Source organism: Furipterus horrens, unplaced genomic scaffold, assembly GCF_987537825.1.
Source record: "Furipterus horrens unplaced genomic scaffold, mFurHor1.1.pri manual_scaffold_7, whole genome shotgun sequence".
Taxonomy (NCBI): domain Eukaryota; kingdom Metazoa; phylum Chordata; class Mammalia; order Chiroptera; family Furipteridae; genus Furipterus; species Furipterus horrens.
The window spans coordinates 107726070-107830847 of record NW_028327177.1 but is presented as its reverse complement, the minus strand read 5'-3'; the positions used below and the strand labels follow the sequence as shown (position 1 = coordinate 107830847).

Here is a 104778-nt window from a genome sequence, read left to right as displayed (position 1 = left end):
AATAATTATCCTGGCCTTATTATGCAAAGAGAGTATTCTCTCATCTCTTGCATGGTTTCCATCTCTGAGCTTCCCTTAACTGCACATTCCCTGGCACATTACTTCTCCCTTAACTCAGAGGAGCTGCAAAAGGGTGAGGTGTGTGGGTGAGTGTGTGTTGGGAATGGAGAAGCAGGAGGGTGGGACTTGCACCTGTCTCAAGGGCCTATCATGGTGCCTAACAAATAATAGGTTTCCCATGTTAGTTTCCTTTTGAGGGCCTTCGTCACCCATTCTAACAGCTCAGCTTCTCCCCTCAAGCCATGGCCCACTAATCATGGTGGCAACTGAAAACAGCCCCATGGGGAGCTGCCAAGGCCTTCCCCAGACACGATCACCCTAAAAAGCACATCTGCTCAGAGCATGTGAGTGGAAGACAATGCCAGTCCTCAGCAGGGCCGGGGTGGCACTTGCTGGCTTACTGAGGGTGCTGTGTGGGAAGAAATTTCCTAGAACGATCCCGGACTGGAAACCATTGCTCTAAATAGCAACTGTGTTTTCTCACCAGTTAATACAATCACCTCCAAAATTCCTGCTACTCACTTTTGGCCACGTTATGCCTAAAGTGGGGCTCACCTCAGAGGATCTCTTAAAAAATACTGAGACCTGGGTCTTACCCTAGAGAATCTGATTGAATTGCCTGGAGCAGCTGTTTGTAGGGTCCGGGTGACCAGTTACCAGGAGACCTCCTTTGTGAATAGCCTTGAGGCCGGGGCGCGGGTGAGGTTAGCAGCATTGAAATGAACGCTTCCCTTTGACTGGTGAAATTTTTCATTAGCTCTTTCTCTTTAATTTATTCTACTCTTTCTCCTTTCTTCCCTTTACCCATTTTTATTATAATTATTTAGAATAATTGTATAGCCCCCTTTTGTTCATCCAAGCTATTATTTCATTGCAACAAAAGGTGAATGAAAAGGCAGCACAATCCACAGTTTCTTTCATGTTTTTGTTTCCTCTTGGCTGAAAGTCTTGCTGTGGGAGCAGAGGGAGAGTTGGGGTGAGACGCTCAGACTCAGGGAAAATAGGAAGCGACTCTATGTCCAGCAGGGCTCAGCCTGGGTCACTCCACTGAGCCGACCAGCTGACTTTCCAAAATGCACAGGTTGAAGGCGTTTCTCAGGCTCTCCAGGTTTCCTTACTTGCTTAGTGCTCAACCTGAAGGAGACCAAGACTCAAACCTTCTCCTGCACCCTGTAGATTTCCGAGTCTCAAAGAAAACTCTGCCTACTGTGAGTGTTTTCTTCTGCCATCTGCCAGGGGGAAATGAGGGTGGGAAACAGCTAGCTCAGCACTTCCACTCCTAGTATTTACAAAAGAAGAATCAAACATTCTTACTGTGAAGACTAGTTTTCAGAATATTCTTTTATAGCCTTATGAAATTTACCAAAGAATCTTAAACTTAGGTGTCGTTAGTTTAAAAAGCCATACAGTCTGTGATTTCTGTATGGGTGGGCATTTATGGGAATTGTAGTTTTGTATCATAGGCTACATGCTCCTCGTGTAGGATTAGAGATAAAATGAGAGGAGGAAAATGGCTTCCATGTCCAAAGGTGGCTGGTTGATATGTCTCCTGAGTTTTTTTGTTGTTTTTTTTTAATGTCATTTAATTGATAGCGATATTAGCAATAATCTATGGCTCATTAGAACCTGATCTTAATCCATTAAAATAGTCCTGGCTTAAGTGACCAGTACTATGGCTCCAGTTTAATCTGAGTACATACAGAGCTGCAGAGGTATAAGGCCTGCCCAGAAAGTATCCTGCATGTACTATGTAAAGCAGAGGCATTTCCTGGAGAAGACACAAGATACAAGAAACATTGTACATAGGACAATGACGCCTCAGTCCCCTTCAAAGTAGGTATCTTGGGACCTCACATGGTTCTCCCAGCTGCCATCAGCTGCCCCGTCATATTCTCCTAAATTTCATCAACTATCTGAAATCTCTTCCCTTTCAAAGGTAATTTCAATTTTGGGAAAAGCCAGAAGTCACAGGATGCCAAATCTGGGTTGTACAGGGGCTGAGTCACCTGGGTGATTTGATGTTTTGCCAAAAAAACTCTGCACAAGACGTGATGCATGAGCAGGCACATTGTTGTGATGAAGGTGCCAATCACCAGTTGTCCATAGCTGCAGCCTTCTGAGTCATCCAAGTAGTTTCCAAGGAGAAATGTTCAAGCTTAACACAAAATTTGATGCAAATTCATTGTTCTACTCACTCAGTTATTTTGAATGCAATGGCCACACAGCACACATGCTCACTTAACAGCGTCTACCGCTCCCACAGACTAGTACAATAAAGTTTTCATTGTTCACGCACACGCATTCCAGTCGACTCTCCTTGGCTGCCAGGTTACATCAATGTTGTGTAAATGGTTGGACTTTTTCAAGACAGACCTTGTATGTACATATGTTTATATTATGCATAGACACTTGTCATATATTTAACCTAAAGAATATTCATACTATGTAGAATACTACATATATGTACAGATCATGGGCTCATTTGCTTTCAGATCCATTCCTCTCCTTCACCACTGGAGACTGGTCACCTAGGTTCCACTGGGGCTCAGCCAATGAGAAGCAGTAGAGGAAGGGAAAGGCCAGGGTGTTTCTCAATAAGCTTCTTGCCATTGGATGACAAGGCTCCAGCTTCAGCCAGAAAGGCCTGCTGTGGCTCCAGCTTCCATCAGTGACACCAACCCCCGGGCTCATAATGCCATCTCCTCCAATTGTCACTCCAGCCCAGGGTTGGGAGTGACTTCCCACTGTCACTAAACTCCTCGGTCATTGTCAACTGTGTCACCAATTCCCTGCATTAGACTGCCTCTTTTATAAATATGTGAGTGGTTTGTTGCTCTGGGTAGACCCTGACAGCTAACATATGTCATGCTTAAAACATGTTTTCCTTTAACATAGATTGTCTATTAGCAAATTGCTTAATTAGGGTTTTGGTTACCAATCTATTATTATCCATAATTATTTGTTTGAAGAGTAGTTTGTAATCAATTGAAGTTATTATTACTTGCCAGTAAGATTTTAAAGTGCTTAAATTTCATAAATGTGTGTGAATTCCACCATCTAGAGCTTCAAAGCAGTGGCCTAATTTTATTCAATATGTTCATATGATAAATTTAATGGAAATAGTGAATCATAAGCCATTATTATGTTATTCACAACAGAACTCCTATTGTATTTTGCAGAAATAGCCCACATCCATTCTTGAGCTAATATACATACTGGCTTCCAGCAATAGCATCATAGAGGAATGGCCTGGTAGAACTTACAGTAAAATGCTCATAATAACTTGCAACTCAGAAGTAATTTATATCTCCCTCTTTAAGTGATTTATTTTGATCATTACTTGCAAGGTATTTCTTGAGTCTGTGCCTAAAATCCTCTCTCCTGCTGACTACAGATTCAGGTTGACTGTATCATTCCAGGAGGGGAATGCATTAGCAGCATATCTTTTAAGAGCCCTCAACTAAAGCAAATCATTTTGGCTACCACTTCCTTTCATTCTTCCCTTCCTCATTTTGCCCAAGTGTAAAGATCCTACAAGTGTACAAAAAGCAGATAAAAGAGCCAGGATTTCAAACATGAGACCTGGCACTGTATCTGTCAAGCAAGTATATGAATGTCTGATTCAAGATTGCAGATTAAGCATGTTTGATTTTATCCTCAATGAAGCTCCACTAAAATGATGAAGGCATTGGAAAGTGATAAATATCCAGTTATGGCAGAGACACTCTCAGCAGATAAGAGATTTCAACGAGTTTCTAGTGGATAAACAGTGGATGGAGGAGCGGTGGCAGAAGAAAGAGAACAGAGGAAACATGTTACACAAGTGGGAGGTTGGAGAAGGATAGAACGGAGAAGGAACTTTTTGTAATGCAGAACGTGGGACACTAGGCAATTCATACACATCAGCTGAGTGAGTGATGGAGCTGAAACTATGGAGATTGACAAAAGAGCACAAAGGAGCAGTTGGCCTCTCAAGCCTGCTTGGCAGCCAAATGGGCTCTCAACTGCTACTCCCCCCAGTCCCAATAAAACACGACCACCTTGTTCTCTTCTCTACAAAAGGCAATGGTCCCAAAGGTAATCCCCCTGACATGCTGGCATACAGGAGTTTCCTAGCTAAAATAGCAGGGTTTCTGCCAACTAATCATAGTAAAAGTAATAGAAGCAGCGAATAGTTATAGAGCACTGTAGTAGCTATATTATATATTAATTCATTTAAGGCTCACAACAACTGTAGGAAGAAGCCAAAGCACAGAGTGGTTCAATAACTTGCCTAACATCACACAGCAAGGAACTAGCAGAGTTAAATCGCCAAGAGGTGAAAGCCCAACTAACAAGCCCCACCCAGGTGCAAAAAACACAAAGTACCAATGAGCATTTTACAGCCTCATTTTTAAGTAAAGACAACTAAGGATGACCAGATATATGAAGAAAGATCAAACATGAAAGATAGGTAAAGGCCCTAGCCAGGTTGCTAGCTCAGTTGATCAGCATATCGTCCCAATATGCCAAGGTTGTGGGTTGGACCCCGTCAGGGCACACACAAGAAGCAACCAATGAATGCATAAATAAGTGAAACAACAAATTGATGTTTTTGTCTCGCTTTCTCCCTTTTCCTCTCTCTCTAAAATCAATCAATCAATAAATGATAGATAATGATCAACACAAGAATGACCCAGAGGAAAGAGTAAAGATAAGAAACAGAAGAAAGAAACGTCCAATTAATATTCTCAGAGATATTTAGGAAGCTATGGCATCATGAGAGAACAAGATGCAGTGAAAAAGGAATAATCAGAAGTGGAAATTAAAAGCACACTTGTAAAAAAATAAAAAATTCAAGAGAAGCATTGCAATATGGATTCAAAGAAATCTCCCAGAGAAAGGACAGAAAGGCAGAAATCATAAGAGACAGAGTAAGAAAGAAAAAAAGAAATTGTACAGGGCTAATCCAAGATGTTCCACATTTGACTAATAGAACTTACAGAAAGAAAAAAAATGCATAATGGGAACTATAAGACATTTCCCAAGGTGAAAGACCTGAGTCTGCTAGACATAATTATTAAATTTATATATTGAGAATATTAGAAAAGGTCCTCTATGACATTTGTAATCTGTTCTGTGACCAAAACTAAGTCTTTGTGGTCTCTTCATAGGCTTGGTCTAGGAGTTGAAAATAAGTTACAGGTTTACATTATTGTGACCATGAAAATATTGTTTGCCTGTAGGGCTAGTAATCACTCTGATTACATGTCTTCTCTTGTAAAGCTTTCTGCCCTCACCCCCACCCCCCAATGTTTGTTATGCCTTTCTGAGAATCTTGGCCATTAATTTATCCTCATGCCTATCTAATCTCCTTATCTAATCAGGCATTCTATCAAACCCCCTTCTTTTCCCCTGAGACCTTCCTGGCTCCAAGTTGGGCAGTTTGCTCTCTAGGCTACTGCCCAGGAATCACTCCGTGTCTTCACTCTAAGATTAGTTTCCTTCCTGGATTCCACGTTTTGTTCTTTATGGTTTTAAGGAGCTCTGTTTATGAAGCAGATCCTGAGGGAACTTTAGAAAGGATGTGTAAGTGATACATTTTCTTTGACCTGTATTCAGTTTTCAAGTTTAATTGATACCTTGGCTAAGAGTAGATTTTTATACTGCAAATAATTTTTTCTTGGAAGTTGAAAAACTGCTTCAACATCTTTTAGCATTCAGTGTTGCTAATGTCAGGTCAGATTCAATTCAAATTTTTGATCTGTTGGTAAGCCCACTTTTCTCCTCTTAACATGGATACGTCATGCAATAGCATTATAAGCATATTGCTTAAAGGTATGGAGATATCTACCAGAAGAAACGCCTTGAAAGGTGAGAAGCAGTTGCCTCTGCCAGGTGAGACTGGGAAAGACAGGAAATGGTTGCATTTTTTTTTTTTCTTAAAAATATCACGATTATTTTGACAAAGCTTTAAAATTATAAAACCTGGGTTACAAAACTATAGAGCAAAGAGGAGGAAAGATGATCACACCAGTAAGGATTGTGTTACCTCTGGCTCAGAGGCTGCTGTGCTCAGGATTCAGGGCGGAGAGGCTGGTGCTCCTAGCGGGCTGGTCTTGCTGCTATTTTTATTTTATTTTATTTTTTGGTTAGAGTTTACATTCAATATTACTTTGTATTAGTTTCAGGTGTGTCGCATAATAGTTATATAATCACATACTGAATATTTCTGGTACCCACCTGACAGCATTCATAGTTATTATAATATTATTGACTATATTCCCTATGCTGTACTTTACATCCCATGTCCATTCTGTAACAACCAATTTGTACTTCTTAATTCCATCACATTTTTCACCTCCTCCCCTCTGGCAACCATCAGTTTGTTCTCTGTGTCTATGAATCTATTTTGATTTTGTTTTATTTATTTAGTTCTTCAGGTTCAACATATAAGTAAAATCACATGGTATTTCTCTTACTCTGACTGACTTATTTCATTTAGCATAATACCCTCTGGGTCCATTCATTCTGTCACAAATGGTAAGATTTCATTCTTTTTATGGCCAAGTAATATTCCGTTGTATATATGTATCATATTTTTGACCCACTCATCTGTTGATGGGCACTTGGGTTGCTTCCATATCTTGGCTATTGTAAATAATGCTGCAATGAATATAACGATGCATATATTCTTTCAAATTAATGTTCTGGATTTTATTGGATATATACCCAGAAGTGGAATTACTGAGTCAAAATGCAGTTCCATTTTTAATTTTTTAAGGAACTTCCATACTGCTTTTCACAGTAGCTGCTTCAATCCATATTCCCGACAACAGTGCATGAAGGTTCCCTTTTCTCCACATCCTCACCAACACTTGTTGTTTTTGAATTTATTAATGATGGACGGCCACCATGACAGGTGTGAGGTGGCATCTCATTGTGGTTTTAATTTGCATTTCTCTGTTGATTAATGACAATGAACATCTTTTCATATGTCTTTTTGGCCTTATTGCTATTTGACTTGGGAAACATTTAACCAGTTGCTTGCTTTGTAGTTACCCTTTAGAAGTATAAAATCTTTGCTTTATGCTTATACTACATGTTTCATGAATTCTTCTCATTCACAGTTTTTTTAAAAAAGGCATATGACATACATTCATTCCAAGAGTGGAAGAAACATTTCATCAAGGGAGGGCTAGCTAGATTGGGTTGAGGGAACAGCTAAGAGAGTGGCAGACATGACAGTGTACATGGGTGAGGAGAATGGGGAAGAACTTAAAGCCACAATGAATTCTAGGCATGATACTAAGGTGATAGGGACATAAAAAATGGGGTAGGCCACAGGATGGACAAGAAAGATGATTTTTACCACAAAACAGGTCTCTAAGCAGAGTAGAGGTTGTAGCCTGTACTTTCCCTGGTGGAGGGGTGGCCGTGCTGAGCTGGGCCACTCTGAACTGCAGCCATAAAAGTCTTACCATTGGCTCACTGGAAAGTCTGAGGAAACATGACTGCAAAATTGAAGACATCATGAACACCCCTAAATAAAAGGCTAAGCTGTCTTCAGTCAAAGTACTGATTTGTACTCAAAGAAAAAATATCTGGTAACCCTCCCACCCACCCACTCATATGCAAAAAGCCTTGAAAGTAGCATAGTGCAGGCCATGGTTAGGGGTTTCATTGCAAAGCTTCTTCCAAGTAGACAACAGTCCCTTTCTCCCAAATCTCTCTGTTGTACCAGGACTGCTCAGACCCTCCCTCGCTTCCTCTCCTCACCAATCTGTCTGTCTCCATCACCTATACTGTATCTCTTCCTCCCTCCCCCTCTTTTCGTTCTCTCCGAGCCAATCCCTACCCCCTAACCCAACCCTAATCCTCTCTTCTTTCAGGGAGCTCGGACCCCTAGTCCCTATGGGTGATCCCTCTTCTCCAGCCTGTTTCATTTTTCATCTCTTAGCTCAGACAAACCAAGAATGTTTCTCCAACCCACACCCTGTAGAAGGAAGGGAAAAGTAAGGCATTCTAGAAACTTCTCACTGAATGTCCTCACTCATGTTACTAAACAAAAAGCAAAAGTTGACATCGGAACTCACAGAGGAAAATTGAGAACCGATTACCTACCAATATAATAAATATTTCAGTTTTTCAGAGGATGAGGGAGATGGGGAGGGGACAGAGGGGGAAGAAGGGGAGAACAATGAGTCTGAACTGCCATCATTCGTGTGCATGGCTGTCTCTCCCACTGGATCATAAACAGCTTGTCACTCATTGTTGAAGTCTGCACCTTTCATAGTGCCTTAGCGGTTGTAAATACTTGAATGAATGAGTGAACATGGCAATATCAGCTATTGAGTGCAGTGAGGTTGCTCCCGGGTTTTATGTTACTTGCCTTTATCTTAGATGGTTTCTCAGGAGCTATCCTGGACTCCAGCAGTTGCCTCTGGGGACATTCCAGTTGTTCCTCCTCCAAGTGTGGTCTTGCAGAACAACATAGTTGTGAGCCACTTCCGCAGTTTTTCGTAACTTCCAATGAAGTCACCTGGTCTTTTGTTAGCTCCCAAATTTCATCAACCCAGCTCTTCCTGACTGCACTTGTTGATTTCACAAATCAATAATCCCTTTATTCTCTCTCACTAATAATGTGGATTAAGTTGTATCAAGGTACAAAGCTCTTCAGAAGTTCTATGCACAAACACACACAATGCTTGCATCTCAAAGTCTGCTTTTTAAAAATACCATAAGCATTATTACAAAGAAATCATTACCAACCCAGAGAACCTCTAACACTTGGTATCTCCCATGGGAGCTGCCCGCTAATCCTCCTTAAATCTTGCTCTCATCATGTAATTCCTGTGCTTTGTAAACCCAACTGCCTTGTGTCTGGACTTTTCTGCCCAGTGTTGAAAGCCATCTACCAGCTGGCCCCACCTTCCAGATCTAACTCCATGTGTTCCCCAGTACTCGCAACATGCATTGTCTGCCTCATAACCAAGCAATGACCGTTCTCGCCTCTGTCCCTCTGTCCTTCTGTCCAGGTCCCTGAAACCTCATCTTTCTCTTCCACCTCTCTCTTCCAGTCAACCGAAATCAGGAAACTGGATTGGCAAGGTTTTTTTTCCTACTACCCCTTCTCTAGGAAGACTTTCCTGAGTTGTCCAGTCCTTTTGGCTCTCTGAGCTCCTCATGCCCTACCTACCAGCTCAGCCGCATTGAGAACTTCCTGGTCCATAGTTTTATATCCCGGTGAGCTGGTGCCTTCCTCCTGGAAGGACCCATCGCTGTATCTCCAGAGTGTCTAGTTCTTTGCCTTTTTGTGCAGCGGTGTTACTTTAAAACACACAAAGGAACTAAATCCATTTGCCTAGGGACTTGTAGTCCATGTAGTTGTTCCCCAGTTGGCTCCTGCTGGGCACTGGGAGAATCACTAGTGTAATCAAGATCTAGGTCTCGGCTGGTAGGCCCCAATTTCAGGCTTTATTTCCATGATTCTTCTGGGAGACCTGTTTCTATCTCTATAAATGGGGATTAAAACACTTGGGAAGATCCTGAGGACTCATGTTTCCACTAAATTACTATATGCATATTATAAACTATATATATTGTGTAGACAAGGAAGAATTACTAAGAGGTGAAGATTACAACAAGAGAAAGGAGTTAAGAAAGCTGTGCTCAAAATGCAGGAGACCCTCTCTTTCCAAGGAGAAATTTCATAAATGACATTATAGAGAGAAGTGTGTGTACCAGGTAAGAATTGCTGCACAATACCCAAGTGCAGAGCATGCCACATTTGTGTATTTATCTAAAATCAAATTAAACTTGCCTCCACAATCCTACTCCCCAAAATTGAGAAAGAGGTTAATATCAGGATCACGGGGTATCCCTGTCCCTGTCCCCCAGGCTTTCATGGGCCCAGAAAAGTAGGTGTAGCCCAATGCTTAGACCATGGTGGGTGCCATGGTTACCACTGCTTCTTCTGCTACCCCATGTGCTAGACCTTTCTGCCAGTCAGGGAAGGCCAGGGTGGACCATGGAGAGGCTTTTTGGTGCTGTGCTCCTCTCTCCACTGGCCACAGGTTATCCATGGAATCCTTCACCCAGGCTCTCAAGCAGGAGTGTACAGTGTTCAGCCTCTGCAGGCTTGTAAGTAGCCTTCCACCTGAGTACCTGCAGGGGTCGGGGTACACAGACCCCTGCCATCCTGGAAACCTGCACCCACTGTTCCTACACACACACACACACACAAACACACACACACACACACACACACACACACACACACACACACTCACACACACTCACACACACTCACACACAGGGGCTTCTCCATCCCTGGGAAGCCAGCATGGACTTCTCTGCTTTCATTACAGCAACTGTCTCTCCCATCCTGAGTAATTCTTAGTAAGTCTAGCTTCCAAACAAAGATCTGAGTGGACAGCCTTTTTATCCTGGGGCCTAGAAACTTCTCTGTTTAAGACTCTGAAACACAAAGGGCCATTGTTTTCCCCTGAGGAAGGGAAGCCTAGACCTTAAAACTCAAGGCCAAAAAGAAAATTACCTTATCATTCTTTTTTTGCTGATAAGGGCTCAGCAGTAAAAGGATGAGATACCAGCTAACTTCTCCATCACAGTCGGTCTCAGGGTGAACGCTGAGCGAGAGGGGTGTGTTTATGTGTGTGTGTGGCGCAGGTGGGGTTGGGAGGACTAAAAGCATTAACAAAGGACCTCTGATGAAATCTCAAAGGGCAGCTTAGAAGGGGAAGCCATGGAAAGAAATCTGAGCCACGTGTCTGCAGCATTAACTGTAGCAGGTGCCACTGTGTCCTGTGACCATTTGAAATGAGGAAATGACAATTTGCGAAGATTTCCTGTGCAGCAGTTGGACTAGGGCTGGTGTGAGGAACAGTATTACTAGTACAGAGGAGCCCCCCTGGGAGGGCCAGGGCCTGGCTCCCTCCCCTCACAGAGCCCTTTAGTGTGGGGGGTGGGGGGGCTGCTCCTTTTTCTAACTCAAAGAAAGGTGTTAGAGGGCTGATAAGGCCCTGTTTAGGAAGGACAGTGTGATAAGCTAGGAAAACTCTGGGTATTTGGTTGACTATCAAGATTGTTAAACTCTATACTAAGACCTGACCTTATATTAAAGCTCAGCCAAACAGCAGGGAAACACAAAGCATTTATACAACTTAAAGTTGATAGAGAAGCCAGGGAGAGAGAAATCAGGATGCAGTAGCTCGTCCCATCCTCCTCCCGTCCTCTCCCCTAACCCTCACCCTGTACCCTCCTTTCCCCTCCCCCGCTCCTTCTATTCCCATAAGGTCAGTCAGTGGGTTATGCACCATGTTAAGTAGCCAGGTTACATGGTTAATATTGCTTTAGGCAAATATAAAGAATTTTTAAAATAAATTCTCACTTAGATAGAGTAGGGCTTTTAGAGATGATTATCACTGCCAGACTTCCTTACTCAGGATAGTAAGCAACCTGAAAATTATCTTTAAAAGTGTGTTCTCTATAAACCTCTTAGAATGGGGGAATGGGGAAAAAAAGGATTTGAGATTTCCTTCATTAATTATTAAGACTGGCTTTTTAAAATTTCGTTTGGGAACTATGAATGTACTACCTGTTTATTGCAGAAAATATTATAATTAGATGTTACCAAATTGCTCTTGAAAAAATTCTATACATTAAACTATACATGTGATACTACTATTTATGGGAGATTTATTCCCCATACGCTTGACAATTATGGATACTCTCAATCTTTTTCATGTTTGCCTGCCTGATAGGCAGGTGACCCTCATTGTATTGTTCTACATTTCCTTGATGCGGTCAATGTCGACCATTTGCTACATGATATTTTGTCATTTCTATTTTTTCTGTAATTTATTTGTGCATATTCTTTGCCCTCTAAAAAAATGTGTTATTTGCTCAGTTAGTATTGATATCCATCTTACCCAAACTCAAATCAATCTTAAAACATTTTTATTTGAGTTGGCTCCAGAGTTCTCCAGAGAAACAGAACTAATAGGATACATATACAAATGCAGGGAGGGAGGGACAGAGGGAGGGAGAAAGAGAATTTATTACGAGGAATTGGCTCACACTTCTGGGGAGGCTGAAAAGTACTGTGTTCTATGATCGGCAAACTGTAGGCCCAGGAAAGGCAGCAGTGTAGTCCTGAGAACAGGTGAGATCCTGGTGTAAGTATCAGTCCGAGGGCAGGAGAATACCGCTGACTTCGCTCAAGCAGCCAGGCGGAGAGAGGCCAACTTCTCCTGGCCTCTGCCTTTTTGTTCTATTCGGGCCCTCAACAAATTTCGAGATGCCCACCCACACTGGAGAAGGCCATCTGCTTTACTCAGTCTACCAATTCAGATGCTAATCTCATCCAGAAACACCCTCACAGACACACCCACTCTAAAATAATATTTAGCCAGATATATGGGCACCCAGTGATCCGGTCAAGTGGACACATAAAATTAAGCAGTACGTGTATATTTGTTATATTGGGCTGACCAAAAAGTTCATTTAGTTTTTTCCATATGATGCCTCTAGTAGTGCTTGGTTGTTTTTAACTTCATTTGAACCAATTTTGTTAGGTTGTATTGTGACAGCTGTCCTATCAGCAGGCCTTAAAAAAAAAAACCTTATCAAAATTGGTAAACTTTTGTGCAGCCATTTTAATATTGAAGATGGAAGAAAATACACAACATTTTTGGCATGTTATTTTTTATTATTTCAGAAAAGGTAAAAACACTACTGAAACACACACACAAGAAATGATTTGTGCAGTGTGTGGAGAAGTTGCTCTGACAGATTGAACGTGTCGAAGGCGGTTTGCAAAGTTTCTTGATACTATTGACATTTTGGCAAAATAATTATTTGCTGTGGAGCTGTCTTATGCACTGGAAGATGTTTAGCAGCACCCTGGCCTCTACGTCCTAGAAGCCAACAGTGGGAGATAGCCTACATACTCAAAATAGCCAAATCAATAAAGTTATTGGTGAAAATGAAAAATGTGTATTTTATTTTATGGAAAAGCTAAATGGACTTTTTGGTCAACCCAATAAAATGAAGTTTTATAGTACCAAAGTCAATAAAAAACCATTATTACTTGATATAACTAGAAAGTTCCTGTAATAATAAATAAAAGGCAACAAAAGGATTTTATTCATTACTAGTCAGATAGCATGGTCTACAGAAGGTTTTAATCCTGAGCCAAGCTCTCTATAAAAGTGTGAAGTCTCCATTGTCAGAGAGATGGAAATTAAAGATACACATCACGTGACTCAGTGTCACTTAATGTCCTATCATAGACCATCTTAGCCCCTTGAGTCCATAGTACCAAGAACTCCAAACTTCTAGAAACATATAGAAGATCCTTAGTTTTGATCTGGAGGTATTCACAATTTATTAAATAGAAAAAGCAAGTTATAAAGTAATGTATGTTATTAACCCAACTTCTGTACCACAAGCAAAGTCAAAAGAATTTCATTGTTCAGTGTACACACGGAGAAGTGGATGAACATCTTAAATATAATCAGAGGAAATTACCATTTTTGTAAGTCAAAAATGATCTAAAGTTGACATTTCAATATAGTCCCACCTACTAAACGACCAAGAATGTTAACAGTGATTATGGGAAGGGATGATAGAAAGTCTTTTATTATATTGTTTTAAATTATAAGTCTGGATTACTTTTTAATTTTCACAATTGTAATAAAAGCATTTTAAATCAAATTTTTAAAAAGGAGAGAACTAAGGCTGAGCTACCAAGAGTTATGAATAAGCTGTAAGTCTTTGATGATATGTCAATTGTACCTTAATAAAGCTGGCAGGGAGGGGGCCGCAAGTCCTAGGGTAAATCACACCATTTTTTAAAATTATATTTTATTGATTGTGCTATTTCAGTTGTCCCAATTTTTCCCCCTTTGCCTCCCTTCACCCAGCAGCCCCCCACTCCCTCAGGCAATCCCCACAACATTGTTCATGTCCATGGGCCATGCATATAAGTTCATTGGCTACTCCATTTCCAATACTGTTATTTACATGCCCATGGCTATTCTGTAACTACCTATTTATACTTCTTAATCCCCTCACCTCTTCACCAATCCTCACACATACCCCTCCTTTCTGGCAACCATCAAAACATGCTCCATATACATGATTCTGTCTCTGTTCTTGTTTGCTTAGTTTGTTTTTTAGATTCATTTATTGGTAGATATGTATTTATTGCCATTTTATAGTTCATAGTTTTGATCTTCTTCCTTTTCTTAAATAAGTTTCTTTAACATTTCATATAATAATGGTTTGGTGATGATGAACTTCTTTAATTTTTTTTTTTTTTTTTTTTTTTTTTTTTAATCTGGGAAGCTCTTTATCTGCCCTTGTTCTAAATGATGTCTTTGCTGGGTAGAGCAATCTTAGCGGTAGGTCCCTGCTTTTCGAATATTTCTTGCTAGTCCCTTCTAGCCTGCAAAGTATCTTTTGAGAAATCAGCTGACAGTCTTATGGGAACTCTCCTATAGGTAACTAACTTCTTTTCTCTTGTTGCTTTTAAAATTATCTCTTTATCTTTAACTTTTGGCATTTTAATTATAATGTATCTTGATGTGGTCCTCTTTGGGTCTAGCTTGCTTGGTAGTCTCTGTGCTTCCTGGACTTGTATGTCTATTTCCTTCACCAAACGAGGGAAATTTTTTGTCATTATTTTTTCAAATAAATTTCCAATTTTTTGCTCTTTCTCTTCTCCTTCTGATACCCCTATGATGCAAATGCTGGACCTCTTGAAGTTGTCACAGAGGCTGCTTTGACTACCCTTGTTTTTGTTTTTTTCTTTTCTATTCTTGTTATTCTGGTTGGTTGTTTTTTTCTTCCTTATGTTCCAAATCATTGATTTGATTCTCAGCTTCATCCATTCTACTATAGTTCCCTTGTAGATTGTTCTTTATTTCAATTAGTGTATCCTTTGTTTCTGACTGGATCTTTTTTATGCCGTCGAGGTCCTTACTAACTTCCTTGAGCATCCCTATAACCAGTGTTTTGAATTCTGCATCTGATAGATTGCTTATCTCCATTTTGTTTTGTTCTTTTTCTAGAGTTTTGATTTGTTCTTTCATTTGGGCCATGTTTCTTTGTCTCTTCACTTCGGCGGCTTCCCTGTGTTTCTTTCTATGTAGAGCTGCTGTGACTCCCTGTCTCGGTAGTGTGGCCTAATGTAGTAGGTATCCTATAGGGTCCAGTGGCACAGCCTTCCTTATCACCCAAGCTGAGTACTTGAGATGCACCCTTCCTGTGAGCTGAGTATACCCTCCTCTTGTAGTTGAGTCTTAATTGTTGTTGGCAGGTCAATTGGAGGAATTTACCCAGACCAGTCAGCTGCAAAGACTGGATATAACCACTGATCACTAAACTCCACCCTTTGTGGAGGATCAGCTGTGTAGGGGCAGGGTGGTGGTGCTCCAATGCGGCCTGTAGCTGTCCACTGGGTGTTCAGGCTCTGGAGTGGTGCAGGCTAAGGTCAACCCCTACCTGTGTTCTGCCTGGGGCCACCCTGTATGCACTATAAAGCAGTCCAAGATGGTTGCTACTTGTGCTGGTCTTGGAGATTCTCAGGCGAAGACAAGCTGTGAATCTAGACTGGCTGCTGCTAGTACTGGGTTGGGGCTACCTAGCAAAAGAAATGGGGGCTAAAGGGTCACTGAGGCCTGCTGTTGCTTGTTTGGTAAGATTTAGGAAGTTGTGAAGCATGAGCCAAGACCAGCTGTTATGGGGTGAGCCCTTAAGTTGGATGGGACAGAATCTCAGGGGATATCCAGGGAGAGGCAAACAGTGTTAGCCAGGTTAATGGAGTCTCAGATATGTCAATGGCCTGCCAGCTCTATTTGGGGGGAGGGCTCAGAAAAGGGACAATGGCCTCTGCCTGCCTTTCTGTCTGAGAGAAAACTCTCCTCTAGCTCCCACCTTGATGCCTGACACTTCAGTTCCTCCCTGTATGACACTGGTGCCTTTCAAGCTCCTACCCTGTTGCTGGAGCTTAGAGGGAGTGATTCTGAGTAAGTCTGTTTGAGAATTCTTCAAGGGAAACTGCATAGGACTCCAGAAGTTTCTTCCACTGACTCTAATCTCCACTGGGTTTTTTTTTTTTTAAACATAGACAAATCATTTAATAGAATAGTTTTCAATTCAGGTTTCCCAGTCTTCTTGTGATAGATTTAGCCTATGCATTTTTTTTTTAAGATTTTTAAAAATTAATTAATTTGTTTGTTTGTTTACTTATTTATTTATTTTTAGAGAGAGGGGAAAGGAGAAAGAGAGGGAGAGAAACATCACTGTGTGGTTGCCTCTCACTCATGCCCCCAACTGGGGACCTGATGTGCAACCTAGTCATGTGTCCTGACTGGAAATCGAACCAGTGACACTTGGCTTGCAGGCCGATGCTCAATCCACTGAGCCATAGCAGCCAGGGCTCCACTGGTTTTCGTAGCCAGAAGTTCTGAGGACTTATCTTCCTGGCACTGGAACCCTGGGCAGGGGGTCCTGGTGTGGGGCTGGGACTCCTCGCTCCTAAGATATACTTTCCAAATTTTTATCCACCACATGTAGATGTGGGACCAGCCCGTTCCCCATCTCCAGCCCTCTTCCCAGTCTGGATGGATGTGGTTTCTTTAGTTCCATAGTTGTCAGACTTCCATTCAACTTGATATCTGATGGTTCTGTGTGATAGTTATTTTATATTTTAGTTGGAATTGTGCTGTGGTTGTGCAAGGAGGCGAGCTGTGTTTACCTGTGCTGCCATCTTGCCATCAGAACTATTGACATTTTGGGCTAGATAATCCTTTGTTGTGAGGTATTGTCCTGTGTATTGTAAGATGTTTAGCAGTATGCTTGTCCTCTACTTATTGATGACCACAGCATCCCCACCTGCTGGCCAAGTAACAGTCAAAAATGTTGGCAGAAGTTGCCAGATGTTCCCTGTTGCAGGATCATCTCTGGTTGAGGACCACTGCTCTAGTCCTAATTTCTCATCAATGACAGGAGATCTTCAACTAACTTCTCTCTCTACTCCCTTAAAGCACCAACCTTCTCTGATTTTATCAGTATTGAATCTATAAATGTGTTTTCCAGAAGTTGTTTTCCTCCAGAGCCACTAGAGGGGACACTTTGCAACACAAAGGACAGAACAGAGCCCTCAGGGAACTTCGTTTTCCTCTCCTCACTTGGTAGTCTCTGTTTCCGGTGCCAGGCCTTTAATAAATAGCCTTGGATGTTAGGAGTGATAACCTTGAACCACAAGGCATGAGGAGCTATTTGTATCTGTGCTTTGTGCCATTAAAAAAATCTGTGTTTTTAGATATGGCGGAAGGGAGCAAAATGTTCTTTACTTTTTAAATATTTTTCATGAGGCAGTTACACCTCTCCATGAGGACAGCCCATGGGACAACTGGGCTGGGAGCTGAAAGATTTAATGCTCTTTCTGGTCCTGCCACTTTCAGGCTCTGTGATATTGGCCAAGTCTCTTAACCTTTCTGGTATGTAATAATAGAGCTAAGGAGACAGACTGAGAAGTGAAGTTGCTTGCTTAAGGTCACACACTAAGTTAAATGGCAAAGCAAGGATTTGGGTCTGACCTGTCGACTTCCTGGGATAGTTGCGAGAATCAAATGAGACAGATTATGTGAAAGTTTTAGAAAACAGGTGTGGTTTGCAGATATTGTGGAAGCGAGAGAAAGTGATGCCTAAGAGAAGGCATAGGAGGGTGGCAGGGGAAGGTCCACAAAGCTATTCCTCTACCAAATGTTATAAATATAGGAAAAGGCTTCAATGTCCCCAAATCTTTCACTGCTACTGGAACTTCATCCCTGGGACTTAAGGGTTTGATCTGCATCAAAATGGACAGACCACTCTGTGGAGTGATATTTTATGCTCTTGTGAGTTGCTTAAATACTGTAATGAAGATTGAAAATCTCCTCCAGGCCTTGGCGGGGTAGCTAAGTTGGTTAGAACATCATCCCAATACACCAAGGTTACTACAGTTTCAATACCTGAGCAGGGCACATACAAGAATCAACCAGTGAATGCGTAAATAAATGGCAACCAATTGATCTCTCTTTCTTTCTCAAATCAATACATTTTTCAAAAAAGATCTCCTTCAACACTGTTTTGTAAACATGTTTTTAAAGCCTGAACTACAGTAACATGTTTCACAGAGAGACCCAGCTCACACACACATTACAAAACTGAAACAAAAGTCTTACTTATAGTGCGCTTGGACACTTCCTATTCCGTTTTATTTTGTCGCTTGAACTAGTGCTGGTTCTGACTCAGTAAGCAACAAGTCCTGACCTGTAGTTTTAAAAGCACTGCACTAGAAGGTTTCGTGAGAGGAGAAGAGGGAGCAGAGACTTCTGGGGCTGGGTGGGTGGGTAGGGGAGGGGAATAGGAGATAGGTCCCCAAATATTACTCAGGAATCCTCAAGGTAAACTTTTTACAATCTTCAAGGGGTGATTCTCTGAGGAATGATTTACGAGGAAGAAAGATAAGCAACAACCCCAAATTCATCTGAATTAGTGAGGATGGGCCACTGGATAGTAGCTTCTGGGCTGGATTCTCGGAAGCCCCCACATTAACATAAAGCATAGATGGGCATAATGCACTGAGTTGTAACCTTTTTCACCTCACGGCACACATACACTAATTACTAAAATTCTGTGGCACACCAAAAAATATATTTTTTGCCTATCTGACAAAAAAATAAATAGGTATAATTTTGATTCATTCACACCAGACATCTACTGTTGTATTGGCTGTTGTCATTTTTTATTTGAAAATCTAAGGGAAAAGAGGTCAGTGCCCCTGACTAAATAGTCAGCTATTACATGTTTTAAAATTTCTTGCAGTATACCAGTTGACATCTCTGGCATAATGTAATCACCACCACAACAAAAATAAAGCCCCAACATTTATTGAGCCCTTATAATACATCAGACATTGCCCTGAGCACTTTATATGAGTGATGGAACATAAATTAAGTTTGAGTGCTTCTTATTTTCTTTTCTCCCTGCCCACTAAAAAGAGTCCTGGCTTTGTCTTTTCTTCCTTTGCCCCATCAGTAAGAGCACTGGGCAGAAGGAGAAGGACTAGAGAAACATTGGTTAGGGCTGGAGAAAATCTTTGTAGGGAGCCTGAGAGAAAGAAGAGGAGGCTGAAGCTGTGGAGTGTAAGAGGCTAAGCTAGACCGGAAAAAGCATGTTAGGAAGTATTCCAAGGGGCTCTGTATAGTATTTGAGAAATGCAAGTATTGAATATGAGTCCACTTAAAATTACTTTTTGGTGATTGGACTGGGTTTCTTAGATTGCAACACCACCCTGAGACTGGCCTATGTGGCTCTTGGGTTCAGTAGGGCTACATGAGCATCATCTTATTTCATCTGTGTAACAAACCCCTAAAATGATATGTTATTTTCTTTTTTTCAGATTTTAAAACAAAGGAGGCTAATACAGGCTAAGTAAACTTGAAATCATATAGCTATAAATTGTAGCGCCAAGACTAAAATTTAGGTCTTTCAATCTCTGAAGTATTATACAAGGTCTTAATCCCCAGTAGGGCCACATACAAGAATCAACCAATGAATGCATAAATAAGTGGAACAACAAATTGATGCTTCTCTCTCTCTTCCTCTCTGTAAAATCAATTAAAAAATAAAATAAAATACGTAGGATGAGATTTAACAAAAGAAGTATAAGACTTATACACTGAAAGTGACAAAACATTGAAAGAAATTATTAAAGATCTAAATAGCCCTGGCTGGTATGGCTCAGTGCATTGAGTGCCAGTCTGCGACCCGAAAGGTTGCTGGTTTGATTCCCTGTCAGGGCACAGGCCTGTGTTGCAGGCCAGGTCCCCTGTTCAGGATGTGCAAGAGGCAACGAGTATCCCCAGTTGGGGACGTGTGAGAGACAACCAGTATCTCTCACATATCGATGTTTCTCTCCCTCTTTTTCTCCCTGCCTTCCCCTCTATCTAATAATAAATAAATAAATAAATAAAATCTCTTTTAAAAAAAGACCTTACATCTATTTCATTAAAAAAAAAAAAGATCTAAATAAGTGAAAAGGCTGAAATTCATGTATCAGAAGACTTAATATTTTTAAGATGGAAATATTTCCTAAATTGATCTGCAGGAAAAATATGATCTCTATCAAAATTCCAGTTAGGTTTTTTTCAGAAATTGAAAAGATAATCCTAAAAATCATATGTAAATGCAAGGGATCCAGAGTAGCCAAAACAGTCTTGGAAAAGAACAAAGTTGGTGGGCTCACACTTCCAAATTTCCAAATTTGTTCTGAAGCTACAGTAAACAAAACACTGTGGTACTGGCATAATAACACATATCTAGATCAATGGAATAGAGTCCAGAAATAACCATTAATATTTATGGTCAGTAGATTTTTGATGAAAATGTCAAGACAATTCAATGGGGGAGAGAATAAATAATTTTTTAAATACACTTTTAGTTTTAGAACAGTTTTAGAGGTACAGAATTATTGTGAGAATAGTTTTTTTTCAGCAAATGGTTTTGGGACAACTGGATATCCACGTGATACAAACAATCTGGATTCTTCCATACGCCATAAAAATTAACTTAAAGTGGATCACAGACCTAAGTGTAAGAACTAAAACTACAAAATTCTTAGATGAAAACTCAGGTGTAAATCTTTATGACCCTGGGTTAGACAGTGGTTTCTCAGATGTGACACCAAAACCACAAGTGATAAAAGAGAAGATTGATAAGGTGCATTTCATCAAAATTAAAAACTTTCCTCATTCAAAGGCTACCATAAAAAAAGTGAAACGACAGCCCACAGACATGGAGATAGTATTTGTAAAGCATATATTTACATCTGGAATATATAAAGCATCCCTACAACTCAAAAAATGAAGAGACAAATAATCCAATTTTAAAATGGACGAAGGATTTGAATAGACAATTAAACAAAGAAGACACACAAATGGCTAAGTTCATGAAAAATTGCTCAAAGTCAAAATGAGATTCCACATCACACCCACTAGGATGACTAGAATCAAAAAGCTAGACAATAAGAGTGTTGGTGAGGGGTCAGGGGTGGAGGGATAGGTGAAAAATGTAAAGAGGAATAGAGGTACAAAATTCCAGTTATATAATAAATAAGTCATGGGAATGTAATATATAGCATAGGGAAAATAGGCCATAATATTGTAATAACTTTGCAAGGTACAAGATGGTTACTAGACTTATTGTGGTGATCACATCACAAAGTATATAAATGTCAAGTCACTATTTTGTACACCTAAAACTAATATAATTTTGTATGTCAACTATACTTTAATAAAAAAGTAATTTTTTTAAAAAAGGAGTGTTGGTGAGGATGTGGAAAAATCAGAATTCTCACACATCGCTAATGGGAATGTAAAAGGGTACAGAACTTTGGGAAAGTTTGTCAGTTCCTCAGTATGTTAAACACAGAGTTACATTATGACCCAGCAATTCTATTGCTTGGTGTCTACCTAAGGAATAGACATAAAAACATATGCCCACACAAATATTATTTTTAACAGCCAAAAATGAAAACAAATGTTTATCAATCAATGTAGGGATAAACAAAATGTGGTATATACACACATTATTTGAACATAAAAAGAAATGAAGTGCTGATGTCTTCTACAACATGAAGGAACTTGGAAAACATTATGCTAAGTGAACGTAGCCAGACATAAAAAGACCGTATTGTATGATTCCATTTATGTGAAGTGTCCAGAAGAGGCAAATCTACAGAGACAGAAAGAAGATTAATGCTTACATAGGACTGTGGGTGGTGACAAAGGAGGCATGGCTGATAATGAGTACAAGGTTTTTTGGGGGGGTGATAAAAATGTTCTAAAATTAGATTACAGGTCACACAATTCTGTAAGTACATCCGCTAAAATCCAATGAATGTCACACTTTAAGTGGGTTAATTTTGTGGTGTGAAAATTATATCTTAGCAAACTTTTATTTTAACTGAATAAGTTGAGAGAAATTGGAGGCAGCAACTATAAACAAGTCTTGAAAGAATTCCTTGAACCTATAAATGTTTTATTTTATTTTTTATAATTATCAGTATAACTGCCTTTATTGTAAACAAAGGAGGTGGGTTCTCCAAATGGAGTAGGTTAAGCATTTCACCACTTGCTTCTCTGTGTCCCCAGGTAGATGTTTTGCCCAACTCTCTGATTTTTATCCTCTGTTAGAACCAACTCCAGAGCATATAATGCAAGGATCTGCATCTCACTTAAGCTTTCACTCGTCATTTCTTCTTTCCTTTCTTCTCTTCATTTTATCCTGGTCCCACAAGAGAGGTGGGAAAAATAATCAGCCTCTGTTCATCTTATTAGAAAAATAAATACCTGTGTCTGTGAGACAAGCAAGGCCACTGAGCCTTTGGGGAAACAGAGCAGGGAGGCACCCAAAGGCATTTTCTGCAGAGAAAGAAGATAAGAATAAACAAGGCTTTTGCCAAAAATGCCTGGAACTTAAAGCACTTTCCTCGGCCCAAAGTCAGGCTCTGTTCACAGTGACCCTGATCAGTTGTTGCTGCTCCCTTCATTAAAAGGTCGTGACTCTCCCTTCTGAAACTCACCTCTGCCGATTCCACCAGCTGGAGAGTCAGGCCCCACAGCACAAGTTTCATTCCTCAGAGTGGCAACTAGCAGAGCTCCCATTGATTTCCTGAGCCAAGGAGAGGGGTCCAGGGACCAGACGTCTGCCCACAGTGAAAGGAAAGCTATGGAGTGGCATTACTGAGGCCGCCTACACCTCCCTACCCACTTCCATAAGGGGCTGGAAATTCCTGGTTTTTCCTTCTCTTGGGTTGAGGAATTTACCCGAGGACAACTGTGGAAAAGTACAGACCACAGAATCATAAACCACAGAGGGAGAAGGCACCTCCGAAATCACCCTTCTCCTGGGCCCATAAGCAAACGTTCTCCTCTTGCCGCCCCCCTCGCCTTGGCTTGAGCGTGGCCACCACGGCACTCTCACCCAGTCCCAGAAAGCAGCGGCTTCCCGGTAGCACAGTGTTAAGGACAGGAACTGCCAGTGTCAGGTGCGCTCTGCCCCTGTCACTTCCAACCCTGCCTCGCACTCTGAAACCGCGTCGTCATTTCAAGTCTTTCTCTAGTTCTCAGTGCTTCATGTCGTCTGTCGCCTGCCCCAGACTGGCGCCTTTCGCGGCACAGCCACTCCCACCCGCACCGCCAACGTAGTTGGTCCACTGTAGTCTCGGATTCTGCATCCGCCACCCGCCACCGGACTCCCCGGCTCCTCCTGGCCGCCTGGCTTCTCACCTCCACTTGGACCTGAAGACAGATTTGCCCTCCTGGTCACTGTGGGTACCCCGCCAACCCTCAGACCTGGTGTTGACCCATCAAGAGGGCATGAGGCCCGCTACCCCAGACAGATCATCCCTGATTGCTTCATTATTTTTTGTAGAATTTGGTTTCGAGCCCCATCATTACCCCTATCCTCCCTCACCTGGACAGTCTGCCTTTGGTCAGTATTCATTCATTCACTGCAGCCACTCAGCACACGGTAAAGGACTGGAGGTCAGCCGATCCAGGCTCTGCCACTAACTAGCCGCAAGATTTCAGAGGAGTCATTGGAATCTCTCTGAGCATTAATTTTCTCATCTAGAGAACGGGGAATAATAATAGTACCTGCCTCATAGCTCTGTCATGATAATAAGTAAAATAATCTTTATGAACCACTTAGCACAGAAGCTCAAATATTCACTGTAAGTATTCTATATATGTTCTCTACTGTTTTATTTTAAAATAATTGTTCCCTCATTCATCATGTACTTACTGAGCCCCAGGCCAGGCCCCGGGATATAAATACCCCTCTTCAAGAGCCATGCCCTCTTAAGTGCAGGAAGTGTGAGCTCACACTGGACCCAGAGAGCAGAGAACTGAAGCCCAGGACCATCGCACAAAAGCACATGAAAATAGACACTGGGTACTGCCCAGGGAGGGTGACAAGAACATCTTCCACATTTCTACATCTCTTTTAATACCGCTGCAACTCCCTGGGTAAGGGAGCCCCACGAGGAAGAGGGGGAGATGAGAAATCCCCAGAGAAACACCCTCCCCTGATTTGTTTCACAGAGAGTGGCCATGCTTCTGCTGTGCAGGAGGGTGACATTCCTTGGGGAGGCCTTGCAGAATCTGCCTGGGACTGTTCCGGAAGTAGGAAGGATGGCCGGGGGGTGGGGAAGCGGCTGGAATGTTCTCTGGCCTGCTGCTCAGTACAGGCGAGTGTGCTGAGAGGAGGGCCCTGGACATCAAAGGTTCCTTTTGTCCCCTTCCGAGTGGCAGGGCAGCCCGGCCTCTGGTGATGACTCAGGCCTGGCCCTGACGTCACCCAGGCCCGGCCACTGGCTCCCTCTGCAGCCAGGAAACTGACTGGGGAGTGGCATTCGCAGCTGCAGCAAATCTCAAAATAAGGAGGCAACTGCTTCTCTCCTCCTCCTCTCCATCTCCCCACAGCACACCTTCCTCTTCTCTTCTTCTTTTTTATTTTCTTTAAGGCTCATGGAAGGTTTTACTTGTAGATCAACTTTCAAAATATAAGAAGTCAGAATGGGTGACATCATCAGAAAACTATGTGGAGCTGATTTCGAGGAGAAGTGAAGAGCTCAGAGCAAGAAAGCGGTTATAACTCCTGAGCCCAGGGAGTTGGCAGCGTCTGGGTGTCAGAAGAGCCAGCACCTCCGAGTAAGTGATGGCCTACCCTGAGCCCCCTCACTCCGTGCCCTTCACGGTGGAGCGCCATCTTGTTCCCCGACACCTCAAGCTTGGCAGGCCCCAGTCCAAAGGGGGAGGGAGCGGGGGCTGCATTTGGGAGACCCTCCAAATACAGCACCAAAGGGACCTTCCGATCTCTCTCTTTCCCACAGGCCCAGACAAGAACACGTTTCCTCTTTAAAAATATGGGTATACCCTAAGGCTGAAGTCCTGGGGGAAATGGCCCAAGTCGAGCCTTCCCCGCCATCGTCCTGTTTTGTCTCCTCTTCCTCCTTCCGCCCTAGTGCTCTGTTTTGGACTGCCAGAATGTTTGCTCAGAGTTCTGAACTGTTTGCTTCCTGGATCTTATACTGCGTAATCAGATACAAAAGTAAACCCTGTTCTAGGCAAATATGTGGCCTGTGCTGTCAAATGATATTTTTGTACTTAATCTGGTAAAAGATGGCAGCCCTGGTAAGAAAACATCCACAATCGGCCGCCTTTTCAGAGCGTGTTTCTGGTTGTCTCTGGTTGTCCTGGTGCGGGTACCTCCATTGTCACATCGCCCTGTTTACAGAGAGTTTATTTTCGTTCCTTCTTGTGCCATCTGGGATGATATTAAATACAAAGACATTATAATGCATCTCTGGTGTCTGTTTTAACTTCACCTATTAAAAAAATGTAACGTCTTTGCATAGCCTATAATTTTGCAAGCTCTGTAAGTTCCTACCCGAGAAAATTAAGTTCTTGAGAGAAAAGTTTTAACATATGTGTAAGTACTGCAGAGCACATAGGCATAGAAATCATATCCAGTTTTGCTGGCTTCCAAAGTCATTCCCTCAGTTATCATCTACTCTTTGTAGAGCTTACTTAGTGCAGTAGAATTGTTTTTTTGTAAATTCTGTTTTATAATGATTGTGGGGGTGGGTATATTAGAAATGAATCTTATTTAAAGGCAATGGGGAGGCTTGTCGTTTACTGCAAAACTGGTGAATTTTTTTGTAAGCTGACGATTCCCTTCAGAAGTTAACCCTCACACTCTAATATATCTGCTTTGTAAGTCTTACATTTTACTTTTTGTTTTATTGTAATTAATCAGGTTGTCTTGAAGTGAGGCTTTGCTAAACTGTTCATCTGGCTGCAAGACCTGAACGCTGTGACCACTAATTTGGTGAGTGTCATTTGTCCCCAATGGCTGCTTAAATTTAAGTTGACTAATTCTGTTCTTTTGGTTTGCAGTAAGATTTAAGAAAAAGGGAGAAGGCATGAGGACCTCTGCACACAATGGTAACAGAAGGATATGTGTTAGTTAGGACAGACTAATAGTTAGAACGAAAAACATATAATGGCTCAAACAGAAGTTTATTTCTTGCTCATGTGACAGTACAGGTTACTAGGGCAACTTTCTTACACACATTCAGAGACACAGATTGAGAGAGGCTCCACCCTCTGCAGCATATAGTTTTCAAGGTCATCTGGGATTGTTTCCACTTCCCAAGAGAAGAGGAAAAAGAGTATGAAAAAGTGCACATGGAAAGTTTCCATGGACCTAGAAGTGGTACACATTATTTCTACTCACATTCAGTTGACTAAAACTCTATCACATGACCACATCTGACTGCAAAGGGGTCTGGGAAATGCAATGCCAGGGTGGGGGCTGGGGCCATTTCCCAGAGTTGCTCTGGAGAGTTTCTAGAGAAGAGGTAGTTCTCTCTGGCCCAGCATAATAAAGAACCTAGAGATGCTCAAGGATAACATAGCAGAATGAAGCAGTGGGAGAAGTAAAAAATTGTCCTTAACTGACACTCTCAGGTGACATCTGGCTGTGTGTACAAGAAGTAATGGGTAAGATTTTTCAAGCTGCCCGTGTCTATTCTGACCCATGAGCACCACCATGCCGCCAGTGGCCAGTGAACCAGGAATGACATTCTTCTCATTTTTCCCTACAGAGTCCTCTTGGGGTAGGGTCATTCTGGCTTTGTTTCCTGGTCCTAGGTCTAGTCATGCTAGTTGGAATTGTCCAACAAATCCTGTTCCCTCAACTTTGAGCGCCAGCAGGTTATAGGAAAGCTCACGGTTCTGTCTGCTCCTGGGGGTTCTGGGAAGCTACCCTGCCTAATCTGCTCCAGATCTAGGCACACTTTTCAATATTGGCATGTGGGTTCTGATGCAGAGAAAGGGAGGGGAGGGAATCCCTGAGTAAGATAGGATCTTCAAACCAAGTTATTAGAGAAACATTTAAAAGTAGATTAAAGCCCTGGCTGAGTAGCTCAGTTGGTTAGAGCATTGTCCCAAAATGCCAAGTTTGTGGGTTCAGTACCCCCCCACCAGAGCACATACAAGAATCAACCAATGAATGCATAAGTAAGTGAAACAACAAATCAATGTTTCTCTCTCTCATTCCCTCCCTCTCTCTTCCTCTCTTTCCCTAAAAATCAATCAATAAATAAAAAAATTAAAGACTTAAAAAGCTCAAGCTGGGGAGATTATGGCTACCTAAGGATTTAATATATAAGTCCAGCCTTTTCTCTTCAGGAAAGGTTTTGAAACATTTACTGAAACACTGACTGGTAAAATTATAAGTCCTGTTTGGAGAAGGCTGAACTAATTTTATATTTTATTTAGCCTTTCCAGCATTGTTGGTCTTAGTGCGTATTCCCCTCCCTGGTAAATATCAGCAACCACGTGGCAGGTGCCTTTGATGCCCCTAAGGTGTCACAAATACCTCCAGTAAAAATGGACTACATATGGTCACTTCCGCAGCACATACACTAAGATTGGACTTCAGTCTTTGCCTGAGCTGTGTGGTACCTAGCTCTCTAGTTGTGTTGTCAATATCTGGCTAGACACTCTGGTTTCTGATTGAATTTTGCCCTGGACTGGACATCTCTGGCACCCACACCCACACCCTGAAGAATACACATTGTCCATTGTACAGGAAGGCGAGTTACTGGTTGACTTGACACAGCCTCTCAGGCTCTCACGAAGCCTGATGACTGGTCTCCTATTACTGCTGCCTGGCCTTGGCCCAGCCCCCTCCCATCCTGACTGGTCTAAGGAGGAATGGAACAGAATAACAAGTTGATGTGTTACAAAAATGCTACAACCTCTGAAAGTCCCTTTTCTTGGGTTGGTGGGTCCTAAATGTGTCTACTGAGCCTAGAGCTGGCTGGACTAGTGGTGTGAGCTAAAGATAAGACCAGGTTGACAGACAATGCACTGCCTGCTAGATGTGTGCAGCCAAAGGAGTAAGTTGAGAACAAGTACCAGGTTTCAAAAGCTGGAGCCAAGCGGGGATGATCTGTTGTTGAAAGTCCCAGCCTAACAGAATCCACCGGGAAAGGCAGGGTCAAAGGCCGGAATCAAGGAGGAAAAGTGTCAGGGTCCATTCAGCTTGTTCATTTCAACTGCCACGTGATACTGACTCTTCCAAGCACTTAGTGTGCAGGAATTGACCTATGAGTGTGCGTCTGGAGGGGGTGGGATGGCGCCAACCTCCTGATTTCTAACATTTAGCTAAATAGCATGGCAGGGAGAGGTGTGCAACTGCTAGGTCAGACTTCCGCTGCTCTCAGCATGACCCCTCTGCAGTGTCAGCACAGCATGCTGGGTGACCCCACAGACACACCAATAAGACAGGGGTAACAGATACTGTCTATGCTTTGTAACTATTTGACATTTTCAAAAAAGCATCAAAGTAGACACCATGGGAAGAGTTAGATTTCTTGAGCTTCCTTAATTTTAACTTTATTATTTAAAAATTTTTAATTTCATATCGGTTCAAATTTGGGGACCACTACCTTTTCAGAGCCTTAGTTATCCAAGGAACTTCACCTAGACCTTGTTGATTCATTCTGAACAGATGTGGACCGAGCATAGCAGGCTGGCATAGGCAGTGCCTACAGGCCTGTTGGTTCTTTTCTTACCCCCAGAGGTTTTATAGTTTTATAGCACAGAAGTACAAGCCCTCTTCTTACCATGGGTCAGCAATAAAAAATTTCTATTACTCCCTTTAAAGAATTTTGCAAAAAGGCCATGTCATAGTCACCAAAGTTAAGAATTCAGGATAATAGGGCTTCATAATTTCTCATGCTGAAATCCCCTGATTTCTTGTCAAGAATGAAGTTGGAAAACACCACACTGAGACTTCAGGGTTTTGTTTTTAACTCAAAAAGCCTCTGGTTTTTGTCAGAAATGTAAAGCTTCCTCCTGCCTCCAAAATGTTTTTTTTTTTTTTATCCTCACCCAGGACATTTTTTTTTCCCCCCATTGCTTTTAGAGAGAGGGGGAGGGGGACAGGAAGGGAGAGAAAGAGGGAAACAAATGTGAGAAAGAAGCATTGATTGGTTGCCTCCTGTACGCACCCAGAACGGGAATGGAACCCACAACCTGGGTATGTGCCCTGACCGGAAATTGAATCTGCAACCCTTTGGTCACGGGATGACACACCAGCCAACTGAGCCACACCAGCCAGAGCAAAATATTTTTTTAAAAATGTAAAACTGAGAGTCTGTCAGAATAAGTAAGGTAATTAATGTGAAATGGTTTGGGCAACTTAGAAGAATGCATGGCAAGTCAAGGTGTTAATGAATATAATTGCCATATTATGTATGATCAGCATTGGTGTTTTGGCTTTTGATATTGCTATTAATATTGTAAGTATCATTATTTTAACTTTTTCGTTTTTGTCGTTCTAAATTGACTTTCATCTGAGAGCCTTAGCACCGCTCCTTCACTAGCCAAAGCATGTAGTGTAAGAATTCCAAGGACGTTTGGAAAGGTTTGACTCTAGGCCAGAGACCTAACCACGAGCCTTCTAATCTTATTCAGAGAGAGGCTTGACCCAGGATTCACTGAAATTTGTGAGGGAAGATGTATTTGAGCCATCTTTCCGCAAAAAAAAAAAATTGCTTCCTGGCATCCTCAGGAGCTCCTAGTGCATTGGCCAAAAGAGGCTTTGAAACCACCCCACGGAAGCATCGACCCTGGGTGGTGTCTCTCAGGCTGGGATGGAGCCCACCATCTCTCCAAAGCCCCTAGTCATGACTGTAGTCTCTCTGCTTGGCGTTATTGGATTGGGTGGGGGGATTATAGACAGAGGCGACAAACCTGAGTTCAACCCAAGAGCAGTGAAGATGTCATTTCTACTGTGAACTGCCCTCCATATCCAAGGTCCTATAGTCCATTATCCCTGAATGTAGCAGGAAAGTAGTATCCAGTGAAAAGGAACTTTCTCCTTGACCAAGTACCTTGGCATCAACCATACCATGGTCCTTTGCAAAAGAGAATGTAGCTCAGAATTTACCCCAGACACTGGACTCAGTCTGTCTGTCGTGCGAGTCCTCCAGCTGCAGCCAAGCCATTGCTGGGCTGGACTCCCAAGAGTTTTCCTTCTGCTGGGGCAAATTTCTTGTCTTTTCTTTAAAAAAAAAAAAAAAAATCACTCTTTTTCAAATAAAAAGAGCCATAATTAGTCACTACACAAAATCTGGAAAATACAGAAAGATATTGAGAAGAAAACGACACCCAAACAACGATTCAATATTGACATTTCAATGTACTTCTTTCCAACTTTTTATATATTATTTTCTTTTTTAAATTATTGAAATGATATTTTATATTCTTTTTCTCACCACATGTCACTGGTACATTGTAAACATTTCCCAAGTGGCTAAGTGGTCTGAAAATTTGCTTTTTAATAACTATGTTTCTATTGCACTGATATGTTATTTATCCATTCTTTTTATTGATGGCCATTTTGATTGCCTCTAGTGTTCTGCTATTATAAATACATAAACATTCTTAAAGATAAATCTTTGTGGACATCTTAGGGAAAATTCCTAGAATTGAATTCAGCAGATAAAATAGTCTATTTTTAACGTTCCTAATGCATATTGATAATTAGCTTCTAAAAAGTTACCAGTGTCTATTTCAAAGCCTAGGTCCTCTTCAGTTTCTCATGTTAAAATGCATGCTCCTAGGCTCCAGTGGCACCAGAAGCTCTGAGGAGGGGCCTAGGGATATGCATTTTAGTATAGCTTCCCCGTCCTTTTGCACATAAAAGCCTGAGAACTATTGATATGCTGTGTGCAATTCAACATTCATTTCAGCAAATACTTATTAGACAGAAAAAAGTTAAGGAACCCCAAGGTAATATATCTTAATCAGAATTTAAATTAAAAACTTTTTTTGGCTTCTACATTTTAGATTTTCCCTCACTCATGGTATGGTATAGTTGAAAGAGTATCAGCTAGGGAGTCAGAAAGTCGTATTATAAATATGAGATAACTGAGACCCAGAATAGTTCGTTTGCTTCCTGTGGTTGCCCAGAGATTTAGCGACAGCGGTAGAATTGGAACTGTGAGGAGCACAGACAAGGCACCAGCACGAGTGACCTCCCGCCTCAGCCAGAGGACTTCTTACCTGCCTTCTGATAGGCAGGGCCATATCTCAGGCAAGTGTGGGCAGCCCTCTGGGGTCATCCACTTTAGTCACCTAATGAGGCTGGACTACAGTGTGCCCTAAGCCAGAGGTGGTGACTCTGAAGCTAGATCGAGGAGGACATAGAGCAGCTATGCAGATAGGTTCACGCCATGAAAGCAGAGTAAGAGGTGGGGTCCAGAGTCAAAGCCAAGAGAGCAGGGACAGGGCAAGAGCAAGATCTACATTGTGGGCAAATTTTAGGTCAAGGCAGGCAAGACCTGAAAGGAAGACGAAGCCAGAGCTTGAGGGGAGCTGCCATGGATTAAGCCTCGACAATGGAACCCCCATTATATAACTTTATGGTCTGGGGAGGCACCTGCCCCAAACTGCAACTGCCCCTTTAAACCTGAAAGGTTCTGTGCCCTGGGTGGCCTTCAGGTCGTCTGGCTGAAGGAGGGACAATGGGTCAGAGAAGAGGCACCTGAAAATGGAAATTTGGAAAATTCTGTCACATTCAAGAACATATAGTGAACAAACAACAACCCAACAACCAAATTTAAAAATTCTCACCACCTTCTAAAAGGAAGTGTGACTATCCATCCTGTCTGCACAACTCTGCTCAAACCCATCAGACCACACCTCCCTGGTCACCTGATAATATCTGGCTGCCCTTCCTTTCGCTCTACTGCCTCAACTTCTGAGGCCAAATGATCATATCATTTGACTTTTAAGTTCAACCTCCACAGACTTCTCAGCTCCCGACAGTCCCATTTATGCTCAGGTTCTATAAATCACTATGCCCAAGTCCGCATCCATCTCCTGTGACAGCACCAGGTGATGCATAGGAGCTAGAACCCAAAGGAGCCCCTCTGCTGCACCCATTATTCTACATGTTTGGGCACCAAAGAATTTGCCTGTGATCACCAAGCCTCACTGCTTCTGTGCATGGCCCGCATTATCTCTTGGCTGTCGCCATGCAGAATCACTGCTCTCCTGAATCTTGGCCTTCTGGTCCCAACTTGTGGACACGCGGTCATGATGAATATATAGAGTCTGAAAAGGTCTACAACCTTTGGGGGCACAACAAATGGAGAGTGACCTTCCAGAAATGACTGGGGCAATTTGAGTCATCGCTATGATGTTGGCCCTATGCAAAGGCCATCTCCATGGAGTCCTAAACAACTTCCTTGGCTGAGGCTCCTCCTGGTACTTACATGGAGTTCCGATTGTTGACAGGACCTGGATTCCTAGGCCAGGAAGGTCCATGTGGTGGTGACAGAAGGGTGTCCAGGTCTAACTCCCAGTAGGTAGAAATCAGAGTTCTGTGACATCCAGACAGGGTATTCACATACTGTTAAAAGAGTCTTGGGTGCTCAACAGAGTAGGAAGTCCAAGGACAAAAAAGTGTTCAGAAAGACCTATGATCTGACCAGTGCTGCTGGTGGGTCCACCCATACCTGTTTGTGGCAATTCTATGTCCACCTCCCTCTCATATCTGCTAATAAGCAACTTTCAGAATGAAGAGCTCTCACATAGTCTCTGGCCAAAGCTGCAGGAGGACCCTGGCCCAGGCAAAGTCTGTCCCTGCCCCCTGGCTCTCATATCATGGCTCTTACATCGCCTCGTGGGAGCAAAGGTCACTGGTATTAAGTCTGCCTCCTGGGCCAAGAGGTACTGCCTCAAAGATTCCAGCATCACCAGAGGTAGTGTCTCACTACTGCAATCAGGAGCAACCGGACAAATAAAGGCTCACCCCATATCAAGAGCCCCATTTTCTGTCAGTGAAATTCCAGTCAGCCCAAGCTGCTGTTTAGAAAACTAGTAGGAAAGCTGGAACAGTGAGAGATATATGAGCCCCCTCCCAACCTATGAAGGTCCCACACTTCCCTGCCATCTTGACTGGGGACATCAAAGGGAGTTTTCTGCACATCTATCAGCATGGCTGAAATAAAAAATACTGACTGATATTACCCAATGCTGGCGAGGATATGGAGAAATTGGATCTCTCACATGTTTGGTGGAATGTAAATGGTACAGTCACTCTGGAAAACAGTGTGACAGTTTCTAATAAAGCTAAACATGCACTTACTGTACAATCCCACTCCTGAATATTTACACAAGAGAAATGAAAACTTTGGTTCACTCAAAAACTTGTATATGAATAGTCAAGCAGTGTTGTTTGTAATAGCTACAAACTGGAAACCAGCCTAGTGTCCTTCAGTGAGTGAATGGATAACAAACTGACATATCCATACCACGGAATATTATTCAGCAACAAAAAGGCCTATACTCTTTAAAAAAAATTTTTTTTTATTTTAAATTTTATTTTATTTTATTTTATTTTTAATCCTCACCCAAGGATATGTTTATTGCTTTTAGAAAGAGAGGAAAGGAGAAAGAGAGAGAGAAACATTGGTCGGTGGCTTCCTGTGCCCGTCCCAACCAGGAATTGAACCTGCAAACTTTTGATGTATGGGGCGATGCTCCAACCAACTGAGCCACCCGGCCAGAGTGGCACGTACTCTTTACATAAAACTTGAATGGATCATAAGGGCATTTTATGCTAGGTGAAAGAAAGCCGACCTCAAAGGGTTATATGCAATAAGATTCCATTTATACAACATTTTCAAGGTGACAAAATTACAGTGATAGAGAACAGATCAGTGCCAGAGCTTAGCGCTGGGAGAAGGTATAACTATCAAAGGAGTTTCTTCGTGGTGATGGAATCATTTTGTATCTCAGTTGTAATGATGGCTACTCCAGTCTATACATATGATAAAATTTCATAGAACTCTATGTAGACAGTACGTGTAGAAACTGGTAAAATTCAAATAAGGTCTGTATCTCAGTTAGTGTTACTGTACCAATGTCGATTTCTTGGTTTAGATAACGTACTACCGTAGTGGAAGATATAATTGCGAGAAGCTGAACGAAATTATACAATTCCTATACTATTTTTGCAACTTCTTGTAAATCTTAAACTATATCCAGAAAAAGTTATTAAAAGCGATGTAAAAAATTTTTTTAAGTTAAAACAAAAAGGATGTTCCCCACCCCAGGAAAGGGGGATCAGCCACTGGTTTCTCTTTCGTAAGCGACTCCTATTGTTTATTTTGCCGCTTTCTGATTTATGGTCAGGCTTCTGTGGCAGCGTCCTGATGGCTTTGGCCTCACCCTCTGCTTCTCAGAGACGCCCATCTCAGATGAAATCAAAGCTCAAGTATTCCAGCACTGAGCGTGAATATGCCCCCTTCCCCCCCTCCCTGAGACTGTAACTTCAAAGCGAGGTAAAGACTCAGATCTAAGAAGTGGCCTCACGGTGAAAATCTAGGACAAATCATCCTTCTCGCCCTGCACAATCATTTCTTTGCTGGAATGGCTCTTTGTCTTCTCCGCTCTTCACACAGATTATTCTCTTCACCTTCACCAAATGGCCCCTCCTCTAATGGAAGAAGATTAACCCTTCTTTGCCCCCTTTCAATCTCCCTCAGCCAAGGGCTTTCTGTTAACGGCAGGGCTCTCTCCGGGCCCTGTGCCCTGGCTGAATGCTGCAGCGTGAGATGGCTGCCTTCCCTTTGAAGTACTTAGGCCTCTGTCAAACACCTTTTTACCAGACTTGGCCCCGGAAAGACAGTTTTGAAATTAAACTTATCTTGAGCTGCCTGGGTTTGCAGCATGGACTAGCACAGCCCATGGGCATTTAGGGCAGGGGGTGCTCACTGTGCTCACTGCCTCAGAGGGCCCCACCTCACTGAAACTGGAGCTGTCTTGACTCCCTTGCTTTGTGAAAGGGTCCCGGGCATCACCTAAGATTGAGGCTCAGCACACGGGGCTGATGTCTATGTGGCATCCTGTCCAGATATAAGACACTCGCACACAAGCCACTGACCCCCAGGCCTGGCCGCAGCCCCCAGCTTCCTGCCACGCCGATGGGGACAGCAGCAGCATTTCTCGTGCCTGGCTGTGAATTGCAGATCAGTGCGGTGTGCTAGAAAGGTAACAATTTGAATTGTTGATTTTCAGTAGGCGTTGCTGATTCTCCTAGTTTTGTACCTTTTGGTTTCAAGACCATACTGAGCAATGGAAAATGAAACCTGCAACTTATTTTTAGCTGCTCATGCTAACTCATGAGATTTTTCTTTGCAAACCAAATAGAATAAAGGCTACTTCAGCTGGCTAAACTTAATCTGATCGATTTAAATAGCAATCAAGCCTGCTTTTCTGATATTCTCAAGGGACGCTCGGTCCCAGGTGATGTTTTGGCCAATATTTACTATTTTGCTTAAAATTATATTTACTTGAGTTTTTTAATTAAAATATAACTGTAACATTTTCTTCTGAGAGGAATTGGGAAACAAGTTATAAACCCTGTAAATTGGCACCTATTCATCAATTCACTTATTAAGTACCTATTTGACTGAAAGCTTGGAATAAAAAAAAAAAGTTGAGCCAGTATGTCGAATTACAAAGAGCAGAATACTAGAAATTAAGAAATATGGCTTTTATCCTGGTTGCTGAAGTCTTTAGTTACAACAGTCTCTTTGAACCTGACTTTCTTCTCCCTCAAAGAAAGAGTTTAGATGACATTCTCTGTAATTCTGTGAAACACACTCTGTCCCTGAGGGCCCGAGGAAATGTTGAGGCACTTTTTTGAGGCAGCGGTATTGCCTTCAGGTCACTCTTACTTCTGTCTCCCCATTCCCTGTTGTACAAGGGACAGATTTAAACAAAGCCTGCGGTCTGCTTTCTAGGCAACGAGTGGCTCCTCCGGGTAAACAAGCGATTGTTTGGAAGACTTCCATTAGTATTTCCCGTTTCCAGGTCTATTCCTTAACTCATGGAGTGAGTTCTCCAGTTCTAGCAAGTGGCTTCATGGTACAAAGCTAAAGATACTACTGGCAGTGGTGGGAACAGAGAAGGGAGCCCCAAGTTTGGTGTTGGTCAGTTAAGAACACACCCATATAAGCTCCTTTGTTGCCCCAGGCAACGCTCTAGGTACCCTGGGAGATACACAGGTCTTGCAGGAGGCAGCCCTGAGGTAGGAGCAAAGATAGGTAATTCTATACAACACCAACTTCTTGTGCTTTTATCTTCAGTCCAAAGAAGTGAACATCTACTAACATTTGTTAAGCTTCTCTGGTGATGGCCCTTCTGAGCTACAACGTCATTTATCTGTGAAAAAAGAGAGCATATAAGTTTGTTTCCAGGTGGAATCTTGGCATATTTGTTGCCCAGCATGAGGAAAGATGCAAGGAGAGTATGATGCACTCACACAGGGTGGATCTTACGGATCCGTAAGAATTCTTCCTTCTCACCTTCATTTACAGCCCACCCTCTTTTTTCAACTTAGTTGCCAATCTCTCTAGAAAGAAGAAACTCAGCCTTCTTGCTGAATATGTATTTTGCCAATTCAGGATCTAGAAGACTCTGTTGTTCCACTTGCTCTCCATGAGGGTGGTGGCAAGCAGCCATGACCGCAAATGACCATGTGATCAGGGACGCAGGAAAGCTTGATCTCCGAGTGCACGCAAGGTCTTTACTGGTGCCATGTTTCAAGTGCACTGAGAAATGAAAGCAGGAACTATTCTTGTGCTTAACTCTGAGGCAGCAACATTGAAAATGACAGTGAGACGTGTGGAGGATATTCCCACAGGAGAGTCTGAGCTGAACTGGATGTGGGGGAGGGAGGGCGGGATGGTATCCACCAGAGTCCCCCTTTGCAGCCCCAAGTCAACACTTGTTCTCTGCTGAAAACCACATGGTTCACATTCCCCTTCTCCCTCCAGCTCCTTCCTGGAGGGTAACTTCACTCTGTTCCCCAGGGCTTGCTGCCCGATCCTTGCCATCGAGTGTGGATTCCCTCCCCACATCTTACGCAGATGCTCGTGGATGGGAGTAAGCTCCTATCTAAGAATTGGAGGAGGCTTCCTGGAATTCAGACTTCTCGGGAATGTCTATTCACCCAATCCTTCCTTCTCCTGGCCCATGAGATAGAGGAAGATATCCCTCCTCTCAAATTTCCAGGCAGGGTGGAACTGATAGTTGATTAGAAAGCCCCCCTGGAGAGCCATCTGGTTGGCATATAAAATTACTGCCAGTGAGCAAGATAGTCAGCTGGCCATATAACCAGGCGGCAGGGGACTTGTAGTCCAGCTCTCGGCCTAACTGACCTAGAAAGCAAGATAGGCTGGATTTTTTTAGAGTCATAGACTCTCAGAGGTGGAAGGGATCTTTGAAACAGAGACAAAATGTACAGATGTTAACAGAGAGTGGATCATTAAAATGATACATTTGAAACACTGAACTTGGTGGAGAAAAATCTCTTACTCAATATTTAGGCTTTTTAAAAGTCCATTTTCAAAATATGTTGGAGAAGGAGCTTATAATATCAACGTAGGTTATCTGTTCAGGCCAAAACACTATTTTTGGAAACCAGGTCAGTCCTGATTGTTACACTGATTTTTCTTTAATTGATCATTTAGATTAGAACAATCTAACGACCTGAATATATTAGGTATAATGGGAAATTACATGTACTATATATTTTTTGAGATGTACTTTAATACAGCAAATGGGTCATTTCACTTATTAGTCGTGTGATCTCGGGCAAATGACGAGATCTCTCTCAGCCTCAGTTTCCCCATCTGTAACGTGAAAAGACTGGGCTTCACAGGGAGTTTGCTCAAATGGAAATGTAAGCTCTTCCGCTTATTGTGCCTCATAAAACATTTCCGAACTATAACAAACCTCTGACCAAGATTGTTACTGCTTATTTGTTACTCCTTTCTAACCTTAAGTTTCCAGCATGGTCTAGTTCATTCTTCCTCTTTTAGTCTGTCTTTTCTACCTGCTGGTCCAGCATCCTAGGCAGCTCAATTCCCAGGGCCTGGGGAGCTGAGGCTGGTTCTTGTAAAAAGGGGTATTCGTGGCTCCGGGGAGGTTGGTCCCCTCTTCCAGGAGTTTGCACAACCAAAAGATTTCTACATCAGGGCAGAATGTGGAGGGAGGAGGTTTTATCCTGTTAGAATTGGTGGAAAGACCCAGACTTTGGAATTGGTCAGACTTACATTTGAATCCTCACTCTGCTATTTACTAGGAATCTCAATTTGTTCCTCACCTAAAGCTGATGATAACTAATATCCACCTTGCAGGATTATTGGTTTTGAATTAAATAATATAGCTAGAATATTGACTATATAGTAGATTCTCAATAAATAGTAGCTATTATAGACTTAGCTCTGATCAAGATGGAAATCAGACATTCCTGCTCAGATCTCTAGGCAGAATGTAAGCGACCAAAGTAGCACTGGGCTTTCCGAAACATTTATACTAAAATATCATCCAAATGCATTTTCAACCACCGATAGATTGCAACCATGTTGTTTCCAGGACTAGATGCATTATAAATAGATATAATAATCAACCTCATAAAAAAACTTTAAACTTTTTAAATTCCTATAATTTAAACAAAAATGTTATTTGGTAAATATTTTATTTAAAAATATTTTGATCAGAACAGCTTAACCTGATAACAAATTTACCCACCGATGTTGAATATCTATATTAGGTGTAAATGGAAACCAGCTGTAATTTTTAATGCAGTGAATGTAGTAAAGAAATGTGCAAGCTGATCCAAATGTTTATCAACCAAGGATTCCTCTGGGACTCAGTGCCCTGACTACGTTTCTTTTTTAAACACAGAGGTTCCAGCTTTGCTCATACTTGAATTATGTTGTTTGCGTAAGCCATGCAATTTAACTTTAACCCACAGGACTGAAAATAAAATGAGCTCAGACTGCAGAACAATGAGACTGTGAGCAAGTAAGAGCCTTAATCAAAGTGAAAGACACTCCCCTCACTGCTGGCTCTGTCCTTCTGCAGCCTGCTTCTGCCAGATTATTTTGGGCTCCTGGTGCTTGACTCGGCAAAGTGGCAGAAACAGGTTAACTTTACATCATGGAAAAGGGATTTGTCTTTTACCTTAATACTTTGTGCATACGCCCTGAAGATGTTGGTGAGGGTCACGAATTTTTAAAAATCATAAGTGGATGCATACCATCTTCCTTGCCCCTTGTAATCATGATGAAGCTTAAATAATTCAGGCATGATCATGGTTTTTTAAAACTACAAAACAGGATTTACTAGTCAGAGAATGTCTGCCTAAACAAACTCATCTGCCGGAATGCTTTCAACTACAATTCAAATTTGTTTAACACTATCAGGTTTGGTAAATGGGCCATGTTAGCTCATGGAGTGTTTTGGAACGTCATAAAATAACTGACACGTGACTTTGAGGCCCGTTTTGACAGAGGGTGGACAGAGAATCCTACAAAGAGGTCTAGAAATCACTTGCCCAGGCACCTGGCTTATGAGTACCAGTAGGGTACCTGACCACATTCACCACCCTGCTCCTGGAAAGGCGCCATAACGCTATTCACTCACCTCGTGGGAGCCTGATATGGATTATTGCCCTTGTCACTGTCCTTTATTATCCTAGGAAGAGGAGGCATTGACTTAGTTCTCTGTGGTTATAGTTGATTCCATATTGTGACTATTTAGCTTACTTGATAATAATTTGTGAGTGTTTTAACGTGAATGTCTAGCTTTCAGATGTTATTAATGGGGAATATCTGAACAGACACTATTAGCACCAAATGCCTAGGTGTTCACTTCAACCTCCTCCAACCCCACTCTCAGGACTCTGCTTTACCGATGACGTTATATTACATGGGTACCTTGTAACTCAGAGTGATAGTCTCTAATTCTCGACCCCCATGGTAAAGGAGGGATTAGCCTAAGGATACTCCATTCTAATTTTCTGTTACTGCCAATGCTAACCAGAGCTCATAGAGCAATGATGTGGGGGTGGGGAAGATGGCTCCACCATTGATGTTAGACCAGGAGCTACTGTTTCTGTTAGAGCCACATTTATTTCTGGAATAGAGAGAGAAATGTGCTCCAAAGAGAAGAGGACTCGATGTGGTTCAGGTATGACCGACCATCTGGAGAACCCAACTCGGATACTTTAAAATGTATGGGATAGTGCTGGGCTGGGTGTTTTCCACACATTGAGCTAAAAATCACTGGGAAAGGAGAGGGAAGGAGATAGAATGAGAGCTAGAAACAAAAGATCTGGTTGTGAAACCTAGTACCTAAGTTAACATGTTCGAATACATTTTCTCCTTTAAAAAAAATTCTGAGAAACTTGACTGTTTTGCTAACCCAATTATTTTTGGCCAGTCCTTATAGAAAATAGAGGCGCTAGAAAACTAACAACCTCAGAAAATATTCATTTATTTTTGCATGTGTTAAAATTAACTAACATGAGCATATCCAGTGATACAATAGGCAATGAAAGACTTTTGGAGAGATATGAAGAACAAAAATGTAAATATTATGTATTCAAAATCAGTCTCATAGCATTTTATAAAAATGTTGGCTTATGTCCAGAATCTAAGGGTGGGGGTGGGTATAGTTTCTTTGTAGCTGAAGAAGGAGTGGAAAAGAATCTGTTCTATTTCCTTAAAAATAAAAGACTTCTTGTTTTATACAGCATGGTAAATGAAATCCTTTTCTGTTTTTTACCTGCCGGCAGGATCTGGAGGAAATTTTTCTAGCAAGCTATGCTGTTTTTCTCTTTGGGGACATGGTGACACTGGTTTTGTAGCAAAACAGTGTTTGCTTATTAGGCATTTCTTCAAAATCCTGAATAAGCAGCTCTTTCCACATTTTTTTTTTTTGTTCCACATGTTAAACATTTCATTGCAATTTGAACTTCAATGTGTGTGTGTGTGTGTGTGTGTGTGTGTGTGCGTGCATGCATGTGTGCGTGTGTTGATAGAAAGGATTGAAAGGGGATGCATAAGAATTCTTAAATGTTTTTTTTTTAATTTAATTCCTACAATTATGTACTGGAATCTCTACAGAAGGTGATTCTAATTTATTACATCAGCCAAACTAGATCCCATCAATCTTGAGCAGCGGGGGTAGAGAGGTGGTATTGAAGAAGACACGAAATTTAGTATTTGAGTAGATGAGATTTAATTTTCAGAAAACATTTCACTCATAAAACGGATAGCACCCCAGTGTCAGCCCTGACCTCCATGATGTCAATGTCACCGTGCAAGCGTAGCTAAGATAAGCCTCAAAGTAAAACAAAGAAACATTGCATCTCAGCACAACACCATTCCTTCTCTTACAGTACGTATGCTCCCTCTCTATAAATATTGCCTTTTAGATTTCTGTTAATGGCTTGTTACTTTACAATTTAGCTTTTGGAGGGGGAGGGAGAAGAAAAATCATTTTGCACACCCTATGTTCTGAGCAAGTACAGTAAGCTGCTGCAAGTCAACATTATTTAGGTCAGTATCCTAAAGATAGCTTTTATCGTTCGTGCTGGTCAGCTATACATCCACAGGAACTCAGCATCAGTTTATTTTTCTGTCCTGATCGTATTCTGCTGCTAAGGTTAAGCAAATTTATTCACATTTGAATACCATTCCAGCTGAGGAGGTATCTGCCGTTCTGTACTGCAGATACATTTAGCAGGATACATTTACACGCTTGTGGTTAGAGGTTATAGCGCCTCTGATACAGACAGCTGATCATGCATTCTTCTACAAGTCTGCCGGCACCATTCAGGATTTTAAAAAATAATCTAGAAATGCTACCCCTTTTATAATATTATTTTGACTTTGCCATAGCTTAACAGTTTTATTTTTTGTTGTTGTTATTAGCAATCTATGAAATTAACATCTATAAAATGCATCCCAAACCAGATACATACTGTATTGAAAGCTTTCTTCAAGAAGAAGACATGACAGTATTCATTCCAGCTGATTTTCTTCCTTAGCAAAAGGATTGTTTGATTCTCAGAAGCAGAAGGACACAGTCATTGTGCAGCAGCTCTGCTTAAGTGTATGAAATGCCTTCTACTGTCTGGTTGCAGAATTTGGAGTTGGCTAAACAGTGTTTAGTGATTGGGCTCATCTTGCATCACCAGTTGATGACATTTTTCTTTGTTCCCTCCTACCCAGTTGAACCAGGACTCTGAGGCTGATATGCAATGTCACTTCCAACATTAATCAGATACTGCATTTAAGGTGAGCTGTCCCTTGCTTCCTCCTTCCCCAGCGCTCGTGTGCTGCATGCAGTGCGTATCTTGCTCCTGCGAGCCTAAGATGGCAGGCAGGATTAGCTGTGCTTGTGCTGTGTGTGCATGCTGTGTATAGAATTCATTACACGTTGCCTAGTATTTCAGATGTGAGTATGTAAATGCTCTTTATGCCATATCATCTGGTAGTGAAGACTTGTTTTTGCCTCATTACAGCCTTAGATATTTCAACATCACCTTTCAGTTCCGATTCATTTGCTTCTGGGTGTTTGCTTTTCATCACATTCAAAATAGGATTTTACCTTTTTTTTTAATTTTTTTAACAAAGCCAAAAAAAAGAAAAACCCTTAAAAACAAAACAACAACAAAACTCTGCTACCAGATGGTGTCTCCCCTTTCTTCTTGCATTTGCTGTCTTTTAAATAATGTATGTTGTATTGTTAATTAATGTGAATATCAAATTAAACACTTGAAACTTACATGTTTGTTATGCAGGTAGGAGGCAAGGTGGGATCTATTTTTAACTCTTATGCACCCCATGGTGTGCAGAAAACTTGGTTCTCATATTTGTATTTTCAATGCTGGCATCGGTGGTTTGATTTTCAGCAAATGTGACAGTGGCCTTTTCAGTGGTCAGCTCCGGGCTTTGAACTCTCAGGAGGAAGGGAAAAAATTCAACACACCACCTCCTTGGTTGCAGCCTCAGAGAAACCTTGGATGAGAAACTTCCTTTTTTCAATCCTGTTTTCCTGTTGATAAATTCAGTTCTCGTGATCACAGTACATCCAAGCTGTTCTGCGTATGATTTTTTGTGTGTGTGACAATTGCATCTAAAACTTGTGAGCAAGAAGACGGAGAAATCGGTCTCCATCGCTTCACATAAAAATGGCTGAGTGTCTTGTCATGCTAGCATTGCACTAAGTGATACATACAGGTAGGTTGAAATTTGCATGTTTTATAGAATTTGAGCCATGCAGCAAGAATATTAGGTGGATTAAAATATGACTTTTAAAACAAAAATAAAATAGGACAGTTGTAATTTTTGGGGGGGTTATAAAATTGGACAGCCTTTCTTATTCAAATACTATATAGATATATAGCTTTTAGAAACATAAAATGATTCTGCAATAAAAGTGAGATGATGCTTTTTTAAAGACTCCTATACATGATAGGTGTGGCGCTATTAGAAAACAAAAGAATTTTTTGGAAAAGTCTGTTGATTCAGCTCCATTTTAGCTTGAAACTAAAAATAAATGGGTTTCTGGAGAAAATTTAAAAGAGCGCAAACAAGCTTAATATGAAATATTTAAAATATTTAAATTTTAAGCGGTCTTTAAACGTGTTATATGAAAGATTAAAATAAAAACATGTTTAAAAAATTAATTTTAGATAATATGCAAGAATAAATACACTATTTATATATGTATTTTTTAGGGAAAGGAAGAGTTACAATTTTTGAAGGGGGAAATAACAAACGTAGAGGGCCCTGTTAGAGGAAAAAGGGCTTCCCTTACTGAGACACAGCCCCGAGGATGGTTCATTGCAGACCATACATACAGCTGTGGTTCTGCAAGTTCCAAATTCTGGCACTATGCAAAATAATTTCATAGTCTCTTTCCTTTGAGGTTAACTTCTCAAATGTATTTTAGTTTCAAATTAACACTGGGCCAGAACCTGTTTCCTTGGTAACCAAATCTTATTTAAAAATGCAATAACAGATATGCAAAAGATTGTCTTAAAAAACATACAAATGCTTAATGAAAAATTTACAGTTTTTTTCCTCTCATATAGAGGCTGCATTGGTTTTAGACATTTTTAAAAATGCGGTCTTCAAGCCTTAAAAACTAAGTCATATTTTGCACAGTGAGAGCTTTGTTTTTCCCTCCTTTGTGTTCAGTACTTTCAAAATTAAGGTTTTTTTGTAACGTGCTCCAGAATGCTGGTCAAGGTTTGTGTACAAAGGTGTAGTTTCATTATCACGAGTTCACCAGCGCCACTGAAACAAAAGGCATCTCAGAAATTCTGAGAATCAGAGTATGTTGTGCTCCTGTTTTTCTTGATCCCTCCATTGGTAACCTCGGAGCTCTGGGTAGAGAAAGACCAAAGCCAAGCCCACCCCAGTGATAAGTGCACATTGAGCCTTTGTGGAAACGTCCTTGTAGGTGTGTTAGGAGAAGAATGCTGTCAAGCCCGAAACCTCCCTGAGGTTTGTTCCGATGTGAAGAACCATGAGATTCAGAACCATTTGTGTCAATAGTTGCTGTATTTCAGCAGCTTGTCATATTCCAAAGCACTGTCAAATCAAGCCTCTTACGGGCTAAAGGTTTGTTGTTGTTTTTGTTGTGTTGTTTTGAGGCCAACTTAAATATTTTGCTTGGAGTCTTTCTCTGGCTCATTTATGCTAGATCATGATTCATCTCATAGTGATTTCGTTCTTTGGGCTGCCATGAAATATCCTTCCTGCAACACCTCTTTTTTGTTGTTGTTGTTGGCTGTTCGGGAGCCATTTTCCTTCCTGCCTGTGACTTAAAATGACTAGGAACATTTTGAATAGAGCATCAGTCAGAAATCATAAACTGAAGGGAAATGTCAGAAACCTAATTCAGTATTGCCTATTTATTTTAGTACCAGTAGCATTAACAGTTGCAACAGAATCAAGCTAATTGTTATTCGCTCTTGAGCAAATAATGAGCCAGGCATTTGTAATGGATATACTGTTGCCATTCAGAAAGATACAACTACAATGCCTTCTGTTTTGATAGGCTGGTACAAATTAATCATTTTGAACCCATTTGATTCTTAATCACAAGATTAGATGGATGCCATGGAATTGTTTTACCAAAAAAATGAATTACTGATAGATTCAACAGTGTATCTCTTCTTTATAAAATGTCGATCCTTTTGTTTCTCACTCAGGCATGGTTGTGTCATCTTGGAGATTTTCATCCCTAATATTCTTTTGTGACATTATTCATTTATGTTGCTCTTGGTCTTGCCTAAAAGAATTTTAAACACAATTCAAGAAACTTGAAAGCCAAATAAGAATGTTGGGAAGTATATTGTACCATTGTCATTCTAATAAATAGACCAGTGAATAGAAGACTAATTATTATTTATTACTTGGTGTGTTTCGCCTTAATGCCTTGCCTCCATATTTCACAGAAATGTTTACAAGGCACAGTGCTTTTCTAAACTTACCCATTTAAAATTATTATTGGATTTCCTAGGTTAGCCAAAAACACATTCTGCCAATTGTAAAGAATGGCATTTACCCCTCCTCGTTGTTCAGAAGGCTATGCTTAACCCATTTACACTTTTTAGCTAAGGTGTTTTATATTGGGCAGGCCAGAGCAGGCAAGACAGAAAAAATGTGCAAACAACTGCTTTGTTCTCACCAAAATGAAATGGGCAAATCTGTGGTTTTCTGCCTGAATGGTTTATAGTATAATATTCTTAACTCTTCTATTTTCCAAAGGAAAATAGAAAATGTTTTTCCAAGCCTTAACTCAGGCTTTTTTTTTTTTTTTAACCTATCTATAGTAATGATCTGTTTAGTTGGGTAAATGGTAAATATTACATTCAGTCATCCAAAATGTACTCATCCAAGTTGATATTTATTGTGTTAATATCTTCTAATTAAAAGAGATTTCATCTCTTCCTACTAGAGTGATGTTGATCTACTTCAGCCATTACCATGGCTCTCTCATAGATGAACTGGTAGCCAGGTCATGTTTTAGAGCAGGTTGACATAGGAAGAAGATTCTAGAAAAAGACCAAGCACCTTTCTCTTTAGTACTAAATCACTCTAAGCCTTTAATTTCCTGGTTGACACATGTATTGAGCACCTGTTATATGCCAGGCATATTTCAGAGGCTGGACAAGAGAGACCAGGGCCTGCTTCTCACGGACCTGCCTCTAGTGTCGTGGTAGTGGCACTGGTTGAGGCGAGGGGATAAATATGTAAACAATTGATTAAAGAAGACAAAAGCAAAGACAAAAAATAAAGTTTAATTTAAAAAAGCAATGTGACATGTAGGGAGGAAGAGAGACACTTTAGAATGATTAGCCAGACAAAGCCTTCCTAAAAATGTGGCATTTAAGTGGAGACCCATGTGGTAAGACAGATTCAGCCAGGGGCAAGCCTTACCAGCCAGAGGTGTGCTCATGCTCAAATTGCAAGTTTTTCTTTCTTAGTGTGACTACCACGATATCAGAGCCAGGTTTGATGGCTTTGTGGATTGAGCCTTATTTAAGTAAGCTTCCCCTGCAGGGAGAAGGTGGGTCAGGCCCCGCGGCTGGCTTCAGTCCAATTCCCAGGACTCGGTGCCAGTCCCACCTGGAACAGCCTAAGAAGGCTGGACATTGCAGTCCCAAGTGGTGATGAAATTTTGGTGCAGGCTCAGTGCTAACCCAAGAAATCCACAAAAGAAAAGTTTCTCAGAGCAAAAATAAAAAATAAAAAATTCTAGGAAGCTTTTTGCTTTATTTTTCATAAGAATTCCAGTGTTTAAACTCAGGGCCAAACATTGAGCTAGTCATTTCATTTCATTTTTTTCAAAGGCAAATGGTGAAAAGGTCTATCTCATCTTGCCCATAAATTATCATTGTCCTCCAGTGCCTAACACCCTCCAGTTCTGCAGACCTCTTTGACTGTTGGTGAGTTTCTAAAGACCTCACTACTTGGAGTGCTATCTATCTATTTGATCAAATAATACTAAGAAAATTCTTCTTAAGAATCAGAACTCTTTCATGCCTTATAGGTTGGTCTACTGACTGATGAAGGTCCAAGAACAAAGGGATACGTTTGCTATACATACAAGTTAGAAACTATAAGGCCCTTTGAATGTTTCAAAAGCATCTTCTCAAATTGATTCATAATTTAGTGGACTTTGCTTATCACAAGTTAGAGGTGGCCTGGCTGACTCTTTATACTTTGGTTTTGACTAGCCACGAAATGTTCCACTGCATGGAGACTCTTCAGTATTACCCATTAGTAGGAGAGGGGGCTTCAACAATTCATTTCACTTCTTCCAGCATTTGTTGGGTATCTATGGTGTGACAGACACTGCTATAACCCAGGCAGAATGGAATACGACATGAAACTCCCTATGGAACTCTGGTCCAGGTTCCTACACAAGTCTAGGACATTATATGGACTAAGCACAATTGTATGTCCTCTCAGTTCCAGAAAGAATGAATGGTGTACTGTTCTCTTGGCCTTTTATACCGCTCCCTGAAGGCCAGCCTTCAGTTTGAAGTATCTCAGCCAATAGCAAGGATGGGCGCTTCACTGGGACACAGTGTCTCATCCTCATTACCTTCCCAAGATGTCTTGGCTCCTAATAAGCCACCGTATGTCTGGCTGCCCTGCCCCAAGCTGGTCTGTTTGCATTGCCAGGTGACCTGGATAACGGCTGCCGCCCTTTCGCATTCATAAGCAGATGTTAGGTGGAAAAGCCTCTGAATGCAAAACTTTGAATTTGTGATGCAGGCAAGATGCTTCTGTTTTATTGTTTTGTTTTTGTTTTTGTTTTTGTTTTTTACTTTTCCTGGCTGACGGTGGGGGGTCGCCCTGCTGGCTATTCTGCTGCAGGCTTTGTGGGCAGCAGGTACATCAAAGACCAGTTGCCAAAGCACTTGTCTTTGTTAGGTGATCCCAGCATGGCTCTCTGTGGCCTGAATGTCTCAATGACCAGAAAAATTGCTCTTTTGATCTTGTAACTCATCCTGCATCTTTTCCCTGAATGGCTTCCTTGCTTCTGCAGCTACTCCTGCTCAGGGTTCAAGACTAGCACTGGTGTCTACCTCACTGTATCTGGCCTGCGGAGGGGGTGTGTTTCCTCATTTTGTTTTGTTTTAAAAACATCCATGTAAATATTTTTTCTGTGTTCATGAAAAAAGTGAGAGCTTTCATGATTTTCTTTACATAATAAAATAAACCTCTGTCTTCCTTACCCTCACCCCCGCCCCCACCCTGGTCATTGCTGCCAAATGGATATTTTGAAATTCCTTTTCCTTTGCCTGCTACAAGCTTCTACCCTGGCTGAGGCCTTGCTCTAATTAAGGCCTAACAGTCCTGCCCATCTTCCCCAGTGCTGAGCACGCCATGGAGTCCCTGCCCCGAGGGCCTTACAAGCCAGTGAGACGAGAAAACAAAAGCCACCAACTGAGAATGTGGTTAAATCCCAGAAGGGCAGTGCCCTTGTCATTTTTTCCCCCTTCCTCTTGTTTCTTGAGCTGTGGAAGGGAAAAGGAAAACCTTTAGTAGGGAAAGAAAGGGGCCACATCACTGAAAGAGCCTCTAGAAGTTGCAGGATATTGGGGAGACGATGTGGCACAGAACAGGGTGGTCATCAGAGAGGCAAAGCGGGGATGGAGATGAGTCCAGACTGAGAGAGCAGGAAGGGGTGCAGAGAGGAAGAAAGAGGGAACAAAGGGAGCAGTCAGGAGGCGGTCATGTGGGCGAACAAAGTAAGATGCTGCAGTGCTGCACCCTGAAGCTGGGGGTGCAGGGTCCAGGGCAGAAAGAATGGGGAGGAGTTTCAGCTAGAAGAGAAAGACTAGGGAGAGCCCCTGAGAGGCAGGCTACAGGCTGGCTGCGGAGGGACTGAGCACTCTGCAGTCAGGTCGTAATGTTGGCATCGCTGCTTAATTGTCCCGCGTGGGCTATTATAAAGAACCTACAGACTGATATCCTTAGAGGTGACTTATTCCTGAGTCTTATGAAGTCTCCAGCCCAAGGCCCCCATTCTACATGCTGGATGCCAGAAGGCCCCACACACTAGATCAGGATTAACTTTTCAATTAAATGAGCAGTGTTATCACCCATCCTGTGACCTAGTGCTTTTGACCTTCTACAAAGCTCCAGTTAGACAGAGACCTAGAACACCTGCTTCAGCTGCAGATTTTAGGAAGTTTTCCCTGAAGTCCTGTTGCCGCCTACCGCAGGAATGCTGCTCTGCTTTTGCAGCACCTGAAGCTGGTCATTCCTTGCTCATCACCAGCCTATCTGCCCTTCGTCTGCGTGCCTGGTCAGTCGTCTGCAGTGGGTGTTTCGATTGTTTGAATTTTGGGTCTCCGGGAGGCCCACACCTGACTGGCACACCAGCGCTTATGGTTGTCACCATCCCTGTACTTCTTGCCTCGCTCTCACGTGACTGAAGCACAGAGTGCAGTTGCTGTGTGCACCTGAGGCCCACTTTATTCTGTCCTCGAGAGAACTGAGGCCCAGAGAAGTTGTGGTTCTCCAGGTCACTCAGATAGTTAAGTGGCCGTGATCATCCCCTAGGCAGGTGCTCCTTCTGCTAACGCTTTGAGGTCCCCAAGGAAGTCCAGTTCTAAGCTTGGCGGTCTGCAAACTTTTTCTATAAAGTGTATTTTATAGAAGATATGGTGTAGGTATTTATGTAACAGCAGAGAAAAACTTCCATAAACTTTTTATTGGTGAAATTAAAAACATAATAATATATAATATTAAGTATAACAATAATATATGTACTACAATAGATACAGAAATGATACAGAAAATATGTCCCAATAAAACTTTATTTATGGACACTGAATTTGAGTTTCATGTAATTTTCATGTCATGAAGTATTATTATTCTCCTTTTGACTTTTTTTCAAGCATTTAAAAATGTTACGAACCATCCTCAGCTTGAAGGTTGTACAAAAACAGGTGGCAGGCCAAATTTAGCCCAAAGACCATAGGTTGTGGGTCCATTTTCTAAGTCAAAATCTGCAAACTGGCAGCCCACAGGCCAGTCCAGCCCACATATGTATTTTGTTTGACTTTTAACAATAGTTTTAATTGATTCAGTTACCAGTGTTTTTGTTTTCTATTGATAATTTTTTAATTGTACTAACTTTTCCCCTCTAATTGTAAAAGTAAAATATAACTACTGTGAAATAATTTGGAATGTATTCTTTCAGTCCTTTATCTATGCCTTGTGATTTTTTTAATAGTTGAGATCATATTTTGTAGACAATTTTGTCTTTTTAGTCACTTAGTATTATAGCCTACGCATTTTATGTAATTTTAAAGTCTTTCATTAACATAATCCTTTACAACTTTATTATGAATATTTTAAACAGATGGAAAGACTAGTTTAATGAACTCCTGTGTAGCCATCACACAGCTTCAACAATTCTCAACTGCTGGTCAATCTTGTTTCATGTAGATTCTCTCCAGTATTATATTAAAGCAAATCCCAGACCATATAACTTTATCTCTAAATATTTTAGCATCATTCTTTAAAACATAAGGAAGCTAAGAGAAAGCCCTTTCTCTTAGGAAATAAATGCTGAGGTATTTAGGCTAAAAGAGAATGACACCTGCTACTTACAAATGGTTCAGCAAAAAATAATAGATAGATAAGGAGAAGAGTGTACATAGTTTTTTTTGTACTATTTTTGCAACTTTTCTATAAATTTGAAATATTTCTAATAAAATGTTTAAAAAATATGCATTACTAAAAAAATACATTAAAAATGTGGGTCACTAAGAAACAAAACTAGCCACAGTATCATTATCACACCACCAAAAACAATTCTTTAATAACATCAAATATAGTCTGCATTCAAATCTGTGCAATTAGGTCACTTAAAAATTTTTTTCTTCAAAGCACAATTAGAAATACTGTCCACACAGTACAATTAATATTTTCTTAAATTTAATTTAATCCATAGATTTCCCTCCCTCTCTTTCTTTCATTCTTGCCATTGCTATGAAGAGTTAGTTGTTGAGGAAACAGATTGACCCATAGTTTCCCACACTCTGAAATTCGATGATTGCATTCCTTGGTGCTGTTTTACATGTTCCTCTGTCTCAGAGATTTTTTGTAAATTGTTAGTTACAGCTAGAGACTTGATCAGATTCAGATTTCTTTCTTTTTTTTAAGTAATCAACATTTCATATATGTTATATAAAATTCCTGGTTTTGGCTTCATTGGAAAATTCAGATCTGGCATTCCCACCTGGCAACAACTGGTCTTGGGCTGGGTGGTGACCATCCCCACTCCCCACTTAGGTGACAACCTGATTATCCTGTGGGCCTCAGTTCACATTACTTCCTGCCTGGCTCCAGTGGTCACTGGAAGCTAACACCCATATTCTAAACACTGCCTCTTCCTGGGCTTTGGTAGACTTCTCAATGCAACATCACAAGAGGCCTTTCAGGAATGTGGTAGAGATTAGAGAAAATGATTTGGAAAGGCACTTTCTTAAAACGCTTGAAGCGAAAGAGATAAGCAACCACCTCAGGAGAGGCTTAGTGATGGAATCTGGGGAGTGTCCAGGATGAAGGAAAGAGAAAAAGTAAAACAATAAATTGAGTTCCCAGGGTGCTGCAAATACGGGGGGCAGAGTGAGTTCTAGATTCCTAACCCATGGTGGGAAACAAAGGAAGCAAGCGGGTTTCATAGAGACAACACTTCCGTCTGTATTCAAACCTTAAAAAAGAAAGAATAAGGAGGAAATAAATATTAATTGGCCAATAGTCCTAAGCAGGCAGTTGTAGCATAACAGAAATCGTGGGGATTTTTTTTTTTTTTTTAATGAGCTAGAAAACAAGGAAAGTCTCCTAAAAAGACCACTGGAAAAGGACCAGAAGCCATACTGTGGAGATGTTCAAGAACTGATAGAAATTTACAGAGAGAGGAGGGAATCTTGGAAGTCATAGGGTTTGTTTGTTTGTGATTAGCAAACATATTAAAATGAAAAGTATTATAAAGCTATAGAAAAAGAATTCACATTTCGTTGTTTTGAAAAGAATAAACCTTTCCAGAAAAGAATAAAATTATGACGTTGGGACGTTTCTGGAAATTTCCAGATAGTTCCCCATAGTCAGAAGAATGATTAAGAGAGAGAATCTGCGACTGGTTATGAGGAAGGGTGGAAAATTTTGAAGGACAGGCTGATTATGTAAGTTTTAGGCTGTGGTGTTTAAAACTGTTGCCATGATATTTTAGTTATTAATAACAATTTGGGGAAATCTACTCGCTTCTGGAGAAGCATTTAGCTCTAATGGGAAAGAAATGCCACTGTTTGTGAATTCCCAAGCGGATGTAAGGAGCCATTCATTTGCTAAGCCTCTTACTAAAGCCAAAGCAGATTTCACCCTTAACAAGCTGTTGACAGCTCCTGATCAAGGTACCACCTTGGAACATGTTAGCAGCACAGAAAGTGGACTGTGGAGTTAGACCTGCGTTTAAATCCCTTTATGTCACTCACCATGTGACCCTGGCAGCTTACCCATGGAAAATTTCAAGGGTATAAAGGTTGCTTTACACACAGAAGCCATGATTCTTACCGCTTGGACTGTAGGAACTTAGAGGTCTGAATATTTGACTTCCAGCGCTAACAGCCGCAACTGCTTACACTTACAGAGCACTTACTATGTGCAGGCACTACTGTAGATGCTTCATGTGTATTATCCCATTTAATCATCAAAAAGCCCAATGAGGTAAGTGTAATACTAAAATTAGTGCCATTTTACAGATGAGGAAGCCAAGGCTCTGGGAAGTTTAGTACTTTGCCTAAAGTTACAGAGAGAATGACCTTGCAAGTGGCAAAGCTGGACTTTAAACCCAGGCAGACAGAATCCATAGGCCAAATTACTTTGCTCTACCACTTACCACCTTCTAGTCTCAGGGAAGCACAGAGACTCACCCCCAAGGCTCTTAATTCGGCTGCCTCCGTTTTGTTGGAGGTCGGAATGATCTTTACTTTCCAAAAGCCTCAATGGAAACACATAAACTTGCAAACAGACCACAAGTTTCTTTAGATTGGAATCCACGATTAACAATGGGTTAGCTCAAGTACGGTTACATATACAGAAACATTGCAGGGTCATTTTTTTAAGTGGGAAGATGAATCATTAGTTAATAAATGTAATTTAGTGTAATAGAGCTTTCTAAACATGTGGCCTAGGACGAGAGAATAAAGGATGCTTGGCTTGGAGGAGGTTGGGAGCTGCTAGCGTACATGTTGCCCAATCTGCCAGCTTTCAAAACCCTGCCTTTATTTTTAAGTTGCATGTTCCTCTCATTTGACTTTAAGACAATAATTTCCCCTTGATTATTTAAAATCAAAAAAGTTTTACTGGTTTTGTTTTTAATATTGGAATCTACTTTATTCATCAGAATAATCACGTTCTTAAAATACGGTTAGGAATTGGGATGCAGAAATGTAAACATGGTACCCCAAGCCGAAAACAGGATATAAGTCAGCAAAGAACAGACTTGCTATCCTAAGTTGTCACCTGAATCTATTCTAAAGAAAAATTTAAAATAAGACTTAGGCTACCAAAACACAGGACACGTGGATGGGTTTTTAAAAACAAGCAAACAAAACCTGTACATTAAGTTTGTGGTAGGCCTCAGTAAAAACTTTTTCAATAAGCAGTCCCTGTATCTTGGAAGAAAGATCCTAGCAGGCAGTCAGTAGCCTTTATTTAAGGAAGAAAACTGAGTCTTTTCCGTGAAATAGCTTTTATATACCACGTGCGGAAAATCAATCTAGGCCTTTCCCGACAGCCATGGGAAAGCGCAGGTGACACCCCTATGCCTGAGAATTTGATTAAATTAAAACTGCATTTGCCTTTCTCTGAATTCTGACTCTCTCAAACGTGCAGGATATGGATGCTGTCTGGGGTCTAGGTCCGGGACCCAGGACCCCTTCTGCTGGCCCAGGGCTTGTTCTGATAGTGACTAGGCTCTGTGTCCCTAGACCCCTAACCAAATAGTCCTTCCGCCGGTTCGTAATTGTGTTTTCCCCGGAGAAGGTGGAGGCGGAGGCCGCTGTCCGCCTGGTGAGGTCTGGGGCCTCGCGGGGCCGTCGTGGGTGTCCCCGGCTCCCGCCACTGCTCTCTCGGGGTCTCGTCCTCGACGCGGCGAGACCCCTGGAGCACCGGCCCGCGGGGCAAAGGGTCGGGCCGACCTCCCTCCTCGCGGACTGGCCGAGTCCGGCCGCCCGCGCCGGGGGCGGGCCGGGCGGGCAGAGCCCTGCCGCCGGCGTCCATTTTCTGGGCGGTGCTGTGCGGCGCGGCGGCGGGCCTGGCGGGTCCGGAAGCGCCATGGACCCCCGGGTGAACGCAGTCGCGGCGCAGGAGTCGAGCCCTGTAAGTGCCAGTCGCCGGGTCCGTGTGCGCGGCTGGGTGGGCGAGGCGCAGCCAGCGGGCGCGGGGCTCCGGGCGCGGCCAGCCTGCCCCCACTCTCCCCGGGGGGGGAGCATCGAAACCTGGCTGGGAAGCCCTGGCGCAGGGCTGTGAGCTCCGCCAGTGCTGGAGAGCCGAGCTGCGGCAGGGACCGAGCGCCCGCAGGTGCCCGGGCTCCGGGGCCTACGCCGGAGGGGGAGGGGGCTCAACTGCGGAGTCTGGGCAGGTTGCGCTGCAGTTAGTGGCCCAACTGCGCAGCTGTGCTGGAGGGCTGGGGGCCGGGGAGAAAGGCGCACCCCAGGGACGTTCTGGGCTCAGGTCCACCGGGCTCGGGCATTACCCTGACAGTCGCACCTCCCCACCCCCGGACTGCGACTCGGACCCCACTCTTGACCCTACGGAAACCTGATGATTTCCTTGGTTCAACACCAAGCCCCTGGAATTGAATGGAAAATGCAAAGACAGGGCCCTGCCCCCAGGGGGTTGCAATCCCAGCCTCCTACTTCTGCAGTATAGTTAGGACTGCTCAGTTGGTCCAACACAACCGTCCGCTGAGAGCCACTTCTTTGCAGGACGTAGAATATCACCTTAGATTTTAGTCCATCCGTGATTCCACTTCCTAACTCCTGCTCCACTATAGGTAAGTGATTAATTCCAATCTTTGGCCCTAACCGAATATCGCTTTTAAGGATTCGTTATAGATGATGTGCATTACGGTGCCTTATACATATTTTAACGGTTAAAGACTTTTCTCCTAATTAGGAAGCTCAACTACTCGGTCAGGTTCTCATGGTTGAAAAGCATAGGAAGATTTAGTGCGTGGTTTTAGAGAATCTTCTCGTCAGGTGCTGTATCTGAGTGTAGTGTTTTTCTAAAGGAGTAGGGCCCCGTAAGAATATTGTGAAACCAGTTTAGTGGGTTCCTATTGGAATTTTTAAAATGGTATAGAATGTATAATACCATATAGAAAAGAATAGAATAGAATAGAATATATGAGAATGCATTGTATATAGTAAAAGTAAGCATGTTTTTGGTGTTTTGAGATTTGGGGGTTTGTTTATATAATACAATTTTAAAAAACGGTGAGTCACTGTCAAAAAGTTTTTAAAACCCGGACTTACAGGTAATAACCCAGGCTTTGGAATCTGTTGAACCTGGGTTTAAGTCCCAGATCTAACAGAACCTAGTTGTGTGACCTTGAGAAATGCCGTGACCTCTCGGAGTCTCTTTTTGTACAGCTGTAAAGTGGGTGGATGTCCCCTATATTTGAGGGGTATTACGAAGACCGTATGAGGTCACATATGCCAATTTCTTTGCTCAGTGCTTGACTTATAGTAGGTGTTCAACACACATGCTGAAACATCAAATCCTGGCAGCTAGTCTTGAGACACTGTGTTTTTTCTTTTCTTTTCTTTCTTAGGTCTTGATGTGGAAGAGATGGAGAACTCAGAACCAAGGATTTCCAAGTGATTTCTTCCAAAGCACAAGAAACTAACTTTGTTAAGGCTGGTTCGTTCTACCTGAGGTAACTGAATTTGCGTGTCTCCTTAGTCTACATGAAAGAGGAAATGGTTTTTCTAAGGGACTGAAGGACTCCTAAGGGGCATATGATTTGTGCTAGCAATCCACCAGATTTGGGGATTACAAGGTGACAATTATATTTAAGCAAACAGTTAAGGAGACATGGTGTGTGAGGCCTCCGTGATGAAGGGTGAACTAAGCGAACGGGGCTCCAGGACAGCTGGTTTCCCATTTCAGTTCTGCCAGTGACTGGCATGGGAGCTTTGTAAGTCTCTTTATAGATCTCTAGGCTGGAAGGACCCACAGACATCACTGGGGCCCAGAGAATTTAAGTGACTCTATCTTACTGGGATAGAGGCAGGCCTGTAACCTGGATCTTGACTGCTTAGTCATGCAGCTGGCCTCGGGGCCTGCTACGGGGTGAGCCCAGGGCTAGGCACTGAGGATAGAGGCATGAAGAGCCCACCCTCAGGACACTTGTAATTTGCACAGGCAAGTACTGACAGCGGAATCTACTAAACGCTACCTTTGAGGAATATACAAAGCCCCAAATGATAACAACTACCATTTATCAAGCCCTTGTGTGGGTGGGTAAGGCAGTGTGTTACAGGATTAAGTGTTGTATTTTTATCTATTCCTTATAATACTCCTACAAGGTAGGGAAGAATAGTTGTGAAGTATTGAAATGTGAAAATGCACAGGCATCTCATACTACATTTATGGTGCACACTCTATACGCACAGCTCAGTGCTAGAACCACAAAGTGCAAGGAAAAGTGCTTGCTCTGGAGTACCCTGCATCCTAAACTCTAAATAGGCATAGTCAGATGGGCAGGGCCTGACCCCTCATTCATCTGCTTCTCTTGCAGCCAGCATGGGACCTGTCACAGGAAGAGTTGACATATCATAGTTCTTGCCCCTCGAAGCACTTTCCCCCTTTTTTCAAAGTTAACATGTCCTTCCATCCATGTATGAAAACTTCTACTTTCAATTTACACACAATAGGATAGCCTTTCTCTGAATTCATCTATTTATTTTTCATTCAAGAAATGTTTATGGAGCTCCAACAAAGCACTTGGATGTTCAAGCCCAAACACGGCACCACGTTTTTACCATCGTGATATTAGTCATGCTCTGAGTCTCTTAGCAAGGAATCATCGCTGTTCAGCAGTTAGATATTATCTATTGTTAACATGCTAGAATACCAGCTCCAGGAATGTTGGAGACTGACCCATAAGTAGGATTCCAACTGGATATACAGGAAAATCTTCTTTTAAGATCTTAAAATCTTCAGAAAGGAATTTACTTCTCTTTTAAATTTTGCTTTTGTCATTACTGTCTTCTGCTTATAGAGACCTTTTATTTGCACACTTAACCTGTAGGCAGAGAGAAAAACCAGTTTGGCAAGTGGGCTTTCTTTGACTCAAAATGCTCTTTTTTTTTTAAGCTTTGCAGGCCACACAGCACTATGAGTGTTCAAAGAAAAGTAATTTAAGAGATACTTTAATTAAAAGGTACAAAGTTAGAGATAGTGCTGATAATTATATTAAGCAACAGGAATCAGATTGTAACTCTGGAATGCTACTTAAGCCCCAAATAGAACAAATTAGATGTTGAATGTAAATGTGCTTTGCAAACTTTTAGGAGTTCTATAAATGGTATGCAGCAAGTATTTATTGAGTAACTACTTTGAGTGTGACACTGTGTCCAGAGACAGGAAGATTCAGAAATAAAAAGATCTGTTTTTTCCCTCTCAGACCCTGTTTTATAGATGAGGAAATAAAATATGTAAAAATAACTGTGTGGTAAGTGCCCCCAAAAAGATATTTGGGTAATCTGAAGAGGAAGAGGTCCCTTTTTCCTCTAGGAATCAGGGGACTTCTTTTTGAGAAAAAGCATTTAAGTCAGTCCTTGAAAGATGAGGAGCTTCCATCGAAGAGTTGAGGAGAAGGCATTTGAGATTGGAGAAGCAGCAGGAGAACAGGGAGCGTATTCAGGGAGAGGTGGTGAGCCCATCTGAGTTAGAACTGGTCTATACAGGCATGGAGTGGGAAAGAAAACTGGAGAACATTTGGTGCCGAATGATCCTGGTCTTGAATGTCAAGCTGGGAAATAGGAATGTATTAACCAGTAGGAGACATGGAAGGTATTTGGCTGCACGTTAGCAGTGTGCTCTTGGGGTAGCTCATGGGGAGCTGCGGGGGAAAGGCAGAACAGAAAGCAGAGATGGGGAGACCAGTTAGGAGGCTCCTACAGACCACCAAGGAAAAGGGTGGGAGGAAGGACTGAAACGGGCGATAACAGTGAAATGCGAAAGGAACAGATGCAAAGGGAAGAGCTAACAAAATCTGACATCTCAGTAGAGAGGGAACAGTTAACGCTGACACAGAATTTCCAGAGCAGTGGTACCCCCGAAAGAAGCCTGGAAGGAGGTGAAGGGGCTGCATTTTAGAGGCGCTGTTTGAGGTATTGAAGTATGACATCCTCAGACAGATGGGGGCTTTGTGCTCTAGAGGAAGACCTGGACTAGTTTTGGAGTCATTGGGATATAAATAAGTCAAGAGGTGGGAGAAGAGATTTTCCTGAAAGAGTATAGGGAGGCATGGAGCCTTATGAGAAAAGAAGGAAGGATCTAGAGAGAATTTTGACAAAAGAGCAAGGAAGAACCACAACAGAACATGACTCCAGAAGCAGCAGAAGGGGGTTTCCCAGTGGAGGGAAACGAGTGTCAGGCGCTGGAGGTGCGGGGGAGGTGCAGGGGAGGCCCAGGATGGTTGTTGGATTGACAAATTCTAGATCACACGTTTCTTGGTGTTTTCCTTTGTAAGGTAATACGACTTGCAGAATGAATATTAAGAAGTTTCATTTGTGCAAATCAAGAATCACTGTTAAATTTGACCCTAGCAGGTCTCAAAACACACTTCTGATTACTAAAATTCAGGCTGTTAAAGGTGGTTTTGATAGGAGTCATACCCTTCGTTCTGTTGTCAGCAGACAGGCCAGAGAATATTCGCTGATACTGTAAGTTCTTTAAAAACTCCATTTCTGTTGATGCAAAAGGTTTCTGAAGTAATTTAATTCATTTGCCTTTTTACCGTATGGCTATCTTATGACCTGAGTGTGTGTGTATGTGTATTTTCATAGGCGTATGAGCTTAATACAATGGAATGAGAAGACTGGGGTCAGATAAATCTAGTTTCACAACTGCGCTGGGCCATTTTCCAGGCTTGTGACTTCAATAAAGTTACTCTCTGTCTAAGCCTAACTTTTTCCATCCATAACTCAAATAGAATTATTTTGAAGCTTGATTAATATACAATTTGGTCAAGATCCATACCATAGTAGGCATTTGATAAATGTTGATTCCCTTCCCCTGATAACCTTGTGTGGGTATGTAAATTCCCACGTAATGTGCAACTAGACACAAAGCCTTATCTTTATGACTCATTTTAATGTGTTAGTTTTATCATAGAAAGAGCGTAACTCCTGCTATAGTTAATCTATCTTGCGATAGTTCAAGTGACTTGCAGTTTAATATGGATAAGAATCAACCTGGCACAGAGAGGTTCTAATTCAGCAGATTTAAGGTAGGGCCCATGGGAATCTTCATTTTAAACTATCACTGCTATGATGAAGAGTTAACAAATGCCAATTGGTAGGAAGAGATAAACTTGAGATTTGATAAGTGGATTTCAATTCCAGTTTCTATAAGAGAAATGTCTGTACTCAACAGTTGTATATTTGTATCATGAATGTCTATGTGTTACAGTTGTGAGAAGATAAAAACAAATGAATCCCAGATAATGAGGGAGTGGCGGCATTATCACACCCCACCTTCCCTGTACACCCACAGCCGTACTGGGCAACACGCAGCCCCCAAATCAGCTTCTTTTCCTCTGGAATGAGGGGCGGGACCCTCTCCCTGTGCTCAGAGTTTGCAAAACCATTGTACCTATAAATGTCATTATCAGTAATATGTTTAATGGCAGCGACATTGTACAGTCATGCCATTAAAACATTTTAATGCATTTATCTATCTGATTGTGTCTTCTGGTCGATACACATCTGTCATTATATTCTAGTTCTCTCATTCTCTGAATCTTGGAATCGTAATTTTGAGGCCAGTTCACATTGTTCATCTATTTCCCGGTGTCATTTTATAGAAGAGAAAATAATTTATCCTTTTTTTTTCCTGCTAGTCCTACCTCTCTGCTTATTCACGAGAAAGGATTGAGACGTACATACGTGTTTGGTGTTTAAACTACGTAGGAAGGCTATAAAGCACATTGACTTGTATATATTGAATTGTGTTTTATGTTCCTTGTATGTAATTCAAAAATCAGATGACTTGTTGATGGTTTGCTTCTCTTGGAAGAGGATGCCAGTGGCCTGGAGCTTTGCCTAGAAACGAGGTTTCTCTGTCTATACCCATAGCTCCCGAGAGGGTAAGACAGACGGACTTTCAGTTCTGTACCTTATGTGCATTATCTCAGCCATCTTATTAGGAGCTCAGAATAACCTGGTGTGCTGGAATTGAGGCAGAGAGGCTCAGTAACGTGGCCAGTGTTGCAGAGATGAGATTTTCACACCCTGGGTCTTACCTAACTCCAAAGTCCTGCCTCTTCTCTCCACACCCAGGCTGTTTTTTCCCCAGCCACCCGCAGAGAGTATGTGATAGATCATTGTTCCTGATTTTAGCTTAGAGACTTAGAGACCCTTGTCTCTGGTATTACTGTAACCTCAGAATTTTTTGACAAGAAGCAAGCGAAGCAGAGGTAATGTGCAGATTTATAATTTCTTCAATAAATATCAACTCTCTGGTACCGAGTGAAGTGGGGCTCGTTCACGTGGTGCGTTGGTGTAAGACCCAATAATTAGTGTTGAGAAAAACGCTTTATTTACAATATTCCAACCTTGGGGGTGCTGTGGGCACTTCAGCTCAGATCCCTGTTATCCCATGGGACCCAGCATTTCCCTTGCTCCCCCAAAAGGCTATAAACCAAAACGAGGCCCAGAAGTTCCCCATCCCTTATCTGTCAGCTCTCTCCTTCAGCATCTGGGGTACTTTGTCGTCAGCCTCCATATAATAGTCTAGGAAAGCATGTGCTGTGTTCCGCTGGATCATGGTGAAGTCCAGGAAAGGCACACATCCTAAGAGAGTGTCCTCTCCACATGCCCCAAGTTCCAAGAGTCCAGTTAAGAGTCCAGGTCTTCAAGGCAGAGTCCTTGGTGGCTTCGGAGTCAGCTAGAGCAGGCATGATCAAAGCAGCAGCGTGCCTGCTTTCTTATGAGCCCAGGCCGCATGGCCGGGTCCTGACAACGGACTGCATAGCTGCTTGCTGCTCCTTACACGGCTGCTACAGCCTGCTGCTCCATCATGCTCCTCTAACATGCTCCTTCCACTGTGCTTCTCCTCATGGAGATGGGGCCCTTCTACATTCTTTCCAACCACATAGCCCCTTCCTTATGGCTGGCTCCTTTCCTTATGGCTCTCTCTTTGTTATTGGTATGCAAAGTATCTTAAACAGTATCATCCCCCTTTTACCTACCCTAGCTACCAGTCTCTCATAGATATGCAAAGTACTTTAAATGCTATACGTATTATTTTCTTCCCGACCTCCAAAACACCCCCAAAACCGTGAGCTGTGGGATGGGGAGGGCACTCTGTTACAGTACTAGAGCACAATCCCACCCTCCTGGGGCCTTGCTGTCTCCCTCACCTGCCCTTATCTAAATCACCCAGGTGCTGCTGCAGGCTTTTCTGAAAACACCCATGGATTCCTGCACTGATAAGATCAATCAGTTTGTGTTTTGCTAGGGCTATCACTGTCCCTCTACTCAGCTAAATGTTTCCAGAGTGGCCATGCCAGTTGAAAATTTAAAAGAGTTTCTCAGGGGTTTGCCCAGAGATGCTCAGGGTTTGTTGATTACCCTGTGAGGCCCAGAGGAAGTCTGCAGGGGGCGAGGGAAAGAGCCCAGAGCCCTGCAGAGGGAGGTAGAAAGACCTCCCAGAGCAGGCAGGAGGCCTGGGACTTGTTCCCTTGCCCCGCTGTGCAGCCTTGGGAAAGAAAGTCAAGTAACTTTGCTGGCTTGGTTTCCTCACCTGTAACCAGAGGTTTGGCTCAATGATGGCTAAGGTTCCTTCCAGCAGTAATTTCTTTTCTCTCCAGCAGAAAAGCAGAGGTGCTGAGACAAAGCAAATAAACTTTATGTCCGAGGTCTTCCAGGGGGTTCTGATTTCAAAACTCCCTCTGACCTCATTCATGCATGCACTAGTACTAGCCAGAATTTGGGTTCAGCCTTTGCCCCATACACTTATGGGGAGAGTGCTGGAATTTAAGGGTGGGAGAGATTTTCCACTTTGGAGGAAATGAGCATTCTTATAGAAAGATCGAGATTAGCTGGGAGTCAACCAAAAAGGTGGCAAAATGGGAGGCAGGGAGTCATGGTTTTCACATCTTAGGGCTGGAAAGAACCTGAGGCATAAACTAGCCCCACCTCTTCACATTCCATAAGGAAATGGACTTGCTCAGGGTCACATGGTTAGTGGCAAACTGGGAACAGAACGCAGTGTCCTGTGCCCTGTTCAGCATGCTCTCTGCAGAAACAGGTAGGTCCTGTCCCAGGGCAGGTCACCAGGTGAGTAGGAGATGGCAGTCTGTGAGCAAAGCTTCAAGGGGCTAAACGGCTCTGTTGGCGAGAGCGAACTGTAATCCCTGCTGGGCTTCTAGGAGACACACACGGGGACACCGGGACACCGTGATGCAGACCTCTGTCCTGTTGGAGCACTTGGATACTTGTCATTTAAGGTAGTCAAGAAAATGTCTTTTTAGATTGTGAGAGGCAGAAGGTTGTTTCCTATTTTGTTAAAGCATTTTTGCCTTTCTTATTTAAATGAAAATTGCTAAGCTTTACAATAATTTAACTTTGAAAGAAATTAAACATGTTCTCAGGAAGTATGAGGAAGAAGACCCAACTTGCACAACCCATTTTACTGGCTGCTCCTTTGGACACATTTGTTCCAGAGGGCATTTTCATGAGAAACCCAGTTTACGCCCTAGACGGGTAGCCGGGGGTTATTTCAGCAGCCCGTGAAGGCAGACTTTGTGCGGGCCCGGTGGAGATGAGCTGTCATTTCCTGCTTTGTGAGTTGACTGCTGTTTCTAGGCCGTTTTGTTTGTGTTCTTCTTCCTGTTCATGTGTTAGTACAACTTCTGGTTATTTGTAGAGTTGATTCCAATTAGATAATAAGACCACCAATTCAGTGAAAACAGAGCTGAATGTGTTTTCTCACCAGGCTGAAGAGACTCGCACTCGAGTCTCGGGCCGGGCTCCCCGAAACTATGTGTGTTCTCACGTTAAGCACGGAGGTTTCTGATTAGCTCTAATAGAACGTTGTTTAGCTCCCAGCCGAGAGTAAGGATTTCCTTTTTAAAAACCTACTCAGCATTCTGGTCCGTCCCTGCTTGTACCGGTTGATTCTGGCCTCATAGTCCCTGCCATGCACTCAGAGAGCGAGGTTTCTCAAGGTGTCCATGCTGTCTCTTGTGCCCATCTGGGGAAGCAGACTCTCAGGAGCCCAAGTGCGACCTGCTGCCAGGGTGCCTGCTGCAGAACTGCACTTCCTGCCGCGTTCTGCCCTTCGCCGGGACCGATGAAAGTTCCACCTTTGCTTTAAGGAGAGAGGAAGGGAAGACCGCTTTGAGGAAGGTACTAGGATAGACAGAAAAAGTGATGACGTGGCAGTAAAATGAGGCCCCAAGCGCTGTACTAACCAGGGTTTAAAAAAATTTCCTGTCAAGGTTGAGCAGTTCTGGAGTTTCTTGAGCCACTGCACACTGTAGGTTGACTTTTTGCACAGAGGCACCGCCGTAAATTGCCCAGGAGAACATTCTTTTTCCCTAAATGAGTATACACTGCAAAGTGAGTTTCTCACCTTGTTTGTTGTATATTTAATATTCCTAATATTTGTTTTTGATTTTGACGTTTAAAAAAAATCAGTCAAGAGCTTTTTGTGCGTCCGAGTGATCGATCTATTTTAAGACCTTCTTCTCTACTTAGTGATAGGAGTTTCCGATAAGATGATTTGCCCTTCTCTCTATTTTAGGAAATATTTTTTAGGTCTTTTTTTGATTTTGTTTTTCTTTTATGAAGTTTAAATGGGAGTCCTTACCTCCAGACCTAGCAGCTACCTTACTTTAAAAATGACCTATTTGCCCCCCATGAGGTTCCCTTAGCAGGGAGGATAATAAAAGTCGCTATCAGCCATTGTGGCCTTCAGCAAACACTTGGGAGGCCATGATTTATGTCACTGGTCAGGAATAAAGGTTATCTCTGTCTCTAGATAATTACTCTTGTGAAAGGTAAGCGGCTTGTATTCCCAGAAGGTCCCTTGAGCGCCCTGCTTGTTGCGTTCAGGTTTCCAGAACCAGAGGCCATTTTCTGTGAGTTTGAATCCCTGTGTGAAACCCCTCCCACCGTGGCGACTGAGCATTTGTTTTCTAAAATGAAAGCACGAGCAGACACTGGAACAGTTCTACGGAACAGCCTGTTCTTTAGACTTTTTTAGACCAGTATATTTAAAGCATAATTTTTTCTAAACAGCCCATTGTGTGTTTTTATCTGCAGTGGATTTAGGGTTTGTTTTGGGAATTTTCCTTTTTTAGCTCTAGACGACCTGTTGTGTCATTGTTGCCTGGCCCCCTGCCCCCAGATAATTTCATTCTAACACAGGCAAAAGGTGAACTGGGGGACTGTTTTGATACCTGACGAATGCAGAAGCCTTCATTCAGTTTTAATTAAATGTGTTTCGGGATAAAGTTGGCAAAAGCTAACCAGAACTTAGTCCCTTTAATATTCCCCCCCTCCCTCCCCCCCGTCCAGCAGTTTTCCTCAGTCTATTTCTTTTGTCTAAACCATTGTGCCCCCATTTGTGTGCCCAGCCAGAGCTTCGGTAGCATTTCCACAGTAGAAAAGTTGTGCTAGTTCTGACGTCAGGCCTACCTGGGCTGCTTGACAGCTCTGCCGGTCAGCTGCACCTCCTGCCCCGGCGGAGGAAGTGACTTTCTCATTCCTGTGCTGCCTCAGAGGTCTGCGTGGCCACACCTGGCCGCCCTCCAGAGGTTGCAGTATAGCCAGCAGTGGCTCCAAACTGGAAAAACGGGACGTGGAAGAGAAATGGTGGGAAACAGAGGAGGAGGAAGTGTGTGTACAGGGAAAGTACGTACATGGACTCCAGCATAGGAGAGCCCAGGCACATAGAAATGGTCTTCATGTCTGGAACCAGGGGGGAAGCTATTGCAGATGTGGGGCTAGCTGTTGACAGCGGGGAGGTGGCAAGGCAGAGCAGGGCCGGAGCATGGCCAGTCTTTCTCCAGGGGGTCCCCACCACCATGAGAGATGAGTAGACGGGTCCTCAGACCGAAGGGAAGAGCTGTGTGCCCCCTGCCCCCCCCCCAGCTCTAAAGCAGAATTTACGTCCTTGGGTTGACCCCTTGTGGAAGGTTCCCTGAGGATACCGGTGATCTTGGTGGATGTGCTGTATTGTGTTGACCCCGTGGTTCGAAGCCCTGACTACCAGGTAGTCCATGCTCCACTTCTGTGATCTAGTTTTGGGAATTGTTGTTGCGTGTCACAGGGATGGAGTGTGGTGTCAGTACAGCAGACTCTGACCCAGCAAGCAGCTACCGGACAAGGTCTGTGCACGCCTGCTAACGATGAAGATGGGACCCTCTTTTAAAAAGGAGAACTGGGTGACTTTGAGAGTATGAATCTGATTTTTTGGAGTGCCGATTAGGAGTTGAGTATCACTTCCTTCTAGAAGCTTGAGCTGACCCTATAATTAAAGCAACTTTTAAAGCAAAGTGAAGAGTTTGATATTTGCCTCTCTGCCAACTAGGTTCATGTATTAATAAATGTTCCACGTGGGAATGAACAAGCTGGAGGGATACTGAAATATTATATGGCCCAGCTATATTCCCTGTTAAGGTACCTCACTGCCTGTCCTTCATTAAGGTGGGATACTTTGGTAGTTCTGGAAATTTGAACACTGATATCTCACTATTTACATTTTAGGGGGACAGTGAATCATTGTATAGATACTGAAATGTTATAGGCAGAACAACACTTATAAGTGGTTTATACTTATTATAGATTAGGGCCTAAAATTCAGATATATACAGGGGCAGAAAGGTGATAGGAATGTTTGATGTGGGCTGGGTATAAGAAAGAGTAGTCAGATTGTGACAAACTGGAGGGCATGAAATTTTAAAAAACTAATGTGGGGCTGAATGAAACAGGTCAGCAGGTTGACAGTTACAGAGCCGTACCATCAGACTCAGTCCGCCAGTCTGGATTTTCTCAATGGTAGCCTGCCCAGCCGCTCTCCAAGACCCAGCCCAAGGAACAGTCATGGCCATTGAGCCTTCTCCACGTCATGGCAAATAAAGAAGCCACTTTGGATATAAACTATGTCCATCTCATACAGGCAAAGTGATCCGTCAGTAGTCAGCAGCAAAGTACAGCCTGATGTTCAAGAACATCTGGAGGACATCTAAAAGGCAACAGACATGGTCTTGATGAAGCTGCCAAGTGCTCAGTGTACCCATCTCAGGATGGAACAGAAGAACCCACCAAAGGAAGCTGTCCTTATCTGGGCATGGCACTCCCAAGCCTGCAGAGGTTAACCTCGATGGCACTAGGCCAAGTGATGACACTAAAGGACAGCAGGCATCTCTTGATACGCCTTGTCTATGGGATTGATCTGCTTGGCCCAAGGATGCTTTTCGATATATTGAGCACTTACCACCTTCCTAACTAGGCCTGGACTAGGAATGTATGAGAATTGTCCTCTCTCTGTTGACACTTGATTGATCTTCTGCACATCCTGGAATTTATAATGCCTTTCCATTTTTCTAAACATCTCATAACCACTTCCATTTTCCTCAACTCTGGGTGCTGAGTCAACATCTGTAAAGCACTTAACACAGGGCCTGGCATGTAGAAAGTGCTCGGTAAATACTAGCTTCTGTTGTCATTGCCATCATCATCACCATCATTACTATTATCATTTCACCAGAAGGTAAGGAAACATGGTTTCCTTAAACCTGAAACTTGGTTGTGCATCTCCACCCTGACATAAATGAAGATGGACCACACATGCATGACCCACTGGATCAGAAAATGTGTCTGCCACAATCCCCAGCTGACTCTTGCATGTTAAGTGTTCAGGGAGCCCTATTATAGATGCTGTGGTGAAGCACAGAGGCAGACTTGCGTAGGGATTGGTCCCTGTGGATTGCTAGCTGGGAGGTGCTTTGGGGCAGTCTTAGGGAGTGGGGGCTGGGGTGTGCCTTTCACGTTATACTATAGGGATGTATGATGAAATCACTAGGAATCTGATTCTGAAAGCTTTGTTCCCCTGCCTGTGACTAACTTCAACGTAGAACCTGGTTCCTTTCCACCCTCCCCACCACCCACTGACCTGGCCCTGCAAACCTTGTTCCCAAGAAGGGAAATTCCTTTGTGAGAGGACAGAGACCTGTGTGTGTCTGGGAAGTGACATAATTATAGTGTAGGACTTTAATGGTGGTACATGTATCAGTGTAACAATGAGGGTCAAACCACTCAGAGAAGATTTGGGGACCCTAGTGGGTGGTGAGAAGGGAGGTTGTAACTGGACCTTTGTTCACATTGGTGACAGAATATTGCTGCTCCTAAGGAAACATTTTGAAAGACAGAAATAACCAGTCTCATGCTGCCACAGTGACTTGTCTGGACTGGAAGCTACTGGGGTGGTGAGAAAATGTCCACAGTATCTTAAGGATGAAATCTTAGAGCTTCATATAAAGTTAATTTATATGAAGGGATGAAAGCTCTCATCTATATTTTGAGGGTAACATGGTCTAGCATTTTGTTAATTTGTGATTGTGGTGATTTTTTCTATTCTGTAAAGTTCATTCACGTGGCTTTGTGGCCTGGACATTTGGTGACCTGGGGGTCCCTCAGGCAGGAAAAGACTTGGAAGTGCAGCTGTAGATCCAGGTAGTTACTGAAATAGCTCTCTTCCTCTTTTCTTCTTAGCTTAGACGTCTGCATCCTCCTCCTCAATCCCATTCACCCAGATGAGTGGTTTCCATGGTATCTGTAGTGGGTTGAATGATGCCCCCCCCCCAAAAGATAACGTTCACATCCCCAAAGCTGTGAATGTGACCTTATTTGGAAAAAGGGTTTATGCAGATGTAAATTAATTAAGGATCTTGAGATAAGTCTTTTTAGGATTATGAGGTGGGTTCTAAATCCAAAGACAAGTGTCCTTATAAGGGAGGCGCAGAGGAAAGACATAAGAAGAGGAGCAGGCCGTGTGAATATGGAGGCAGAGACTGGCATTATGCAGCCATAAGCCAAGGAAGTCCTGCATCCATCAGAAGCTGGAAGAGGCAAGGAAGGATTGACCCCCCCAGAGCCTTCCAACAGAGCACGGCCCTGCCAGCACCTTGATCTGGACTCCTAGCCTCCAGAACTGAGAGAGAATAACTTCCTGTTGTTTTGAGTCACCGTCGTCGGCAGCCGTCCGTCTCGAGAGACGATGGTGTAGCTTCTTAAGAGTCTATCTGCACCGCCGAGAATGGCTGTGCAGTCCGACTCGGGAGTGACATGGTATCTGTCTCCTCCCGTGTTGAATCGACATCTTGCGATGATGCTGAAGCTACAGAGCCTGGGCAGGGTAATATGGAGGGTCTGCTGTTGCCCATGCAGCAGACCCCCCCTCTCTTCGCAGCTGAAGGGTCCAAGGGAAAGACGGAGTCGATACAGCTTGGGTTCAGGTGCGCCGCAGGAGTTGCCGGTGTTGACTACAACGTCAAACCGCCTTAGGGACTCCGGCTCCGGATTTTCTGTCGGGGTTTACTCCCTTAGCCTTTCCCCTGAAGAGGTATGCCGCAAGGCAGCGGAGGTTTTTTGGAGTCAGAGTTTTCCTTCTCTGATGTACCCTGACTGGAAGATCGAACCAGCGACACTTAGCTCGCAGGCCGACGCTCAATCCACTGAGCTATACCAGCCAGGGTGTTTTGAGTCACCAAGTTTGTGACAATGTGTTATGGCAGTCCTGGGAAACTGATACAGTTTCCAAACCTAGCCTTGATTCAGAAGCACCTGGGAACTTGCTAAAAATCAGTGTCTGGGGCCTTACCCATAGCTATTCTGATTCAATCAGCCTGGGGTGGCACCAAGAAATCAAATTTATTTTTTCAAATACAGTTTACATTCAGTGTTATTGTGTATTAGTTTCAGGTGAACAGCCTAGTGGTTAGACTATCATACTTTACAAAGTGATCCCCCCGCTATTTCAATTATCCACGTGGTGCCATACATAGTGATTACAATATACAGTGATACCTCGGCTAATGAAGATAATTTGTTCCGGAATAACATTCATTAGCTGAAATCTTCGTGAGCCAAAACATGATTTCCCATAGGTTTCTATAGAAAATCATTTAATTCATTATGGATGCTGCCCACTATTTAAAGATAAGTTTTATAAAGTAGTAAAAAGCACACTATAAAAGGGCAAAAACTCACCAGAGGTTGAGATGAACAGCTACCCAGTTGGATGAAGGAGAATGGAAAGTAGAATGAAAAACTGACGATCTTTACACTGTTATGCTGAAAACATATTATACACTTTATACTATTAAACTGAGAACAGTTTCTCTCTGCGGCACTCTGGAAACCCCCCTCTAGAAGGTCCAAGCGATGGCCCTCTCTCACCTTCTGATACACATCGTCATCAAATCCGAAGTGTTTATTATGTTATCAGGCGTCTCACGTCTCACTGTCTCCAACATAAACAAGCCAGCCGGGTCAGTGTGTCTCCCCTGTGCGATGTGGTCAGCTCATTTCTTTGTCACACACACACAGACGGAAAGGATAAGCTCCCGGAATGGCCCGACCATTTACGTTTGCTGCTTTGCGTGAGTGCACGCATCCACTCAAACGTTCGTTAGCCGAGTTCGAAAACAGCGAAAAAAATCTTCGTTAGCTGGAAACTTCGTTAGCAGGTCACTCATTAGCCGAAGTGTCACTGTATTGACTATAGTCCCTGCACTGTGCTGTACCCCCCCCCCCCCCGACGATTTTGTAGCCACCAGTTTGCACTCAACCCTTCACCTTTTTCACCCAGCCCCCCTCCCATCTGGCAAACATCAGTTTGTGTCCGTGTCTATGAATCTGTTTCTCTTTTTTTTGTTTGTTTATTTGGTTCTTTAGATTCCACATATAAGTGAAATCATGTGGTATTTGTCTTTCTCTGTTTGATTTATTTTACTTTTGGTCTCTGTCTTTCCATCTCTCTTGTTCTGACTCTTCCCCCAAATGCAGTTTTAGCTGCCCTTCGCAGAGCCCTGGGCGCTCTCACTAGGGCATCTCTGTCATCATGGAGGAATGTTGTCTGCCTGTCTGCCTCTCTGTCTGTCTGTCTCCTGCACTAGGTTGTGGGCTCCCAAGGTTGCTGAATGAAGGAAGAAATTAAGAATTAAACAGGCCCAGGGGATGAAATAGTTTTTCTGCTTTTCTGAATTATTGGACCCATGCCACCTTATGCCTCACCAGACACTTGTTAGGAAAACAAAAATGCTCAGTTTTAATGAATGTAATGAAGATGTAGTAGTAGTAGTAGTAGTACTAGTAGTAATAGCAGCAGTAGTAGTAGTATAGAGGTAATTTGTATGCATGTGAGTAATACCATTAATTGATCACTTGCTAGCTAAGGCCTCTATAATCATTGCTTCATTTATCTGTTACAGTAATCATCTCAGGAGACATTCCCATGAATTAAACAAAATGCTGTGCAATCAGGTACTGCAGGGTGGCAGAGTACACAAAGTAGATGTATAGATGGTCACCTAGCCAGCAGTGTGTTAATGATATATTGGCTGATCAGGAAAAATTGGTTTTATTGGTAAAAATAGCTAATGGTATATAGATGTTTTTTTTAATGGGAAATACAAATACATTGTTGACTTGGAATTTGGCATAAAACAAACACAGCCATTAAATGTATCAATCCAAAGATGAGATTGGTGACTTATATCTACTAACATTTGAAGTCTCGTAAACATAGTCTGCCTTATAGGTAAGCTAGAAAAAGTTTGTGACCCAAAATCACAAGATCAGGGTTGAGAACCCAACCCTGTCAATGACAAGCTATGTGGTGTTGGGATTTTGGCTTCATTTTTCTGAGCCTCAGTGTCTTCATCTTTGAAATGGAAATATTTTACAGCCCATAGGGTGTTGTGAACAAGAAAATAAGATGGTGTGTATGAAAGTGGTTTGTAAACGGTAAAGGGTTAAACAGGAATAAGGACAGGTGTTTTTGCCTTTGTTCTGTGCTTGGGTCCAGAAAGTTGGCGTTGGGAAGAGCCTGGACAGGGAGAGTGGTGCTCTGCTGGGTAAGTGGATATGGGCACTGGACGAATGAAGGCTGTCTGAATTCCCTGGTGGGGTCGAGTACGAGGGTGCTGGGATGTGAGCCCCAGAAGAGCAAATAGCACAAGCTAGTTAGGGAGGATGCAGGAACGAAGAAGAATGTTTAGGAAATTAGAGTCTTGCTGTGCTTACTGAAACAACAGAGCTGAGAGGATGTAACTATTCAGGGGTTAGGTCGGGTCCCCTGTAGCCAAGGACCAGCTCAGGACCACAGATCAACTCCTGGGAACTTGACACTTCGTTCTTTGACTCTTTGGTCATTCCCAATAATGTTATTTTCAGCAGCTCTGAAGTTTTCTCAGTGCAAGAGCTCACTTACCCTGAGGTCTCAGCATCTCGATTCCAAACATGTTAATGTATCACATGGCCTGCCCGGCTCCTCACAGGGTCATTTCCTGCCAGTGTGGATTCAACCTCCTTCCTCTTTAAAGATGAAACCAAGGCTTTATTTTTTGTATTATCATAGGTTGAAAAATATTTTCCAAGTTGTCATTAGTGTAACAGCCTTGATCTCGAAATATGATCTGAGTGGGTAGGAATGGTCACGTTCTGCCTCTCTTCCAGCGGGGGGCACAGAAAACAGCCATGCCTTTTGCACAGACATCACCATCCTAAACTTATCTGACAGTTTCCGGAGCAGGATCAGCCCGACATGTTTAAGGAATCAGTAGATATATTTTAAGATAGAATTGACATTCTAAAATATTCCAACAGACTGGTGATAATGGACCAAATGAACATACTTAAATATAACCAGGATAAATAAGGAAACTTTTGAGTTTCGGTTAAAAAATTCAGCCTTGGAAGTTTGGAAGCTGAAGAGGAAAAAGAAAAACAAGGGGAGAAAGGAGAACTCCATTTCCAAAAAAGAAAAAAAAAGTCTGTATATTGTAAATAAAATCAATTATCGAGCACTTACTATTTGCTGTGTGCTTGCTGGATGCTCAGGTACTCTCTCTTAACCCTCCCAACACCCCGTGAGGTGTGTGTCATTTGCTGCATTTTATAAGTAAGACCGAGGCTTTGCGAGATGGGTGCTTTCTAAGGTCATGCTGTCAGTAAGCGGGTCCTGCACCTGCCGCTGGAGGAGTTTAGTAAGGCGTGTGGAACCAGAAGTCTAGAAACATGTTTTGGTCATACCGTGGAACCTTAGGCAAGTTTGTTTGACTTCTCTATGCTTTAGTTTTCTTAATCTGAAGTGAAATTGTTGAAATAAATACCTGTAATGCTCCTTTTGTCTCTAAAAGTCTTTTACCAGGGAACAGTTGAAGGAATTTGTGATGTTTAGCCCAGGAAAGGGATAAGCAAAGTAAATTTTCAAAGGGCTGTCATGTGGCAGAACTTACAGCTCAGGGCCCCTCAATTGTTCCCAGTGAGTGCTGCTCCTCTAGAGGAAATGCCCGCGCTGGGTGGAGTGGCCCCCACCCTGATCTTAAAAATCTCTAGAATCCATTTGTGGCAAATCAAGACTGAGTTAGAATGCATGCTGCACTGAGACGCATGCTCTCTTGGCTTTCTGTTTGTTATCTAAAACACCACTGTCTGTTTATTGGGAAGCCATGCATACTCCTCTGCCCATTTTGAGAATGACTTGGGGGACTGGATTGCCGGCTCCTTGGAACACAGAGCATTTCTTTGTGTGGACTCAGCACCATCTTGTGGACGTGGCACTGTGGCCTGGGAGTGGGCTGTGGCCATCCAGTGCAAAGGAACGTCAAAACACGACTAAAAAAGCAGCCGCCAGGAAGAGGCTCTGGCTAAGGGATCATGTTTTTAAGAGGGGCTGCCTGCTCTCAGAATTAGGAACTGCCCTGTGCAAATTCCTTTTGTGACTCTAACCCTATGATTAAGCCTGTGACGCCTGGAAGAATAGAGTGGGCAGGCTCTGTGACACAGTGAGCCAGGCCTTCTCGTGAGTCATCGTACACCTGGGGTTCTGTTTATTAGGCAGTCATCAATACAGAGAACCCCTTGGAAGGGAATCGCAAGCCCCTTCCTCCGTGGCCTCCCTCCCCCTGTGTCTTGCCTCTGGCCCCACCTCTCCTGGTTCAGGACACCCTTCTGCCCCACCTCCTTTCCTTCCTGCTGGCACAGAGTGCCACTCAGAGCATAACTTGTCTTAGTGTGCTTAAAGGCCCTCTTCCCAGCCACGTGAGGAGGGAACAGAATGAAGGTGTGAAGGGAAGAGAGCTCTCGGGGTTGTAAAATGCTTTGCCTTCCCCAGCTCAATCTCCTAATGCTGGCGAGGCCGGCCACGTCTGTGTTCGTGTTGTTTCTGTGTATGAGGAAGCACGGTAATAATGCCATCTGGGGCGAACATGATGGTCTGAGGGCAATCTCAGTGTCTTTACCCAGACTGGAAGGAGCAATCTGTAGACCCAGAGAAACCTCTCAAGGGGTGAAAGTTCTCTGGCTGTTCAGACTTCTTACTCTCTTACTTATTCTTCACAAGAGGGCTACAGGGGGTGTGGGGGCTGCAATATCTTTAATGGGCATGCAGGGTTCCCTAAACAGTAGCGTTACTGATTTGGCATCTGTTAATACACCGTTATTGGCTTTATGTATCATAATATTACATTGTGATGCATGTATCTGTTCTTTAAAAGTTAAGTGTTCTTTCAAATACATTACAATATCTATAACCCACACTCCCTTATTTTGCTAAATATTTATTTTATACTAACCTTCCATGAGCGTGTTTTAGCTAACTTCCCTTCTTTTGGGGTCCACCTGGCCTGAGCCTGCAGAACTCCTGACCATCCCGCCTGCAGAGCTCATCTTGCCCAGGCTCACTTGGAGCCCTCGGAGCCCGAGACGCTCCAGGCCACTCCTTCTCCACTTCAGCCTCAGGGAAATGCCCACTTACAAAATGACTCTGGCTGCCAGCACCCTTTCAACCAACAGGCTTTAAATTAGTTGTTATTAATGTATTGAGATGAGCTAGAGAAAAGAGTTGTAGATATTGTTTTGTTTTCTGAACTTTTCATGGAAAATCATCAGGGTGAAAAAGAGCAATAGAATGAGATACTATATTGTATCTGTATTATCTCATCTAATCCTATTAAGAACTAAGTTGCACTATTATGTCCATTTAATAGATCAGGAAGAAAAAAAAAACCCCACAGTTCTTGAGATAGTAATTAACTAGTCCAAGTTCATACAGCTACTAAGTGGCAGGCCTGGAATTTGAACCCAGCAGTGTGTGAGCAGAGGCCCTGCTCTACCCTCTGAGGTTCAAGATACTAAGGAGGAAGAGTGGAACAGGAAAAGGGCAACTTCTGACAGTTGTCAAAAATTTTAATCAAGGACTTCCATGGAAATTAACCAAAATGCAAAATGAGCACATAAATATGCTAAGCCTCAAACTGAACTGAAATTGTCAATATTTTTTTTCTGAACAAATGACAACCTACTGAATCCATTAAACTGAGACTTGAACTATACATTTTTTAAATAAAAAAACAAAACAACAAAGTATTCACTGAAAAAGTCATAACCAAACTGACGTGTTTCTAGGTTCCTAATATAAAGTCAGAGAGAGGAGGTCCCAAGACTTTGCCCTCCAGAAATCCCCTTGGTATGAGGGGAAAGAAGCAAAGGGTCTGCCAGGACTCTGTAAACCGATAGGAGAGGGGACAGTGGGACGCTGGGGAGCCTTTTCTCTGAAGTTGAGAATGACGCTGTGTACAACAGGAACATGATCCAATAAGCAGCCAGTGCCCTCGCCTTGCTTTATAGGGCCAAGTTGGAGGGCCCTTCTGGGTTAAGTGGGCAAGGATGGACACATAATGGAAATTTATCAGTGATTTAAGTATTTGTCTTAAATGAATTATGTTGGTCTCCTTCCTATCAAGCTTTTTACCAGAATTGCTAATAAGTAACCAACTCGAATGATTTTTATTTAAATTCTTAATGCCTTTTTCTGCACACTTAGAAGAAATGTTAATAAGCAGTGCAACTAAAGAAAGCAAAGAAAATCATTTAGATGGTACTTGTAACTAAATGCCCCAAATATGAGCTTGGGCTCAGATGTCACTGCCCTTTGCATCAGGGAAGAACAGTTAGTGAGCCCCTCTGTGAGGGAGGTGGGGAGCCCTGGGCACACAGTGAAATAGAGCATTTGTCCCTGCCATTGAGGCGTTTCACTTTCCCTAGATCTGGAGCCTGGGACACGGTGACTAAGAATTAATTGGTAATAGTAATACCAATAATAGCTAATATTTATTCAGGTTCGATTTTGTGCCAGACACTACACCAAACACTTTATAGGTGTTACCATTTAATCCTCATGTTAACCCTGGTAGAGTCTATTATTAGCTCCGTTTTGCAGATGAAGAAGCTGAGGAGCAAGGAGTTTAAGAAATTTGTCCAAGGTCACAGGCAGAGGTGACAGAGCCAGGTCCACCTGACACCAAAATTCAGGCTCTTAGCCATTGTGCAGGACTGGACATGGTCTGTCTTATCCTAAGTCAACCTAAATTATCCTTAGGTAGAGCCTTGTGTCATGAATAGACTAACACAATGCCTTGGGTTCTCAGTTCTCATAGTTCAGTAGCTTTAGTCTCCCCACTACCCCCCCCTTTTTTAATCCTCACCCAAGCGTATGCTTATTGATTTTAGAGAGGAGAGAGAGAGAGAGAGAGAGAGAGAGAGACATTGATGTGAGAGAGAAACATCGATTGGCTGTCTCCCACAAGTGCTCCGACTGAGGATCAAACCCACAACCTAGGTATTGGCCTGACCAGGAATCAAACTCGCAACCTTTAGGTGTACAGGATGTAACACTCCAACCAAATGAGCCACTCAGCCAGGGACCACTCTGCCTTTTCTGTGCCTCTGTCTTGTACTAGCCCCTGTGTTATACTCGATACCTGGTGGGTGGTAGTTATTCGATAAATATTACCTTGAGATGGAAGTGGATCAAAATCAAAATGATAATATTTTTGAATGCCATATATTACTTTGAAGTTTATATTTTTAAAGAAAATATATTAAAAGTAGAATGTAACAGAAAATTCTGAATTTCCCTTTAAGTGTTCACCCCTGGCCACTTGGTGGTGCATATGGCATCTTTCTGCATATTAAAGAACTGGCCCCCTTCTGGGGGTGGGGGTGCAACCTTCACAGGGTACTTGACCTGGCCAGGCATGGACTGGCTTAGCTGCCCCCTTACCCCGACAGCACACCACAGGGCATAACCTGTCCCCCTGTGCGTGGCAACCCTGCTCAAGTCCAGGCTACACATTTGCTAAACACACACACTGGTAACGTAGGCTGGGTCATGAGCTGATGAACCTTTGGTATTAAGAAAGATGTGGAAAAACTACTTGCTTTATTTCTTGGTGCTCCTGAACCTGAAAGGGAAAGTGTGGCTTTTGAATCATACTGTTGGGGTTTGAATCCCAGCTATGCCTCTCAGTAGCCACATGACCTTGGTCAAGGTCACAGCTTCTCGGAGTGTCGGTGTCCTCACTTGCGAACTAAGATTTCTGTGAGGCTTGAGCGGGATGGAGTGTGTTAAACGGTACTGGGCACATGCACGTGTTTGTTAGGTGGCAGAGGCACGGCGCGTGGCTGGCATATTTAGGTGAACTTCCTCCTGCCAAATGCATGAGTCACGTTGGGGACATTGACGCAAGTGTGGTGGGATGTCAATGTCACTCTACAGCAACCCTCAGCAAGGCTACTGAGAGGTGCCGCATCACAGGCAAGGGACATAATGACCTGTTTTTTCATAGTGCAGTTAGACGTCATGGGCCAGCTTATCTGCACAACATAACCTGGTAATTTGCAGCAGGATGCAAAAAGCACTCCTGCCAAAACCCTGTCTCCCAAAACTCTTGATTCAGTGTCAGGGGCGGGGGGGCACCTAATTCATACATTTTTTATTTTTTGAGGTTCCACAGGTGAGTCTGATACGCTGCTCTGCTGAGAACTACCATTATAAGCATGCATTATAATGCCCTTTTCATCTGACGGTTGGTTGCCTGAGGGGGAAAGAGGGTCCGTCTGCTTTAGGAATGGGTCATGTATGGGTGCTCTGAGAAGCACAAGCATCCAAGGTCTGTGACCCAGAAGCAGGCCAGAGTCCCAAGGTTGCTTCACTCAGCCCAGCATCCTCTCCCAGTCAGCTTCCCGTGAGAGGTGGCTGAGGGAGGGAGGTAGCAGAAGGGACAGAAAGGTGGTACAGAGAGGGCAGACCTGTGGGAGTGCTTGAAGGGAGGACGTTGTGCAGAAACAAAGTTCTTTACAAACACCGAACACCAAGGCCTTACACTTACATGTTGAAACTTTTAAGATTTTAATATTTTTTAAAAAGTTAATTTTTTAAAAGTGTGTTGCCAATTCATTCCAAGCATTCAGGAGAGGAAGGCCAAATCCCTGAAGTTTAAAGGTAAAAGAAGAAAATTCAACAGAGACTATTTAAAAGATTTTATTGGATTTATTCAGTGACTTAGGAATTCAGGCCACATCCAATCTAATAGAAAGGTCCTCCAAAGATACAAGGCAGGAGGTTTTTATAGGCAGAAGGAGCAAAACTAAATAATTATACTGAGCAAAAATGTGGATTGGTTATTACAAGGTTACTTTCCATATAGGCAAAGACTGGGGTTTATCAGGAAGATGACCTACTAATGCTGATCACGCCACTTCTGCTGGATTAGATCTAAGTGGCCATTTCTGGGAGAGCCAAAGGTAAGGCAAAAGTGATGCGCTTAGCATAAGCAGCTACATTTTGGGCCTGTTGTCTTATGTTTAACAGAACAAAGTGGATCCGTAGAGCTTAAAAGATTGCTCTGTTCTTTACTTTTTTTTTTTTTTTAAATCCTCATCTAAGGATATGTTTATTGATTTTAGAGAGAGAGGAAGAGAGAGAGAGAGAGAGAGAAACATCGATTGGTTGCCTTCTGTACGTGCCCCAACCAGGGATTGAACCCACAACCTAGGTATGTACCCTGACCGGGGATCAAACCCACGTCCTTCTGGTGTACAGGATGATCTCCTACCAGCTGAGCCACCAGCCAGGGCTCTCTCTTCCTTCCCTTGAGCCAAAGCAGTGACAGTAAACAATTTTCAAAAGTGTTTCAAAGCTCTGTTTCTGTGTTCTAACTTGATAGAACAGTAACAACTTTGTGGGCAGTGGAAGGCCCTGGCTTGTCTTATCCAGCTCAACTTTAATCTAGCAGTGTTGATTTGTTTCTTTTGTGTGTGTGTTTTTCTTTTTCCTTTGACCATGTCAGAACAGCCTTTGTGACCTTTTTATGTTCATCAGATGTATTTCCCCTTTTTAGCATAGTTGAAAAACAGCAAGGCAGTGCACATCGACCTAACATGGGACCCAGAAGGCTTGGTTGCAGTGCCAAGAATGGTGGGCCAAGCTTAGCATGCGGGTGCTTTTTGTTTTTGCATATATCTAATAAAAGCCTGGTTAGTACCTGTATGTGCCAAGTGTGGTGCTGGGAGCTAGAGAGGCTGTGGTAAACAGTCTCAGCTCTCACAGAACTGGTTCTCTTGAGATAAAAGCACACATTTGTCAGAGGATCTTATAAGCCTTGGTAAAGATACTGGCGTTTGGATATAGGGCTTTAACAAGGCACGTTGTTGATATCTCAGCTTTCACGTTGGCAGGGAGACCCTTCCCCCTGTCATGGAGAAGGCTCACACCCAAAGTTGGCCCCACGCTGGAGAGGCTCTTCCCTGGGTGCTCCCTGAGCCTTCATGGCCACAGGTCTCATGCTGTACCCTAACTGACAAGTCCCCAGCATGAGCCTCTGACTCTGAGACTGCATCATTCCCAGGCCTGTAATGAGAAGATATATCTAAATATTTGTGGTGGGGGAGGGGAGGCATGTGAATTCACTTCAGATTAGCAAATCCTGGCTGTGCAAATCCTTATCATTTGGCTCCTGAATTCTGGGAATTGATTGGCAACAAACTTTTAAAAATCAGCTTTTTAATACTAAAAATTTTAAGTTGGTAACGTGGGTATAGCGTGAAGGCCGTGGTATTGGATGTGAAGCAAATTATAGGCTGTGGAGCAATGCTACGATTAGCTATGTGTTGAGATGGCACTTTGAAAACGCCGGCTGGGGAGGGTCCGAGGCCCAAAGCAGACCGCCCAGCAATGCTCAGGTTTCCTTGGTACCCGCTGCCTGTGGGCGGGGATCTGCTTGCCTTAACGCCACCCCTCCACTGCCCTTCTTAGGGACCTCTCTGGAACACTGCTTCGTGACAGGGCAGCATTGCTCAGTGACTTCCTGGCATGTGACCCAGGCTGGCCGCCCCCGACAGCCCTCGCTCTTGAATCTCAGCCGGGTCCCTTCCTGCTGCGGGCTTCCGCAGTGGCAAGCCTGTGCAGGGAGCCTGCAGTTTGGTCTCAGCGCAGTACTGTCCTGTGCTGGGTGGAGCAAGTCAGCTGCTCTGATTTCATTCCCGCTGCGTGTACACGTGCAGGTGAGGCAGCAGGGTGCAGGGACCGAGCAGTGCGCCGCCTGGATCAGCAGGTGCAGCTCCGAGGGGAGCAAGGCACTCCCTGCGCTCGCCTTCCAAACCTGTGCTGTGGCCATGATGAGGTCAGTTTCCATGCGTGGGGCCCGGGCTCCGTTAATTCATTGAATCCTGTGAATACGTAGTAGCTTCTCCATTTTACATGTCTGAAGGATTGTGAGGGGGATTAAATGAATGAATATTCAAAGTGCTTCACGACCTATAATGGATCAGATAAAAGCAATTTTATTCCAAACTGGAGAAATTCTGACAGATGAAAATGGCAGTGGCGCTATTTATGGTGCCTATCCATCTAGAATGCTGATTTGCAGAAACATAATCTGTTTGCAGTACAGATTGTTCATTTACTAAATGAACGTTTATTGGGGGCCTACTAAATGCCAGGCCTGTTCTAGATCCTTAATATACATCAGTGAAGAAAATCAAATATTACTGCCCTGTAGGGCTTCAATTCTAGCTGGCAGACGGACAATGAATAATGAGTAAATTGTGTGCCCTGTTGGAATGCCATGAGTGTGTGGCAAAGACTAAAGCAGGGCAGGGTAAGGGGATCAGGAGTGCAAGGGAGGGAGCAGGTTGCTTTTTTGATCAGGGTGAGTCTTGTTTGTGTTTTATGTGCATAATCACTCCACTTCTTCATTCCATAAATATTTCCTGAGAGTCTACCATGTGCTGTGGCCTGGGGACAGAGTGGTAAACAGGGCGGATAAGATCCTTCACCTCCTGGAGTTTACTTTCTGGTGGGCAGAGTAGACGGTAAACATGCAGACAAATACATGTGACAATTGCAGGTTGAGGTTAAGTAACATGGAAGAAATGCGCAGACGATGTGAGGGCAGGTAAAGGCCGGAGCAGAGAGAGAGATGGGGAGTCTCTCTGAGGTGACATTTGAGCTGGGCCTGAAGGACAAGAGTGAGCCAGCCATGGACAGTGCTGGAACCACTGCGTTTGAAGGTCCCGGGGCTAGAGGTGTCTTGGCAAGTGGAGTAAGCGTAGGGAGGCCTATGTGGCGAGCACAGAGTGGGGCAGAAGGGAGCCAGTGAGTCTGGAGACAGTGGACCAGACCTGGGGACAGTGCAGGGTGTCCATTTTATCCTACATCTGGGGGATGCCCCTGACGGGCTCAGTTTGATTTCCTTTGTGTTTTTAGAAGATCGCCCTGTGTACTGCACCAGGGGTGGACTGTATAAGCAGTTCTCACCATAGCCACCAGCTGAGCTGGGCATAGTCAGTTCTCAAGCTGGTTCCAGCCAACACATTTAAGTGCTACTATGTGTCAAACACTGCACTTCATGCTTTTTGTGAGCTTTATCTCATTCACTCCTCTCTGCCCAGTTCTGCTTCAACCAGAAAGAACCAATCTGAAGTGGACTCATTGCCTTGCAGGAGCCCCCCGAAAGTCGGGGTGCAGAGCACTGAGAGTGGAGGAGAAGAGTGCAATGGGAGGCGGATGTAGATAGTTGAACACCAAAGATGCAGCTGGTGCTCTGTTCATTTTAGGTTAACCCATCCTTGCGACTAGCTGGAGGTTCATTCTTGTGCAGAAGCCAAAATGTACACCAGCTCTTCCCTCTGACCTCTGCGAGGGAGCAGCCAGCCAAGAGGAACGGAGTCATCAAATCAGCCGACCCTTTAGGTTCACGAGAAAGCAGTGTTTGGCTTTTGAAACCAACGGGTGGTTTAGAGCTCACCCCAAAAATGAGAAGTTCCAAGGGACAGAAATCGTATCCTCGTCATTTTGGTAACTCGGTCCCCATGGCATCCAGATTAAAAATGCCTTCTGCATCAGGGGCTCAGAGTGTCAGTGGAATTTGGTTGAGACAAGAAATGGTTACATCACTCCAGGGCTTCAGAGAAAAACTCTAAGTCTGTTTGCCAGGTTTCTTAAGCAAGCGGGAGTCTGGGCAAGCTTCATCCTAAGATGAACCCAAGGTACATGTGCTACCCTGAAATACTGTTGTGTTTTCAAAAAGAAAAAGGAAAACAAGAACCTTTCCCCCCTTTTATCTTTCCAGCAAGCAACCTGAAATATTTAACTGGACACGTTGCGTCATTTGTGCATCTGGTAATAACTTGTCCTCACAGTCTATATGCATGCAACTACAAGTCTAGAGAGCGAATGTTTACTTTTCAAAAAAATATACTCTGGTAAGGTGGTTCAGGCCAGCCTCCCTGTCTGCTGAATGTAGACTAGTAACTTCCTGATTAGCCTTTCGAAGGGCCTGAATTTCAGTTGAAAAACTAATTTCTCCTGTTGTACTACGCTTTCTTGAATCTGATAGCTTAAGTGCATTAAAGTCTGATCAATGCAGCTCTACCCCTTTGGGGCTGCCTTTAGAAGGCAAATCAAGAGGATTTGCCTTTTCCTAGACACAGCTGAACTCTATAAAGGGCTTCTGTTTTGTAATCTGTTTTCGAGATCTGATGCGTGTGTTTCTAACACCCTGTCACGTGGGGAGGTCTGACGCACACCCGACATGACTATGAGAAAATGTACTGCAGAGATGTGTGGGAAGGTGGAGCCGGATCACTGAAGCAGTGTCCGTTGTCAGAAAACTTTCCACAGGGGACAGCAGGCCCACGCAGTAGATTCCATTGCGATATGGGCCTCGCACTGGCCCAAAATGGACTGCGAGTTTGACTTTTGCAGGATTCCAGGTCGGTATCCTAATACAGTGAGTGCTTTTTTTAGTTGGGTTTTATTTCTAAGTTTCTTTTTATAGAAGACGACTCGCCATAGAGAGTAGAACGTTGCTTTGTCTATTCAGTTTTGTTATTATATACGTGTGTGCGTGAGGCATTGAGCAGCCAGGGTGCTGCAGGAGGCCTCTCGGCCTCTTGTGATCAGAAGATTCAGAAAAATGGGCTTTAGTCTGGCCCAAGGGAGTGAGTAGCCTTGAGTAAGTGACTTCTAGTTCTCACAAAGAATGTACCCTGGATATGGTTACTTCACTCTGTATGTTGTCTTAAAAATTTCCTAGAGAAAGTACACCAGATTTTATTAACAAGCCCTATAAAGCTCTACATAGTAGATACGTTGGTTAACAATTTAGAGATTTTTCAACTTTTTAAAAAATTATTTTGCTTTGTGAGAATTAGAATTTATATGGAAACTATCATTTTAATTTTTTTGACATCTGGATATTTCAGTAAAGTTGTTGCCTTGACTAATTGGGGGAGGGAAGATTTAATTAAGATGGAAATACTGGGAATTAGTTGGTCAGATCATTGCCAAAAATTTGTTTCTTTTGTTTTCAAGTTCAATCCCAGAATCCCAGTATCCAGGGTATAATGGAGAGGAGACTGATTTAACAGTTGAGTGGATAGGATCATAAGGCCAAACAGTACTGTGACCAGGCTAACCTTTGAGAGTTGGAAGCAAGGACACAGGCAGTGGCAGATGGCGCAAACAGGATCTGGGCAGCGGCCTGCAAGTCATGGAACAGTTTTCACCCGAGTGTAGTGTGGGAAAGACTCTTGGTCCCCCTGATTTTTCAGCCATGCTCAAGTTCAAGTACAGCAGGTCCTCAAATAACATCATTTTGTTATAACATTGATGAGGGGAAAAAAAAAACCTGATTCCTGGCTGGGGCCCCTGTCTATATGGAGCTTGCACGTTCTCCCTGTGTTTGTGTGGGTTTTCTCTGAGGGCTCCAGATTCCTTCCACATCTGAAGATGTATGTGCACGTGAGGTGAAGAGGCATGTCTGCAATTGTCCCTGTCTGAATGAAGGTGCGTGCGGATATCAGAGTGGCCTTGCCATGGAAGGACATTCCGTCCAGGGTTGGGTGCTGCCTTGTGCCTTGAGCTGCCTGGAGAGAGAGGCTCTGGCCACCCACCACCCTGAACTAGAATGAGTGGGTTGGAAAATAATTAATTTACTTGTTTTTATAAATCTTCCTTAAATGTGTGTATAGCTCACATTTATTTTAATGATTAATGTTAGATGTGTTTTGGGTCTTTATTTAGAAGTTCGGTGATGTTTTTGTGATCAGAAGCATGCTGTAGGAACGTAACTCTTGTTTATATCAATTAGCCTAGGGTAAAATTGGTTTCCTTGTGTGCCATTTTGCTTAAAATTGCAGTTTGCAAGAACCTGTCCACGACATTAAGTGCTGGGGTGGGAAGTTGCAGTTTTAAATAAGGCAGTCATGCTGGGCCTCACCATGGAGGTGATGCCTGATGTTGCAGAGCAGATGTGGAGACCTGTGGAGATCCAGGAGGAACGTGCATGCGTGACAAAGGGAACAACACGTGCAAAGGTCCCATGGTGTGGCATGCCCAGCTTCTTCAAAAAGCAGCAAGGGAGCTGGGGAGGGAGGCAGAGAGGAGTGGCAGGTGGGAAGGTCAGAGTGGTCAGGGCCAGACTTGTACCTTCAGGGGAGTAAGGTCGTGGGGGGCAGGAGAGCAGTATGTAGAGAAAGGAGATTCCGGTTTGATTGGTGGCTCTTGTGTTCCCTCCTCTTCTGCTAACACCTGCAGTGTTTGCTGGAGGGAGCTCTGGAGAGTAAGTGAGGACTCACTGTAATGCTTCAAACCTGGAAAATTCGATGCACGGTGTGAGTGTGTATCCATGTGACTGTGGGTGTGTCTATCTGTGCTTCTCTGTTCCTTGGTCTCTCCTCTCTCCTGGGGATTTTTGCCTTGTATTTTACCACACTTTCATTCACTTTGTCTTTAGTTCTTTTAGTCTTATACATGATTTATTTTACTGAGTAAAAAAATAATTTTTAAATAATTTCTTTTAAAATGATTTTGAACATTTTCTTATAGGCTAGAGCAGCAGTTCTCCAACTTTTTGGTCCCTGAACCCCCTTACACTCTTACAAATCATTGAAGACCCAAAGAGCTTTTGTTTATCTGAATTAGAGCTATCAGGATTTACCACATTCAAAATTTAAAATGAGAATTAAAAAACTATTAACTTATGAAAAATTACTATGATAAAACCCAGTTGCATGATATAAAAACATTTTATTTTTTTAAATAACTACTTTCTAAAGTGAAAAAATATAGTGGGAAAAGTGGTATTTTAAATTTTTGCAAGTATCTTTAATGTCTGGCTTAATAGATAGAGAGCTGGATTTTCATATCTGCTTTTGGATTCAGTTGCAATCTGCTATTTTAGTTGAAGTATGTAAAGAAAATCCGGCCTTACACAGATAGGTAGTTAGAAAAGGGAGTAGTTTTTAAATAGTCTTTTCAGTTAATTGTGGATAGTCTTTGATACCACACTAAAACTTGGTAAGTGGTAGTTCCTTAAAGGTTGTTTGTGATGTGGAATCTGAAACTGTGTCAGTGAACTTTCAGGACTTAGTTACATTTAAATCCGCTGCTCTGTCTCATATCTTTTAGCCCTTACGTTATTTTTTGTAACAGTAAGCATTGGTCATTTGGAAAACGGTGGTTCGCTGAGCTATGCATACCTTCCAAATACCCAGAACTTATATTCATTAATCTCACCACCAACCTCACTAGAAAAATCATTATCTATTGAGAAGTGTCAAGCTCATGGTAGTGGGTACAAGTTTTCCCAAAACCTAATTTTTGCTTGAAAGTCTAATTTTATTACTGGCAACGAAATGGCTGCTTCCTTGAAATGACAGGCTCACTTAGTTCATTTTCACTACAGTGTTTGCCCAGATACCCACATCTGAATAACCATAGTTGTGTCTCCGTCATCCTCTCAGCAAAAATGGTGTGTGTTCCATGAAAAACAATTGACTGGTTCAACTCACAACACAAAGGACCAGCCAGGCACTTTTCCTCATGGTGCCCCTGCTTTTCAGTAGCATCAGGAAGGTTTTATGTGTACCTCCCATGTTATCACACAGAATAACAAAAAGGTGTGTATTCAGGGGTCAAGATTTAATAAAATTTATCATTTTTACTCCATCCGAGTGTCACTGGCTTCATGCCTGCTAACGTGCCAGCTGTTTTACACTTCATTGCTTTTGCACCATTAATGCATATGTCTGCACAGTAATAAAAAAAATTTTTTTAAAGGCAAATGACATCTTAGTGTTATGAAAATAGTTTTTCTTTTGTTTTGGTCTTTTTTTTTTTGACCTCACAAACCTGTTGAAAGGGTCTTGGGAGACCCAGAGGTCCATGAAACACTTTGAGAATTGCCAGTTTAGAAGGAAACTAGAGAGAAAATTGGGCGGGAATTAATTTGTATTTTCCTAGTAATTTTACTCTCTATAGAGTAGAATTTGGGTTCATCTAGTTGTAACTTTTAAAGCTTAAACGAAGAACCTGTCCAAGCACAATATGCAGTTTCTATGTAAGGCCATTTGCCACCCAAGGTCTGAGGAGCCAGCTCCTCCCTGTCCAGCCTCAGCAGCCTCCAGAATGCCTGGTTCCCTACAGGTGCGGGGGTGGGGACAGACATGAGCCAGATGGCTTTTCCCTCAAGGAGCCAATAGGGAAAGATGTGGATTTGAACCAGGGCACCATACTACATGCTGCAATAAAGGTAGGAACCCAAATCCTGAAATTTCAGTGGAGGGAGGCCCATGGATGGGGAGTAAGTACAAGGAATTGCCCGACAGAAGAGTAAGGGGTGAGGGTAGAAGAAGAGCCTGCAGAGGAAATACAATTTCCCTCCTAAAGCTTTATATAGGTGGAATGTAGAAACCATCCAAAGTTATAAATAAGAAAAGCTTCCATGGCCAGGGAGTGTATGTGCTGTGTGTGTTGTGGGTGTATTGATGTGGGGCTGGAGAGGGGGCCTTCTGCTTTCTACCTCAATACACTTCTCTACTGTTTGAGTGTTTTACCATGAGCCTAGATTTATTCTAATTTTTTTAAAGCTACTTCATTCTAAAAGCAGATGAAGAAAAGTCATTTTAATCATGAAATGTATCTTAAGTGCCCATTGTTACACCATATGGACATGTATTTATTATATAAGGTTGGAGTACAGCGGAGACAAAAGCAGCAGAAGATTCCAAATGTACTCATCAGCTAGAATTTCCCAGTGGCATTTATATAGAGTATGTTTATCAGCTACTAGAACTCTTCAAAGCATTTTACATACTTATAAAGTATACTTTATGTAAATATACATATATGACTGTAATTTATATAGAGGTTTATATTCTGTTTATGCGTATATATAAGATGAACATTCCTGTTTCCTGGGGTATATTCCCATTTCTCTGGCATAGTTATTAGTTGCATCCCCCTCTCTCAAGTGTCCTGTTTTGGATGTAAACTGTATGTTTGCCCTATTTTTATGTGCTTATAAAATATATTTACATATAGTATATGTTCATATATGTGTAAGTCATACATTTATTTGTACATGCATGTGGATATATGCATTGTTTATGTGTTTAGAAGACATGTTAAAATCTATTACAGCTGAAATACAAGCTCAGGAAAATAGTAATGTAAGTCAGATGAGCACAGTTATATAATTACAGATTTGTTTATTTTTTTAAACATTGGTTCACCAAAATATTTTGCATCTGTAACATTCTTGCTAGCTTCTTCCGTGCTTATTTATTCCATCACAGTAATACTGCTGAGAACAGTGAGTTTGTTGAAACTTGCTCTTTAGAAAGCATTTTAGAAAGTTAAACGTGAATTAAATCTCATCTTGTTTGCAACTTATATTTATTTTTCTGAAGTCTGTTGCGAATGTCCATTGGCAGGAACTCCTTAGACTTGTATTTTAAGTTACCCTCTATGAAGAAATGTAACAGAAGAGGTCACTTATTTAACTTTTTTAAGTCGAAGAACACTATTTTGGTGAGAACAGCTACCTCCCCCAACCATGAGCCCACTTATAGTTCTTAGTTTTAATTTTGGGACTATCCTTAAAATAAGTATGTCTGATACGAGCTGTGGGTCCATCGTTATTTTATTTAATGTTTTTATCAGCTGCACAAACTGAACTGGCTGACGGGGCCAGGCTGGTCATGTTACTGACAATAGCCTTGGGCTCGGGCAGACAGTGTGGGTGTGAAGGTGACTGTGACGAGGGGACACAGCTACAAGGCCCCAGTCCTTCTTGCCAGGTAGGTGACAACCCCGTTGTTGCCCTGTCTTCCTATTTTTCAAGAAAAGGTATATTGATTTTTATGTTAAATCTTAACCGTTCTTCAACATCACCTCCGTTTTTCCAAAACATGGTTCCAAAAACTATGTGAGTCAAACAAAACCTGTGGGGGCCAGGTTTGCCCACGGCCTACAGTAGGTTCCCTCCGGTCTCCATACCTTGAACTCATTGCTTTTTTAAACTTTGGACAAGTAGAATGTGGCTTTTAGCTGCAGTACCTTCTGAGACCATCAGGTCACCCATGGTAAAGGGCACTGTTAAGATTAGAAAGGTGGGTGCAAGAGTAGTGAAGACTTGCCATTCCTTTAAATCTTATTTCCCCTGCTACCAACAGGCTTTGGGGGAAGGGGACAGAAGTTTGGTTTCATTTACAACCCTGGGTTTACATATCAGCCCCCAGGCTTGGTTTTGGATGGTTGATAAAAACCACCTGAATAGCCTCTGAGACAAGGTGGGATGGAGACTTTTCAACGGCTGCTCCTTATGCTTTGAATTTGGTATCACATGAATATATTCTTCACTAAATGAAAATACAGAATATGTATGGGTTCCAGGATCTTGTACCAGCTGTTCTAAAGCAGTGTCTCTAGGTATAGGGAGGGAGGATTTTATATATCTATACTATTTTAAATTTTATTTATTTGTTTTTAGAGAGAGGGAAAGGGAGGGAGAAAGAGAGGGAGAAAAACATCAATGTTGGGTTGCCTCTCGCACGCCCCCAACTGGGAGTCTGGCCTGCAACCCAGGCATGTGCCCTGACTGGAAATTGAACCGGCCACCTTTCGGTTCATAGACCAGTGCTCAATCCACTGAGCCACACCAGCCAGGGCTAAATCTATACTATTTTAAAGCTTCTCAGTTGACTTAATGCATAGTCAGGTTTGGGAACTACTGTCCCAAAGTATATAGTAGGTATTCAGTAACATTTGTTCAAAGGAGGAATGAACTCTTGTCTTCCTGTGGCATTTAGCCTGATGCCTCATACTTAGCAGTTGTTCAGTAAATATTGACTGAGAGGATTAAAGTATATTTTGAGTTCAGCTACCACCCCCACCCCCTCCCCAAGCCTTCTTGGCAGAGGGTGCGGCCATCTGCTCATCCCCAGGCTCTCACTTGGGGGTGGGTGGACTGCTTCTTACCTGGAATCAGCTGGTCTCCTGCATCCAGCTTGCCTCCCTCTGATCCTTTCTGCATGCTGCAGCCTGAGTGGTTTTTCCCTTCATTCAAATCTGTTCATGCCTTTCAGTGGTTCCCTATTGCCTGCGGTATAAAATGTGCTATGAGAGCCCTTTAGGGCCCTTTGTGATCCTGTCCGGCCCTTCCTTCCCTAGCTCATCTCACTCAGTACCTAGGTGATGAGGCCAGCCATGTGCCCAGCACTGCCGAGGAACTGGGGAGAAAACAGTGCACACACCCTCTCCTGACCTCCCACAGGCCTCCTCGTCCTTTAGTACAAGGCCTACCGTCATGGACTCCAGCTGTCAGTTGCCAGGTCTCTTTCTTCTAGACTCTGAGCTCCTGGAGGGCCCAGACTTGCCTTGCTCTCCTCAGTACCTCAGCTCTGAGCATTCAGTCTGACCATGTCAGTCATTAACACATTTGCTGGATAAAATCGATAACAGGAATGAAGGTTTTTTCATGTGTGCCAAGAAAACAAATCCAGGTGCTACCTAGTAACTATGATTTGTATAGGACTCTGTCACACAATGGTAGTAGCTCCTGAAAGATGTCATAATTGGATTTTCTAATGTTATGAGGCTGTTTTAATGACATACAATGATGCTTTCTATTATATATTTTACTGTAATTGTGAGACTAAGATCTTACTAAATGTTAGCAGTTGGCCTTTTGCTAACCATTCTAACTGAACAATCTAAGAGAAGAATCAGAGAATCCCACAGAAGCAAGTGGGGCTTATAATCTGATACCCTAGAGTGTTTATTTTAGCTTGATGTGAAGTACTGTATCCCCCAAATAGAGGCAGAGCCTCGTGGGAGGATCCGAATGCTCTGAAGTGGGGTGTTTTGGAACAAGCAGTAATTTTGAGGTAAAAGGACAAAATAGATGACGTCAGCATAGAACTAAGCCAGATGGAAGCTGCCTTTTTGAACCACATAGCATGTGTTTTGCCAGATCTGAAACTATCCAGTCAGGCTAGATAAAGAATTGACATAATCTATGGGCCTTACAGAAACCAAACTGGATAAGAATATGAGAGTCAGGAGAGAAAGTAGATCGCACAGGGGCCCAGAATAGAGAGACCTCAAAGGAGGCAAAAGAAATGTGTCTGCAGTCTTATCGGTTTATAACCCAGTGAAGGACACACTCCTGCATACTGTACAGGGGTGGCCCTCTCTCCCTTCATGCGCACAGAGGAGGCAATAACAATTTCATTTCATTTGTATTTATAGATTAATCCCCCAGAGTTCTAGAAAAGATTCATGGGAGATTACCATTAAAGACAGGGTAAACAAGAGTAGAACTAATGTTAAATAAAGACAGCGAGACAGTTATCACACCGGAAACCCAGGCTCACAGTGGCTACCACAGTTGATAATAAAAGTTCACTCTCGCTTGTCTCGAGAACTAAGAGAAACTTGGTGAAGGTATTGTTCTCATTATCGGAATTGGAGAATTTGTTAGTGGAAGTATACTTTTTCTTATGGCTGAATGAGATAAAAGGATTTATCAAATGGTGCCTTACATAAAGGATGCTAAATGACATAATGGGCACAGCTTATAGTATCTTTGCAAAAAGGTAAAAAGAGATTTCTTATGTGGCCATCTGGTCTCTCCACCTGACTCAATGCCATGAGCTAAATGTTATACTCCGTGCTAGGAAGACATTGCCACAGGGAGTTAAAGAAATGTCATCAAGCTGTATGGCTTTCTGGATGTCACTTGACAAGGGATAGACTGAATGAATATCTTGTTAGTATACCATGTGCACCAGAGGGGTTTTTTGTTTGTTTTGTTTTAACTGCAGGAGTGGTACATTAGTGTATAGTGAAATTAGTTTACGGTGTTGATGTTAGAATTTTAAAAATGAAAAATAATAGAACAGAACAGAATGCATCACACAGAATAAGAGTCAAGTTTCAATTTCATTTGTGTCTTCGGTCACTACCGTATTGTGTATTTATTGTCAATACGTATGAAAACCATTGCTTTTGACTGCTCTTCACAAGAATATTAGTTGGTAGGCACTGGCCATTCCAAGCTGATTATAGAACATACATAGAGAATAGGAAGAACTGGCCTCTGGGAAAAATAGAGGTAGGACCTCAGACCAGAACAAGAATCACTGTTCCTATAAATTGTGCTAATTTAGGAACCTGTGATTAGATTCAGTATGTGGACTCAGAAACATACTTTCCTGGTTTCATGTTTTGTTTGCCTTAAGTACCTCTCAGAGTTCTTTTTGAAAACCCTAGTCTACCTTGGCTTTAATGAAAGGGAAATCAGAGAGGAACAGGATGGGTCCCCTAGAGGGTCAGGGTACCCCTGTGGTCAGACTTGGTCCTGCAGACTGTGACTTGCCATTGAGAGACCCTTGGAAGCCACAGACTAGGACTGGCTCCTCCAGATCTTGCTTCTTCTCTGAGCAGGCAATACCTTTCCATACAGGCACTGATTACCTAGGGAAAACTTGTTAGAAACCATTTGCCTGCTTTATGAATTGTGTTTGGATCATATCATCAGGACTGTCTTTGAAAACAGGCAGGAGGCTTGTGGCAGGACCATGGCATTGCCCAGTTCTAGGGGTCCCATGAGCAGCCTTGGGTGATGATGATACCCTTAGCATTTTGGGGGGACCCCATCCCCCCAAAATTGGACATGTATATATATAGCTACAATTTCAGAAAAGAGTTCTGAGAGGCTTTCCAACTAAAAACTTAGCAACGGTGTGAGAAACAGGCTGGAGCGAAATAAAGATTTAGCATCCCATGTGGACTCCAAGTCTTGTAAGCCACAACAGAATGAGATAAAAAACTATTTTCATACAAAATTTTTTTTTAAAATAATCTAGAAAGAAGTTACTTGTGAAAGGGTCTCTGACCATTTCTCTCCTCTTGTTTCAGATGACAGTCATGTCCCTTTCCAGGGACCTCAAGGACGACTTTCACAGTGACACAGTGCTCTCCATTTTAAATGAGCAGCGCATTCGGGGCATTTTATGTGATGTCACTATTATTGTGGAAGACACTAAATTTAAAGCCCACAGCAATGTCCTGGCTGCTTCAAGCCTTTATTTCAAAAATATCTTTTGGAGCCATACAATCTGTATTTCCAGCCATGTCCTGGAGCTGGATGATCTCAAAGCCGAAGTGTTTACAGAAATCCTTAATTATATCTATAGCTCCACAGTCGTCGTCAAGAGACAGGAAACAGTCACTGATCTTGCAGCTGCAGGAAAAAAGCTGGGAATCTCCTTCTTGGAAGATCTGACCGATCGCAGCTTCTCCAATTCCCCAGGTCCCTATGTCTTCTGCATTACTGAGAAGGGAGTGGTTAAAGAAGAAAAAAACGAAAAAAGGCATGAAGAACCAGCCATCACTAACGGTCCAAGGATCACAAATGCATTTTCCATCATTGAAACGGAAAATAGTAATAACATGTTTTCTCCACTGGACTTGAGGGCAAGTTTCAAAAAGGTCTCTGACTCCATGAGAACGGCGAGCCTTTGCCTGGAGAGGACTGATGTCTGTCATGAGGCGGAGCCCGTCCGCACCCTGGCGGAGCACTCCTACGCCGTTTCTTCCGTGGCCGAGGCTTACCGGAGCCAGCCTGTAGGTGAACATGCTGGCAGCTCACCTGGTGACACAGCTAAAGAAAATGGCGAAGCTCCTGCCGCAAAACTGAAAACATGCCGGAAGCCAAAGACACTCTCCACACCCCAGGATGCTGAACCAACCACAGAAGAGATGCCACCCCCGCCAGTAACCAACGTGGAGGTTCACCAGGAAAGGAGTCCGCAGCCAGCTGCAGTTCTTTCTGGTTCAAAATCTCCCAACCATGAAGGAGATGTCCCTCCCAGGGAAGATGGAAACAAATCCTCTGACGTCCCCGGGCCACCAGCAGCAGAGGTTCCACCTCTCATTTACAACTGTAGCTCTTGCTCCAAATCCTTTGACAGTAGCACTTTGCTCAGTGCCCACATGCAGCTGCACAAGCCAACCCAGGAGCCCTTGGTGTGCAAATACTGCAACAAACAGTTCAGCACCCCAAACAGACTGGATCGGCACGAACAGATCTGCATGAGGTCAAGCCATATGCCTGTTCCGGGAGGAAATCAACACTTTTTAGAAAACTATCCTACCATTGGACAGAATGGAGCTTCCTTCACCGGTCCAGACTCTTTAGTGTCTGGAAACAGGTTAGGTGAATTTCCCAATACTGGAAGTACCTTGCCAGAAATGGACCACCTGATCAAATTTGTTAATGGGCAAATGCTCTACAGTTGTGCAGTATGCAAGCGTAGTTATGTGACTTTATCCAGCCTCCGCAGACATGCAAATGTCCATTCATGGAGAAGAACGTATCCTTGCCATTACTGCAACAAAGTCTTTGCATTGGCTGAGTACAGGACAAGACACGAAGTGTGGCATACGGGAGAAAGGCGGTACCAGTGCATTTTCTGCCTTGAAACTTTCATGACCTACTATATACTCAAAAACCATCAGAAGTCTTTTCATGCAATAGATCATAGACTTTCCATCAATAAAAAAACGGCAAATGGAGGCCTGAAACCTAGTGTCTATCCATATAAACTTTATAGGCTACTGCCTATGAAATGCAAGAGGGCTCCGTATAAGAGCTACCGAAATTCTTCCTATGAAAATACTCGAGAGAACAGTCAGGTGAATGAGCCTGCACCTGGCCCCTATGTTATTCAGAATCCACACAGCTCTGAATTACCGACTCTGAATTTCCAAGACAGTGTCAACACCTTGACCAACAGTCCAGCTGTCCCATTGGAAACATCCACATGTCAGGACAGACCCATTTCGGCCAAAGTCCAAAACACAGAGGGGACCAAATGGGGAGAGGAGACGCTGAAAGTTGATCTTGACAATAACTTTTATTCAACGGAGGTGTCCGTTTCTTCCACTGAAAACGCTGTCAGTTGTGACCTCCCGGCTGGGGATGTGCCTGCTTTGCCTCTGAGTAATGGCGGTGAGAACTCGGCCTCCGTGATCAGCTACAGCGGCTCGGCGCCCTCGGTTATTGTGCACAGCAGCCAGTTTTCTTCAGTGATCATGCACAGCGCCACTGTGGCTGCCACGTCCGGCACCAGCCACAGAGCCCCTCCAGACCCACCTGTCAGTCAGACCGTGAAAGATGACAGCAAACCTGAGCCAGACAAAGTGGGGAGAGTGGTCAGCAGACCCAAAAGCATTAAGGAGAAAAAGAAAACCAGCCCCTGTAACAAGGCCGAAATACCAGAGGAATCAAGCTACGTTGCTGATCCCGGAGGGTCATTGAGCAAAACCACAAATGTCATTAAAGAAACCAGCAAAATTGAAACCTACATTGCAAAGCCTGCTCTCCCTGGAACCTCCACAAACAGCAACGTTGCACCCCTTTGCCAAATAACAGTCAAAATTGGGAATGAAGCCATTGTGAAAAGGCATATCCTAGGATCGAAATTGTTCTATAAAAGAGGGAGAAGGCCCAAGTATCAAACGCAGGAGGAGGCTTTGCCACAAGAGAGTGACCCGGAAGCAAACAGGAACAGCCCCCTCGGGCTTTGCCAATCCGAGTGCGTGGAGATGAGTGAAATGTTTGATGACGCAAGTGACCAGGATTCCACCGACAAACCATGGCGCCCCTACTACAACTACAAACCCAAAAAGAAATCCAGGCAGTTGCGGAAAATGCGGAAGGTCAACTGGAGGAAAGAACACGAAAACAGGGGCCCAAGCAGTAAGTATAAATACCCGGCAGAACTGGACTGTGCTGTGGGGAAGGCTCCTCAGGAGAAGGCCTTTGAGGAGGAAGAAATTAAAGAGATGCCCAAGCTGCAGTGTGAACTCTGCGATGGGGACAAGGCCTCGGGGGCTGGAAGCCAAGGCAGGCCCCACCGGCACGTCACTGCCAGGCCGTACACCTGCGAGCTCTGCGCCAAGCAGTTCCAGAGCCCGTCCACACTCAAGATGCACATGAGGTGTCATACTGGAGAGAAGCCGTACCCGTGCAAGACCTGTGGACGGTGCTTTTCCGTGCAGGGAAACTTACAGAAACACGAACGCATCCACCTGGGCGTCAAGGAGTTCATCTGCCAGTATTGCAACAAGGCGTTCACGCTGAACGAGACCCTCAAGATCCACGAAAGAATCCACACTGGCGAGAAGCGTTACCACTGTCAGTTCTGCTTTCAGAGTTTTTTGTACCTCTCCACAAAAAGGAATCACGAGCAGAGGCATATTCGGGAGCACAACGGTAAGGGCTTCGCCTGCTTCCAGTGCCCCAAAATTTGCAAAACAGCTGCTGCCCTTGGCATGCACCAGAAGAAACACTTATTCAAAAGCCCAAGTCAGCGGGAGAAAACAGAAGGTGATACATACCATGAAAACTCAGATCCGCGGGAGAATCCACAGTTCATGGATTCAGAAGACAATGACCAAAAGGATAATGTACAAACCATTGTCGGAAATGTCCTTTGAATGGCGATACTTAGGAAAAAACATCTTCAAAAAATAAGTTGGTGGGTTTGTTTATTATTTCTTTTTTAGTTAGCTGTTTTCTTCTGGTTTTGTTTTTAAGTTTAGTTTTGTTCACGTAACAGTCATGAAGGAGTGCATTGTAAAAAAGCAAATCTCACTTGTGAAAATTCTAGAAAAAGGATCCTAATATCTGCTTTGGGTTTCAGCATTAACATCTTGCAAAGTGCGCATAAACAAAGTAGCTGACTTCGCCAATATCCCGTTATCTTGTGAAAGTTAATGAAGTTCTTAGCTGTGGTATTTCTGCCAGTGGAAAAAAAGTTTAATTTTAGTCTAATTTAGAACTTTCTGGTAAGTGCTAATAGGAACTGGCTGCTAAACTGTCTTTAGTCACTGGAGAAAATAAGGGTTAGACATCATGAAAATGTCATCTTTATAAGTAAGTTAAAAGGTAAATGAGCTATGACAGTCATTCCCATTCAGCTTCTGCACTGTGGAAAATTGTTTAAATTTAATGGATACATATTAAATACTTAAATATAGCTAAAATATGTGTGAAATGAGTAACCTAAGTAGGACATTCATGTATTAGAACTACTTTTCTGCAACACAAACCTTGTAAAATACATATATAAATCACTATAACTTTTAACTGTCCATGTCCCCTGTTGTAGAGAATTATAATGATGAGCAATAGATCTGCAAATAATGAGGACTGATGTAAAAATCAGTAGAAAGCATTTTGATTATGACCTAAGAGCATGTGTGTGCTTTTAAATGGAATGCTGTTCTCTTGAAGTTATGGCTGAGCTGTTCTTTGAATTGGTCTATTCAAGTCACAGAAAACATAGGTCATGCCTTATCTATGGGGGAAAGCCTTCCCAGAGTTTACCTGTGGTTACCTGTGCTGTGTATTACTTTGCAATGGCCTTGCCTCAGGAAATGAAGAAGGGCCTAATTCTTCTGAAACTCCCTGCAGTCTTCCATCCATCACAAGGCCATAAATGTGGAAATCTGTTCCAGATGGACTTAACCAGTTTCAAGGGTTCAAGTAAAACCTGACACCTCCCATTCCACTGAAGGAGTGTCTAGGAAATTTAACACAAGGCATAAATACAATGGTGAGTCCCCAGACACCTGAAAGGGACAGAAAGCATAATCCCTACGATGATTAGCTTTCTTGGAGGTTACACAGCCCAGAAACACAGCCGCCCCACCCAGTAAGCACTCGAGTAGGGAACAGGAAAGGATGCCTTTCCTTGCCCCAAATAGTAGCTTTGTTTGGGGGTGGGGAGGGAGATAGAATGTGGATGAGGGAGATAAGGTTCCATCACTTATATGACTTAGAAATATATCCGCAAAGTCAGATGCCTTGTCTTCATGTTTGCAGACATCTAGCCCCCTTGCTAAAAAACCCACTTAAATTTTTCAGTGTTCTTTTACACTGACCCATACCATCAACATGGTCCTCAAAGTCTCATTGCCCTATAGGATATTCCATCATCTGGACTAGGTTCCTGGGAAGCTGGAACTGTGAGTCTTACTTTTTAAACTGCCATAATAGGAGGCAGAGAGCAAACATTCCTATCCTTTGATCACCAGTATGAACAGAATCTGGAAACTGGTTCAAGGGTGGCCTGCAGCCATTCGTGTTCATAGGATTTGATAGATGGAAACCCAAGGTTATCCAAGGTTGCAAGGTTATCATTATGAAGAAGTAGCTCAAAGGACTCCAGCTTCTCTTTCCAAATGTGATGTCTCCATGAAGAAGACTTAATATGGATTTGGGTGGGAAAAAACCATTTAAACACCCAGAAAAGGACATGATCAAAGATGACCTTTTAATACTGTAGTACTTTGCTGTTAAGTAACCCCAATATTGTATCTGCATTTATCTTTTGTTCATCTGCTTTCAATTACATACAGTATTATGTAATAGAGGAAAATGCAAGCAAATTCAACTTTATTTTATACATTGTATATATGTATACCTGCACTATTCATTTGGATTTTGTTAAAGAGATTGTCACAAAGGGCTTATGAAAATCATTTTTGAATTGATAATTAGAATATTGAATAAGCAATCCTGTGATACACTAATTTGTTTTATCTCAATTAGGATTATGAATCAAGAAAAATAATTGTGTATTTTAGTCATTTTAATTTGAAATAACTCCAAATATGAAATTATTACATGTAGTGATGTCTCCCAGCCCTTACATGTGGATATTTTTAAAGTGGACTTGTATGCTGATAATTCTAGACCAAAGTAAATATGGCAGAATATTTATACATGAAAAAATAATTTTGCAAATATTTTCTATAATTGTATTATTCGTTTAAAATGTTGACAGCTTGTGTTAGTTTCAGGGAGGGGTGTATATTTTGATAAAAAAATACTTGACTTTGTAATTCTGTATATTCTATACAATTTATAGCAGAGCCGTTTTAAAACAGCCTTGTCAGACTTTTCGTTAATTGTGAAAACTTTATTATGAGTGATGTTTAAATATGCATTGAGTACATAATGACCAACTAGAGTTAAAGTAAGTGTAAACAGTGAACATTACTGTATGCTGTACAAGATATATTGTAATTTGCTGTTTTAGCATCTGTATTTTGGTTAGAAGATATTATTAAATGCAGATGTTAAGGATTGGAAAAAGTCTAATTTTATTTTTAGAAATAATGAATATAACTTTGTTTTTGCTTGATTAAAATAGCTTGTTCCTATGTTAAGTCTCTTTTTAAATGTTTTTAATGGTAATTCCTTTGTGCAGCCAAGTGGCTGTTTCATCTGTGTGAGTCTCAGCATTAGTTCACATATTATTCACACAGTACATTTCTTTTTCCTCACTTGTTGCATTCCATGGCACCTGCCTACATGCTTAGTACTCAAGTGGAATATGACAAAACAAAAAACAAACAAACAAAAAAAAACAACCCAGAATAAGAGAAGTTGAAGTCTTCTGCTAATTTAGTGCTTTGGATAGGCCTGGGTGTATCATGATAAATCACAAGAGTATTAGAAGTATTCTGCTATACTCATCCACAGGAAACAAATCGCATTTATGGAGTACCAGGCACTTGACAGTGGTCTTCACAGGAACTGTTTCATGCAGTCCTTCCCAACAGGACTGGGAAGTAGATGTCATTATCCACATGTTATAGTAACTTTGAGAAGATCCCAGAGCCAGACAGAATCAGGATCCCAACTCAGGGCTGCCCAACATCCATGTTTTGTTCCTTCTCAACACCTTCCAAGAATAATGCTTAATGGAAGCTGAACAGAGTGAAGAGAAAAGACATGACAAAGTAATTCAGCTTTAAGATGGTAGTTGTTAAGAATGACAGCCTCAAGGAGACTGTATTAGGCTCAGCTTCCTCAGACTCATCACAAATCTACTTCCCGAGGCCTTGGTACTTTGGGTATTTAGCTGTTCTTATATCTTGGGATATTGCCCTATAAAATCAGTTTTTAAGAGTTTGTAATTTTTTAAAGAATACAGACTGATATTATAAATGAATGGTATTATATGCTAGTAATTTTTCACATTAAAAAGTCTGTTCCATGGTCACAGACTATACTTTAGCTGATTATCTTCAAAAATATGCAGTCAGTCACAGTGGGCAACGTGACTGTCTCTGGCTCAAGCACCACAATTCATCACCAAGTGAACTGTGGAAAATAATCGAATTTCCAGTACCACCCAGGCCGGTCTAGCTCAGTGGTTAGAGCAGAGTTCCATAACCGAAGGGTCACAGGTTTGATTTCCAGTCAGGGCATTTACCTGGGTTGCAGGTTCACTCCCCAGCTTGGCCACATGCAATCCTCGGTCCGGGCGTGGGAGGCAAACAGTTGGTGCTTCTCTCTCGCTTCAGTGTTTCTCTCCCTTCTCTCCCTCCTTTTCTCTCCAAAAGCAATGAGTGAGGGTAAGAAAAAAAAAAAAAATTCTGGTCCTAATGGCTGGCCAGCAGCATTAATTTTGTATTTGAAGGACAAGTCAAAACTAATTCGCCAAAATTTCATCACCGCTGTCTGCTAACACTTCATTATCTAGCAAAACAGATCTAATATCAAAAGCATTTGTAACAATTGAGAAGGTAACTGGATTAAAAGGATACCATCATGCAAGTCTATCCTGTCTATACAGATTCTTTTAATTACTTTGGGTCTTTCCATTCCGGTTTCTCCTCTTCCTGTTCTGATCACCTGTTGGTTGGTTTGGTTCCAGTCCCTCTGTCTCGCTCAGTTCCTCTTACAGAGGCAGTGATTCTTCCACTTCCCTTTCCTCCCTGTCTGAGAAGTCCTCACTTCCCCCTCCCCAAATCCTGGCCATCTGTTAACCTTACTTCTGGAGAAGCAGGCCCCTTTGGCCCTCCCTCCCTCCCCAGTTTGCAACCCTTGATCCTGATTCTTCAGGCAAGCTGGTCGGTGAGCAGGGGAGCTGACTTGGTTTGCGATTTTTAAAATGAAACACTCCGATTTCAGACAACTAATGGAAAAACTGGTTATAACGGAAGTATGACTACTTTTTAATTATTTAATTCTTAACATCTAAGGCATCAAATAATTTCATTTTTTTAAGAACGAGAATTTGGCACCTTTTTTATTTTGAAAATTAGGACTTCTATATAATTAGTCAACGATTTGCAACCTTTTTCATCTCATTGCGCACAAACTACTAAAATTTTGCAACACACCGATATATATACATATGTTTTTAGCCAGTCTGACAAAAAATAGGTATACTTCTGATTCGTTCACACTGGACAGCTGTTGTGTTGGCTGTTGTCATCATTTTATTTGACAACCTAAGGGAAAAGAAGTCGGTGCCCCTGACTTCAGGTATGGCATGGTTTAAAAAGCCTTGTGGCACACTGGTTAAAAATCACTGTTCTGTGTGTGTAATTTTTTAACAGGAAGTGTTTCATGCACATGCTCATGGCTGGCACCAGGGAGTGAGGATCTGAGGTGTCCAGCAGCCTCAGAAAGCAGCAAGCTCCTTTAGTGCCCCCTGCTGTATAATGTCATAGCCCTCAAAGTCCGGGTCATCGCTTACAAGGAAATGACATCTCGACGGCAGAAAGGTTACTCACTTCACATGAGCCATGGGGTATTGCCAGAGAAAAGCTGACTCACTTCCAAGTGGCCAGTTTCCCAAATTCTGACAACCCAAGATGATGTGTAGCTTAGGGCCTGTTCATTTCTAGCTTCTCCATTTTACTGGACCGAGAGGCCAGTTTCCACACACTGACTTGGACGTGCCCAACCTTTGTGTAAATGGGGTAAGAAGAGCAGCAGGCCACTTCCCAGGTCATTTCTGCTGTTTCTCTTCCTAAAAGCCAAAATGTGGGACCACTATTTTTGTCATTTTTCATAGTAATAGAAACCAACCTCCACCACTATTGTATGTGCTGAATACGACCACATTCCAGCCATTGGAAACTCCTTACCACTCAGTATCACTCTTACACCCAGGCAGGAAAGCCCCTCCCTGGCCTCACCCAGGGGTCCCCCACTCCATGCGGCAGAGTCTGCAGGGACCACAGGGATGTGCCATTCTGGAGTCTGTACCCATCCCAAATCACAGAATTTCCTGTCCACTTCTAGGGCCTGCTCCAGCCTCTTCCCCACCAGCAACACTCCCCTCAGTCCCAGGGATGACCAAGCAATTTGCAGGGGACGTGGACAGAGTTTGTGATGCAGTGCCAGGGTCCACATGTGTGTGCGCGAGGCCCCCAGCAGTATAGGCAGGAGCAAGGTTGGGGGTAGGAAGAAGATATGGGAGCCAGACCTGGACCCATCCATTCTCAGCTCGTCTCCTTCCAGCCAGAATGCCAGAGAGACAATTCTGATCGCTAACCTGGCCTGAAGGTATGTTTGTCAAGGCAAGAGAAGAGAGCCTGTCTATTTAAGAGCTTGTGCCTGATTTAATTTTTAAATATTTAAACACATGGTCTATAGGCTTCTATTGATGTGCTTGTCCTTAACCCTGCAAATGTTTGGTGAGGGTTAGGGGAACAGTCATTACTCCTCCCAAGTGCCTGGTTTTTACCACACTTTGTCGATGTACAAGCTCCTGGCCACACTGAAATGTCCCTTTCCACCCTGATCCACAAACATCATAATTTACTGATGTCTACTTCAAAAGCCTCTCCGACAGCTTCTTCCTCGCAGTATTGTAGGAGAGCCCCTCAGACCTCTGCTTGCCTTTGCGTCAGTCACACCACAGCTCTCTGGAAAGATCCATTTCGGTCCCACCCAGCTCCTCCAGGCCCAGTCCGGAGCTGACTTGTTTAGCCCGATGCTTGCAGCATCAGCAGGCGTTCTCAAACATGAGTCACCTCCTAAGACTGCTGATTCTCCATTTTAAGGTGACCAACAAACAGGATTGTCTGGGACAGACATCTTTCCCAAGATGTGGGACTTTCAGTGCTAAACAGAGACAATCCTGGGAAAACGGGGATAACTGGTCGCCCTCATGGGGAAGAGGCTCTTTGGAGAGGCAAAGGGCCTCAGCAACTGGGACAGAAGTAGCATGAAGTGGCCAATTTAAGTTTGAAACAACTATTGGGACTGTGAACTTTCACACCCCTGCTGAGCAGTGAAGAAACATGTAGGCCATATAGAAGTCTGGCCAGGCTGTGCAAGCCTGGGCTGGGAGAACTGAGGGCTGACCCATCTCCAGACTCCTACTAAAAATCCTTTAATTATTTCACAAAAACTCCCTCTAGTCTCATTTCTCAGAAAACCCTCCCGGGGAACTCAGCTCATCATTCACCTTCCAGCAGCCCACACAAAGCATTTCATAGAGTCCACTCTAAATGTAAGTAATGGCCTGTTCCACTGTTTTCCCGCCGTCTCCCCGCCCCCTCCACTCCTCTACCTCAGTCTATCATGCTATAAGCCTGGTGGATCGCTACAGGTTTTCGTGCTAAGTCCTTTTCTGTTTTTACAATGAAAGAACCTGAATTTCCTCTAGAAACCACACCTTACTCCCTTATTCCTCAGCCCTACTACTTTCAGATCCTTTGTGTTGGCTTCAGTCTCAGGCTGGTTCTCTCCAGTTGATGGCAAAGATGTCCATGCTGAAGGGAATAAAGCTCCCCCCACCCCCAATAGTCTCTGAAGAGAGCAAAAACGCTTGTGGTAATAACCTTCTCTAAACATCAGAGTCTGAATTTAAACCCAGGACAATCACCCGACATCATCAGGGACCCTCGAAGATAGATTATGCACCTCCTTGTAGGACACGGTGAAAAAAAGTCAGTCAAAGTGACCACAAAACACACTGCATTCAGCTGCAACTGACTGAGCCAGGCAGCATGCCAGATGCTTTCATCTTTATTCCTCAGAAGAACCTAGGAAGAAGATATTGCTCTCATTATTTAATAGATGCAGAAAGGCCCAAGTTCAAGGATTTCACTCTCAGTGATGAGAATGCACAGAGGAATCAAGAACCCAGTTACTGGCAGTTCCTCAGCCTCAGGTATCAACATGCTGGTGCTCAGGCCACACCCTTTCCCGGTCCACGGTCCTCCCATGCGTGCTGCTCAGGAAGCCCCGGGCCCTCACTTCACATCGCCTTCATCTGGTCATTTAGCGACATTTACAGGTGAAGGCAAACGCATTAGAATAAGTGACTCCATCAGTGAGAACATTTATGAAGATCTTTCTACTCCAATCGCTCCAATTTCCAGGAACTCTCATGGTTGAGGCAAATAACTGCTTTGTGCCTAATAGGAGTGGAAAGCAGGCTAATGCATTTGTATGTGCTTCTGTATTATGTATGTAGTGAAGAGCCAATACATGTATACAGTAAAAAAAATGTTTTCAGAAGCATAACTGGTAGGAACAAAATAGAGAGGGGGATGTTAAGAATAGTATAGGAAAGGGAGAAGCCGAAGAACTTACATGCATGACCCATGGACACGAACTAAGGGGGGCGATTGCTGGAGGGACAGAGGTACTGAGCGAAGGATGGCAAAGGCAGAAAAACTGGGACAACTGTATGTACCAACATAATTAATAAAATATACTTAATTTTTTTTTCCAAACAGCATGAAAGGGTACACAGAGAAAAATGAATTTCCCTCTCCTTCTGTCCCCAGGCGTCTCCCTAGAGGCAGGCACTGTTGCAGACCTTGGGCAACCCTTCAGAGATGTCCTACATACATCCAAGCCTATATGTGCCTATGAACTTACATATTTTCTTTTCCTTTTTTTACATAAACAAAAACACAATACACATAGCATTCACTATTTTATTGTTTATTTAACAGTATATCATGGAGAACCTTCCATGGTGGGTTATATGGAATATTCTTATTCTTTTAATGCCTGCATAGTACTCTATTGTACAAATATCTAACCAGTGTCCTACCGATAGTCATTTAAGTGGTTTCCAATCTATTTTTTATTTATGCATTTTAGACAGATTTTTTTATAACAAAGATGAAACAAACAGAAAAGAAGAGTTTTCTGCTCATTTATCCAGAAAATTGAATTAGCAAAGGCCCCACTCGATTCTCGGTGTTCCTGGCAGTCTGGATCAACATAATTCAAATTCTGAGCTCTCAGGCAAAAGTTTTCAAAATTATTTTGCTCTGCATTAAATGCAAACTGAATAGAAGAGCATCTGTCTTAGGGGCTGTCTGCTGTTTAAGGAAAATGGGATGTGGGGAGGGAGCAAGAATGCAAGACAGAACCTAAGGGAGGATGGGTGAAAAGTGAACCTGAAAGCAGAAACCGGCTCTCTCTCCACCTCACCTCCCCCTACGTCCCCACATGTCACTTTTATTCAGTCCTCTCTGTGCTGACCAGCCCACTCGGCCTCTCCCTGACTGCAGCGGAAGATACTGGCCAGCCCTACAGTACCTTTCAGCCAAAGTGTCCATCAGAGATTGACTCTCGTCCCTGTGTCCAAATGGCCAGTTTCTGGACAAGGATATTTGATTCCCAACCTCCACCCACCCCTGTTGAAGGGATTGGCTCTCCTTGG

The 104778-nt window shown here is 42.8% G+C and overlaps 1 protein-coding gene across 5 annotated transcripts; it reads left to right on the top strand.

Annotated features, from left to right (window-relative positions):
- Nucleotides 1-24520: 24520 nt before the first annotated feature.
- Nucleotides 24521-98506, top strand: ZBTB38 (zinc finger and BTB domain containing 38). 5 transcript variants are annotated; one of them, XM_090284249.1, is made up of 6 exons: nucleotides 24521-24827; nucleotides 25936-26007; nucleotides 42296-42361; nucleotides 55947-56051; nucleotides 78388-78476; nucleotides 92189-98506. In XM_090284249.1, exon 6 carries the CDS (start codon nucleotides 92189-92191, stop codon nucleotides 95771-95773), a length of 3585 nt encoding a protein of 1194 aa, XP_090140375.1. In that variant the 5' UTR covers nucleotides 24521-24827; nucleotides 25936-26007; nucleotides 42296-42361; nucleotides 55947-56051; nucleotides 78388-78476; the 3' UTR covers nucleotides 95774-98506. The 5 variants fall into 5 exon arrangements, with proteins under 5 accessions (XP_090140375.1, XP_090140374.1, XP_090140377.1 ...); XM_090284248.1 differs by lacking the exons at nucleotides 24521-24827; nucleotides 25936-26007; nucleotides 42296-42361 and adding an exon at nucleotides 54400-54490; XM_090284250.1 differs by lacking the exons at nucleotides 24521-24827; nucleotides 25936-26007; nucleotides 42296-42361 and adding an exon at nucleotides 54804-55166.
- Nucleotides 98507-104778: the final 6272 nt, after the last annotated feature.

What these genes read in the sequence shown, in the direction of transcription:
- ZBTB38 (XM_090284249.1), top strand. Translation starts at nt 92,189, where the DNA reads ATGACAGTCATGTCCCTTTCCAGGGACCTCAAGGACGACTTTCACAGT.